Source organism: Oncorhynchus tshawytscha, linkage group LG22 (genome assembly GCF_018296145.1).
Source record: "Oncorhynchus tshawytscha isolate Ot180627B linkage group LG22, Otsh_v2.0, whole genome shotgun sequence".
Classification (NCBI taxonomy): domain Eukaryota; kingdom Metazoa; phylum Chordata; class Actinopteri; order Salmoniformes; family Salmonidae; genus Oncorhynchus; species Oncorhynchus tshawytscha.
The window spans coordinates 6,388,024-6,532,202 of NC_056450.1; the positions used below are offsets into that span (position 1 = coordinate 6,388,024).

At 42.6% G+C, this 144,179-nt stretch overlaps 2 protein-coding genes across 2 annotated transcripts in view; both read left to right on the forward strand.

Moving 5' to 3' along the window:
• Window positions 1-4,473: 4,473 nt before the first annotated feature.
• On the forward strand, window positions 4,474-116,139 carry LOC112221635 (copine-9-like). Its single transcript, XM_042303613.1, has 21 exons — window positions 4,474-4,740; window positions 13,053-13,093; window positions 38,664-38,710; window positions 42,260-42,363; window positions 58,762-58,801; window positions 59,016-59,018; window positions 59,992-60,068; window positions 75,033-75,096; window positions 90,579-90,682; window positions 90,892-90,996; window positions 91,364-91,405; window positions 91,495-91,570; window positions 92,456-92,509; window positions 92,629-92,690; window positions 92,975-93,021; window positions 93,188-93,369; window positions 104,843-104,970; window positions 108,357-108,459; window positions 108,594-108,651; window positions 109,463-109,536; window positions 109,877-116,139. The coding sequence occupies exons 1-21, from the start codon at window positions 4,661-4,663 to the stop codon at window positions 110,057-110,059; spliced, it is 1,674 nt and encodes a 557-aa protein (XP_042159547.1). The 5' UTR covers window positions 4,474-4,660; the 3' UTR covers window positions 110,060-116,139.
• A 21,321-nt stretch (window positions 116,140-137,460) lies between these two features.
• LOC112221636 (Krueppel-like factor 15) overlaps window positions 137,461-144,179 on the forward strand; it is an 11,119-nt gene continuing 4,400 nt past the window's right edge. The window contains exons 1-2 of the mRNA XM_024383821.2: window positions 137,461-137,673; window positions 139,768-141,043. Coding sequence (XP_024239589.1) covers window positions 139,854-141,043 — 1,190 coding nt within the window. The 5' untranslated portion in view covers window positions 137,461-137,673; window positions 139,768-139,853. The remainder of the gene's footprint in view (window positions 137,674-139,767; window positions 141,044-144,179) is intronic.

Genomic DNA, 144,179 nt, shown 5'->3' on the forward strand with positions numbered 1-144,179 from the left:
CCACAAAAAATTGGTTAGAGGCTCCCCCTTCTGAGACAGCACACACACGGTTTATTAAAAAACAAACAGGACACAGCCGGTTTATTACACACACACACACACACGCACACACACGCACACACACACACACACACACACACACACACACACACACACACACACACACACAAAAAACAAACAGGACACAGCCAATGGAGTTCCACTGCACCACACACACACACACACACACACACACACACACACACACACACACACAGGCTTTGCTAGCCAGTGTGAGAGAGGCCTGCAGCACAGCAGTTGATTTAAGGTCAGGACACATAGAGTGGTGGGATGCATTCATCCTTCACAGAGGTTGTTACTACTTTTGTGCATAGCATGCACTGAGAGATCCGACTGCAACACCCACTTGTGTTTCTGTGCCACTGTGCACCATGCAACATTTAACAGCATCTAATATGAGATATTGTCTGTATATATATGTTTTTTGTTTTTGGTACATTTGTGTGTGCTGTGCTCAGGTTTTTGTCTTGAGTGTCAGTGTTATTATGTATGTGTATGTTTATCCTTGAGTTATCTGTGAACTATATTTGTGTGTGTCTACGTTTGTCTGTGGCTACTCTGGGGTCTCAAAAACGTTCTCGAGCTAGCTACATTGAAACAAGTTCCCTCAGTGTGAATTCACACTAGTCTTGACATACGCTGCCATCTGCTGGATATACAACGAATTGCAAGAATATTGTGTCACAGAGATACAAAAAAGAGTTGCTTGTGTTTTATAAAACCAGGGGGCAGTATTTCATAACATCTATTTCCGTAAATGTCTTGTTTTAATCTCGACAACAAGAACCGAATCTGCAGCTTGACTTTGTTAAGGCTGTGATCAGAGTCTGCAATTTGTCTGGTATATTTCCTTTGATTGTTCATGACTGAACTGCTTGATGGAAGAAAAAGTTAGCACAACAAAAGCAAGGGCATGTTGTCTTTATGCCGATACAGGTATTGAACCGCTAGATAACGTCCAATCTCGATTTTTTTGCTGTACAAATGGATCTGTTTGATGGAGCTGTAGACTCTTTCCTCATACCGCTTCTGACCTTAAGCTCTGAAACATTATTACTTCCAAGAAACCAGACATCAGAATATTGCTTACTCTAAGGCAGCATTCAGGCAGCGTTTGTTGCCATCCTAATAATGTATTATACATTGCTCAATTTCCTCAAAATCACAGTCAAGTTTCTGTAGTTCAGACAACAGAAGGCATGGTGAGTCATTGTTATCCATGTGTTTGATTATGCCAGTCCAGATGCTGTCTGAGAGGATAGTGATGTTGGTGATGCCGAATCTGAAGTGTCAGAGGTAGGCACTCTATCAGACGTGTTGTCTTGTTGCCTTATTCCTATGCAGTCCCCTCCAACTCTTACGTGCCCTAGAACTGGTGCCTGATTTCAGAAACAACCAACATTAAGAGCTGAGATCATCTAGACACTTGTGCTATCTGAATTCCTCCCTAGAGATTGTAGATATATATATATATAAAGCACCCAAAAGAACCCAGTGAAGCCAATATAACTTTGTGTTTGTACATTACTTCATTAACTCTGATTCACAAGCTCCACTCTCCTAACTTAGTCCTGCTCATTACACTCTTCATGCCTCTGATTGCACTTTACCTTGGTGTGTGTGTCTGTGCTTCATTATCTACCCTGTGGAGATTGTAGTGGAGTGCCCTATTTTGAGCATCCAAACTGGCCTAAACGGTACTAGAAATTAGGCTGTATTAAAGCCCTAAAACATCTGTGGGTGTCACGGAAGTCTAGGAGTGGTGGGTGTAGAGTCAGGCGCAGAGAGCAATACTTCCAATGGATGCGTTTATTTCACTTGGTCTAGCCAACAATCAGGCAATGACCATAAATCAGGTATGTCTCTAAAAACCAGGAAATAAACATACAACAAATTACGCAGGAGAAAAACAACTTCACCACTGACAGTAGGAATAAGCCCGCACAAAAGCAGGCGGGCACTGGAAATTTAAATAGACCATTGATGAACTAAAATAAGCAACAGGTGAAAACAATCAAGACAAAAGCAACAGAAAAGAAAAAGGGATCGGTGGCAGCTAGTAGACCGGTGACGACGACCGCTGAGTGTCAGAACAGGGAGAGGAGCCACCTTCGGTGGAAGTCGTGACAGTGGGTTATTGTTTGGGCACAGTTTTGTGATATAATGTGATGACTAGTAACTGTAATGTGTTCCAGGCTATCCTCTGAGCTGACAACTGCCCATGTTGCCATTATGATATAATTTGACCTCAGCAAAACTTGTGTGGTTGCATTGTATGAGTGCATAGGACGAAGAGGACAAGATAAGGACCAGGGATAGTCTTTCTCCCTGCTGTCTCGATAGGGGATTAGGCTTCTTTGGAACATTGTTTACCTCCTCTATCAGGGTTAGGAACTAGCTGGTGCATTGGCATCTCAAGGGTATAAAGACACTGCACGTCCTTTGTTTGCAGGTATAATGACAGTAACTTTCAGCCATGCGTTTTCTCTTCCCTGGCTAGCCCCTGGTCTGTGACAAGAAAACTAAACAGGAATTCACCCTGAGGGCAATTAAGTATTCCAGCAGATGGATGCAGCCAGTGAGGCCAAAGAAGAGTTTATCATTCTTTCACCCAGAAGATATAGAGTCTCCCCAAAAAGAGAGGAGTGGAAAATGGGCAGATAATTATACCCTCTTCCTCTGTTACTACCTCTCTCTCTCTCAATTATTTTTTCCTGCGTGAAGAATTTCAATTTCTGCCTGATCAGCTGCCAAATTGAGTGTGCCTCCAGAACAATAGACATAGCCAGCAGGTATAAATAACATTTATCCATCATCATTTGTTCTACTCGGCGACTGGAGCAAAGATACCATCACATTCACTGTCAGTTAGAGCTGAAGTGGACTAAGGATGAGGGAGTCTATTACGCTTAATGGATCAATACAACAATTGGTCCTCTTGTATGTGTAAGTCATTAAATGGTCCGGGTGTTTCAGAGGTTTAGCTTCAGTCTTTTATCTCTGGCTGTTTCTGTTTTAGTAAGGTCTAATTGATTATTTCTGTCTGATTGTTTGTAGCAGTGAAAGGCAAGTGATTCATCTCAACAATCCTGCTCCATACATCTCTCTGTAAATGATTAAGTGAAACTAAATTGTAGTTGTGTACCTTGTTGGAACTCTTTTACCTGGAAAATAAATAACTCATAAAGGGAAACGTATTTCCTCTAATGATGGATGTGATTACTTTTCTTCCCCTCATACAGTGCTTCTGGAAACCTTAATCTTCCTCCTCAAACACTTCCCTCTGGGTTCCCTTGGAGCAAACGGTGTGATAAGAACCAAAACACACACAACTGAGCCTTCTCTCTACCAGCCATCCTCTCTCAGGTCAAGTTCCATCCCCTCCTTGCATCAGTTGATCATAATGCAAACCAAGTCACGTAGGGTGGCTTTCTTACCAGATTATATAAACAACCTACAGGGAGGTTTCTGGATTCAATGAAACCTGTCTTACAGAGCAATGTTTCTATTTGTTTATGAAAGGCTTTGGTGTGAGCAGAAAATATGTGATCCATAACTTTGATTACCTCTGAGACTAGGCTGACTGTGAGACTTTGCTCCTGAATTTAGTTTATTTGAATTTTCTTCATTAAATCTTAGCCATAAACATACCTAAGTTTCAGTATTCTTTGGATTGATCAATCACAGACAACGTTTTTTGTGACCAATCTGCCTCAACAGTACTGCATTCTGTGAAAAGTACAGGTAGGCCTACAAAATGGCTCCCGAGTCGCGCAGCGGTCTAAGGCACTGCATCTCAGCACTAGAGCTGTCACTACAGACCCTGGTTCGAGTTGTCCGGGTTTGTTCTTTTTTGTTCTTAACTGGTTTACCTAGTTAAATAAAGGTTAAATTTAAAAATATAGTTTAAAAAGAGGTGATTGGAAGAGAAACAACAATCCATTATGACAAATACAAATATTTCAACAAACAAAGCACAAGGTCTGCATTACTAGGTGGCCTGTCTTAGAGGAGGGAAATAATAAACAATTGAAGATACTCAATAATAATTCTCAAATGAACGAATGAACTCAAATGAACGAATGGGTTTCAATTATAGACTTATTTTTGTTCTGTATCCAGGACTAAAAGTAAGGTGTACATTTAAATATGCTTTGATTTGTTGCATAATGTATGTATCCTGTATATTTGTGTCAAGCAAGCCAATAATAATATAAAATAACAAATGGATTGAAGGTTGAAATAGTATCAGAGAAAGAAACAAATAGTATAATCCTTGCAACAAAAAAAAATCCTTCTGCAAAAGTGTATCCCGTGCTTCTTACACCACCTGTCGAAAGCACTGGAAAATAGAAGTTGGTGGGAATCCCTCTGTACTGAGACGCTCGCGCTTCAGTTCTCCTGTAGGCTACACTGTGAAGGATGAATTGCTTTCCTCTCCAATGCAATGTATTTAACTCTAGGACTCGCTTCTTTCCAAAACTCAATGAAGACGGATATGGCTCTACAACTAACATGTGGTTTGATTTAAGTTTTTAATGGTCGAGAATATACTTGAGATATTTCACCAAAAGAGCTTGAAACGTGCACATTTAAAGAGATGATGGCATCAATAGGGGAGTTCGATCCGCTGAACAACATCGTTCCTGCAACTAAAATTGAAGTAACCGTGTCATGCAGGTAAGGTCATGAATGTATGATACAATGTTAAATGCCGCGATTAGATCTTATATAAGTGAAACATATTGTATTGAAAGTATGCAAATGTGACCCTTATGTGTGCTAATATAATATTTCAATTATTTAAAGCACATGTTCTGTATTCATATGCAATTAGTGTGCACACCAAGTTAAATATGTATCTTAATTTAGGCAGCATTCGTATTGTTTTAGAATACCAAGCATAGAGTAGAAATATGATAAAACCATTGTTTCACCTCATGCATGGATTCTCATTCACCTCCTTCCTGATACACCTTCAAAGGTGCGCCGAGACGTGCCTGACCGCAGTGCATCAGCCGGGTGTAGTCAACAGTGCTAATGCATAATTTTCAGGCACTGAGACTGGATAGTGTTGTGGTATGGCTAGCGATTAATGACCTCTCAAGCAGGTGTAGCCTATGTAGAACCATACCTACAATAGACCTTGGCTACCTGTGAACAAACCATTACATGTGTGGAGTATACAGTATTCCCACATTGTCCACATAATTGTCTTCATGAAAACTTTTGTCACATTATATCTTTCTCGTAATATAGTACTTCATAGAAAGCAGACTCCTCTGCCTCTATGCAGAACCCCTAGTATCAAATGTGCCTGTTGTTGCCCCCTCGACATCATTTTCACGGTCAAATGTTTTATCCCGTCAGTTGCCAGTGAGCGTAAATGTGATTAAAAAACCCTGGCACTGTACATAACCTGTAAAATCGGTTGATTAATTGACACAGCAATCGATTTAGAAATATTTTCATACAATGGCAGGACCAATATGATCTACACAGTCAGGCCCTAAACCTTTTTATATTCATACAATGGCAGGCCTTAACCCCCCCCACCCCCCACCCCTATTGCTGGATTTATGGCAGAGCTGCTAATTGGTTTATTTTCCATGAAAACATGTAGAGCCTAAAAAAAGAATAGAATTTGAATTTTAACAAAGTCCAAAACAAACATTTAGCTGTTAGTTAGTTAAATTCAAATAGGCAAGTTCTTGTATTTTGAGGCTTAAAATCAAAGCCAGTACATTTTGTGGTTGGAATTGCAGTATGCATATCATTTGAGAATTTAGACGTGAGGTAGCAAATTTTGACAGATTGGTTTCATCTAGACAAACAAAATAAGGTTGCTTAGCAACCGGATACCAACGAGTTCTGTGAAGGAAAAAAAGTGAGTAATTGCTGATAACATTCATGCTGAGGGCTGGGCCTGTATACAGTACAGGACAGTATGCTAAAGCTCAGGAACAAATGGAATAACTGTTTTTGGGGGAGAAAATATTGACATTTTCTGCTGTCTGCATGACAGCCATTCCAGTGTTTTCCATGGAAGTATGTGTTTGTTTTCAGACGCATGTTATTTCCAGGAAAGGTCATCAGATAATCGCACTGAGACACTGTGAACTGTGATTCATCAACCACAGACACAATTTGTTGTAGCATAACCTATGGTATGTACCGTAACCTACAATGCTACTTGTACAAAACCAACAGCACTTATAGAGGTTTCACAAGGGATCTGCAATATGACTAAATAATGTGAGTTTATAAGGGCCTCTAATAACACTTTAACAGGTGAAATGTGTGTTCATTAACTTTCAACTAAGGCTACATACAAAAATAAAAAAAGAGGTAGCAGGTAAGTATTCTGTATTGGCGCTATAAGCTATTCAAGGGTCCCTGAGCTCCAGAGGATGTTGGTGGGAGGAGGTACAGGTAGATGGGCTCATTGTAATGGCTGGAATGGAACGGTATTGAAAAACATCAAACATATGGGAACCACGTTTGACTCCACTCCATTCCAGCCTTTACAATGAGCCTGTCCTCCCACTAGCCTCCACTGCTGAGCTCACCTGTAGCTACTCATATCCTACAAGCCAGGTTACATTCCTCACATCTGATACTGACATAGAATGTCATACTAACTGTTTCAATTTAATTTGTCAACTTATTGTGACGTGGAATCGACATGGAAAATACATTGGATTTGAAAAAAGTCATCAACATAAACTGTTGTTTTGAGGGTGAAAACCACAAGATTATGTCATTATTGTAACCAATGTTCAACATAGACAAACCTTGTATGTGACAAACTGTGCATTTGGAAAGTATTTATTATTTTTTTCCACATTTTGTTACGTTACAGCCTTATTCTAAAATGGATTAAATCAAATAAAAAGTTATCATCAATCTACACATAATATCCCATAATTACAAAGCAAAAAAATGTTTTACCTTTTTTTGCAAATGTATTACAATTAAAAACCAGAAAAACAAAAATTACATAAGTATTCAGACCCTTTGCTTATGAGACATGAAATTGAGCTCAGGTTCATCCTGTTTCCATTGATCATCTTTGAGTTGTTTCTACAACTTGATTGGAGTTAACCTGTGGTAAATTCAACTGATCGGACATGTTTTGGAAAGGTACACCTGTCTATATAAGGTCCCACAGTTGACAGAGTATGTCAAAGCAAAAACCAAGCCATGAGGTCGAAGGAATTGTCTGTAGAGCTCCGAGACAGGATTGTGTCGAGGCACAGATCTGGGGAAGGGTACCAAAAATGTTTTGCAGCATTGAAGGTCCCAAGAACATAGTGGCCTCCATCATTCTTAACTTCATATTGCTGCAGGGGCAGTATTGAGTAGCTTGGATGAAAAGGTGACCATTGTAAACGGCCAGCTCCTCAGTCTCAGTTGCTAATATATGCACATTATTATTAGTATTGGATAGGAAACACTTTAAAGTTTCCAAAACTGTCAAAATATTGTCTGTGAGTATAACAGAACTGATATTGCAAGCGAAACCCTGAGGAAAATCAAAACAGGAAGTGGCTTCTATTTTGAAAACTCCATGTTCCATAGCCTCCCTTTGCTGGATTTAAAGGGATATGAACCAGATTCCTTTCCCTATCGCTTCCACTAGGTGTCAACAGTCTTCAAACATAGTTTCAGGCTTTTATGTTGAAAAATGAGCCAGAACGATAACATCGCGTCAAGTGGTCACATGAGTTTTGCTCACACAACAGAGGATAGGTATTGCTTTTCCCTCTCCTACTGTGAAAGACATTTGCGGTTGATATATTATCGATTATATATTTTAAAAACAACCTGAGGATTGATTATAAAAAACGTTTGACATGTTTCTGTGGACATTATGGAAACTATTTGGAATATTTGTCTGCGTTGTCGTGATCGCTCTTTCCTGTGGACTTCTGAACAAACGGAGGTATTTTGGATATAAAAATAATCTTTATGGAACAAAAGGAACATTTGTTGTGTAACTGGGAGTCTCGTGAGTGAAAACATCTGAAGATCATCATAGGTAAACGATTAATTTGATTGCTATTCTGATTTTTGTGACCAAGCCTCCTGATGCTAAGTGTACTTAATGTTTTGTTGTGCGATCGATAAACTTACACAAACGCTTGGATTGCTTTCACTGTCAAGCATAATTTCAAAATCTGACACGACAGGTGGATTAACAAAAGGCTACGCTGTGTTTTCCTATATTGCACTTGTGATTTCACGAATATAAATATTTGTAGTAATATTTATTGAATGTAGCGCTGTGCTATTCAGCAGTTGTTGATGACACTTATCCCGATAGGGGGATTGCAGCCATAACATGTTAAATGGAAGAAGTTTGGAACCATCAAGACTCTTCCTAGAGCTGGCTGCCCTGCCACACTGAGCAATCGGGGGAGAGGGGCCTTGGTCTGGGAGGTGACCAAGAGCCCGATGTTCACTCTGACAGAGCTCCAGAGTTCCTCTGTGAGGATGGGAGAACCTTCCAGAAGGACAACCATCTATGCAGCACTCCATCAATCAGGCCTTTATGGTAGAGTGGCCAGACAGATGCCATTCCTCAGTAAAAGGCACATGACAGGCCACTTGGAGTTTGCCAAAAGGCCCCTAAAGGACTCTCAGACCAACAAGATTCTCTGGTCTGATGAAACCAAGATTGAACTCTTTGGCCTGAATGCCAAGTGTCATGTCTGGAGGAAACCTGGCACCATCCCTGCAGTGAAGCATGGTGCTGGCAGCATCATCCTGTGGGTATGTTTTTCAGCGGCAGTGAATGGGAGACTAGTCAGGATTGAGGGAAAGATAAATGGAGAAAAGTACAGAGAGATCCTTGATGAAAAGAGTGCTCAGGACCTCAGACTGGGGTGAATGTTCGCCTTCCAACAGGACAACGACCCTAACGCAGAAGTGGCTTCGGGACTTGAACCCGATCAAACATCTCTGGAGAGACCTGACATTGGCTGTGCAGCGACACTCTCCATCCAATCTGACAGAGCTTGAGAGGATCTGCAGAGAAAAATGTGAGAAACTCCCCAAATACAGGTGTGCCCAGCTTGTAGTGTCATACTCAAGAAGACTCGAGGCTGTAGTCACTGCCAAAGGTGCTTCAACAAAATTCTGAATAAAAGGTCTGAATACTTATGTAAATTTGATATCAGTTATTTATTTTTTATAAATCTGCTAAAATAAATAAAAACGTGTTTTTGCTTTGTCATTCTGGGATAATGTGTGTAGATTGATAAGGGAGAAAAATATTTAATCCATTTCAGAATAAGGCTGTAATGTAACAAAATGTGGAAAAGTCAAGGGGTCTGAATATTTTCCGAATGCACTGTATGTTGAATTTGTACCTTTCAAACAACATCAGATCTTTAACGTTATATCCACTATCAGAAAAAAAACAATAGGCTGGCAGGACCTCTGACTGGAGAGTTGATCTACAACTATTCATTTGTTCTCTCATCACTTAATTTAATAACCAAGCCCAGCCCTGTTTAGCTTTTATATTTGCCATTGACTATTACCAATGGGCTATCAGGAAAATGGTTATTGATAAATCTTGTATTAACTAAATACTGTATATTCACTGTTGCTATTGAAGTCATTCCAAAGGGTAGGTTTAACAGAGCGAATGAAATGTAACCATACTTTATGATTCATATATCATCAATGAGACTATTTAGGCCTGTATAGTATTTGTAACAGTTATTGTTTCAATTTAACCCAGGGTTCATCTAAAAATAGACAATACATACAGTGGGGGAAAAAAGTATTTAGTCAGCCACCAATTGTGCAAGTTCTCCCACTTAAAAATATGAGAGAGGCCTGTAATTTTCATCATAGGTACACTTCAACTATGACAGACAAAATGAGAAAAATAATCCAGAAAATCACATTGTAGGATTTTTTTATGAATTTATTTGCAAATTATGGTGGAAAATAAGTATTTGGTCACCAAAAGTGTACCTATGATGAAAATTACAGGCCTCTCTATTTTTAAGTGGGAGAACTTGCACAATTGGTGGCTAACTAAATACTTTTTTGCCCCACTGTATATGCCTAGGGTTTCAAGCTTTGGTTGATTTCAAATGTAATCTTCAAGTTAATCTTTAATATGTTGGATTCACATCTCTATTGCAAAAATCTAAGTTAAAGAATAGGACTAAATCAAATCAAATAAATCTTTAAAGGCACTTTAAAGTCTTATACTTTAACTTTGATTGTTGGTTGAGATGGCGATGTGAGTCCATCATATCATTTATACATTTCTAGACAGAGTCAGTGGCTCAAAAGTTACTTCTCCTTCAAATGTTGATATTTGTTTGTGCTAACACCCAAACACAGTTCAATTACACTTGAAATACAGTTAACAGCCTAATATTACAAATGATAGTCTCCAACTAAACCAAAAATAAAAGTTAAAGAATAAGATTAAGCCAGTGGCTCAGATGAAACTATCTAAGCATTAGATATCCTTTAAATGTTGATGTTTGGCTGTGTTGTCAGCCAAACAAAATGTAATAACACTTTTGTAATAAATAGCCTACATTTAAGGATATCTTACAAACCAATGAAACAGGATTCAACCTTAAAACGAGTAACCATGGCCACATTTTGAGGTTAGCCTACTGTAACTATAAATGTTTTCTGATGTAATCATAGAAAGCATGCATGTTCAGGATACCATGCAAAGGTCTGTGGAGATCTTCACAATTGCTTAAATCATCTGTGCAGAATCTTAAACAGCTTGGATCACTGGCCCTTTCTGCAATCCAGATCATTTGGTTGTGCTATTACATGAAGCACAGTAAGTTGTTGTACAAATACTAACATCTGACATTGTATTCACATTTTATCTTTGTTGTGCTTTAAAATGTTTGAAAGCGCAGTGATAACAAATAGGGAATTCAAAAAATGCCTTAACCAAATATTACCCACCAAAAATGACATGGTGCCCCCAGTGGGATGGGATTATACATTTTTGGCTGAGTGGCCTTCGTGTTCTGTCCAAATAAATGAGTCACTGGGATGGTCAGAATTCCATGGTCACAAACCAGCCACCACTGGCACCAAACAATAATCCTCCCTGCCTCTGAAAAGCGAATGGAACGGCTGATGGTGCCACCGTGGAGATTACAAAGCCTTAACTCTGGATTTCCTCCATGCTTAGAAACAAGTGGGTGGTTCTCTGTGAGACACATCTGCAACTTCTCCTCTTATCACAGCTAATAAAACCTTGCAAGTCTCAAGCGGACAACACAATCAGCCACAACATTCATTTCATTTGCCCGCCTCTCATCAACCCATTTCCTCGACGTGTTGTGCATCTGGCAAACTGCCAACCTAAAATGAACCTGAGGTATGAGTACAGAAAAATGGAAAAGAGTCGAGGGATTCTCAACTCACTGACCTGGTAAAGTAGTGCAGCCAAACAAAAAGGTGTAATGGGTTCGCATTCAAAAATATGTCACATGAAGCTTACTTCATTTAAAAATATATATTTTCATTGCATCAGGGATAACATACACAGACGTTTCGGCTTCACAACCTTCTTCAGACACACAGAGACAGACACCAGCAAGCACAGACAGTTCCCTTCTCTGAAAAACATGTCAGCTGGGGGGTGCAAATGTACCTCAGCTCAGTGGTCCAGAGCTCCTCAGAGAGACTCAGTGTTTGTGCCACTTCTGTCATTGGGAGTAGTTGTTTCCCCTTTGATATAATATGAACCATGAATCCAATGGCAGTGACTCAAATACTGACGATATAGAAATGATCCCATGAGACTGTGTCACAGTTGGTTACTGTGACTGATAATTTTACACTTATCGCACCATTCATTTTATCCTGTACATGGGGGATGATGTTGAACTTAGACCAACTGTTGTACTATAGTGGTGACAGCAAAATCTTATCTCCTACTCAAAGGTTATGGCCTTAATCAGGATACAGTACCTGTAAATGGACCAAACTAGTGCTATTATCTTGGGACTGTCATTAATGGAGGTATACACTTTTGTGTGCCTCTAAATTGGGTTGTTAGTCTATTTTGGCCTGTAAATACCTTATTTTACTGACATTTTCTTTAGGTGTGTAATATGAAATAAGGTCGTTATTATTCATGCACTGGGCCAAAATTGGTGTAGAAACAATTGTTCATGTTCCTTATCAGGAAGTTCGACCCACTGATTACGATGCTGTGTGATCTAATTGATTATGTGTCACTTCAGTCTTACACATATATTTAGCCAAAAATGTTCTGGTGTCACCCTATGCACTCTAGCTGATTTGTTATGTATTTTGTTTAACAATACATTTTCAGTTGTGCTGAATCTTACATTAAGTATTATTAATTTGTTGTTCTCACAGAATAAATATATTTCTACAACAGAGGAACACTAAACATAAGCAAAATGTTAAAGGGATACTGCGATTCTGGCATTTTTCTACTGATGCTGTTGGCTATCATTGAAGAACTGGAAGCAGAATTCAAGAGAGAAAACAATAGCGCTGAACTTACTTACGTAACTGTAGACTTCCAGTTATTGTGCTAATGCTAGTTAGCATTGGCTCTGGAAACTACCTCTATCCTCCTTCACACTGTATGCAGAGGAATAAAAATGGTATCCATGAGTTCATCTGACTCTGGCTAAGTAGAATCTCACATAATGACAATAAATGTTAATGATAATCAGTTCAGTCTGTTTATCGCTATTGTTTCCTCTTTTAAATCCTGCCTCCAGCTCTTCAATGATAGCCAACAGCATCTGAAATGATGTATATTTTGTTTTGAGGTGGGAAAACTACCTAGTGTTTTCCATGAGAAATGATGTACCAACAAGTGAAGAAAGACTACATTGAAATATGTTCAAGTGGGTGCTACAGTGACATTGAATACACTCTATGGAAAGAATAACAGCCTGATTAAATTATTATTATTTTATTTCCCCTGTATATTATTTCCTTAGGGATCTTCTGGACGTGGACACATTTTCCAAGTCTGATCCTGGTATGTGCCTCTCTTTTTGAGTGAATGTTTATCAGAATGTGTGAAATTCCATGCATGCATTTGTCCTATCTGTCCTGAATGTACTCATGTAAATTCTAGAGAGTTGATTCCATCATTTTTACAAAAACTTCAGGGACGTTATAAACATTCCGTTATGCAGTTAAGCTGCATTCGTTTCTTTTGTAAAGCAGTTTATTTTATACAGACATTTGTCAACATTTCTAAGGACGATTCTGAGATTTGGAATATGATGACATAGGATAAATTGTAGAGGTTCCACATCACAGGTTCATAGTTAATTTTAGCTGTTTTACTCAGCATTTCTCCTATATTTTGGTCTTCAAAGTCACATAGGTTGCCTTATCTATTCCCTACATCTCAGTTTGTCACTCTTTTCTGCTTGTCTCCAATATTTAGTCTCAGTCACACAACCGCAGCTGCAGTGTTATCTGCTTGAGTCCTTAATAAGAGTTTTTGATCAGATCTATTTCATGTGTAGACATTTATTCATGGCCTCCCATTTCACTGTGTTGTGAGTATGTCTTATTGCTCTCCAAACTGGACTTCCAAAAGGCACAGGTCACTTTGGAGCACAGGAATGAAATCACCTTCCACTTGGCCTATATTTTGTTCCGTGCTTCAGATGCTTTATACAACACATCAATTATTATTGCTATAGTGTTGTTTGGAGACCTCTACTATGTGTTTGTCAAAAGTCTGTCAGGTTGAAGTCATACCAGGGTGAAAGCTTTGAGCTGTCAGGGGGGGCTCAGGGGTCTCTGGGTTGAAGACAGGTAGAAATGGGATTCAGCTGGACAAACAGAGCCAGGCTCAGAGTGACTCGTATTAAGGCTACTATCACAACTGCAGTCCCACAGAGCCAGAGAGACCAGGGCTCTGATGAAACTTCACAATAGCAACAGCCATCTAAAGAAGGCACTGGAGAGAATGGCTGCCGTTTCATGGGCCCTTAACCAACTATGCTATTTTGTTTGTTTTTTTCGCATTTTTTAAAACTTATTTTGTACATAATGTTGCTGCTACCGTCTCTTATGACTGAAAAGAGCTTCTGGAAAACAGAACAGCGATTACTCACCTTTGAACTGGATGAAGAATTTCTCTTTAATGAGTCAGATGAGAGGGATTTACTCCAAACACCCGAACAGGAACTCATCCCCGTCATTCACAGGAGAAAGAGACGGAAAATATATTGTGGAAAGAGATCGGGGTGCCTTGTGAGGATCCGCCGATGAGTAGCTAATTTGCCCTTGTCATCCGTAAAACTAGCCAACACACAATCGCTGGAAAATAAATTGATGGGCTAAATGCACGTATATCCTACCAACGGGACATTAAAAACTGTAATAGCTAATATTTCACAGAGTCACGGCTGAACGACGACATGATTAACATACAGCTGGTGGGTTACACACTGCATCGGCAGGATAGAACAGATGCCTCTGGTAAGACAAGGGGTGGCGGTCTATGTATATTTGTAAACAACAGCTGCTGCACGATATTTAAGGAAGTCAAGGTTTTGCTCGCCTGATGTAGAGTATCTCATGATAAGCTGTAGACCACACTAACTAGAGAGTTTTCATCTGTATTTTTCGTAGCTGTCTACATACCACCACAGACCGATGCTGGCACTAAGACCGCACTCAATGAGCTGTATACCACCATAAGCAAACAGGAAAATGCTCATCCAGAGGCGGCGCTCCTAGTGGCCGGGGAAACTTGCAGGGATGCAGGGAAACTTAAATCTGTTTTAAATTATTTCTATCAGCATGTTAAATGTGCAACCAGAGTGAAAAAAACTCAAGACCACCTTTACTCCACACACAGAGATGCGTACAAAGTTCTCCCTCGCCCTCCATTTGGGAAATCTGACCATAATTCTATCCTCCAGATTCCTGCTTACAAGCACAAATTAAAGCAGGAAGCACCAGTGACTCGGTCAATGAAGAAGTGGTCAGATGAAGCAGATGCTAAGCTACAGGACTTTTTTGCTAGCACAGACTGGAATATGTTCCGGAATTCTTCCGATGGCATTGAGGAGTACACCACATCAGTCACTGGCTTCATCAATAAGTGCATTGATGACGTCGTCCCCACAGTGACTGTACGTACATACCCAAACCAGAAGCCATGGATTACAGGCAACATACGCACTGAGCTAAAGGGTAGAGCTGCCGCTTTCAACGAGTGGGACTCTAACCCAGAAGCTTATAAGAAATTCTGCTATGCCCTTCGACAAACCATCAAACAGGCAAAACATCAATATAGGACTAAGATCGGCTCATACTACACCGGCTCCGACGCTCGTCGAATGTTGCAGGGCTTGCAAACTATTATAGACTACAAAGGGAGGCAGCCCAGTGACACAAGCCTACCAGACAAGCTAAATTACTTCTATGCTCGCTTTGAGGCAAGTAACACTGAAACATCCATGAGAGCACCAGCTGTTCCGGACGACTGTTTGATCACACTCTCCACAGCCGATGTGAGTAAGACCTTTAAACAGGTCAACATTCACAAGGCCGCAGGGCCAGACGGATTACCAGGACGTATACTCTGACCAACTGGCAAGTGTCTTCACTGACATTTTCAACCTCACCCTGTCTGAGTCTGTAATGCCAACATGTTTCAAGCAGACCACCATAGTCCCTGTGTCCAAGAACACTTGGGCACCGGGACTATGGTAACCTGTTCTTGGGCACAGGGACTATGGTAACCTGCCTAAATGACTACCGACCCGTAGCACTCACGTCTGTAGCCATAAAGTGCTTTGAAAGGCTGGTCATGGCTCACATCAACACCGTTATCCCAGAAACTCACTCCAATTTGCACACCGCCCCAACAGATCCCCAGATTATGCAATCTCTATTGTACTCCACACTGCCCTTTCACACCTGTACAAAAGGAACACCTATGTGAGAATGCTATTCATTGACTACAGCTGAGCGTTCAACACCATAGTGCCCTCAAAGCCCATCACTAAACTAAGGACCCTGGGACTAAACACCTCCCTCTGCAACTGGATCCTGGACTTCCTGACAGGCCACCCCCAGGTGGTAAGTGTAGGGAGCAACACATCCGCAACGCTGATTCTTAACACGGGGGCCCCTCAGGGGTGCGTGCTCAGCCCCCTCCTGTACTCCCTTTTCACTCATGACTGTAAGGCCAGGCACGACTCCAACACCATCATTAAGTTTGCAGATGACACAACAGTATATAGGGAGGAGGGAGGAGGTCAGAGACCTGGCCGTGTGGTGCCAGGACAACAACCTCTCTCTCAATGTGATCAAGACTAAGGAGATGATTGTGGACTACAGGAAAAGGACGACCGAGCACACCCCCATTCTCATCGACGGGGCTGTAGTGGAGCAGGTTGAGAGCTTCAAGTTCCTTGGTGTCCAAATCACCAACAAACTAACATGGTCCAAGCACACCCAGACAGTCGTGGAAAGGGCACGACAAAACCTATTCCCCTTCAGGAGACTTTGATTTGATTTGAGCAACAGCCCCACAAGGTACTCATTACTCAGAGCTGGGGGTCTGGGATTCTGAGTTTAGTCCTAAATTGATTTAGGTAGTTACTTGGTTTGATTATATTCTTCTGCATGATGTGCCTAATCTCCAACAAGTTCTGTGATGAAGAAATGTGATATGGATGTTTTACCTCTTCTAGTTTGTGCTATCTACATAGCCAATCACTTAGATTAGATTCACTTTGTGTATTTGTGTGCAGGCTTTGTGGAAATGGACGAATATGTTCTGAATACATAGTAAGCTCCCTCCCCCTTATCTAATTTAAAGATGGCTCAGACATCAAAGTACTTTATCCTTGTACTTTTCTGTGAAAAGTAAACAGATTGTGGTGTGTGAGTGTCCATGATTGAATGACTTAATGACTTTATGCCTTGTCTATGCACTTGTCCAATTACCCATGTGTCTAAGAGCTTTATGTTGTGTTTGTGCCAAACATATCCCATTAACCCATTGTCACACTATATTCTGGGCATGCGTAGTGCTGGCACATTTCTACCGTATAACCATGTAACCGACTGTTATGGTTGATGACTGCCATGAAAATAATACAACTTTGTTTTGGTGGAATGAACTACACAGCGTGCCCCTCCCTGCAGCAGCAGCACACATAGAAATAGAATAAATAGAACGTGCTTGGAACCTCTAAACCTGGCAATTCAACTGATAAACTCAGGACCCTCGCAATGGCTGCCTGGGATTGTGATGTAATAATTTCCATATGTAATGTAGAATGTTCATTCAAATGATGTTTACTGATGTGGCTCATGCAATGGAATGTATTTTGTTTAATAGTTGAGTTGAATTAACAAATCACAGCACATATTGATGGGTACACGTCTTGCTTTTACTTCCTGCTTTGCTCCTATCCACCTCATTTTTAAAATGTTGCTGTGGGCACAGCCAACAACGAAAGTGATGGATTCAACTTCCATTCTGCAGTTCTCCTGTGGCAAACTTGCCAGAGTAAATTATTTGAAGGAGTCCATTTATAGAGTATTAAAGTCATGTAAACAAGTACAAGTGTAAATGTATAAGTGTAATTTGATATTTATTTCATTCAAGTTTGCTAACGTTAGCTAGGCCTACTAGTAGGCTACTTCTGCTGTCATAATAACATTATTTGTGTTGCGTCAGTTAAGTGCCATCCACCAAGCCAATAATGATAACTATACCGAACAAAAGTATGATCGCAACATGCAACAATTTTTAAGATTTTACTGAGTTTCAGTTCATATCAGTAACTCAGTAAATTGAAATAAATTGAATAGGCCCTAATCTATGGATTTCACATTGGAATACAGATATGCATCTGTTGGTCACAGATACCTTAAAAAAATGGGCCTCACATTGGGTTCGTCACGGCATCTCTATGCATTCAAATTGCCATCAATAAAATGCATTTGTGTTCGTTGTCTGTAGCTTGTGCCTGCCCGTACCATAACCCCATCGCCACCATGGGACACTCTGTTCACAATGTTGACATCAGCAAACCGCTCGCCCACACAACGCCATACACGTGGTCTGCGGTTATGAGGCTGGTTGTAAATTCTCTAAAATGACGTTGGAGGTGGCTTATGGTAGAGAAATTAACATTCAATTCTCTGGCAACAGCTATGGTGGAAGTTCCTGCAATCAGCATGCCAATTGCACGCTCCCTAAAAATTTGAGACATCTGTGGCAAAGAGTTGTGTTACAAAACTGTACATTTTAGATTGGCCTTTTATTGTCCACATCACACCTGTGTAATGAGCTTGCTGTTTAATCAGCTTCTTGATATGCCACACCTGTCAGGTGGATGGATTATCTTGGCAAAGGGATGTAAACACGTGTGCATTTGAGAGAAATAAGCTTTTTGTGCATATGGAACATTTCTGGGATCTTTTATTTCAGCTCATGAAACATTGGATCAACACTTTACATGTTGCGTTTATATTTTTATTCAGTGTATGATGATAAACTATAGGCTACATACAGTAACTGACTTAATGTTTCTGGACCCCAGGAAGAGTAGCTGCTGCACCTGCACCTAATGGGGATCCCTAATAAATACCAAACCTCTGGTATTGACTTTTTTTTGTTCACCTGAAATTACGCTTAAGTAATAATAGTCTACTTGTTATTAAGACGTCTAACCTTTACATATGAGTTAGCTTACTTGTACACTTTGAAATTATATGAAAACGAGTGTTGATTCTTTGAAGTAAAGTGTTTAAACGTTTCATTGTTTTAATTGTTAACTTAAAACTATTATTCAAGATGAACTAGTGTCAATGTTGATTAGAGGAGAAAATGTGCGTCTTTAAAAAAAACTTTATTCAAACGGTTATTATGGTTACCACGGTTATTTGGCTAACCAACAACCATCATCCAAAATTCCATGAGCGTCACAGCCCTATGCATACACTTAACCCAAGCATGGAATTTGCTCTTCCAAATTCCTCTAATTGACTTAAATCCATTCTGCGTGGTGATTGCTTCTTAGAGGAGTTGGGATCCTGAAAAGACAATTGAGTGCCAAGTATAATCTCTTTCATTGGAATGAGAAATACATAATGTGATGTTTGAGATATTTGATGTCATTGTTTGAGAGCTCTTCACTGTACTGTATATTGCTCGTATTTGTCACATTGTACTCCCTTGCATTTAAAAGGCCTCATTTATGATACCACTTTCATCCCTGTCCAAACTAGTTAATCACTATGACAGTCAAGAACGAGTCAAAGCTTTAAAGGAACAGTGTTGAGATTTTTCTCTTTACTCCACGTCAGGGACCACAAACATAGTTTCTGTCAGCTGCCTGTTGGTCCATTTTGGAATGAGTCGTTTCTATAACAATGATTTAAAGATTTCTCATTTTGCATATTGTAAATTGGCCAGAATGAGTCAATTGCTTTTAATTGCTTACAAAAGCTGATCTGTATGACTCAAGTAATTGGACTCCCACACTGATGCAGAACCGCCAGCCTCTTCAATATGAAGGGAGTAGGCAGTGTGGAAAACCCAATTGCCCCCATCGTGCATGACCACCTCAGTCCATTTAGAAGGTAAACTACCCAAGGACTGCTTCCCTGCTGAGATCCTTGCCCAAAATAAATTAAAGGTAATTTAAGGAGGTCCAATACTGTATTTGTTTCCTATCACAAACCTATAATTCCATTTATTAAGTTATACACTCTGATCGAAGCTTAGAAACGCTAGTCCCTGTAGTTTGAGTCGATTTGCGATGGCAATGATGTGCATTCATTTATTACGTCTTATTAAGTCACTCAAGGTGCTTTTCAAAAGGTAATATTTTAAATTGCACTGGATAGGACTCCCCTGCAGATTAATATAAAATCTGCAATTTCACCCACACAGACTACGTCATTCATCTCTGTTTTGCATGGCTCTTTTAAGTGGGAATAAAGCATTTATGAAACTGAAGGGTGCAGGCATGGTAATTTATATTTATAACATTTCTATTGACTCCTCCACTCTTAGAGACATCACTCAGCTATAATGTACCCTTTCTAGCCACCTACGCCACCCTTTCATTGGCAGCCTTACACTACCTTTAAAAAGTTTGGGGTCACTTAGAAATGTCTTTGTTTTTTAAAGAAAAGCACATTTTTTGTCCATTAAAATGACATCAAATTGATCAGAAATACAGTGTACATATTGTTAATATTGCAAATGACTATTGTAGCTGGAAACGGCAGATTTTTTATGGAATATCTACATAGGCGTACAGAGGCCCATTATCAGCAACCACCACTACTGTGTTCCAATGGCACGTTAGCTAATCCAAGTTTATAATTTTAAAAGGCTAAATGATCATTAGAAAACCTTTTTGCAATTATGTTAGCACAGCTGAAAACTGTTATCCTGATTATTGAAGCAATAAAATTGTCCTTCTTTAGACTAGTTGAGTATCTGGAGCATCAGCATTTGTGGGTTCGATTACAGGCTCAAAATGGCCAGAAACAAAGACCTTTCTTCTGAAACTCATCAGTCTATTCTTGTTCTGAGAAATGAAGGGTATTCCATGCGAGAAATTGCCAAGAAACGGAAGATCTTGTACAACGCTGTGCACCACTCCCTTCACATTAGCCTTTCAAACGGTCTCTAACCAGAATAGAAAGAGGTGTGGGAGGCCCCAGTGCACAACTGAGCAAGAGGACAAGTACATTAGAGTGTCTAGTTTGAGAAACAGACGCCTCACAAGTCCTCAACTGGCAGCTTCATTAAATAGTACCCGCAAAACATCAGTCTCAACGTCAAAAGTGAAGAGGCGACTCCGGGATGCTGGCCTTCTAGGCAGAGTTTCAAAGAAAAAGACAAATCTCTGACTGGCCAATAAAAGGAAAATATTAAGATGGGCAAAAGAACACAGACACTGGACAGAGGAACTCTGAGGCTGCTCGTAAACTGCTCCAGCTACATCAAGACACCCATAGAGTGGCAGACTAGGCAGTGGATTTTCACACGTTGGTGGCTGAGAATGCCTGGAACCCGGAAGCATTGTTCGACATGTACCTTCACGGATTATCAGAGGTGATCAAAGATGAGCTCGCAGCTCGGGAGTTACCAATGGACCTCGACTCCCTCATAGCCTTGACCATCCGGATCGATGGGCAGCTACGAGAACGTAGGAGTGTGAGGGAATCTGTCCCCTGTCGCCTTTGCTCGCCCTCGATTCCCAACTCGACTTAGAGGAATCACCAAAACCTCCAAAGGCATTTCCGAGAGACTCCAACGTCACCCGAGTGCTCATGGGAATCGCTGAGGGCGGTAGACTCCCCTCCTTCAGAGCCCAAGCTACTGGGAAGAGCTTGATTGTCTCCAGAGGAACATTTACGCACCATTTACGCACTGTGTTGCGGGACTACAGGACATTATATTTCCACCTGTCCATTGAAAAGACCAGGCTCATCAGTAGGCACGAGTACTCTGGTTAGCCGTACGAGGATTTTCCAATCTCCCATTACTCGCACCCATCTCCATGCCACCCTGTTATGGGGTGAGCACTTATCGATGCTACCTTGGTGTCAGAGCTTGGTATCACAACTCAGCCCCTCTCCATTCCCATGGACGTCAGAGCGCTGGATGGGCGCTCTATTGGCCGAGTCACCCGCAATACGATTGCTATCCACCTACGGGTATCAGGGAATCACAGTGAGTGTATGCAATTAATCTAATCAGTTAGACTAATCAGTCTAAGCAGTTAGACGTCTTTGTCCTCACATTGTCCCGTGTATACAGTGGGGAGAACAAGTATTTGATACACTGCCGATTCTGCAGGTTTTCCTACTTACAAAGCATGTAGAGGTCTGTAATTTTTATCATAGGTACACTTCAACTGTGAGAGACGGAATCTAAAACAAAAAACAAGAAAATCACATTGTATGATTTTTAAAACCTGCAAAATCGGCAGTGTATCAAATACTTGTTCTCCCCACTGTATATCTTTTTTCTTCGCATATCTTTTTTATATATTTTGTCCTAAACCTCAACTTCAATATACTCTCCTGCAACCCACCTCACCCAATGTGGCATGGATATGCTATTTTCTAAAGTATTTTTCTTTACTTTCAAACCAGAATCCCCCAACATAAGCTAGCCAGCTAACTAGCTACTAGCTAGTAGTCAGCTAACCACTGCTAGCGGTCATCAGCTAACCTTTAGCTAGGAAATCTCTCGCCAGTTTGCACAATGCGATTCATAGCAGAACATACCAGACTTATTTTCTCTCCATATCCCCAGATTCCTACCGCAAGCTCTGAACCTTTTCACCTGGATCATTGCAGCTAGCCATCTGCAATCCGAGTTGCTACTCCTGGCTAACGTCTCTGTCCCAAAGCAAGCACCAATTAGCCTGGAGCTAGCAGATGCTAGGCCCATCTCCCGGCTAGCTGAAGAGGTCCATCAGCCACTCCTTGGGCTACAATACCTATTATGGACCCCTTTTACCACATAAAATCCTGCTAATCCATTACGACTGGACTACTGAAATAATCTGCCCGAGGGTTCTTTTTGCAACAGGCTCCTCTGTCGCGGTGTCCCCTGAATGCCCATCTGCTAGCCGCGGCCCGCTAGCTGTCTAGAGCATATCCGGCTGTTAGCTGAATAGGTCCATCAGCCAATTTCTTGGGCCACTATACCTATTGTGCCAATTGGACTGGGCAGCTTTACTACACGAACCCTACTAAATCATCACGGCTGGTCCGACGGAACTGCACGAGGATGCTCTGCACGAGGAGGCTACAACAGACTTCTTCCTTCGCGACGTACCTCTAAGAACCTTCTGCTAGCTTGCTAGCCCCGGCTAGCTAGCTGTCTAAATCGCCGTGTCTCCAGCCAGCTTAACTACTCACTGGACCCCTATGATCACTCGGCTACGCATGTCAATATGCCTTGTCCATTGCTGTTCTGGTTAGTAATTATTATCTTATTTCACTGTAGAGCCTCTAGCCCTGCTCAATATGCCCTTTTGTTCCACCTCCCACACACAGGTGTCATCACCTGGTTTAAATGATGTTTCTAGAGACAATATCTCTCTCATCGTCACTCTATGCCTAGGTTTACCTCCACTGTATTCACATCCCACCATACCTTTGTTTATACATTATGCCTTGAATCTAATCTGTCGCGCTCATAAACCTGCTCCTTTTACTCTCTGTTCTTATAGCCTTTAGCCTTACCCTCATCCTACTCCTCTGGTGATGTAGAGGTTAATCCAGGCCCAGCAGTGCCTAGCTCCACTCCCATTCCCCAGTCGCTCTCATTTGTTGACTTCTGTAACCATAAAAGCCTTGGTTTCATACATGTTAACATTAGAAGCCTCCTCCCCAAGTTTGTTTTATTCACTGCCTTAGCACACTCTGCCAACCCAGATGTCCTAGCCGTGTCTGAATCCTATCTTAGGAAGACCACCAAAAACCCTGAAATTTCCATCCCTAACTATCACATTTTCCGACAAGATAGAACTTCCAAAGCGGACGGAGTGGCAATCTTACTGCAGAGATAGCCTGCAGAGTTCTGTCATATTATCCAGGTCTGTACCCAAACAATTCGAGCTTCTACTTCTAAAAATCCACCTTTCCAGAAACAAGTCTCTCACTGTTGCCGCTTGCTATAGACCACCCTCTGCCCCCAACTGTGCCCTGGACACCATATGTGAATTGATTGCCCCCCATCTGTCTTCAGAGCTCGTGCTGCTAGGTGACCTAAACTGGGACATGCTTAACACCCCGGCCATCCTACAATCTAAGCTTGATGCCCTCAATCTCACACAAATTATCAATGAACCTATCAGGTACAACCCCAAATAATGGATCTGCGATCAAACGACCACCCCTCATCAGCAAACGCTCATCATCAAACGCTTCAGCGAGCAGGCCTTTCTAATCGACCTGGCCCGGGTATCCTGGAAGGATATTGACCTCATCCTGTCAGTAGAGGATGCCTGGTTATTCTTTAAAAGTGCTTTCCTCACCATCTTAAATAAGCATGCCCCGTTCAAAAAAATGTAGAAGTAGGAACAGATATGGTTCACTCCAGACATGACTCCAGACATGACTGCCCTTGACCAACACAAAAACATCCTATGGCATACTGCATTAAACTTAAAATAGCCCCCGTGATATGCAACTTTTCAGGGAAGTTAGTAACCAATATACACAATCAGTTAGGAAAGCTAAGGCTAGCTTTTTCGAACTGAAATTTTCATCCTGTAGCACAAACTCAAAAAGGTTATTGGACACTGTAAAGTCCATGGAGAATAAGAGGACCTCCTCCCAGCTGCCCACTGCACTGAGGCCTCCTCCCAGCTGCCCACTGCACTGTCACCACCGATAAATCAACAATAATTGAGAATTTCAACAAGCATTTTTCTATGTCTGGCGATGCATTCCACCTGGCTACCCCTACCCCAGTCAACTGCCCTGCACGCCCCACAGCAACTCGCCCAAGCCTCCCCATTTCTCCTTCACCAAAATTCAGATAGCTGATGTTCTGAAAGAGCTGCAAAATCTGGACCCCTACAAGTCAGCTAGACAATCTGGACCCTCTATTTCTAAAATGATCTGCCGAAATTGTTGCAACCTCCCCAAAGATTGGAAAGCTGCCGCAGTCATCCCCCTCTTCAAAGGGGGAGACACTAGACCCAAACTGCTGCAGACTTATATCTATCCTACCCTGCCTTTCTAAGGTCTTCGAAAGCCAAATTAGCAAACAGATCACCGACCATTTTGAATCCCACCGTAGCGAGCAGGCCTTTCTAATCGACCTGGCCCGGGTATCCTGGCTATGCAATCTGGCTTCTGAGCTGGGTGCACCTCAGCCACGCTCAAGGTCCTAAACTATATCATAACTGCCATCGATAAGAGACAATACTGTGCAGCCGTATTCATCGACCTGGCCAAGGCTTTCGACTGTCAATCACCACTTTTTTATCGGCAGACTCAACAGCCTTGGTTTCTCAAATGACTGCCTCGCTTGGTTCACCAACTACTTCTCTGATAGAGCTCAGTGTGTCAAATTGGAGGGCCTGTTGTCCCGACCTCTGGCAGTCTCTATGGGGGTGCCACAGGGTTCAATTCTCGGGCCGACTCTCTTCTCTGTATACATCAATGATGTCGCTCTTGCTGCTGGTGATTCTCTGATCCACCTCTACGCAGACGACACCATTCTGTATACTTCTGACCCTTCTTTGGACACTGTGCTTACTAACCTCCAGACGAGCTTCAATGCCATACAACTCTCCTTCCCTGGCCTCCCTGGCCTCCAACATTTCTTCATGCTCTTCAACCAATAGCTGCCCGCACCTGCCTGCCTGTCCAGTATCACTACTGTGGACGTGTCTGACCTAGAATATGCGGACAACTACAAATAACTAGGTGTCTGGTTAGACTGTAAACTCTCCTTCCAGACCCACATTAAGCATCTCCAAATCAAAATTAAATTTAGAATCGGCTTCCTATTTCGCAACAAAAGCAACATTCACTCATGCTGCGAAATTACCCTCGTAAAACTGACTATCCTACTTATCCTATCCTACTTGACTATCCTAAAACTATCCTATCCTACTTGACTAAACTGACTATCCTACTACCGACTTCAGCAATGTCATTTTCAAAATAGCCTCCAACACTCTACTCAACAAACTGGATGCAGTCTATCACAGTGCCATCCGTTTTGTCACCAAAGCCCTATATACTTCCCACCACTGCGACCTGTACGGTCTCGTTGGCTGGCCCTCACTTCATACTCGTCCCCAAACCCACTGGCTCCAGGTCATCTACAAGTGTTTGCTAGTTAAAGCCCCGCCTTATCTCAGTTCACTGCTTACCATAGCAGCACCCACCCGTAGCACGTGCTCCAGCAGGTATATTTCACTGATCACCCCCAAAGCCAATTCCTGCCTTTGGCCGCCTTTCCTTACAGTTCTCTGCTGCCAATGACTGGAACGACCTGCAAAAATCTCTGAAGACTCATATCTCCCTCACTAACTTCAAGCACTAGCTGTCAGAGCAGCTCACAGATCATTGCACCTGTACATATCCCATCTGTAAATAGCCCATCCAACTACCTCATCCCCATACTGTATTTATTTATTTATTTTTCTCCTTTGCACCCTAGTATCTCTACTTGTACATTCATCTTCTGCACATCTATCACTCCAGTGTTTAATTGCTATATCGTAATTACCTCGCCACTATGGCCTATTTTATTGCCTTACCTCCTTTATCTTACCTCATTTGCACACACTGTATATATACTTTTCTATACTGTATTATTGACTGTATGTTTGTTTATTCTATGTGTAACTCTGTTTTTGTATGTGTCAAACTGATTTTCTTTATCTTGGCCAGGTCGCAGTTGTAAAGGAGAACTTGTTCTCAACTAGCCTACCTGGTTAAATAAAGGTTAAATAATATATATGTATATACATATATATATATACATACATTATTATTGTGTATATATATATATATTTAAAAAAAAAAATATGTTCCCATGTTTTGAGATATTCATGGCTCCAGAAGCACAATCCCCTGATCAACTGGGCTACTGGTGCTATCGTGGGTTGTTCTCAAGTCGGCCCAGCCTGCTCCGGGATGTCTCCCTGCAGGCTTGAGAGAAGCCTCAAACCTCTCCGCCATTCCCGCGGAGTATCTGAACCTCCAGGTAGTCTTCAACAAGGCCCGGGCTACTTCTCTCCGCATCAACCCTACGACTGCGTCATTGAACTTCTCCCAGCCATTTACACCCCCTCGGGGGAAATCTTTACTCCCAATCGGGGCCAGAGACCAAGGCTATGGAGGAGTACATTGAAATGTAATATAGCGCAGGGTTCTTCATTGTTGGAAGAAGGACCAAACCTGCATCCGTGTATCAACTACAGGGGCCTTAATGACATCACAGTAAAAAAACATTACCCTTTACCACTCATCTCCTTGGCTTACAAACCTCTTGAGGGAGCGACCATCTTCTCCAAGTTGGACCTTCGGAACACGTGCCATCTGGTTCGGATACGGAGAGGAGATGAGTGGAAGACTGCCTTTAACATGGCTAGTGGGCACTATGAGTACTTAGTTATGCCATTTGGGCTGACCAACTGTGTTCCAGGCCCTGGTCAACAATGTGCTCCGGGACATGCTGAACCGGTTCGTGTTTATGTACAATTGAAGTCGGAAGTTTACATACACTTAGGTTGGAGTCATTAAAACTTGTTTTTCAACCACTCCACAAATTTCTTGTTAACAAACTACGGTTTTGGCAAGTCGGTTAGGACATCTACTTTGTGCATGACAAGTAATTTTTCATACAATTGTTTACAGACAGATAATTTCACTTATAATTCACTGTATCACAATTCCAGTGGGTCAGAAGTTTACATACACTAAGTTGACTGTGCCTAAACCTGCTTGGAAAATTCCAGAAAATTATGTCATGGCTTTAGAAACTTCTGATAAGCTAATTGACGTAATTTGAGTCAATTGGAGGTGTACCTGTGGATGTATTTCAAGGCCTACCTTCAAACCCAGGCTTGACATCATGGGAAAATCAAAAGAAATCAGCCAGGACCTCAGAAAAAAATTGTAGACCTCCACAAGTCTGGTTCATCCTTGGGAGAAATTTCCAAACGCCTTAAGATACCACGTTCATCTGTACAAACAATAGTATGCAAGTATACACACCATGGGACCACGCAGCCGTCATAATGCTCAGGAAGGAGACGCGTTCTGTCTCCTAGAGATTAACTTACTTGGTGCGAAATGTGCAAATCAATCCCAGAACAACAGCAAAGGACCTTGTGAAGATGCCAGAGGAAACAGGTACAAAAGTATCTATATCCATAGTAAAAATGAGTCCTATATCGACATAACCTGAAATGCCACTCAGCAAAGATGCCACTGCTTCAAAATTGCCATAAAAAAGACTACGGTTTGCAACTGCAGACTACGGTTTGGAATTAAAGCTTGGTCGCAAATGGGTCTTCCAAATGGACAATGACCCCAAGCATACTTCCAAGGTTCTGGCAAAAACAAAAACAACAAAGTCAAGATATTGGAGTGGCCATCACAATGCCCTGACCTTAATCCTATAGAAAATGTGTGGGCAGAACTTCAAGGAGGTCCATAACCCTGACTCAGTTACACCAGCTCTGTCAGGAGGAATGGGACAAAATGCACCCAACTTATTGTGGGAAGCTTGTGGAAGGCTACCCGTAACATTTGACCCAAGTTAAACAATTTAAAGGCAATGCTACCAAATACTAATTGAGTGTATGTAAACTTTTGACCCACTGGGAATGTGATGAAAGAAATAAAAGCTGAAATTAATCACTCTCTCCTATTATTCTGACATTTCACATTCTTAAAATAGAGTGGTGATCCTAACTGACCTAAGACAGGGAATTTTTACTCAGAATTAATGTCAGGAATTGTGAAAAACTGAATTTAAATGTATTTGGCTAAGATGTATGTAAACTTCTGACTTCAACTGTATAGTATGGAAATTATAGATCATAGAATAAGAAACCAAATGACTATTTGAGATACGATATGCTGTATATTCTGAACTAAAATGTAAACGCAACATGCAACAATTTCAAAGATTTTACTGAGTTACAGTTCATATAAGGTAATAATATCATGTTTCAGGGAAGACCCAAATACCGACAATGTCGAAGTAACAAAAGTTTATTACTAGAACAGGGGGCAGGCAAAACAACAGGTCTTGACAGGCAGAGGTCAGTAATCCAGATGCAAAAGGTACAGAACGGCAGGCAGTCTTGGGGTCAGGGCAGGCAGGTATTAATAATCCAGGGTGGGGCGACAAAGTGTAGAACAGCAGGCAGGCTCAGAGTCAAGGCAGGCAGAATGGTAAAAACCGGGAAAACTAGAAAACAGGAACTAGAAAAATACAGGAGCAAGGGGAAAACCGCTGTTCAGCTTGACAAACAAAACGAGCTGGCAACAGACAAACAGAGAACACAGGTATAAATGCACTGGGGATAATGGGGAAGATGGGCGACACCTGTAGGGGGTTGGAGACAAGCACAAAGACAGGTGAAAGATTAGGGTGTGATGAATAAATCAATTGAAATAAATAAATTAGGCCCTAATCTATGGATTGCACATGACTGGGAATACAGATATGCATATCTTGGTCACTGATACCTTTAAAAAATTGTGTTCATTGTCCGTAGCTTTTGCCTGCCCATACCATAACCCCACCGCGACCATGGCGCACTCTGTTCACAATGTTGCCATCAGGAAACTGCTTGCCCACACAATGCCATACATGTGGTCTGCGGTTGTGAGTCCGGTTGGACGTACTGCCAAATTCTCTAAAATGACATTGGAGGCGGCTTATGGTAGTGAAATGAATATTACATTCTCTGGTAACAGCTCTGGTGTACATTCCTGCAGTCAGCACGCCAATTGCACGCCAACTCCATCAAACCTTGAGACATCAAGTTAGAGTGGCGTTTTATTGTGCACCTGTGTAATTATCATGCTGTTTAATCAGCTTCTTGATATGCCACACCTGTCAGGTGGATGAATTATCTCGACAAAGATAATAGGGATGTAACCAAATCTGTGCGCAACATTTTAGAGAAATAAGCTTTTATTTCAGCTCATGAAACATGGGACCAACACATTACATGTTGCGTTTATATTTTTGTTCAGTGTATATCCACATTTTGTACCGTAACAAACTACACACAATACTCCAGAATGACTAAGCAAAAACAGGTTTTATACATTTTGCAAATGTATATAAAAATCAAATAACAATACCTTATTTACCTTAAGTATTCAAACCCTTCGCTATGAGAATCGAAATTGAGCTTGTGTGTGTCATGGAAATTCTAACCAGAAAGGAAGAGAGACTAGATTCTTCAAACAACAACTTTTTATTATAAGAATTGCAATTCTGTAGTGGTTTACAATCACATGAATAACCTTTGTCTACATGGCAGTTTAGCAGGTGTGTGAGATCATGGTGGGAACATAGCGTACAAACAAGTGATAACTCCAGTTTTGTTACACTCCTTTCTGCTGATAAAATTGTCGCTGCTGCTCAAGCTAGCCTCTGTTCTCTTGATATCTCCACACAGCTGTGCCCTTGAAAGATAGGAAAAGAACAGGATGGACCAAAAACTGGTCACTCTCTTCTTCTTACATGAGAGATATAGACAGTGGAAATGTACAGGTTTAAGGCTTATACAGAGCATGTGCATAACAAAGTTTGTAATTTTCCCACCATAGGTGCATCCTGTTTCCACTAATCATCCTTGCAATGTTTCTACAACTAGATTGGAGTCCACCTGTGGTAAATTCAATTGATTGGACATGATTTGGAAAGGCACACACCTGTCTATATAAGGGCCCACAGTTGACAGTGCATGCCAGACCAAGAACCAAGCCATGAGGTTGACGGAATTATCCGTAGAGCGCCGAAACAGGAGTGTGTCGAAGCACTTACCCAAGAAGACTCACCACTGTAATGGCAGCGAATGGTGTTTCTAGCATGTTTTGACTCTGAGCTGAATACTTATGCAATGACTATATTTTGGTTATTTAATTTCGATCAATCTTTTCCAAAAAAAATACAAATTCTTCCACATTGACATTTGAGTATTTTATGTAGATTGTTGACAAAACATTACAATTAAATCAATTTTAATCCCACTTTGTAACAACAAAATGTGAATAAATCCAAGGGGTATGAATACTTTTGCAAGGCACTGTAGTTTTGAAGTAAGGAGTTTTGAAGTACTTTCTGAATTCCTGTTCAGAACAGTGCAGAGAAAGTTGACAATGATAACAATGGTTTATTCCACATAAGGAAACATGCACAGCTGAGGAACATACTTCCTGAGAGTGTACTTTTTCAAATTTCAAGAAAATACACGTAAATATACTTTCAAAACATTTATATTTAAATGTCCACAAAATATTTTTAAAGCATACTTTCAATAACGCATTTGCACAAAAATGTACATATTCAACATCATTCTTTTATGCAGATGAAATTTTGATTTATAAATGTTTACAAATGTTTTGATGTTCATTTTAAAACTGAATAAGGTTGTACTTTTAATTACACATTACATATGACTTATTTCACATTTTATTGGAACGTACATTTCTTACCGTAACGTGAACAACTAAAGTGTGAAATGCCAGTGGTGCACAGTTCTCAAAAGTGTTACTTGTATAAATTGCTGCTCCATCCACAACTGCTTTGTAAAATAGCATGTTAACATTGGCTGAGAAGATGCCTTAGTCAATCAAGGTAACCTCTACATACAATAGCTAATGTGGTTAATGAGTACAAATGTATTTGTAAAAGTATACATGAAACACATCAAAAATGCACTTTTTTTGTAAAGAAAGGAATTCTAATTCAAATACCATTTAAGTATATTTCAAATTTACGAGAAATACACATAAAATATACTTAAGGTGTATTCAAGATATATTTGTTTTGCTCTTTATCTAATATACCAGGGTTTCCTGAACTCAAATTTTTTTTTACCCAATTTAGATCATTTTAAATGCATTTAATATACTTACATGCTAATAAAATTGAAATTAAATGCATTCAATGTATTTCAAATTGTTCCGATTTAGATCCTTTTAAATATACTTAAAATATGTTAATGAAGTATGATTTAAGTAAACTCAGCAAAAAAAGAAACGTCCTCTCACTGTCAACTGCATTTATTTTCAGCAAACTTAACATGTGTAAATATTTGTATGAACATAAGATTAAACAACTGAGACATAAACTGAATAAGTTCCACAGACATGTGACTAACAGAAATGGAATAATGTGTACCTGAACAAAGGGGAGGGGGGTCAAAATCAAAAGTAACAGTCAGTATCTGGTGCAGCTGCATTAAGTACTGCAGTGCATCTCCTCCTCATGTACTGCACCAGATTTGCCAGTTCTTGCTGGAAATGTTTCCCTACTCTTCCACCAAGGCACCTGCAAGTTCCCGGACATTTCTGGGGGGAATGGCCCTAACCCTCACCCTCCGATTCAACAGGTCCCAGATGTGCTCAATGAGTTTGAGATCTGGGCTCTTCGCTGGCCATGGCAGAACACTGACATTCCTGTCTTGCAGGAAATCACTCACAGAACGAGCAGTATGGCTGGTGGCATTGTCATGCTGGAGGGTCATGTCAGGATGAGCCTGCAGGAAGGGTACCACATGAGGGAGGAAGGATGTCTTCCCTGTAACGCACAGCGTTGAGATTGCCTGAGATTGCCTGAGATTGCCTGCAATGACAACAAGCTCAGTCCTGTGACACACTGCCCCAGACCATGACGGACCCTCCACCTCCAAATCAATCCCGCTCCAGAGTACAGGCCTCGGTGTAACGCTCATTCCTTCGACGATAAACACGAATCACCCCCGGTGAGACAAAACTGCAACTCATCAGTGAAGACCACTTTTTGCCAGTCCTGTCTGGTCCAGCGACGGTGGGTTTATGCCCATAGGTGACGTTGTTGCCGGTGATGTCTGGTGAGGACCTGCCTTACTACAACAGGCCTACAAGCCCTCAGTCCAGCCTATCTCAGCCTATTGCGGACAGTCTGAGCACTGATGGAGGGATTGTGCGTTCCTGGTGTAACTCGGGCAGTTGTTGTTGCCATCCTGTACCTGTTCCGTAGGTGTGATATTCGGATGTACCGATCCTGTGCAGGTGTTGTTTACACGTGGTCTGCCAATGCGAGGACGATCAGTTGTCCATCCTGTCTCCCTGTGGCGCTGTCTTTTTCGTCTCACAGTACGGACATTTCAATATATTGCCCTGGCCACATCTGCAGTCCTCATGCCTCCTTGCAACATGCTTTTCAGAGTCAGTAGACTGGCCTCTTTAGTGTCCTACGTGTTCATAACTGTGACCTTAATTGCCTACCGTCTGTAAGCTCTTAGTGTCTTAATGGGCTCTTTGTTCCACATGTTCATTAATTGTTTATGGTTCATTGAACAAGCATGGGAAACAGTGTTTAAACCCTTTACAATGAAGATCTGTGAAGTTATTTGGATTTTTACGAATTATCGCTGAAAGACAGGGTCCTGAAAAAGGGATGTTTCTTTTTTTGCTGAGTTTATATAAAAAATCTGCTTGGGAACAAAGACACAGCATTCCCTGATGTCCCTCTGCAATTACAGCCTTGCTCTGAGTTCACAAAGTTTATTTTCCAGCGATTGGACATTAGCCATCAGGATACTAGTAAGAGGAGGAGGTGTTGCCCATCTTGTCAGCCTAGCTTTTTTCTTCCTCTGGTTTGGTCATCTCGGTCAGGAGCAACAAGTAAGACCGCTGTGCGGGAAACAAGGGACTAGATGTATTATTCCAGATCTGGGAGGCTGAGAGATAAATGTATAGCTTCCGATTCATGATCCAAAAGTGTTGGTCGGTCATAGAAAATGATTGCACAAACATTCTGAGCAAACAAGGTAATAATTAATGCAAAAAGAGCAATAAAAAAGCTAAGTCGAGCAGGAACTGGCAAGACGCGACACGCCCCCCTCAGTGCCCCTGGTTCTACTGTAGATAGCATATTTTTTTCTAAGCGTGTAAGATTGATTGAATTTTATTTCAGTTCAGCTGGTTACCTAGTCCTGAAGCCAGAGTAGAAAAGTTGGCGTGCAGCTCCTTTTGATTTGACTCTGCACTTTCCCACCAGATGGGGTATCCTCTACCAGTCACTTTCCATAAACCAGACTATCCGTCTGATGCTGGGACCCAGTCTATGGGTTTTTCTCATCTGTCCCCAAATTTAGATTAATCTGAAGGAGTATTAGTTTCTCTCTCATTCTGGAAGATTCCTATAGCACCAGGATACACTTCTCATCTTCTCAGAATGATTCGCTCCATGTTGTGGTTCAAACTTTAATGGCTGTTTTTGTAAGACACCCCGGATATCCACTGAATCTGTTTACTTTGTTGACTGGGAAATACCTGGCAGAGTTCCATTTTTTAATGGACTGCATTGCTAGGCGCTAACTAATGCTCAATCAGGCCCTGTAACATTTTGGAATTAGACTATTTTAGTAATTTATTACAGCTGTTCTTTTTTCTTAACAGACAACAGGGCACTACTGGGAACTCTCATATATCTGCCTTGTCCTGTCTGTCTCAATCTCACTTCATCTCTATGAGCCTGATGGCCGGTTGGTGAAGGCCACAAGCATTGGGGAAGAAACTGTTGAGCGTTTTTGGTTATGAATGACCTAAACCGTCTGCCAAAGTGTTGTCTTTGAAAGATGGGGTGTCCGGGGAGGGCAGGGCCGGCGATGATCTTACCTGCGTGCTTCCTTATCTTGGAGGTGTGCAGGTCCTTGATGTTGGGCAGGTACAGCCGAAGACCTTCTCCACAGACTGGACGATGCACTGAAGTTTGCCCTTACAGTGGTCAGGCGCAGACCTAAACCAGATGCTGAAAGAAGGGGTTAGGATTAATGTGTAGAACCGAACCAGAATTGTCAGAGAGTGTTTGAGTTTCCTCAACTGGGGCAGATAGTACATTCTCTGCCAAGCCTCCTTGGTCACCTCTGTGATGTAGTCCTCCCACTTGAGGTTGTGGGAAATGATAGTCCCCAGGAATTGTAATGACTTGGCCATATATTCCTTGAAGTAATTTCTTGAAGTCAACCACCATCTCCACTGTTTTGACTGTGTTGAGTTCCAGGTTGTTGTGACTGCACCAAATCAAATCAAATTTTATTTGTCACACACACATGGTTAGCAGATGTTAATGCGAGTGTAGCGAAATGCTTGTGCTTCTAGTTCCGACAATGCAGTAATAACCAACAAGTAATCTAGCTAACAATTCCAAAACTACTACCTTATAGACACAAGTGTAAGGGGATGAAGAATATGTACATAAAGATATATGAATGAGTGATGGTACAGAGCGGCATAGGCAAGATACAGTAGATGGTATTGAGTGCAGTATATACATATGAGATGAGTATGTAAACAAAGTGGCATAGTTAAAGTGGCTAGTGATACATGTACTACATAAAGATGCAGTAGATGATATAGAGTACAGTATATACATATACATATGAGATGAATAATGTAGGGTATGTAAACATTATATTAGGTAGCATTGTTTAAAGTGGCTAGTGATACATCATTTCCCATCAATTCCCATTATTAAAGTGGCTGGAGTTGAGTCAGTGTGTTGGCAGCAGCCACTCAATGTTAGTGGTGGCTGTTTAACAGTCTGATGGCCTTGAGATAGAAGCTGTTTTTCAGTCTCTCGGTCCCAGCTTTGATGTACCTGTACTGACCTTGCCTTCTGGACGATAGCGGGGTGAACAGGCAGTGGCTCGGCAAGCCACCAGGCGGTCGACCTATCCATGGTACTTGGACTTGTCGTCGTCGGAGATTGACTAGTGTGGTGTCATCAGCAAACTTCAGTAGTTTGACAGATGCGTCGCTGTAGGTGCAGTCATTGGTGTAGAACGAGTAGAGGAGGGGGGAGAGCATGCAACCCTGTGGCGCCCCCGTGCTGGTAGACAGGGAGCCTGAAAGATGTTTTCCCATCTTAACATGCTTTGTTCTCTTGGTCGGTGAGCCACCGGCAGTCCGAAATGTTCAGCTTGGTGTGTTTGTGCTGTAGCAGGTCCAAAATTATTGTGTTCAACGCTGAGTTAAAGTCCACAAACAGTATTCTCACGTATGTCCTTGGGTTGTCGAGGTGTTGAAGGATGTAGAGAAGTCTATGTTGACGGCATCATCCACAGACCTATTGGCTCTGTAGGCGAACTGCATGGGGTCAAGGAGGGCATGGGTGGTGGTTTTGAGATGGAACAGGACGAGGAGCTCAAAGGTTTTTATGAGCACTACAGGTCTGTAGTCGTTCAGGCCGGTCACCTTTTGTTTCTTCGGGAATGGGATGATGGTGGAGGATTTGAAGCGGGCAGGTACAGTGCATAGTTCTAGAGACTGATTGAATATGTGCGTGAAAATGGGAAAGCTGGTCAGCACAGTTCTTTAGTGTGGCTGAGGAAATCCGGTCTGGACTTGCAGCCTTCTGAAGAGCTTGTTCACCTCCTTTTCTGTGATGACAAGGAAGAGGGCAGTCTGGTGTAGGCTAGAATGAGGGAGGGAGGGGGACAGGGAAGAAAGTAGTCAGTGGGGGTGGGGGAGGGTGGGGAGAGTCCAGATGGCTGAGGGTGTTGTCAGCTGAGGGCCAAGATAGCTGAGGAGACTCTTGATGGCTGAGGGTGTTTTGAGCTGAGGGGCAAGATAGCTGAGGGGATGCTTGATGGCTGAGGGTGTTTTGAGCTGAGGGGCAAGATAGCTGAGGGGATGCCTGATGGCTGAGGGTGTTGTCAGTTGAGGGGCAAGATAGCTGAGGAGACTCTTGATGGCTGAGGGCTCTTTGTGATTTAAAATGACATTTAGAACTCATTAGAACCCATTCAGAGACCCTTCCAGACAGACAAGCGGTCGTTGGTGGAGAATTGTTGTTCTAGCTGCTCCTTGTAACGACTTTTGGCCACTTCAATCTCCTTGTTGAGCAGCAGTTTAACAGTTCTATAGTCCTCTTTGTTGTTGCTCCTATGTGTCACCTCTTTGGCTGAGCACAGTACTCTGAGTTCAGCAGTGAACCAGGGTTTTGTCGTTGTTGAATTTGAAAAAGTGATGGTTGGAATTCAGTTTTCCTCACAGACACTGATGTAAGATGTGACACTGTCTGTGTAATTGTGAATGTTGGTGCTTTCATCTTTAGAAATGCCCCAATCAGTGGAGGCCAGGCAGCCCTTTAACTCCTCTATGGCCTCACTAGTTTATTTCCTCACAGGCTTGGTGGGTTTCAAACTTTGAAAACGTTCAATGATATTCACTATGCCCTGGATAGGAAGTTGCATTGTTTATCTGTTTTCATAGACTTGACACTGTGGACCATAATGTCTTGGTGCAGAGATTGAAGTGCGTTGGGATTACTGGTCAAACCTGTCAAATCGAACCCAGATGGCACTGTTCTCTTATTCAACTGGCAGCAGTTTGGCTTTTGAAAAAACAAAAACATCATTCAACTTAATCTGTACGATTTGTAGCTTGTTCTGAATACCTCGAAAACAAAATGCATTGTATTTTCCAATACTAAATTCTCAGAAAACCATGTAATTACTACCTTGGAAGGACATTCTATAGAGCAAGTGTAAGTGGATGACAAGTTGAGCTCCACCACCCATATAGAGAACTTAAGCTGCGTATTGGGTTTTATTCCCGGCACAAAGTCAGTTTTTCCTTTGCTGCCAAAAAGGAGTTGATTCATTGTACTTTTCTCTCTGTATTGGACTATGGTGATACTATTCATGTTGCAAGCCTCAAGCTCTACACTGAAAGCTCTTGACCCTGTGTATCATGCAGCTCTTTTGTCACCAATCAGAGATGTCTAACTCACCATTGTGATCTCTACTGTGCTGTTCGGTGGACATCACTAGCAACATGCAGGCTCAAACACTGGTACGTTCTTAGGAAAGTTGCCATTTTGTCTATCCGCTCAGATCTCAATCTTGTTTTAGACTAAGAGTCCTGACAGTTTTAACCGAGCATAGAAAAAGGTCCTTTCATTACTCAGCCCCCTAGTCTTGAAATTGTGTCCTGGAGTTCAAAGCATAAATAGATGAACAGGTTGTTGAGACATGTACTGTAAATGTTTCTAGTTGTCACCCGATGTCACTAGTTTGCGTTGCCTTATGTAAGGAAGCATGTTGTTTAACTTCACACACACCATACACATGCCTCCACTCACACACACACACACACACACACACACACACACACACACACACACACACACACACACACACACACACACACACACACACACTGTTGGTTTCCTGTTGTATTTGTGCTATTGCCAGTGTCTTCTGTCTGTGTTGTCCGTTTGGTCTTACATATTTTATTTTATTTTTTAACCCCGTCCCTACAGGATCATTTGCCTGCTTAAATAAAGGTTAAATAAAATGTTTAAAAACTATTATCCAAGGGATTTTGCTCTCTAATGTGGCATTTCACAAGTGGTTTGTATCTGGGCAGCTCGTCGGCATAGTTATGCATAATCGTTGTCAAAGTGGTTTCTAGTTGCATTAGCTAGCAAAAATCCTCAGTGTGACAAACCTACCATGAGTGCAGTGAACAGCATTTACAAATACAGTAACGTTGCCAAGGTACTCGGACACTGGCCCCGATGCTGTTATCTCAATGTTCTTAATTGGTCATTAGAAGAGATCCTTTTTTTAATTGCCTGCACGAAGCCAGAGCGAAGTGGATTATACTGCTAATGCCCAACATTCAACCGCTGATGAGCTGTTTTAAATGAATGTGACCAACCTGAACCTATTCTACCAAATTAGTTTTCTCTTCTAATTTAATGTTTTGACATTTTGGTTTTAGTTTGTTGAAGACTTGCCCATTATTGAATACTCTACATTCAGAAGTTATCTTATGGCCTTCTTTTAACTCTGTCTCTTTCAATGCAGTGGTTGTGCTGTATGTTCAAGGTATCGGGACCAAAGAGTGGATGGAGGTGAGTGGAAAATTAAGTTCTATTTTCAGCTTTTTGCATTTTTCTCTTTAGTCACTGTTCTGCTAACTTACAGGTACTGATTTCTATGATTGGGGAAAAATGTAAGAACCCTCCGGACTGAGACTCATGTTGTTCCATCGTCTTTTTTTCCCACTGGGCAAGAACTGGTTGAATCAACATTGTATCCACATCATTTCAAACCCCCAAAATTGATGTGATGACGTTGAATCAACGTAGAAAACTCTTTGGATTTGCAATAAGTCATCAACATAAAGGCATTTTGTCTTTTTTTCACCTAACTTTGAACCTAAATGTAAATCAAAACTAGACTTTCAACTGACGCCTGTGCCCAGTAGGTAGCTAAGCCACTGAAAGGATTTCCTGATATTATTCTATTCGGATTGTTCCAAAATCACATAAGTATGCCGGTGGTTGCATTTGTAAATCAATGAGCAGTATTAATTAGAAAACATTTGAGACATTAGTGTCACTTGTCTGAATGCCACAAGTCCAAACATTCTGCACTGCCCAGCACATTCCTTAACTAACTAGTGGGTTAAGGCACCACTAGCCATGATCAGTAAATGGCATGGATTTTACCATCATCCCTATTAGTGTAGAATGGCCTGGGGTAAGAAGCAGAAAGGATAAGATAGGTTCAGGTAGTGAACAAGCCACATTTTCCCAAATGTCTAGAGCTCTAGAGGGCTCATTCTCTCTCTCTCTCTCTCTCTCTCTCTCTCTGTGCAGGGTTAATCAATGAGAGGGCATAATTATTGTAACGCAATCAGCAGAGTAAACTTTCCATAGCCAGCTGCAGACATTAAGTAAATTAAGTTAATGTATATATAATTTGATATACATAACTGTCTTATGATTTATATTATCTTGTTTGATATTGTAAATTTAATTAATTGACACCATTAATTTAGTGAAGACTCCCAAGCCAAAGCACCTTGCCTGATTCCCCTTTTCTCTATTTCTGATCACTACCACATACACTGAGTCACCAACACTAAGGGTTGAAAACGATACGCACTTAAGTGTTAGTGTAAACTAAGATTAAAATGGTGCTGAGTAAATCTATTTGTTTCCTCTGTACTGTAGCGTTGACATACTATAACTAAGACCTCTTAGTTTCAGTCACTTCACAATAATTGAAAGCGTTTCCCCTTAACAACACAATTTATATTCTGACATTCCACTACCCGTTAACCAATCGTACCTCAAAGAACGCCTCCCAAAATAGAACAGGTGGAAGTGTATCATGGGACGTTCCTTGGTCGATGGATACCAGGTAGGCTGGTAGGGTTCCAATAAACTACAGAGTTGATAGCTGGGATTATGTGCACTGGGCAGTGCAGGGATCAATAGTTTATTACTCTGCGCTATAGGAGCATACCAGCCAGGCACTCTGCCCAATGGGGATTAGTGTCTGATTGCCAGGCAGATAACATGTGCAGTATTTGCTAGTGATGTAAACGTTCATATGTTTAGATTTATAGTGACATTGTGTCATTGATTATCAAATGGCTTATACTGATATCTATCACAGAGATTGTTTTGATTGAGGTTCTGTTATTTTTTAAATAAAACAATAGGGGTTAGATCATCTTTAATATTGCAGATAGATTGTGGGTTCTATCAATGTAATTGCCTGCATAATTTCCAATCCCTGATGTGTATTATTTTCCCCTAACCCTACCACCCATCCCCTTATTTATGTAAACTAATGGACAACAATACTTCAGCTTTTACTTCTAGCTTAAACATACTATATACATTTTACGGACACAGTATAATTTACATTAGTTATCTTTTTTATTTGTTTTTAGTCCCCCAGTTCAGCTACCATCAGCCCCTCCCATCTATCTCTAAAAACCATCTAGTTTTGATTTCTAATTGCCATATATTTTATATATGCCATATGTATATTAAATTACAGGTTGTAATGAAACAAAATAGGTAAAACGCCAAGGGGGTGAATACTTTTGCACGGCACTGTACATATTAGCAGTACCAAAACAAGTGATCGAGTAATGATTCTGCAGAGCTAGGATGGTGGTATCCCACATATACATAACATTCTATTGGTTGCAAGAATTTTGAATAATCATTTAAATTGAAAAACTAGAAGTTTTGAATCCGGCGATGCTTTGTTTATCAGGTCATAAAACCTGTGCCATTGAATTGGCAAATCAAATATCTCTTCCCAACTATTTTGCAACATGTATGGCACAGCTGCACATTTTTTGGACCTTAAATGGAACAGGTAAACTTCTTTATTTATCACAATATTCTTTAACCAATTTTGGATAAAGAAAAGTTCATCACCTTCTCCCACTTCCACTTGCCTCCTACATTTTTACGGTAATGCTGCAATCTGTTGGTTGTATTTTGGATAGAGCAGACATTTCCATATATTGCTATTAGCTGCATGTGTGACATAACTCCACCAGTACTTTTTATGAGATCATTTACGAAGATTATACAGTAATATATATATATATATATACACACACTACCATTCAAAAGTTTGGGGCCACTTAGAAATGTACTTGTTTTTGAAAGAAAAGCACATTTTTTTGTCCATTAAAATAACATCAAATTGATCAGAAATAGAGTGTAGACATTGTTAATGTTGTAAATGACTACTGTAGCTGGAAACGGCACATTTTTAAGAAACTATCTACATAGGCGTACAGAGGTCCATTATCAGCAACCATCACTCCTGTGTTCCAATGGCACGTTGTGTTAGCTAATCCAAGTGTATCATTTTAAAATCATGAGAAGACTCTTTTGCAATTATGTTATCACAGCTGAAAACTGTTGTGCTCATTAAAGAAGCAACAAAACAGGCCTTCTTTAAACTAGTTGAGTATCTGGAGAATCAGCATTTGTGGGTTGGATTATAGGCTCATAATGACCAGAAACAAAGACCTTTCTTCTGAAACTCGCCAGTCTATTCTTGTTCTGAGAAAGGAAGGCTATTCCATGTGAGAAATTGCCAAGAAACTGAAGATCTCGTACAACGCTGTGTACTACTCCTTTCACAGAACAGCGCAAACTGTCTCTAACCAGAGTAGACAGAGGAGTGGGAGGCCCCGGTGCACAACTGAGCAAAAGTACAAGTACATTAGACTGTCTAGTTTGAGAAACAGACGCCTCACAAGTCCTCAACTGGCAGCTTCATTAAATAGTACCCGCAAAACACCAGTCTCAATGTCAACAGTGAAGCGGCAACTCCGGGATTCTGTTCTTTTGCCCATCTACACTGTATTTCTGATAATTTTATGTTATTTTAATGGACAAAAAATGTGCTTTTCTTTCAAAAACAAGGACATTTCTAAGTGACCCCAAACTTTTGAACGGTAGTGTCTATCCAAAAATAATTGTTTTGTATCAAGTAGTATATTTGAGTTTAACCATTAATATTTCTTGTAATATTTGTTCTGTCTTTTCTGGTGGATTAAACAGAAATTGGAGGTTCTGTTACACGTAGCATCACTTTGTCACCTCTGTATTTTCTTTCCCTGGCTTCTGTTTTAGTTTGGCAGAACAGAGGTGATTGACAACACGCTGAATCCAAACTTTGTGCGGAAGTTTTTCCTGGACTTCTTCTTTGAAGAGAAGCAGAACCTCCGCTTTGATGTGTAAGTGACCAACCTCTCGGTCTCCATGCCAACTGGGAAATACCTACTTCTAGACACTTGGAGCTGGTTTCATCAGTTGGGTGTAAACAAATCGGTCTTAAATGCTAGGTCGGGTGTAGCTACACCCGACTTTGGGATCAGAATTTACACCTGTTGCACCAAACAAAAGTAAGACTCGTAGCTAAGTTTTGTTTAAGCAATGCGGGTTCATGAGATGTGAAGCTTCATAATGATGGTTGCTTGGTAGCGCCCATTACTAGGTTGTTAGCATCCTTGTGGTAGTTCTGAACTTTACGAGGCAGGTCCCATCACTTCGCAAAGCCCACCACTACGCATGCATGTTTTCTCAACCACAACTGGATGGATCAATCAATAATTACTGTGGGAATGAATATCAAAAAATATTGGAATAAAGTAGGCTAATGCTATTGTAGGCATTTATCATTATGTTGCTTACTGAAACTACCAAAGTTATCCAACCGTTTTGTTTTAGTTTCATTGAAATGCCGTCTATATATTTGGTTCCTTGACATCTGGCTGGGCAAATAAGCTCATCTATTAATTTGCTAATATCTGATCAGACACAAGTGTATTATTTTGCGATTGACTTGAAAAGATGAGGTTCTGAAATACAGTTGAAGTTGGAAGTTTACATACACTTAGGTTGGAGCCATTTAAGAGAATAAGAGAATAAGAGAATACATTGCATTCAATGGGGGAAAGATTAGTGTCACTATTGATGCCTAGAGATACGCTTCACAGACATGATGCTTAGTTGAATACATTGCATTCAATGGGGGGAAGATTTGTGTCTCACTATTGACGCCTAAAGATAAGTATCAGAGACATGATGCCTAAGTGAATACATTGCATTCAATAAGATTGACGCATAGATATGCATCAAGTAGTTGACACATAAGCCAACTGTATTCATGTCTGTTGGTTCTCTCTCACTCTCTATTCTCTAATCGCCCTCTCCCTCTCTCTTCTCTCTCTTTTTGTCTCCCTCCCTCCTCCTCTCTACCTCCCTTTTTCTTCCTTTGTCTCTCTCGCTCTACCTCCTTTAGAGAGAAATGGAGAGGGGGGATTAGAGAATAGATAGAGAGATGGAGGGGGGAGGGAACAAAAGAAGGAGGCAAAGAGATAGAATCAATTAAATGTATTTATAAATGTATTTATACAGTATTTATACAGCCCTTCTTACATCAGCTGATGTCACAAAGTGCTATACAGAAACCCTGCCCAACACCCCAAAGAGCAAGCAATGCAGATGTAAAAGCATGGTGTCTAAGGAAAACTAACTGGAAAGGCAAGAACCTGGGAAAAAATCTAGAGAAGAACCAGGCTCTGAGAGATGGCCAGTCCTCTTCTGGCTGTGCCCGGTTAAAGGTCAGGGTTCCATAGTCGCATTTAGAAAACTGGATCAGAAGCATGACCAGGAGGACTGGGGACGGGACAGCCAGAAGTCGTCAGGCATGGTCCTAGGGCTGGCACCAAGGTCCTCCAGGAGGGGTAAGAGAGAAAGCAAAAAAGAGTTTGGAGGACTAGAGGGAGCATACTTAAGATCACACAGGACACCAGATAAGACAGACTGACCCAAGCCCGAGCACATAAGACTATTGCAGCATAGATACTGGGGACACTGTGGCCCCGTCCAACGATACCCCCGGACAGGGCCAACCAGACAGGGTATAACCCCACCCACTTTGCCAAAGCACACCACCAGAGGAATATCAAAAGACCACCAACTTACTACCCTGAGAAAAGGCGGAGTATAGCCCACAAAGATCTCCCCCACCGCAAGAGCCTGAGGGGGCACAAAACTGGAGATGGAGAGTGGGAGTTAGAGAATAGATAGATAGAGAGAGGGAGAAACAGGAGGGAGAAAGAGAGAGGGTGAAAGGGATGGAAGAAGGGGGTTGAAGAGAGAAGAGGAGGTGGGATAAAGAAGAGGTAGAGAGAGAGAGAGAGAGAGAGAGAGAGAGGCAAAGAGAGGGAGAGAAAAAGAAGTAGGGATGAGAGAGAGATTAGATGATTAGAGAATAGCGAGAGAGAGAGAAAGAACTGACAGACATGAATGCAATTGACTTATGTGTCAACTACTCTATCCATATCTATGCATCAATCTCATTGAATGCAATGTATTAACTTAAGCATCATGTCTGTGAAGCCTATCTATAGGCATCAATATTGTGACACTAATCCCCCCCCCCCCATTGAATGCAATGCATTCACATACAGTGCATCCGGAAAGTATTCAGGCCCCTTGACTTTTTCCACATTTTGTTACGTTACAGTATTATTCTATAGTTGATTGAATTGTTTTTTTCTCTCATCAACCTACACACAATACCCCATAATGACAAAGCAAAAACAGGTTTTTAGAAATGTCTGCAAATGTATTAAAAATAATAAACTGAAATATCACATTTGCATATCTATTTGAAGAAGGAGAGTGATGGAGTGCTGCATCAGATGACCTGGCCTCCAAAATCACCCGACCTCAACCCAATTGAGATGGTTTGGGATGAGTTGAACCGCAGAGTGAAGGAAAAGCAGTGAACATGTGCTCAGCATATGTGGGAACTCCTTCAAGACTGTTGGAAAAGCATTCCAGGTGAAGCTGGTTGAGAGAATGTCAAGAGTGTGCAAAGCTGTAATCAAGGCAAAGCGTGGCTACTTTGAAGAATGTCAAATATAAAATATATTTTGATTTGTTTAACAGTTTTTTGGTTATTACATGATTCCATATGTGTTATTTCATAGTTTTGATGTCCTCACTATTATTCTACAATGTAGAAAATAGTGAACATAAAGAAAAAAACTGGAATGAATAGGTGTGTCCTGTTTTTATCAAATAAATTCTCTGTAATTATTATTACATGATTAAACTAACTTAATCATGTAACTGTAATTAACTAGGAAGTCGGGGCACCAGAGATAATATTCAGATTACAAAGTTATAATTTTCCTAATATAACTTTCAGATATTTTAATATCTGATCAATTAGTCTTCTAATTAATGAATTATTCTTTACCTCACGTTAGTCTCATTCCAAACGTTGTAAATTGTTGGTTATCTGCACGAACCCAGTCTTCACTATGAATCATCCATACATCAATTGTCTTAAATAATTTATTTACTAACTAAATAATCACAGTAGAAGTAGATATGGTTACAAGGAAATGATAGGGAAATGTACCCTAGTGGGCTAAACCGGCATGGCGGCTTGTTAGACAAAAGGACTGAGGGGGGTGCGAAAGATAAGACACTACAAATATATTTACGCTCAGTGTGTCACGCTCAGTGTGTCATGGCTTGGTTTTTGCTCTGACGCAATGTCAACTGTGGGACCTTTTCTCCATTCATCTTTCCCTTGATCCTGACTAGTCTCCCAGTCCCTGCTGCTGAAAAACATCCCCACAGTATGATGCTGCCACCACCATGCTTCACCGTAGGAATGATGCCAGGTTTCCTCCAGACGTGATGTGAAAATGTGTGCTGTGCCAGAGTGAATATCGGGTTCTCCCTGACCAATTCTTCATTTAAGAAAGATGGAGGTTACTGTGTTCTTGGGGACCTTGAATGCTGCAGACATTTTTTGGTACCCTTCTCCAGATCTGTGCCTCAACACAAAGCTGTCTAAGTGCTCTACAAACAATTTCGTCAGCCTCATGGCTTGGTTTTTGCTCTGACGCACTGTCAACTGTGGGACCTTTTCTCCATTCTGTCAACTGTGGGACCTTGTATAGACAGGTGTGTGCCTTTCCAGATCATGTCCAATCAATTGAATTTACCACAGGCAGACTCATATCAAGTTGTAGAAACATCTCAAGGATGATCAATGGAAACAGGATGCACCTGAGCTCAATTTCAAGTCTCATATTAAAGGGTCGGGAATACTTATGTAAATAAGGCATTTCTGTTTCTTATTTGTAATAAATTTGCACAAATAATAAAAAACTGTTCTCGCTTTGTTATTCTGGGGGTATTGTGTGTAGATTGCTGAGGAAAAAATGATATTTCATCCATTTTAGAATAAGGCTGTAACGTAACAAAATGTGGAAAAAGTCAATGAATACTTTCCGAAGGCACTGTCGGCATCATGTGTCTAGAAGTGTATATTTTTGTAAAAACGACCAGATTGATGCTTTTCAATTATATACTGTAGTGTTGTATTCAATTCTATCTGATAAAAAATATAAAAATTCTGGCTAGGCTAAGAAGCTAAAATAAACCTTTAATTTATACATAGGACCAATTAATAATGATCTGTCTCAAGCATTTTCTTTGCTTCTTTGTTATTCTTTCAGAACACAGGGTTAGCCAAGTGCCTCAGTCCTTCTCACAGGTTGTCATTCAGGGAGCCACCATAACGGGCTTACCAATCATAGATCCAGCTCAAGCCTTTTCATTTATCACATTGATTATGTGCTGTCATTACATCCACTTGGCTTTGCTGGTAAGCCACCCCCACCTCTTATTCCAGATCTAGATAAAGATTACCTAGGTGCCATTATAGCTTTAATGTAGTCAACGATATACAGTAGGCTTTGTTTTTTTGTCTTTCTAAACTGAACATCGTCTAAACTGTGTGGCTGTGTGAGAGCTAAATCTTACATCTCGCTCATCTCAATATCTGCATTGCTGCTCGTGGCAGAAATATACAACTGCATAATTGTATGATTGAACCTCAAAATGTGGAGGCCGAAACTGGGTTAACCGTGTAAAGAAAATGCGGATGAACAAAAAGACATCATTACTGAAAGATTAAACGGGATGGAAGACTTCAGTCGCAATTCAAATCAACATTTCCCAGAAAGTGGAATAATTCCTGGAATAGATAATACCACAACTATTTTTACAGGAGAACTTCACACAGGGTCCCACAATCCAACGAGCACATTGAACGGTTGGCCCAAGAGGGGACATGAGCAGCAAACCAAGGGGCATCACCAAATAAGACAGGAGAATTACACCAGATAGGACAGACTGACCCAAGTCCCGGCACATAGACTATTGCAGCACAGATACTAGCAACTGAGATGGGGGGGGTTAGGGGACATGTGGCCTCATCTGACGATATCCCCGGACAGGGCCAAAGAGGCAGGATATAACTCCACCCACTTTGCCAAAGCACAGCCCCCACACCACTAGAGGGATATCAACAGACCACCAACTTACCACCCTGAGACAAGGCTGAGTATAGCCCACAAAGATCTCCCCCACCGCATGAGCTCCAATGCCAAATCGGTGTCTTGTTTGCAACAAAACTGTCCCTGTTTTCAAATCTGAGACGTCATTACGAATCCGAGCATGGTACTTTACTTTTCCACCCCAGACAGAATAGGCCTACTGGCACAGAAAAAAATGTAAGCTTTAACTGCTGGCTACTCTTCTTACGTGGCTTAACCCAATGTGAAAAGGTCACAAGTTTTTCCCTAAAAGCTGTCTGGGTTTAAACATCTTCTATTGTACAGAAAGTTAATAGCTTAATCAATTGATAGTGTCAAAATTAGATTACTTCTAAAGCAAAGTCAGCCTCTGAATGTCAAAGAACAAAACATTGATATCCCCATATGCATCGGAGTAACGTCTTTCCTTGTAACGGATTTCCTCCTCTTCGTCTGAGGAGGAGTAAGGATCGGACCAAAACGCAGCGTGGTATGTGTCCATATTGATTTATTCAAAAACACAACTGAACACTGGAACAAAATAATAAACGTGAAATATACAAAACCGAAACAGTACCGTGTGGCCCAAACACACGGAAACAAACACCCACAAACCAAAAGTGAAACCCAGGCTACCTAAGTATGATTCTCAATCAGAGACAACTAACGACACCTGCCTCTGATTGAGAACCATACTAGGCCGAACACAAAAACCAACATAGAACAACAAACATAGACTGCCCACACCAACGCACGTCCTGACCATACTAAAACAAAGATTAAAATAACAGAACTATGGTCAGAACCTGACATTCCTGGGTATTTTACAGCTTGTTTCTAGCATGAAGCATCCCGGACCAAAGCGCTGTTACAGGTCACTTTATATAAACAAATTAGTTTTATTTTCTTAAAATTCTTAAGCTAACAAGGGGTAGTCCTGTACTTTTCTTTTTTTTTTTACCAGTTTCTTTAATAAAAGCTAGGCCTATGGCACCCTCTCATACCCCCTCAATTTGAGTCTTGATTTTAATTTAACAGCCCTTCACTAATATGGAGGTAGGCTAATCTATGGATAGAGCAGCCATAGGCTAATTTCGTCTGTCAAACAGGTAGGCCTACATCTTATTTCTTAAATAGGAAGAAATAGACTCCAACACAAAGCCCTATTTGTCATATGTCTAGGTGATGCTGGTAAGGCGGAGTCAGTTGCAGGACACAGAGATGAGTAATAACCGTTACTTTACTCAAAAACAATATTCCATAAAGGAGACTAAATAATCCAGGTCACAAAACAAGACAACTTGACAATAACAAACACGCACAAAACCAAGGGGGAAACCAGAGGGAACAATGATTATAGAATGGAAACCAGGTGTGTATAATGAAGACAAAACAAATCGAAAATGAAACATGGGATCGGTGGTGACTAGAAAACCGGTGACGTCGACCGCCGAACGCCGCCTGAACAAGGAGAGGGACCAACTTCGGCGGAAGTCGTGACACTATTGTTGTTAGTCTAATTGTAAAGTCTAATTAAAAGGAAGACGGTTTAAATTAATTATGCTTACTTGAATTAGCCTACTTTCAGCACCATGAGCTGCCCATTTCCGATTGATTGTGCCCCGGCTGCTGCTTCAAGTTTTAGTACCACAATGTAAATTAGTCGAATCTGGCTTTATAATGAGGTCAATAACTCTGATAAATACATCATGGGCAAGAAACATATTGTGTTTAATCAAATCTATTGTAGTAGCAAGCTATCATAGTTGACCTCCAGTCCTCCATCTCAACTTTGCGCTCTCCTTTTCAAACTGAACAGAACATAAACTATAGGCTAGTCTGCGTGCAATATAGTATATTTTTGGGTCTAGGCCTAATCAAAAATAAATAATCAGAAGGAGCTTTTGACTTTTTGTAAACTTTTTGGTGTGCTGCTTAAGCAATGGCTGTGCTGTGAAGGGCTACGGTGGCAGTTCAGGAGGACATAATGAAACATGGGATCGGTGGTGACTAGAAAACCGGTGACTTAAGCAGCACACCAAAAAGTTTACAAAAAGTCAAAAGCTCCTTCTGATTATTTATTTTTGATTAGGCCTAGACCCAAAAATATATTATATTGCGCGCAGACTAGCCTATAGTTTATGTTCCTCCTGAACTGCCACCATAGCCCTTCACAGCACAGCCATTGCTTAAGCAGCACACCAAAAAGTTTTTGATCAGCAAGAGCAGGCCAGGGCTCAGGGTTGGAGTATCCATTGCAGTGTGTAATGCAGCCAAGTTTTATGTACACTAGCTAGATAGAAATATAATTCTGCTCTGTGCTTTTCCGATCATGCACTTCGTAGCCTATTGATATTGTGAAACTGTCACGTTCGGACCTTTATTTCCTTTGTTTAGTATGTATTTAGTATGGTCAGGGCGCGAGTTGGGGTGGGCAGTCTGTTTTTCTATGATTTGGGGATTTGTATGTTTCGGTCTAGTATAGTTCTCAATCAGAGGCAGGTGTCATTAGTTGTCTCTGATTGAGAATCATACTTAGGTAGCCTGGGTTGCACTGTTTGTTTGTGGGTGATTGTCTATGCTAGTTGCTTGTGTCAGCACAGGTCTCATTTATAGCTTCACGGTCGTTATTGGTTTATTGTTTTTGTATTCAGTGTTCAGTACTTTCTTTAATTAAATATTCACCATGAACACATACAACGCCGCATTTTGGTCCTCCGATCCTTCTCACCTCTCCTCTTCAGATGAAGAGGAGGAAGACCGTGAGAGAAACCAGCGGAGAATCAGACATGAGAGGCGACATCTGGGATAAATTCTAAAACACTGAGAAATATTGACATTTCATCAATTACAAATTACATGACCCTCCCCTGGTCTAGATTTAAAAAAAATAGTAAACCCTCCCCTTGACTGAAATTGAAAAAGCATGACCCTCCCCCTATTTTCCTCCTGGTAACCATACTGTACATTTCGATCTGTACCTATGTATTCAACCTATTTGTTATGGCAAGCCTAAATAAGTTCAGGAGTAGAAATGTGGTTAACAAGTCACATAATGCGTTGCATGGACACACTGTGAAAAAAATAGCGTTTAACATGATTTTGGAATAACTACCTCATCTCTGTACCCCACACATACAATTATCTGTAAGGTCCCTCAGTCGAGTAGTGATTTTCAGGCACAGATTCAACCACAAAGACCAGGGAGGTTGTCCAATGCCTCGCACAGAAGACCAACTATTTGTAGATGGGTAAAATAAAAAAAGCAGACAATGAATATCCTTTTGAGCATGGTGAAGTTATTAACTCCATTACAAAGATACAGGCATCCTTCCTAACACTGTTGGTGGAGAGGAAGGAAACCACTCAGGGATTTCACCATTAGGCCAATGGTGATTTTAAAACAATTACAGAGTTTAATGGCTGTGATAGGAGAAAACTGAGGATAGATTAACAACATTGTAGTCACTTAACAATACTAACCTAAATGACAGAGTAAAAAGAAGTCTGTACAGAATAAAAATATTCCAAAACATTCCTAATATTTTCAATACGACACAAGTAATGCTGCAAAAAATGTGGCAAAAACATGAACCTTTTGTACTTAATATAAAGCATTATTTTTGGGGCAAATCAATTAATGATTACCACTCTTAACGTTTTCAAGCATGGTGGTAGCTGCATCATGTTATGGATATGCTTGTCATCGGCAAGGACTGGGGAGTTTTCAGGATAAAAATAAACGGAATGGAGCTAAGCACAGGCAAAATCCTTGAAGAAAACCTTGTTCAGTCTGCTTTCCAATAGCCACTGGGAGACAAATGTACCTTTCAGCAGGAAAATAACCTAAAACTCTAGGTTAAATATACACTGGAGTTGCTTACCAAGACTACATTGAATGTTCCTGAGTGGCCTAGTTACAGTTTTAACTTAAATCGACCTGAAAAATCTATGGCAAAACTTGGCTGTCTAGCAAGGATCAACAACAAACTTGACAGAACTTGAAGAGTAAAAAAATTAAGTAATTGGCAAATATTTTACAATCCAGGTTTGTAAAGCTCTTAGAGAAAAAAAAGTGATTTGAACATCAGGGTGTTGAATACTCATCTAATCAGGATGTATTAGTGTTGTATTTTTCTGGTTCGATTCCAGGCTGTATCACAAGCCGCTGTGATTGGGAGTCCCATAGGGCAGCGCACAATTGGCCTAGTGTCGTTGCCTCGTTAAATAAAAGTTAAATAAATAAATGTGTAGCCAGTTGATGTGATAACTGTCTTAACCTGTCTTAACCTTGTCAATTAAATGTTAACTGCAAAGTAGGCTTACCTGGCAGAAGTACATAATTAGTTATTTGCAAACTTTGCCATGAATGAGCAGTAGCAATACAGAACCATCGCCAAAACGGCACATTCATCACTCGCTAGATGCAAAATTAAGGGGGATTACACAAAAAACAAAATAAGCCAGTTTCTTCCAGACCTATAAATTTTTTTTATTCTGATGTGATTTAAGTATTGACTTGGACTCAGAACATCCATTTTCGTTGTTTCTCGATGAACAATTGTAAGTTGGGGTGTGAAAAAAAATAACATACTAAAACCAGGAAAAATAAAACTGAGAACGTATTCTGGGAAAATATACAACATAACATGGGGGGGGAAATCACAGCATTTATAAGGTCCCACTTAGAGTTTTTAATAACCATTATTTTACTAGGTGTATTGACAGAAAACATTACTTTCTCTTTTACACTAAAGACCTGGGGAAGAGAAGAATGTGCTTATTTGAAAAGAAGAAAAAAATGAGTAGCTCTCATGCTAGAAAAGGTTGGAGACCCCTGATTTAGAATGCCTGAAGCTTTAATCTATTTATATCGTCAGTATTATCCACAACTTGATATTGGGATGGGTCTTTACTAGGACTGTCAAACGGTCCTAATTTTTTTGTTTGCTAAAATTTGGCCCTAAAGAAAGATTTTCCCATTTGAAGTTTAACACTTCTGCGCACACACACACACACACACACACACACACACACACACACATACTGTTAACATGTGTGACATAGAATGTAAATGGAATTGTGCAGCCAGCCAAAAATAATTCAGGTATTTTTCTTTTTTGAAAAAGAATAACGCCAACATCTGTTATTTACAAGAAACTCCCCTATCACTAGTGCTGTCACGATACCAGAATGTTGACTTCGATACCAGGTTTAGTATATCGAAATACTCGATACCATCATGATTCTCGATACCAAAACAATACCAAACGATAACACAGCAAAAAAACAACGTATATTAGCCAAAGCCACAGAATGGAATTTGATCCGGACAGATAAACGCAGCTACTGCTCTGTTTTACATAAACATTTTTCAGACAGCCGTGTATGTGTTCATGAATTAATTATACAATTATACACTGCTCAAAAAAACAAACGGAACACTTAAACAACACAATGTAACTCCAAGTCAATCACACTTCTGTGAAATCATACTGTCCACTTAAGGGAGCAACACTGATTGACAATAAATTTCACATGCTGTTGTGCAAATGGAATAGACAACAGGTGGAAATTATAGGCATTTAGCAAGACACCCTCCCAATAAAGGAGTGGTTCTGTAGGTGGGGACCACAGACCACTTCTCAGTTCCTATGCTTCCTGGCTGATGTTTTGGTCACCTTTGAATGTTGGCGGTGCTTTCACTCTAGTGGTAGCATGAGACGGAGTCTACAACCCACACAAGTGACTCAGGTAGTGCAGCTCATCCAGGATGGCACATCAATGTGAGATGTGGCAAGAAGGTTTGCTGTGTCTGTCAGCGTAGTGTCCAGAGCTTGGAGGCGCTACCAGGAGACAGGCAAGTACATCAGGAGATGTGGAGGAGGCCGTAGGAGGGCAACAACCCAGCAGCAGGACCGCTACCTCCGCCTTTTGCAAGGAGGAGCAGGAGGAGCACTGCCAGAGCCCTGCAAAATGACCTCCAGCAGGCCACAAATGTGCATGTGTCTGCTCAAACGGTCAGCAACAGACTCCATGAGGGAGTTATGAGGGCCCGACGTCCACAGGTGGGGTTTGTGCTTACAGCCCAACACCGTGCAGGACGTTTGGCCTTTGCCAGAGAACACCAAGATTGGCAAATTCGCCACTGGCGCCCTGTGCTCTTCACAGATGAATGCAGGTTCACACTGAGCACATGTGACAGACGTGACAGCCTGGAGACGCCGTGGAGAACGTTCTGCTGCCTGCAACATCCTCCAGAATGACCGCTTTGGCGGTGGGTCAGTCATGGTGTGGGGTGGCATTTCTTTGGGGGGCCTCACAGCCCTCCATGTGCTCACCAGAGGTAGCCTGACTGCCATTAGGTTCCGAGATGAGATCCTCAGACCCCTTGTGAGACCATATGCTGCTGTAGTTGGCCCTGGGTTCCTCCTAATGCAAGACAATGCTAGACCTCATGTGGCTGGAGTGTGTCAGCAGTTCCTGCAAGAGGAAGGCATTGATGCTATGGACTAGCCCGCCCGTTTCCCAGACCTGAATCCAATTGAGCACATCTGGGACATCATGTCTCGCTCCATCCACCAACGCCACGTTGCACCACAGACTGTCCAGAAGTTGGCGGATGCTTTAGTCCAGGTCTGGGAGGAGATCCCTCAGGAGACCATCCACCACCTCATCAGGAGCATGCCCAGGCATTGTAGGAGGTCATACAGGCACGTGGAGGCCACACACACTACTGAGCCTCATTTTGACTTGTTTTAAGGACATTACATCAAAGTTGGATCAGCCTGTAGTGTGGTTTTCCACTTTAATTTTGAGTGTGACTCCAAATCCAGACCTGTGTTATTTTAGTGTTCCCTTTATTTTTTTGAGCAGTGTACAATCAATTTGACATTGCTTCATCATAATCTGGATGAACCTAAAGCAACTAGCATTGAAACCATACTGAAAGTAGCTGCTATGCCAAAGAAGTTGATTGCCAAGTTATATCAAGGGTTATTAAATCTCTACCTGATAGCTCAGAACCTATCAGGAGATCTGAAGGAAGATATTGATGAGAATGATTGGTCACATATATAGTATGTGAGAGTGTTCATATCTGCTCCTACAACTTTAGACATAAATTATTGCAATTTAAGATAATCCATAGGATTTACTACACTCCTGCCAGAATGCAATGTAATGCACCCAGACATGTCATATACTCTGTTGGAGATGCGAAAAAACTAAAAGGAACCGTATTATATATGCTGTGGTCCTATGACAAACTGATGCCATTTTGGGATAACGTCTGTGCCATTATATCATTGTGTTGGAATTTATCCATCTCCACAATCACGTTTGTTGTAAAATGTCAATATTGTTTACCAAAATCAAAGAAAGTTTTGTATAGCTATCAATTGAAAAGCATCACACTCACCTTCAATAATGAACTCGAGAGCTATGTACACTATGTACACTCTTCACTATGTACACTGTTCACCATGTACACTGAACAAAAAAAGCAACATGACAAAATCTCAAAGATTTTACTGAGTTATAGTTCATTGGGAAACCAGTCTATTGAAATAAATAAATGAGGCTCAAATCTATGGATTTCCCATGACTGGGAATACAGATACAGTGGCAAGAACAAGTATGTGAACCCTTTGGAATTACCTGGATTTCTGCATAAACTGGTCATCAAATTTGATCTGATCTTCATCTAAGTCACAACAATAGACAAACATAGTGTGCTTAAACTAATAACACACAAAGTATTGTATTTTTCTTGTCTATATTGAATACATCATTTAAACATTCACAGTGTAGGTTGTAAAAAGTATGTGAACCTCTAGGCTAACCTTTCCAAAAGCTAATTGGAGTCAGGAGTCAGCTAACCTGGAGTCCAATCAATGACACGAGATTGGAGATGTTGGTTAGAGCTGCCTTGCCCTATAAAAAACACTCACAAAATGTGAGTTTGCTATTCATAAGAAGCCTTGCCTGATGTGAACCATGCCTCGAACAAAAGAGATCTCAGAAGACCTAAGATTAAGAAATGTTGACCTGCATGAAGCTGGAAAGGGTTACAAAAGTATCTTTAAAGTAGCCTTGATGTTCATCAGTCCTTGGTAAGACAAATTGTCTATATATGGAGAAAGTTCAGTACTGTTGCTACTCTCCCTAGGGGTGGCTATCCTGCAAAGGTGACTGCAAGAGCACAGTGCAGAATGCTCAATGAGGTTAAGAAGAATCCTAGAGTGTCAGCTAAAGACTTACAGAAATCTCTGGAACATGCTAACATCTCTGTTGACGAGTCTACGATACGTAAAACACTAAACAAGAATGGTGTTCATGGGAGGACACCACGGAAGAAGCCACTGCTGTCCAAAAAAAACCTTGCTGCACGTCTGAAGTTTGCAAAAGTGCACCTGGATGTTCCACAGCGCTACAGGCAAAATATTCTGTGGACAGATGAAACTACAGTTTTGTTAGGAAGGAACACACAACACTGTATGTGGAGAGAAAAAGGGCATAGCACACCAACATCAACCTCATCCCAACTGTAAAGCATGGTGGAGGGAGCATCATGGTTTGGGGCTGCTTTGCTGCCTCAGGGCCTAGACAGCTTGCTATCATCAATGGAAAAATGATTTCCCAAATTTATCAAGATATTTTGCAGGACAATGTTAGGCTATTTGTCCGCCAACTGAAGCGCAACAGAAGTTGGGTGATGCACCAGGACAATGACCCAAAACACAGAAGTAAATCAACAACAGAATGGCTTCAACAAAAGAAAATTCTAGAGTGGCCCAGTCAGAGTCCTCACCTTAGCCCGATTGAGATGCTGTGGCATGACCTCAAGAGAGCAGTTCACACCAGACATCCCAAGAATAATGTTGAACTGAAACATTTTTGTAAAGAGGAATGGTCCAAAATTCCTTCTGACCATTGTGCAGGTCTGCTGCCTAGAAGTCCAGCATCCCGGAGTCGCCTCTTCAAGGATAAAGTTGAGACTGGTGTTTTGCGGGTACTATTTAATGAAGCTGCCAGTTGAGGACTTGTGAGGCATCTGTTTCTCAAACTAGACACTACTGTACTTGTCCTTTAGCTCAGTTGTGCACCGGGGCCTCCCACTCCTCTTTCGATTCTGGTTCGAGACAGTTTGTAGTGTTCTGTGAAGGGAGTAGCACACAGCATTGTACGAGATCTTCAGTTTCTTGGCAATTTCTTGCATGGAATAGCCTTCATTTCTCAGAACAAGAACAGACTGACGAGTTTCATAAGAAAGTCCTTTGTTTCTGGCCATTTTGAGTCTGTATTCGAACCCGCTGATGCTCCAGATACTCAACTAGTCTAAAGAAGGCCAGTTTTATTGCTTCTTTAATCAGGACAACATTTTTCAGCTGTGCTAACATAATTGCAAAAGGGTTTTCTAATGATCAATTAGCCTTTTAAAAGGATACACTTGGATTAGCTAACACAACATGCCATTGGAATACAGGAGTGATGGTTGCTGCTCTGTACTCCTATGTAGATATTCCTGTAACGGTTTTCTTGACTTGAAGGAGAGGCGGACCAAAGCGCTGCGTTGTTATTTTGATTCATGTTTAATAAAGCACTTCACATGAACAAACTAACAAAAACAAGAAACGTGAAAACCCAAAACCGTCCTATCTGGTGCAAACACAGAGACAGGAACAATCACCCACAAACACACAGTGAAACCCAGGCTACCTAAGTATGATTCTCAATCTGAGACAACTAATGACACCTACCTCTGATTGAGAACCATACTAGGCCGAAACATAGAAATACCCAAATCATAGAAAAACAAACATAGACTGCCCACCCCAACTCACGCCCTGACCATACTAAATAATGACAAAACAAAGGAAATAAAGGTCAGAACGTGACAATTCCTTTAAAAATCTGCCGTTTCCAGCTACAATAGTCATTTCCAACATTCACAATGTATTAACTGTATTTCTGATCAATTTGATGTTATTTTAATGGACAAAAAGCGTGCTTTTCTTTAAAAAACAAGGACATTTCTAAGTGACCCCAAACTTGGTAGTGGACATGTATTGACATTGTATGAATTTGAAATGTTTGATTATATGCCATGGAAAAACAATTTGTTCTGCGCTGTGACAAAGTTCTTACAAACAATCAGTGTAACTCAGGTGTTAACAGGGTCAATATTCATTTTTAATTAACAATGGGCAAATAATGAATCAGTCTACTTGTCAATGGTGTGCGTACTGGGAGCGGAGTCAGGTGCAGGAGAGCAGAGAGTTGTGAACAGACGCACACTTTATTTAGGCAGGAGAAACCAACAGACGGACGGACGCCACTTCGTCGAAACCTCCAGCCAATTGTCAAAAGTGAAGAACGCTCACACAGTCACAATAATTATGTACAAACAAATAAACATACCTCGTGAAATAAAACACGGAATAAACGCATACCACTTAACACAAACAATCTCACACAAAGACATGAGGGGGAACAGAGGAAAAAATACATGTAGTGTGATTGGGGGAATGAAAACCAGGTGTGCAGGGAACAAGATAAAACAAATGGATAAATGAAAAATGGACAAGGAGAGGAGCCGACTTCAGCGGAAGCCGTGACACTACTCCAGCATAACAGTCATGCTACAGGCAAACAGATAACCAAATGATGGCACTCAATAATGTTCTATACTATTGAACCAATGAAAACAAGCGAGTTTGAGCTAGGGAATGGTTAAGCAAGCATCGAAGACCTGAGCCCGTGGTGGAGGATTGGCTTCATATCCACAGTGAATAGGATTCAGGAACAGTCAATGGATGTTGACTAGTCCAACATTCAATGGATGTTCTCGTGTTGGGAGACAAGGTTTGCATCCGAAATTGCATTCTATTCCAAGTATAGTGCACTACTTTTGGCCACAGTCCTATAGACTCAGGTCAAATGTAGTGCACTATAAAGGGAATAGGGTACCATTTGGGACTCAACCAAAGAGATTATCCTCAGTCCTTCTACTGTGTATCCCTCCTTCATGCAGAAACGTCCCTGTGAAATGTTAAGGTTAATATAGAGATAATTTGATTTGCTCATTTAGTTCAGGACGACACGTACAGTATCCAATGCCTAAACTGATAGGTAAGGACATACTTCCCTAGCTCACTGGTTATTCACACGGATTTTGTCATTTTAAGTGATTTATACCTAACTGTGTTTGGTTTCTTGCAGATACAATGTGGACTCCAGAAGTTCAAATATTTCAAAATTTGTAAGTGTCTCCCCCTCACAGTATGAAAAAAAACACTGTTAATGTTATGTTGTCAATTATGCCATCGTGACTCAATACTGACAATACAGAGGAAGGATAATTATCAGAAGGAAGCTTGTTGTCTTTGTATGAATACAATAGTCCACAATATTATATTCTGGATTTGACCTCTGTGTTCTATTTCCTTTCTGCTCAACAAAATACTGGAGCGCAGAAGGTTAGTATTGATGCAAATAGTAAATACATTTACAGCTGCAATGTCAGTCATTATGGCATGTTATGTATCGTCTCCTTATTTGCATTTAGAGACAGCCATTCATGATGTGAGATTGGTGTGTTTTTGTTGTACTTCTGCTGTCACTTGTCCAATATCTGTGTTTTTTTTTGTTCCAATCAACCATAGTATCAACCATAGTATCATTAAGCCATCCCATTATATCAAATGCTCAGCTAAAGCACTTTGAGAGACGACTTCAAAGCCAAAGCTACCGTAGGCTAGTTGCTTTTTGAAACAGCATAATGTAGTGTATCAGAAAGCAAACTCACACACAGAGCTCTGTTGTTGTTCTTGTGCCAGTGTTTTTATGTGCCTTGCCATGTCTGTGCTTCTCAATGTCCTCATCTGCTTCTCTGTGTTGTGTGGACAGATGGAACACCAGCTTGAAATGTTAGCTTGGTAAAAAACAACTTTGGACAATGAGATGTATCGGGTTTATAAGATACACCTGCTAGATTGGATTATTTGAACCTTTCTGATAACACACTGTATGCCCATGTTTAATTGTTGAGTTTTCAGTGTCACAATAGTTTGCAATGTCTTCAGCCACTTTGTATATGATATGTGCGCATATACTGTATTCTACTGTATTTTAGTTAATGCCACTCCGACATTGCTCGTTCTAGTATTTCTATATTTCTTAATTCCATTCTTTTACTTTTAGATTTGTGTGTATTGTTGTGAATTGTTAGTTACTTCTACACTGTTGGAGTTAGGAACACAAGTATTTCGTAAACACCCGCAATAATATCTGCTAAATATGTGTACGTGACCAATAACATTTGATTTGATTTGTATCACTTAGCTTTCAACCTGGCATGTGGGATGTATGATAAAGCATTGTATGTACTGTACTGTGAACTGCCTGGCTGTTAGACGTGTCAAATGACTAACCCCAGGCTCTCTGCACTAGGACTTCCTTGGTCAGACCTTCTGCACTCTGGGGGAGATCATTGGCTCCACGGGCGGACGGCTGGAGAAGAGTCTCTCGTAAGTCTTTTATTTGATTTATTTAACTTGGCAAGTCAGTTAAAAATAAAATGTTATTTACAATGACGCCCTACCAAAACGCAAAATGCCTTCTGTGGGGACGAGGGCGGGGATTTAATAATAATAATACAAATATAGGACAAAACACACATCACGACAAGAGAGACACCACAACACTACATAAAGAGAGACCTAGACAACAACATAGCATGGCAGCAACACATGACAACACAGAATGGTAGCAACTTAATATGACAACAACATGGTAGCAACACTATATGGCAGAAGCCCAACGTGATAGCAGCACAAAACATGGTACAAACATTATTTGGCTCAGACAACAGCACAGGGCAAGAAGGTAGAGACAACAATACATCCCGCGAAGCAGCCACAACTGTCAGAACGAGTGTCCATGACTGAGTCTAAAACTGAAAAGATAAAACTGTCCAGTTTGAATGTTTTTAGCAGCTCGTTCCAATCGCTAGCTGCATCGAACTGAAAAGAGGAGTGTGTGTGCTTAGGGTATCTTTAACAGAATGTGACTGGCAGAACGGGTGTTGTATGTGTAGGATGAGGGCTGCAGTAGGTTTCTCAGATAGGGGGGAGTGATGCCTAAGAGGATTTTATAAATAAGCATCAACCAGGGTCTTGCGACGGGTATACATAGATGGCCAGTTTACAGAGGAGTATAGAGTGCAGTGTCGTGTCCTATAAGGAACATTGGTGGCAAATCTGATGGCAGAATGGTAATGGCACCCTTACTTGCCGATCTATAAATTACGTCTCCGTAATTTAGCATGGGCAGGATGGTCATCTGAGTCAGGGTTAGTTTGGCAGCTGGGGTGAAAGAGGCGCAATTACGATAGAGGGAACCAAGTCTAGATTTAACCTTAGCCTGCAGCTTTGATAAGTGCTGAGAGAAAGACGGTGTACCATATCTCCATACTCCCAAGTACTTTTATGAGGTGACTACTTCAAGCTCTAAACCTTCAGAGGTAGTAATCACACCTTTGGGGTGAGGGGTATTCTTCTTACCAAACCACACTGCCTTTGTTTTGGAGGTGTTCAGAACAAGGTTAAGGGAAGAGAAAGCTTGTTGGACACTAAGAAAGCTTTGTTGTAGAGTGTTTAACACAAAATCCGGTTAGGGGCCAGCTGAGTATAAGACTGTATCATCTGCATATAAATGGATGAGAGAGCTTCCTACTGCCTGAGCTATGTTCTTGATGTAAATTGAGAAGAGCGTGGGACCTAGGATCGAGCCTTGGTGTACTCCCTTGGTGACAGGCAGTGGCTGAGACAGCAGATGGTCTATTGGAGACACCAATACTCATTAGCCGGCCCAAAAGAATGGAATGGTTTACTGTATCAAAAGCAGCACAACATTGCTTAAAATCAAGGGAAATGGCACTCTCTCTCCCATTATCCATGGAACCACTACAGTCCTAATGAAGTGAGAACTGGCCATACCTGTCTTTGGCTGGATGTCATGGCCCATGTGATTGGCAAATGTTGGTTCGGTCTTGAGGGAGGGACTATATGTCTGTTGATTGGAAATGGAGCACAGCACTGTAGGTGAGCTGTAAACGTTGAGAATGTATTATGGTATAATCCCGTGGCAATATTCCATATTCTATAGCCTCAGAAAGAAACTAGTGAAAAAGCATTGATTGCCAAAGCACCTCTGGTGCACGACATAGTAACATCTTGTAATCAACTTCTTGAAAGGATAATTTTGTGCAGAAATTGTATTGTGAAGCATAATTTTTTTTCCTACCGATTTCAGAAATTGACAATAAGGTGTTGTTTGTGGAGTGTGCATGTATGTTATGAGTTCGCCAGCTGGAAAAAATGGTCATTGCAGAATAGGAGATGAATGGTTGAGCTCTATTTTATCTCAGACTGAGTATACTTAGCTTTTTGTCTGTTTGTTCGTGTAGAGGTATGTATGTTCTTATTTTGGGGGCATAAGGAGCGACAACATTTATAAATACAAATCATGTTTTATTCCTCAGGAACAGACTCCTAAAACAGAGGCCAATCATTGACTTTACACATGACCATGGGAGCCAATGTTCTCGATTACCATAAATGATCCCGTTGGACATCTTCATCCATTTCTCTATTTATACGTTTTCAGGCTTATCGTCCCCATGCAGCCAGCACAGTGTATCTCCCAGTTCAAATGACATAGCCTTGGCAGAGCTGAGCTGAGCTGAGCTGAGCTGAGATGAGAGAGAGAGAGAGAGAGAGAGAGAGAGAGAGAGAGAGAGAGAGAGAGAGAGAGAGAGAGAGAGAGAGAGAGAGAGAGAGAAAGATATGTATAGCTTTTGGAGGATGCCACTGGGTTTGGGCCTGCTGCACTTTCTCTATTGGCGAGATAAAAATGTGCTCTGCCTTCTTGGCGTTACCAGAGTGAAGCCTTACCTTCCCCTGTGCCTGTGCACACACACTTACACACAAGCGCACATGCATGCACGCAGGCACACACACACTCACCAATGGTCCTGCTCACATACCGCCACATTCTGAAAAGTAAAGCATGCAAGTTGTATCCTCCATCACAAACTAAACGTCTTGTTCAAATTATTAGCATGACATATCATTTTGAGAATCCTTTAGAAAAGCCTTAAAAATGCTTCACCCTGAAGAAAAGCCTTGCGTTCAACAATAAAAACAATCGCCATTCAGCCTGTCTGGTTGGTCATTCAAAAGGCCGCTATTTAAAACCGACAATGAATGAAGCTACAAAAGATGCCGAGAGCAGTGAAGGAAAAGGATGTGGGTTTTGTTCCAAAATGTGCCATTCTCCCTCCTTGACTCTCCGGCATTTAGAAGGCCACATTCCTGGGGGACATGTAGCAAGCTGTGACAGAGAGAGAGAGGGGGACGGGTACAGAAGAACCAACAGCAGACAGAGCCTGCCATCCCAGAGGGCATCTGCAATGACAAAGCCTGGAGACAACTCCTCTACGTGTTTAGTGTGTTTCACATGGCTGTCAAAACAACCCCAAAAACACATCCTCCCTGCAACATTTACTTGGAGTTAACTCTGCAAATAGTACTGCTGGGTGGTCTGAAAAGTCATAGTCAATCAATCAATAATATAATAATACTCTTAGCAAAAAATGGTATCTTTAATTTACAGTCTGTAGAAACTATGAGAATAGAAAGGTTCAGAACTTGTGAAACATCACAGCACAGTTGAAAAATATCTGGCAAATAGAAATCAAAACTGGATGGTATTCAGTGATAGATTGGAGGGGTTGATGGGAGCTGAAGGGTGGGACTAAAAATAACAAGAAGATAACTAATGCATAATATACTGTGTCTATAAAATGTACAGTGCATTCACGGTACTCCATTCTGCTTGTTTATGTTTTATCTGTCGGCCCCGTTGCCTAGTCAACGCCATTTTACCTGCTGTTGTTGTGCTAGCTGATTAGCTGTTGTCTCACCTACTGTTTAAGCTAGCTTTCCCAATTCAACACCTGTGATTACTGTATGCCTCACTGTATGTCTCTCTCAAATGTCAATATGCCTTGTATACTGTTGCTCAGGTTAGTTATCATTGTTCTAGTTCACAATGGAGCCCCTAGTTCTACTCTTCATACCCCTGATAACTCCTTTGTCCCACCTCCCACACATGCGGTGACCTCACCCATTACAACCAGCATGTCCAGAGACACAACCTCTCTCATCATCACCCAGTGCCTGGGCTTACCCCCGCTGTACCCGCACCCCACCATACCCCTGTCTGCGCATTATGCCCTGAATATATTCTACCATGCCCAGAAACCTGCTCCTCTTATTCTCTGTCCCCAACGCTCTAGGTGACCAGTTTTGATAGCCTTTAGCCGCACCCTCATACTACTCCTTCTCTGTTCCGCGGGTGATGTGGAGGTAAACCCAGGCCCTGCATGTCCCCAGGCACCCTCATTTGTTGACTTCTGTGATCGAAAAAGCCTTGGTTTCATGCATGTCAACATCAGAAGCCTCCTCCCTAAGTTTGTTTTACTCACTGCTCTAGCACACTCTGCTAACCCTGATGTCCTTGCTGTGTCTGAATCCTGGCTCAGGAAGGCCACCAAAATTCAGAGATTTCCATACCCAACTATAACATCTTCCGTCAAGATAGAACTGCTAAAGGGGGAGGAGTTGCAGTCTACTGCAGAGATAGCCTGCAAAGTAATGTCATACTTTCCAGGTCCATACCCAAACAGTTCGAACTACTAATTTTGAAAATTACTCTCTCCAGAAATAAGTCTCTCACTGTTGCCGCCTGCTACCGACCCCCTCAGCCCCCAGCTGTGCCCTGGACACCATTTGTGAATTGATCGCCCCCATCTAGCCTCAGAGTTTGTTCTGTTAGGTGACCTAAACTGGGATATGCTTAACACCCCGCCAGTCCTACAATCTAAGCTAGATGCCCTCAATCTCACACAAATCATCAAGGAACCCACCAGGTACAACCCTAACTCTGTAAACAAGGGCACCCTCATAGACGTCATCCTGACCAACTGGCCCTCCAAATACACCTCCGCTGTCTTCAACCAGGATCTCAGCGATCACTGCCTCATTGCCTGTATCCGCTACGGAGCCGCAGTCAAACGCTCCCTAAAACACTTCTGTGAGCAGGCCTTTCTAATCGACCTGGCCCGGGTATCCTGGAAGGACATTGACCTCATCCCGTCAGTTGAGGATGCCTGGTCATTCTTTAAAAGTAACTTCCTCACCATTTTAGATAAGCATGCTCCGTTCAAAAAATGCAGAACTAAGAACAGATACAGTCCTTGGTTCACCCCAGACCTGACTGCCCTCGACCAGCACAAAAACATCCTGTGGCGGACTGCAATAGCATCGAATAGTCCCCGGGATATGCAACTGTTCAGGGAAGTCCGTAACCAATACACTCAGTCAGTCAGGAAAGCTAAGGCCAGCTTCTTCAGGCAGAAGTTTGCATCATGTAGCTCCAACTCCAAAAAGTTCTGGGACACTGTGAAGTCCATGGAGAACAAGAGCACCTCCTCCCAGCTGCCCACTGCACTGAGGCTAGGTAACACGGTCACCACCGATAAATCCATGATTATCGAAAACTTCAATAAGCATTTCTCAACGGCTGGCCATGCCTTCCGCCTGGCTACTCCAACCTCGGCCAACAGCTCTGCCCCCCGGCAGCTCCTCGCCCAAGCCTCTCCAGGTTCTCCTTTACCCAAATCCAGATAGCAGATGTTCTGAAAGAGCTGCAAAACCTGGACCCGTACAAATCAGCTGGGCTTGACAATCTGGACCCCCTATTTCTGAAACTTTCCGCCGCCATTGTCGCAACCCCTATTACCAGCCTGTTCAACCTCTCTTTCATATCGTCTGAGATCCCCAAGCTGCCGCAGTCATCCCCCTCTTCAAAGGGGGAGACACCCTGGACCCAAACTGTTACAGACCTATATCCATCCTGCCCTGCCTATCTAAGGTCTTCGAAAGCCAAGTCAACAAACATGTCACTGACCATCTCGAATCCCACCGTACCTTCTCCGCTGTGCAATCTGGTTTCCGAGCCGGTCACGGGTGCACCTCAGCAACACTCAAGGTACTAAACGATATCATAACCGCCATCGATAAAAGACAGTACTGTGCAGCCGTCTTCATTGACCTTGCCAAGGCTTTCGACTCTGTCAATCACCATATTCTTATCGGCAGACTCAGTAGCCTCGGTTTTTCGGATGACTGCCTTGCCTGGTTCACCAATTACTTTGCAGACAGAGTTCAGTGTGTCAAATCGGAGGGCTTGCTGTCCGGTCCTCTGGCAGTCTCTATGGGGGTGCCACAGGGTTCAATTCTCGGGCCGACTCTTTTCTCTGTATATATCAATGACGTTGCTCTTGCTGCGGGCGATTCCCTGATCCACCTCTACGCAGACGACACCATTCTATATACTTTCGGCCCGTCATTGGACACTGTGCTATCCAACCTCCAAACAAGCTTCAATGCCATACAACACTCCTTCCGTGGCCTCCAACTGCTCTTAAACGCTAGTAAAACCAAATGCATGCTTTTCAACCGATCGCTGCCTGCACCCGCATGCCCGACTAGCATCACCACCCTGGATGGTTCCGACCTTGAATATGTGGACATCTATAAGTACCTAGGTGTCTGGCTAGACTGCAAACTCTCCTTCCAGACTCATATCAAACATCTCCAATCGAAAATCAAATCAAGAGTCGGCTTTCTATTCCGTAACAAAGCCTCCTTCACTCACGCCGCCAAGCTTACCCTAGTAAAACTGACTATCCTTCCGATCCTCGACTTCGGCGATGTCATCTACAAAATGGCTTCCAACACTCTACTCAGCAAACTGGATGCAGTCTATCACAGTGCCATCCGTTTTGTCACTAAAGCACCTTATACCACCCACCACTGCGACCTGTATGCTCTAGTCGGCTGGCCCTCATTACATATTCGTCGCCAGACCCACTGGCTCCAGGTCATCTACAAGTCCATGCTAGGTAAAGCTCCGCCTTATCTCAGTTCACTGGTCACGATGGCAACACCCATCCGTAGCACGCGCTCCAGCAGGTGTATCTCACTGATCATCCCTAAAGCCAACACCTCATTTGGCCGCCTTTCGTTCCAGTACTCTGCTGCCTGTGACTGGAACGAATTGCAAAAATCGCTGAAGTTGGAGACTTTTATCTCCCTCACCAACTTCAAACATCAGCTATCTGAGCAGCTAACCGATCGCTGCTGCTGTACATAGTCTATTGGTAAATAGCCCACCCATTTTCACCTACCTCATCCCCATACTGTTTTTATTTATTTACTTGCTCTTTTGCACACCAATATCTCTACCTGTACATGACCATCTGATCATTTATCACTCCAGTGTTAATCTGCAAAATTGTAATTATTCGCCTACCTCCTCATGCCTTTTGCACACATTGTATATAGACTCCCCCCTTTGTTTTCTACTGTGTTATTGACTTGTTAATTGTTTATTCCATGTGTAACTCTGTGTTGTCTGCTCACACTGCTATGCTTTATCTTGGCCAGGTCGCAGTTGCAAATGAGAACTTGTTCTCAACTGGCCTACCTGGTTAAATAAAGGTGAAATAAAATAAAATAAAAATTCGAAAAGTATTCAGACCCCTTGACTTTTTCCCCATTTTGTTACATTACAGCCTTATTCTGAAATGGATTAAATAAAAACATATATCAATCTACACACGTTATTGTAATGATAAAGTGAAAACAGGTTTTTAGAAATGTTTGCAAACGTATTAAAAAAAAACCAGATACCTCATTTACGTAAGTATTCAGACCCTTTTCTATGAGACTCAAAATTAAGCTCAGGTGCATCCTGTTTCCATTGATCATCCTTGAGATGTTTCTACAACTTGATTGGAGTCCACCTGTGGTAAATTCAATTGATTTGACATGATGTGGAAAGGCACACACCTGCCTATATAAGTTCCCACAGTTGATATCAGAGCAAAAAACCAAGCCAAACCAAGGTTAAAGGAATTGTCTATAGAGCTCCGAGACAGGGTTGTGTCGAAGCACAGATCTGGAGAAGGGTACCAAAATGTTTCTGCAGCATTGAAGGGACCCGAGAACACAGTGGCCTCCATCATTCTTAAATGGAAGAAGTTTGGAACCACCAAGACTCTTCCTAGAGCTGGCCGTCAGGCCAAACTGAGCAATCGGGGGAGAAGGGCCTTGGTCTGGGAGGTGACCAAGAACCCGATGGTCACTCTGACAGAGCTCCAGAGTTCCTCTGTGGAGATGGGAGAACCATCAAGAAGGACAACTATCTCTGCAGCACTCCACCAATCAGGCCTTTATGGTAGAGTGACTAGACGGAAGCCACTCCTCAGTAAAAGGTACATGACAGTCCGCTGAAGGAGTCTCACACCATGAGAAACAAAATTCTCTGCTCTGATCATATCAAGATTGAACACTTTGGCCTGAATGCCAAGCGTCATGTCTGGAGGAAATCAGGCACTGCCCATCACCTGGTCAATACCATCCCTACGATGAAGCATGGTGCTGGCAGCTTCATACTGTGGGGATGTTTTCAGTGGCAGGGACTGAGAGACTAGTCAGGATCAAAGGAAAAATGAACAGAGCAAAGTACAGAGAGATCCTTGACAAAAACCTGCTCCAGAGTGCTCAGGACCTCAGACTAAGGCAAAGGTTCACCTTCCAATAGGACAACAACCCTAAGCACACAGCCAAGATAATGTGGGTGTGGCTTCGGGACAAGTCTCTGAATGTCATTGAGTGGCCCAGCCAGAGTCTGGACTTGAACCCAAACGAAAACCTCTGGAGATACCTGAAAATAGCTGTGCAGCAATGCACCCCATCAAATCTGACAGAGTTTGAGAGGATCTGCAGAGAAGAATGTGAGAAATTTCCAAATACAGGTGTGCCAAGCTTGTAGCGTCATACCCAAGAAGACTCTAGGCTGTAATCGCTGCAAAGGTGCTTCAACAAATTACTGAGTAAAGTGTCTGAATACTTATGCAAATGTCATATTTCCGTTGGTTTATTTTAATACATTTGCAAAAATTTCTGAAAAAGTAATTCTCTTTGTCATTATGGGGTATTGTGTGTAGATTGATTAAGAAAAAAAAAACAATTTAATACATTTTAGAATAAGGCTGAAAAGTAACAAAATGTGGAAAAGTCAAGAAGTCTGAATACTTTCAGAATGCACTATATAGCATGTATAAGCTGGAAGTAGAAGCCTAAGTGTTGTTGTCTGTTAGTTTACTCCAATAAGGGGAGGGGTGGTAGGGTTAGGGGAAAATAATAAAGGAAAATATATTTTAAAAATATATATATGTATGGCTGGATTGGAAATGATGCAGAATATTAGATTGATAGAAGCCAAAATCTACTTGCAATATTAAAGCTGATCCACCTACTGTTTAAAAATAAATAAAAAACACATCCCCCCAGCATTGCCTTTATTCCACACACACACCCTAGAGTGAGAGGCGGAGGAGAGCCAATCCGAAATGCCTGGCGATGGCCTCTGCGCGGCGGTGGGCGTCTTTTTGTAGGTCACTGTTTTGAGAATGGGGTATCATGCTGTGGAGGAAGAAGCACTTCTCTACCACTTACCTGTTGGTTTCTATGGTAACTGAGAAGGACTGTAAGCTCTCCCATAGTGTAAAAGCAGGATTGGGCGAATACACTTCATTTTCCCCTTTTAGAAGATCAGATATGTGCTCTACGTGACATTGCATGCTGGTCGTATTTTTATCTGTAAGATTTGGTGTAGAGAGCATACCCCATGCTTCCACAATTTCACTCCTGCTGCGAGTTTGCATCCACACACACACTCACACACACTCACAATCATGGAGGTGCAATCCTGGCAACTGTAATTAAGGTTTTTCTGTGTATTATTAGTTACACACTTTACACTGCCCTATACACCAAGTTGGGAAACAACTATTTGCGTACATGATATAGATGTACATACAGTGTAATTGCATATCTATGTAGATTAGCCTTGTGATGTTACGACTGTTACATTTTCATAATGAGGTTGCGATATGGAGATCAACCACAGTGACTTGTATCTACTATATATAGGATAGTAATTGTACACAAAATTAATGTGGATATACTGTGAGTTAGCAGTGTGTTATGAACAAATAATAGGGTTACTATAATGCAATTAATAGATAGTGATGCATAATAGCTCATGGTGAGCTATTTTCTCTCTGCTATAAGGTTAAGTTTAGCATCTACTTTAATATAGTGTTACTTCAACATAGTGTTACTATATTGAACATCCCATGCAATTCACTTGTGATAAACTAAATGGGAGAGACTCCAGCTTCATTTAGTTTCTACAAACCGGAGCAAAAGTCCTTTCCAATGTGCTGCCGGAGAGACAAATTAAAAAGTCAAACCTCATAGAAGATTCAGTGTTTATAGATAGAGGACATAGAAAATACACCCCCAGTCCATTATCAAAGCAACAATCTACTGCCACAAGAGTAGATGGAGATATATGAGGTGGAATCATAGCTAAATAAGCTGTCACATGTGATGTATTGTTCATTTTAGAAATGTATAGGGCACATATTGTGAAATTACACTTTGGGATTTCTCTTGCAGACATCAGTCAATCAAATCACACGTAATGTGACAGGTTGTGTATAGATGCACATTTCGGTAAATGCTCTGCTGTCCTTTCAGCTCAATGTCAAATCTCCCACATGGTCAGACCTCTTGAGGATCCCATTTCGATGCTGTCAAAAGTGTGAGACGATACACGATCAAGGTTCACATGATAAATGTTTTGGGATCCCTGGCAGGCAGGCAGTGTGCAACTGAACAACCTGCCATATGTTCCCTCTAGCTACCTCTGCTGTGACATTACCAATTTCTGCCTAAGCTACTTTTCCTCAAGTCTTCTTGTGTTTCTTAAGCAGTCATGAGCCGTTGGCAAGACTTGGGTGTCTTCCTGCTCTTGTGCTCTTGTTAAATCTATTTTAGTTCATCGGCTTTACATGTATTCATGAAACAACAATGCATTATTTTGGATCCATAGCTACAGGGAGTGGAGTTCATGGGTGACTGTAGTTTGTGTGTGCCTCTCGGAGGCAGCTCAGAGGCTCCCTAGGAGAGCAGTGGGTCTCCAGATGTGAGGGGATGGGGGGTAGGAAGTGTGGAGGGAATGGGGGATATTGAATGTGTGGGGGGTGTTGGATGTGTGGAGGGGATGGGATGGGAGGTATCGGATGATAAGGGAAGTGTAATTCTCTAGCAGATTACTGGGAGGACACCACCTGTCTGTCTCACACACAAATGTGCAGACAGTTTATGATGTCTACAGCACAACTTTGAGTGGCTTCTTTGGCTACAGCTCATCATTGGTTAATTTCTTTGGTCATTTTGGGGGATTTTATTTTCAACATTTATGTGGCAGACTTTTCAGGACACTAAGTCTGAATTTAAATGTCTAAATCCAGACAGTACAATAGCACTAGGTAAAGATGGTTTTGACTTTTGTCATAAATAATTCCCCAGCTGTCAATGTATCACGTACATGGAAGGTAAGGAACTATGTTCTCCCAAAGTGCATCACAGACGGCCCACTGTCTCCATGTCAGACACAGAGTGTAGGAACCATCCTTTTTCTTTTCTCTGCCTGGCCAACTGAATCTTTGTCTCATGAAGTTGTTCCAGGATTCTGGTTTATCCCACCTCTGGCTCAACCCATCTGAATCTGGGCCATGGTCCTGAAACATTGAGGACTGTTGGCGCTAGCCGAGCTGACACATCCTGAATGTTGTATTCGACCCCTTTGGGTAAGGCCAGCTGCAAAGATGGAACAAGGCAGCCAAATACATGCATAATGAACTCGGTTTTCTTTCTTCTTTTAATGGCTACATTCTCATGTGTTCACATCTGTTTGTCATTCTCTAGTTCTTGTGGACTGCAATTCAAAATACATAGGGCTTTGTTTCGCCATAATGCCCTTACTATACTATACTATACTACACTATACTATACTATACTATACTATACTATACTATACTATACTATACTATACTATACTATACTATAAGTGCATTACAAATACATGTTTTTGACTTTGATCTGCACGGTATACACAATACGTTTTAATAGAAATGCAGCTCTGAAGTACACTACATGACCAAAAGTATGTAGACACCTGCTTGTCAAACATCTCATTCCAAAATCATGGGCATTAATATGGAGTTGGTCCCCCTATGCTGCTATAACAGCCTCCACTCTTTTGGGATGGCAATGTTGGAACATTGCTGTGGGGATTTGCTTCCATTCAGCCACCAGAGCATTGGTGAGGAAGGGCAGTTGCAGTCAGCATTCCAATTCATCCCAAAAGTGGTCAAAGGGGTTGAGTTCAGGGCTCTGTGCAGGCCAGTCAAGTTCTTCCAAACCGATCTTGACAAACCATTTCTGTATGGACCTCGCTTTGTGCAAAAGGGACATTGTCATGCTGAAACAGGAAAGGGCCTTCCCCAAACTGTTGCCACAAAATTGGAAGCACAGAATTGTCTAGAATGTCATTGTATGCAGTAGCGTTAAGATTTCCCTTCACTGGAACAGTTTGGGCAGGTAGCATGGATTCGGGCATGTAGCGTTCCATTCTCCTGCCGACCGCCAAAGCCAGATTTGTCCGTCGGATTGCCAGATGATGAAGTGTGATTAATCACTCAAGAGAATGCATTTCCACTGCTCCAGAGTCCAATGACGGCGAGCTTTACACCACTCCAGCCGATACTTGGCATAGCGCATGGTGAGCTTAGGCTGCTCAGCCATGGAAAGCCATTTTATGAAGCTCCCGACAAATATTTATTGTGCTGATGTTGCTTCCAGAGACAATTTGGAACACGGTAGTGAGTGTTGCAACCGAGAACAGACCATTTTTACGCGCTACGCGCTTCAGCACTCGGCTGTCCAGTTCTGTGAGCTTGTGTGGCCTACCACTTCATGGCTGAGCCATTGTTTCTCCTAGACATTTCCACTTCACAATAACAGCACTTACAGTTGACTGGGGCAGCTGACTTGTTGGAAAATCACTGAGCTCTTCAGTAAGGCCATTCTACTGCCGATGTTTGTCTATGGAGTTTGCATAGCTGTGTGCTTGATTTTATACACCTGTCAGCAGCGAATGTGGCTGAAATAGCCAAATCCACTAATTTGAAAGGGGTGTCCACATACTTTTCTATATATAGTGTAGAAATCTCTGGACTCTTCAGCTCACCTGTCGCTACTCTTGCGATCCCATTTGCTGCAGACATGGGATGGGAGTGACGGGGAGGAGATAGGTTTCTGAAGGGCATCCTTCTCTCCAAGGTCTAATCACATTGAGACATGGTGGGCCTCTAGCTAACAGGATTTCTGCCCTAGTGCTCAAGTTGTCTGCTAAAGGGCCTCGAAGGATGTTTCTATGACATAATTAGACGACGTGTCCTGATTGCTGCTGATACTGTGACTTCAGTTACCAAGGAAACATACAGTAATTTGTTATTTTCTCTCCGTGTCCAGAACATCATCGTATATTATCTCAGGATGATGAAGACGGAAACTCTGTTTTCCACTTCATTTTCCATTTCCTCCCCAATTTACTGTGATTTCTCACAATGTGTGCTATAACTAGGGTTACAAAAGGGAGGGTATATTACTGGAAACTTTCAAAGTTTGCCAGTAAACTACCAGAATTTTGGTAACTTTCAAGGTTTATATGGAAATGTATAAGATGACATTAGTGACCTTTTGGGGTACTTCAGATTACCACAGGTCTCTAATTAACTCTGGCCCTCTGTGTGGCCTTATCACATGTACAAATATGAAATAATTAAATAACATGATTTTTAAATAAAACATTGAATATCAAAGCCATAAAACATCCTAAATATTAACCATCAACTTAGTGAATACAATTGGTGTTTAATATGAAGATTTCAACATGAAATATCTTGTATACTTTTTTTTGTTTTTACACACTTTTATTTACTTAACTATGTCAATATATATTTGTTGTCAATGTTTTGGTATCAAACTGGTAGCAGTTGTTAAAAAAAAGTCAATAGTTGCAGAGTTAAAACAAATAATGTCATTGTTCATTAGATGTTGTTTTTGTATTAATTACACTATTTTTTACACTAACCTCATAGACAATATGGATACGGATATAAAAATGTATACTATATATGAATACATTTTGTAAAGGTTATTCATGTATAAATGACCAAAGTTATCATAGATTGCCATAGATTGTCTATTAATTACCAAAATTACAAAAGATTACGTTAATTTTGGTAAATTACAGATAGCTTTGCAACCCTAGATACCTTACAGTAGAAACAGAAGGTTGTATAATGAGGGATGCCCAATCGCAGTCAGACTTGCACAATGTGGTACATTGCAAGACTATTACCTCTGTAACTCAGTGAGCACGCTATGAGATTGAACATGATTTGATTGGACAGCTCTGTTATGCAGGAAATACCAATTGGAAAATGTGTGTCAAGGTGGAAGATTGAGACATAGTGGATACCTGGATAGGTGACCCATCAGCACCCTGTACCACTGTGAGACAAGGCCACTGCTCAGTGTAGGTGATAAGGTGATGTGCTAGGAGGTCGCCCCTGTCAGAGAGAGTGACGTGCTGGATGTGGTGAGAGGATGAGCTGCACCACTGGAGAATCTCAATTGCATTTCCTTGATTCCTCACATCCTTCTCAAACCTCATGAGATGAGAAGCTCAGAGGTCCCTCCCCTCTGACCTTCTCATCGAATGGGTTTTGATAAAGAGGCAAGGAGAGAGGACGCGAGGAATCAGAGTAATGCAATTGAGATTCTCCCCAGGAGTTCACTCTACTAATGACTGGAGGAGGGGAGTGGAGCGAGCTATAGCTGGCCCAGAGTTACCCAGATTTACCCACTGCACAGTAATTGACCAGATTGCAGGTTTGACCTTGCAAGCCCCTTACTGTCACACAGCCTCTTGCTCACCCTCTCTCGCACTTATCCGGCTTGTCTGCTCTGGCTTTCTCTACCCTCGCTCTCGCTCGCTATCCTTTCAGTTCTTTGAATCGTGCCTTAATTGGAATAAATTGAATCGACAAAGTGAAAGTAAGTTTAAATGAAGTAAAAACAAAAGCTTTAACCTTGATGTGATGGCAACTGCATTAAAGCATAACAAGAAAGGAAAGATGGCTGTGTGAACGTGCTATGCAGTATGTGTTGCATGGTTAATGAATTCTGACTCATAATTCCGAGGAAGAGCGGGACTGTGACTATATGACTATGTATCATTTTGTCATGAGTATTAAAAGATATCTCACTCTCTCTCTCTCTCTCTCTCTCTCTCTCTCTCTCTCTCTCTCTCTCGCTCTCTGTCACTCTCCCTCTCCCCCTCTCTCTTCCATCATTTTCTATTTTTCTCTTTCACAGTGGGATTCCTGGGAAGAAGTTGGGGGCCATTATCTTTGCTGCGGAGGAGCTCAGTAACTGTAGGGTCAGTACCTGACAAGTCACCTTTTCCCCTCTGAGGCCATGAAAGTCAGCTTTTGTTTCAGCCATTGTTGTGCCAAGGCAGCAGCTACTCTTCCTGTGGTCCAGCAACATTAAGGCAGTTCTAGTATATACAATTTAAAATATTACATGACACTGCATTTCATAACACTTTTCACAACACATAAAGTATGTGCCCTCAGACCACTACTCTAGTATCACATATCTACAATACAAAATCCCTGTGTACCTGTGTGTAGAGTGCGTGTCTTATCATGTGCATGTGTGTCTGTGTCTGTGTCTCTTCACAGTCCACGCTGTTCCATAAGTTATATTTTTATCCGTTTTTTTTAATCTGATTCTACTGCTTGCATCAGTTACCTGATGTGGAATAGAGTACCATGTCGCCATGGCTCTATGTAGTACTGTGCATCTCCCATAGTCTGTTCTTGACTTGGGGATTGTGAAGAGACCTTTGGTGGTATGTCTTGTGGGGTATGCATGGGTGTCCGAGCTGTGTGCTAGTAGTTTAAACAGACACCTCAGTGCATTCAGCATGTCAACACTTCTTACAAAAACAAGACTGGGAGAGAAAGGAGAGGGAGAGTTAATCTCCATGTTTGTTTACCCCAGAAATAACTGAGGGTTTTTCTCAGAGAGCGAGCGGGAGAGAGAGACACTGCTTAGAGATTCAGATGAGCGTGGGCGGAGCTCGCCACTCTGTCACTGAGGAACTGGCTGCTAAGAGATTTCCCATGATGCCCCTCTCCTGCTATCAGCCACCTCTGAGTCTGCCCCTGCGTTGCACTGCGCTGGAGAAGACGAGCTCATTACAGCGGCTCCATGCGTGATGCTTCGGTCCCGGGGCGGCTCCACAAGGAACTGTCCTACTAGTACTTCTACCCAAAACAGAGCAGCGGACCAACCAACAGATGCACAACCACTGACAGACCATAAACAGCCATGCATATTGTTAAACCATGAAGAATAGCTTCCATGTGATGAATTCTGTACGGTGTTGTTTTTTAATTTCCTCTCGAGGTAAAAGGGGTTGGCTAGAAGTCACTATTAAAGCTAAACATGTTTTCTGTGGTTATTATGCTGTACGGCTATCTTCACATGTTGGAGCGCCTGTTAATTAGTTGGTCTGTAGAGCTTCTGTCCAGAAGCATATTCCTTATTTTATGAATATCAATTCAATTCAATTCAAGGGCTTTATTGGCATGGGAAACATGTGTTAACATTGCCAATATCTGCAACAGAATATCATTGTGGATAACATTTTTATGTCTCTGCGTCGAGTATGAAGGAAGTTAGAGGTAGTTTCACAAGCCAATGCTAACTAGCGTTAGCACAATGACTGGGAGGCTACAGGAACATCCAACTCTGGGAAAGTAGATAAAGGGCTTCATTTCCAAAAACTATTAAACCGGTTGGATTGGGTCTCTTTTAGCAAAATTTGAAGAAAAAAAAAGTATGAAAGTAAAAGTATGTTTTTTACATTGGATAAAAGTAAAGACTGGTAAAATGTAATATCATACACAACAGTTGAGGAACAATGGGAAAGTCATTCTACTTTGAATGTTGATAAACTTGTAACCCCACTTTTGAGAAAATGGACCTTGAATGTTTTGGTACACCTACTGGAGAGCTCTTCTTTGTATACACTCATTTAGGATCATTCACACCCTCTTACGCCTTAGCCCCACCCATCTCTTTAAGGATTCAACTGTGAGGCCACGTCTATCGACATGTCTGTAGACAGTTCTGGTAGTGACATCATGTACATTCTAGTGTTGTCTGACATCAAACTTGTCGTTGTCATTATGAAAAAGTATAAACACAAAAATGACAGGCTGCATGACATCAGCAGTTTGTGGTCCAAAATAGCATAACTGGTGTTTTTCAAAACCAATAAACCCATCCGTTTAAAAATGTATTTAGTATATGTCAATCTAGCAAACCAGGCAACTAAAAGCAACTTTCTAAACAATGTGTTGGTTAGTTAGCTGGCTAGCCAGTTCAAATAATGATCATATCATATACCTGACAACATCTTAAATGTAGCTCATTTGTATTCATTATTACAGAAAAACAATATTCACAACAAGATCATTATTTACAAGATAATGGCAAGCTAATTACAGAAAAAAGCTTACAGTTGTGAGTGTGACAAAATAAAGGCAGGTCATTCTACCAGTGAATTTAGGAACTTGGACACTGTCTCATTGGCCTAACGTTATATCCTAATTTGACTTTGGTGCAGGTCATGTTGTTCACATTGCTGTCTCTGGTAAATGCACACTATATCAAATAAAATCTATATCAAATAAAAGTGTATTGGTCACATGCACAGGATATAGAAGGTGTAAACGGTTCACTGAAATGGTTACTTGCATAATGGTGTCTTTTGTTTTGAAATGTAGCTAGCTAGCTAAACAATGAACCATAAACCCAACTCATAACATTACTACCCTGCATGAATATGCTGGTAGCTAAAGCTAACAAACTAGCTAGGTTCAATTTTAGCTACCTCGCTAACATTAGGCTATAACTAGCAATGCAAATGGCTCTGAGATATGAATAATATTACTACACAGATCATTCACGTAACGTTAGCTAGCGAGCCAGCCAGCTAATGTTAGCTAGCTAGCTAACAGTATTGGGTTTATAAGCGCAAATATCGACTCTGCCACTTGAGCATGCTTTTGCGGCACAGTCGATAGCGCGCTGGACTTCGGGCTAGAAGGTTGAGGGTTCAGGACCTGCTCCCTGCCTGTTTCATTACATTGGTGTCAAAAGTGATCAGACCTTGCATCCACGACAGTGCGTGTGCTTGGCTGGTGAGCGTGATCCTGTAAGACGTAGAGTCGCAAGCTAGCATGTATAAATGTATAACATCTGAAAATGTAGCTTGTTAGACTCTCTTACCCGTACGTATACATGAATGAACACTTCTCCCTCTCTGTCATGGATGCCATGGTTGCCCTTAGTTTAGATATAATCTCGGAGACTGGTGTTTTATACAACATGTTCTCTTTTCAACTCCCTCCAAATTATTTTCAAACAAACGACTGAATTTTCTCCATCTCCTTAGATATCATACTCTGTTTCCACCGAGCATTACAATGATTTCAAAACTCGGTCCTCCAGAAAGTGGAGAGCATTAGCAACACTTATGCAGTTCTTCATGATATCTTTCAATATAGCCGCGTTGGAGTCAGGTGTGATTACCAAAAAAGATGGCAGCATTTTAGCGAGCTCCAAATGCCCACATGTAAATATTGAAACTCAACGATATACACTTCATATACTGACTTGAAGTACAGTATAATATAAAGATCATTTACATTTTGAAACATCTTGCTAAAGTTTCAATACACGCTAAAAACTTATTTGGGCCTAACACGCAGTATTCAAGGCCACATTGACTAGCAAATAAACAGGAAGTCCTCCCGAAACCCCCACCAAGACATGGATAAACACATAACCCCAGAGAAATTGGTAAATCAGTAGGATCTATTTGAGCAAATGGGAAAGATGAATACGACTTTGTTGGGTGTTGCATCCAATGTCGCCATGATGAAAACAAATACCGAGCTAAAGGAAAAAGTTGATGCGATACAAGAGAGGATGGATGAGGCAGAGTGGCAGTGTGTGCCTGATGTTCTTCTCGTGTAGTTGTTTCCTCGCCGTTGCAAACTTCTTCCTCTTCATTGCCAGTTCCTGGAAAGGGCCGGGAAAAAAGACAGCCGGCGGCCTTCCCACGGAAAGCCACCCTTTTCTTTCGCCGCTTTAAGTACCTTGTCGTGGGCTGTAGATTGTAGGAATCGGATGAGAACCGTTATCGGGGGCCCATTCCCGCCAGGCATGGTTAAACTGCGATGGGTTTGTTAAATTTCAAATTCATGCCTGCGATGATTTTCTGCACACACACAAGATTAGTCCACAGTTTCACTCCCCTCTTTCTGATGAACTAATTTCCCCGTATTTCTCCTACTTCTGCTCTCAAGTTCTTTGACACGATTCCACAACATATCCAGCTTTTTCTCGGCGACCCTGCTCTATACTTGGAAGGGAAAGAAAATTATTTTCAAGGACAACATGGAGGCAGAAAGTTTATTGCGAGAGCAAGGTGTTTAGCCTAGATACAGAAAACGAGACAAGGTAAAGTATAAATTAAATTGTAGGCTGTTTACAATACAAATGAAGGTAACCTATTTGTTTGAGGGACTCTGTGGAGTGTTGCTAATTTAGCCTTTCATGCACCTCACGGACCACCTCACTGACCAAAAGGGCTCCCGAGTAGCGCAGCAGTCTAAGGCACTGCATCTCAGTGCTAGAGGCATCACAACAGACCCTGGTTTGATCCCGGGGTATATCACAACCGGCTGTGATCTGGAGTCCCATATGACGGCGCACAATTGGTCCAGCGTTGTCTGGGTTTGGCTGGGGTAGGCCATTCATTGTAAAATAGGAATTTGTTCTTAACTGACTTGCCTAGTTAAATAAAAAAACATGTTTAGTTGAGACTGCAGGTTATCTTCTGCAGCATCAAAGACAGTTCTGTGATGATTGATTCATCGAGAAGCGACGTTATGTTGCTTTGTTTTATTTGGGGATTTGGTTTTCCATTTTTATTTAAAGTGTTTTTTTTCTACAGCAGGAGCATATATTATGCAATTTTATATAATGATGTTCATTAGAGTTGTAACGTGTTAAAAGGGGCACTTCATGCTCACAGGCTATAACTTCTCAGAGCAAATATGGATACTTGGAAAATACTGTAAATGGTTGTGGTAACCAAGTGAAGAGAAAAAATATTATATATATGATATTATGATATTATGTTCATACAGGAATCACATTTAACAGATAGAGGCTAGGTTGCAGAAGTTTATCATAGCTCATTTAATTCCAAACATAAATTGGGTGATTATTCTGATAAGGAAAATACTTCATTTTGTAATTTTGAAGCAACACTCTGATGAGTCTGACAGGTTTATCTGCATTGAGGCTCTTATAAATGGGATTAAGGTAGTGTTATGCAATATATATGCTCCCAACAAGGAGGAACCACATTTTTTTCATGAGGTCAATGTTATACTGGGAAATATGGAGGGGCAAATCATCCTTCCTGGAGACATCAACCAAGTGATGGACAATGTAATTGATAGAAGTAAATGTACAGGTAACTCCATGCCAAAAGATAGACTTGCAATACATATGCTAGCAGAAGATATGGGCCTTACAGACATATGGAGATTAGTCCATCCTAATGATAGAGAATATATGTCACACCCTGACCATAGTTTACTTTGTTTATTTCTATGTTTTGGTTGGTCAGGGTGTGAGTTGAGTGGGCATTCTATGTTACATGTCTAGTTTGTCTATTTCTATGTCTGGCCTGATATGGTTCTCAATCAGAGGCAGGTGTTAGTCATTGTCTCTGATTGGGAACCATATTTAGGTAGCCTGGTAGCCTGTGTCACTGTGTGTTTGTGGGTGATTGTTCCTGTCTCTGTGTTTGCACCAGATAGGGCTGTTTCGGTTTTCACATTTCATTATTTTGTAGTTTCTTCAAGTGTAGCTTTTTCCTTCATTAAAATATCATGAATCATCATCACACTGCATTTTGGTCCGACTGTCCTTCACCTCAAGAGAATCGTTACAGAAGTATGGCTATGCCAGGTAAGAGACCTGCGCAAACTCCCTGTGCTTACCGGGGGGCTAGAGAGACCGTGCAGGCACCGTGTTATGCAGTGGTGCGCACGGTGTTCCCAGTGCGGGTGCATAGCCCGGTGCGGTATATTCCAGCTCCGCGTAACGGCTGGGCTAGATTGAGCGTCGAGCCAAATGCCATGAAGCCGGTTCTACGCAGCTGGTCTCCAGTGCGTCTCCTTGGGCCGGCTTACATGGCACCAGCCTTGCGCACGGTGTCCCCGGTTCGCCTGCATAGCCCAGTGCGGGCTATTCCACCTCGCCGTACTGGCAGGGCGACCGGGACCATTCACCTGGGTAAGGTTGGGCAGGCTCGGTGCTCAAGAGCTCCAGTGCGCCTGCACGGTCTGGTATATCTAGTACCACCTCCACACCCCAGCCCTCCGGTAGCAGTTCCCCGCACCAGGCTTACTGTGCGTGTTCTCGGCTTAGTACCACCAGTGCCAGCACCACGCATCAGGCCTACAGTGCGCCTCGCCTCTCCAGCGCTGCCAGAGCCTTCCTCCTCTCCTGCGCTGCCGGAGTCTCCCGCCTGTTTAGCGCTGCCAGAGCCTTCCGCCTCTACAGCGTTGCTGGAGTCTCCTGCCTGTTTAGCGCAGACTGAGCTGCCAGTCTGCATGAAGCTGCCAGTCTGCATGAAGCAGCCAGAGCTGCCAGTCTGCATGGAGCAGCCAGAGCTGCCAGTCTGCATGGAGCTGCCAGTCTGCATGGAACAGCCAGAGCTGCCAGTCTGCATGGAGCAGCCGGAGCTGCCAGTCTGCAAGGAGCTGCCAGTCTGCAAGGAGCTGCCAGTCTGCAAGGAGCTGCCAGTCTGCATGGAGCAGCCAGAGCTGCCAGTCTGCAAGGAGCCGCCAGTCTGCATGGAGCAGCCAGAGCCGCCAGTCTGCATGGATCCGCCAGTCAGCCAGACTCTTCCAGATCCGCCAGTCAGCCAGACTCTTCCAGATCCGCCAGTCAGCCAGACTCTTCCAGGTCAGCCAGACTCTTCCAGATCCGCCAGTCAGCCAGTCTCTTCCAGATCCGCCAGTCAGCCAGTCTCTTCCAGATCCGCCAGTCAGCCAGTCTCTTCCAGATCCGCCAGTCAGCCAGTCTCTTCCAGATCCGCCAGACTCTTCCAGATCCGCCAGTCAGCCAGTCTCTTCCAGATCCGCCAGTCTCTTCCAGATCCGCCAGTCAGCCAGTCTCTTCCAGATCCGCCAGTCTCTTCCAGATCCGCCAGTCAGCCAGTCTCTTCCAGATCCGCCAGTCTCTTCCAGATCCGCCAGTCAGCCAGACTCTTCCAGATCCGCCAGTCAGCCAGACTCTTCCAGATCCGCCAGTCTGCCAGACTCTTCCAGATCCGCCAGTCTGCCAGACTCTTCCAGATCCGCCAGTCAGCCAGGATCTGCCACAGCCTTCCTCCTCTCCTGTGCTGCCGGAGTCTGAAGAGCCCCTCTGTCCCGAGCTGCCCCTCTGTCCCGAGCTGCCCCTCTGTCCCGTGTTATTAAGTAGGGTTGCCGTGGCTAGGCGGTCACGGAAGTGGACAAGGTGGGGGACTAAGACTACGGTGAAGTGGGGGCCACGTCCAGCACCAGAGCCGCCACCGCAGACAGATGCCCACCCAGACCCTCCCCTATAGGTTCAGGTTTTGCGGCCGGAGTCCGCACCTTGGGGGGGGGGTTAATTTCTATGTTTTGGTTGGTCAGGGTGTGAGTTGAGTGGGCATTCTATGTTTACATGTCTAGTTTGTCTATTTCTATGTCTGGCCTGATATGGTTCTCAATCAGAGGCAGGTGTTAGTCATTGTCTCTGATTAGGAACCATATTTAGGTAGCCTGGGTTTCACTGTGTGTTTGTGGGTGATTGTTCCTGTCTCTGTGTTTGCACCAGATAGGGCTGTTTCGGTTTTCACATTTCATTATTTTGTAGTTTCTTCATGTATAGCTTTTTCCTTCATTAAAATATCATGAATCCTCATCACGCTGCATTTTGGTCCGACTGTCCTCCACCTCAAGAGAATCGTTACGATATACTTTTTTTTTCTCCCACTGTCATGACACACTCCAGAATAGATGTATTCTTGGTATCTAATTTCATGTTTAATAATGTTATTGATTGCAAGATTGGGCCCATCTCCCTCACAGATCATGCTATAGTGGAGTTAAATGTTGCTATAAACTCTGAAAATGTAAGGAAGGGTAGATTTAGACTCCACACCATTGCAAGATTAGATATTTAGCCAATCACTAGCACATGCTCTTAGATCCTTTTTTGAGATCAACGTAGGCTCACCTGAAAGGGTTTCCACAGTATGGGAAACCTCTAAATCATATTAGAGGGAAATTAATAGCATATGCGTCCAAAAAGATGAGGTAAGGGGCTGAAGCAGTAAAAAGATTAGAAACAGAAATGTGTATTGGAAAGGGATTTGGCAATACATTGCACAGATAGCACGTTTCAAACTGCCTGCAAACTGAAATGTCAGTTGCACAAAATGTATAACAAAAAGAGAGAATATGCACTGTTTAGGCTTTAGAACCAGTTTTTATGAGGAAGGTGAGAAGACAGGCCGGCTACTAGCAAGACAACTAAAAATGCAGAACACTTCTAACGTAATCCCAGTATTTAAGAAGGGCAATAAGATGGTGACCTCATCCAAAAAGAGAAACAATGTTTCAATGTTTTCTGAATATTTATATACAGTACAGTCCTGTTCAGCGAGCCCCATAGATATGGATATTTTTCTATCTGGTATAGAATTACCTAGATTATCAGATAGCAAAGTAGAGGACCTAGACTGTACTATAAAAGAACAGGAAGTTAGAGCCACCATTTTATTTTTGAAAGCAGGGAAGTCACCTGGTCTGGATGGCATTCTTAATGTGGATTGTAAAGATTCTTACTAAGACCCTTGCAATACGCTTAGAGAAGGCACTACCTAAAATCATACATAGTGACCAAGTAGGATTTATTATGAACAGGTAGGCTCTTACACCTCATGTGGTTAAACCACTCAAATATAGTTCCTACCGTTGCTGTCTCGTTAGCTGCTGAGAAGGCATTTGATAGGGTAGAGTGGGCTTTTCTCCTAAGAACCCTAGGAAAATGTGTTTTTGGTCCTGACTTTTGTAAAGGGATAAGGGTCCTTTATTTCAATCCTAAAGCAACAGTTCTTACAAATGAAATGATGTGTCCTTTTTTAAAAGTCTTTCTAGAGGCACAAGGTTGGGTTGCTTCGTTCCCCTCTCCTGTTTACCATAGTTATAGAGCCTCTTGCGACAATGATAAGTACAGATACAGAAATTGGGGGTGTCCATGGAGGAGGAAAAAAACACAAGCTGCTTATGTATGCAGACGATATTCTACTGCTGGTCTCTGATCCTCTTCAGTCTGTTCCACAGTTACTTACTTGTATTGAATCATATTCTAGTTTGTCAAGCTACAAAATTAATTGGGATAAGTCGAAAGCAATGTCAATTAATGCCATATGTTACTCTGGAAATGTTACCCCATTTAGCGTCAAATGGGTTCCTACTGGGATGAAGGATTTGGGTTCTAAATTCAAATTTGGAGGAAGTGATGGGACTAAATTTTGAGCCACTGCTAGTCAAGATTAAGATCAATATAGAAAAATGGGAAGAGAGAACTTTCTTTATGGGGAAAGATCAACGTGATTAAAATGGTTGTGGTCCCAGAATTTAATTATATCTCTGCAATGTTACCTATGAATATTCCAGACAGTTTTTTTTAACTATATGACATAATAACTAAACAAATACTTTTTTTGTGGGACATAGTGTGCTTCTCCATTTTGTGCCCAATTGTACCTTTAATACAACTACAGTAGTAGGTGTATGTGTGTTAGTATCTTTAGGTGTGAATATGTGGGCTAATCTGTGTTTCATGTGGGGGAAAGGCAGAGAAGGGAGGCAAAAAAAAGGAATGTGGGAGCAAATGCGGTTAGAGACCACTGTCCCAGGGCCCTATTAACTCAAAATCAGCTCCTGCGTTTCAAGGAGAAGAGCAGCATTTCAAAGGGTTGGGGCTGATTGTGCAGCCAATCATGCCCTTGATTGGCCTAAGAGCCAAAGCAGGACTCAATCACGGGCTAGGAATGTGCTGGAAGGAGTCTGGCACTGCAGCAGAAAAGGTTTTTAGCCATAGCAGCACCACAGTGATGTCTATGAATTCAATTATACAATGGCTGGGTCTAATCCTGGATGCTGATTGGTTAGAACCGTGTTCCAGCCAGTGTCTATTCCACATCTTACCATCGGCTAAGACTATGACGGCGAAATACCTATTTACTCTTCCATCTCCCTGCGCAATCCACTGTCTCATCAGACCAGCCAGGCAATCATTACTGTAAACTGTAAAAACGCATCTAGACATGATATCCTCATTCTTTAAGACTAGCATTTGTTTGTCACTAGCATTTGGTTTTCAACAGCAGATATTTGTGTCAACTTTGCTGTCTGTACTGTATCTCCGATATTTGCAACATTGTTTCAATATTGAAATTCGAACTCCAGTGTCCTATAGTAACAGTGGTGAACGATGGCTATTGGACCTAGTGGGAGAAACAAAATCTTCCAACACGTTGTACCAACAACAACAAATATTACAGAAACATTGCATCACTTAATGCGTCCAACTGAATCTAACAGGCCTGAGGTTGAGCCACGCTTTGGTCTGCCACTAACAAATAAAATAAAATCAAACTTTATTTGTCACATGCGCCAAATTCAACAAGTGTAGATCTTACCGTGAAATGCTTACTTACAAGCCCTTAACCAACAGTGCAGTTCAAGAAGAGTTAAACAAATATTTAACAAATAAACTAAAGTAAAAAATAATAAAAAGTAACACAATAAAATAACAATAACGAGGCTATAATAATTTTTGTGGGACAGGAAAAAACCCAGGATTAATATGAAGAAGGTGTGCTCACTTGTGATGTAGGAGGATTGGCTTTACCAGATGTTAAATTGAACAATTTACCATTTGAAATGGCTAAATTGGCAAAGCATTGGGGTAAAGGGCATGCTGGCTTGTATTTGATAATAATAGAATGGGAACTAAGTTATCCTTTCACCCCTGTTGATATTCAGTCACATAGTCTTACAGTGGAGAGGTCAGTTGAAACTACCAAACCCAATTGTCTTACACTTGTATTGAGGTGTGGAGAACAGTACACAACATGTACACAACATTTGGGGCGGCAGGGTAGCGTAGTGGTTAGAGCGTTGGGCTAGTTCAAACCCCCATTTGAAGGTACAAATCTGAAGGTACAAATCTGTCGTTCTGCCCCTGAACTGGCAGTTAACCCACTGTTCCTAGGCTGTCATTGAAAATAAGAATTTGTTCTTAACTGACTTGCCTAGTTAAATAAAGGTCAAATAAAATATGTGGAATTTCACATCTGAACAACGATGTAGCACAATCGTAGGCTACGGATAGGAAAGATGTCTGTGTGCTGCTCAATATGCCTCAGCTAGCCCTTTTGTTCCACCTCCCGCACATGGGGTGACCTCACCTGGTTTAAATGGTGTCTCTAGAGATTAAACCTCTCTCATCGTCACTCAATGCCTAAGTTTACCTCCACTGTACTCACATCCTACCATACCCTTGTTTGTACATTATGCCATGAATATATTCTTCCGCACCCAGAAACCTGCTCCTTTTACTCTCTTTTCCGAATGCACTAGACGACCAGTTCTTATAGCCTTTAGCCGTACCCTTATCCTACTCCTCCTCTGTTCCTCTGGCGATGTAGATGTTAATCCAGGCCCTGCAGAGCCTAGCTCTACTCCCATTCCCCAGGCGCTCTCATTTGTTGACTTCTGTAACCGTAAAAGCCTTGGTTTCATGCATGTTAACATTAAAAAGCATCCTCCCTAAGTTCTTTTTTTTTTACTGCTTTAGCACACTCTGCCAACCCAGATGTCCTAGCCGTGTCTGAATCCTGGTTTAGGAAGGCCACCAAAAATCCCGAAATTTCCATCCCTAACTATAAAATTTTCCGCCAAGATAGATGTCAATGGCGTGCGTACTGGGAGCGGAGTCAGGAGAGCAGAGAGTTGTGAACAGGCGCACACTTTATTTAGACAGGAGAAACCAACAGATGGACACCACTGCGTCGAAACCTCCAGCCAATGCAAAATTGCAAACGCGCAAACAGTCACAACAATATTGTATAAACACAATAACATACCTCGTGAATTAAAACACGGAATAAACACATACCAGTAAAGCGCATCAACATAGACACGTAAACACAAAACAATCTCACACAAAGACATGAGGGGGAACGGTGGATTAAAGACAAGAAACAGGGAACAAGACAACAAATGGATAAATGAAAAATGGAGTGGCGATTTCTAGAAAGCCGGTGACGTCGACCACCGAACGCCGCCCGAACAAGGAGAGGGGCCGACTTCGGCGGAAGTCGTGACAATAGATTTGCCAAAGGGGGCAGAGTTGAAATCTACTGCAGAGATAGCCTGCAGAGTTCTGTCATACTATCCAGGTCTGTGCCCAAACAATTCGAGCTTCTACTTTGAAAAATCCCCCTCAGCCCCCAGCTGTGCCCTGGACACCATATGTGAATTGATTGCCCACCATCTATCTTCAGAATTCGTAATGTTAGGTGACTTAAACTGGGACATGCTTAACACCCCGGCCGTCCTACAATCTAAGCCCTCAATCTCACACAAATGATCAATGAACCTACCAGGTACAACCCCAAATCCGTAAACACGGGCACCCTCATAGATATCATCCTGACCAACCTGCACTCTAAATACACCTCTGCTGTCTTCAACCAAGATCTCAGTGATCACTGCCTCATTGCCTGCATCAGTAATGGGTCTGCGGTCAAACGACCAACCCTCAACACTGTCAAATGCTCCCTAAAACACTTCAGCGAGCAGGCCTTTCTAATTGACCTGGCCCGGGTATCCTGGAAGGATATTGACCTCATTCCGTCAGTAGAGGATGCCTGGTTATTCTTTAAAAGTGCTTTCCTCACCATCTTAAATAAGCATGCCCCATTCAAAAAAATGTAGAACCAGGAAGAGATATAGCCCTTGGTTCACTCCAGACCTGACAGCCCTTGACTAGCACAAAAACATCCTGTGGCGTACTGCATTAGCATCGAATAGCCCCCGCAATATGCAACTTTTCAGGGAAGTTGGGACAGTAAAAGCTAGCTTTTTCAAACAGAAATGTGCATCCTGTAGCACAGACTCCAAAAAGTTCTGGAACACTGTTAAGTCCATGAAGAATAAGAGCACCTTCTCCCAGCTGCCCACTGCAATAAGGCTAGGAAACACTGTCACCACCGATAAATCCACTATAATTGAGAATTTCAATAAGCATTTTTCTAGGGCTGGCCATGCTTTCCAGCTGGCTACCCCTACCCCGGTCAACAGCTCTGCTCGCCTCACAGCAACTTGCCCAAGCCTCCCCCATTTCTCCTTCATGCAAATCCAGATAGCTGATGTTCTGAAAGAGCTACAAAATCTGGACCCCTACAAATCAGCTGGGCTAGATAATCTGGACCCTCTCTTTCTAAAATTACCTGCCGCAATTGTTGCAACCCCTATTATAACCTGTTCAACCTCTCTTTTGTATCGTCTGAGATCCCCAAAGATTGGAAAGCTGCCACGGTCATCCCCCTTTTCATAGGGGGAGACACTATAGACCCAAACTGTTACAGACCTATATCTATCCTACCCTGCCTTTCTAAGGTCTTTGAAAGCCAAGTTAACAAACAGATCACCGACCATTTTGAATCCCACTGTACCTTCTCCGCTATGCAATCTGGTCATGGGTGCACCTCAGCCATGCTCAAGGTCCTAAACCATATTATAACCGCCATCGATAAAAGACAATACTGTGCAGCTGTATTCATCGACCTGGCCAAGGCTTTCGACTCTGTCAATCACCACATTCTTATCAGCAGACTCAACAGCCTTGGTTTCTCACATGCCTGGTTCACCAAATACTTCTCAGACAGAGTTCAGTGTGTTAAATCGGAGGGGCCTGTTGTTCGGACCTCTGGCAGACTCTATGAGGGTGCCACAGGGTTCAATTCTCAGGTAGACTCTTTTATTTGTATACATCAATGATGTCACTCTTGCTGCTGGTGATTTTCTGATCCACCTCTACGCAGACGACACCATTTTGTATACTTCTGGCTCTTCTTTGGACACCGTGTTAACTAACCTCCAGACGAGCTTCAATGTCTACAACTCTACTTCCGTGGCCTCCAACTGCTCTTAAATGCAAGTAAAACTAAATGCATGCTCTTCAACCGATCGCTGCCCGCACCTGCCCGCCCATCTAGCATCACTACTCTGGACGGTTCTGACTTAGAATACGTGGACAACTACAAATACCTAGGTGTCTGGTTAGACTGTAAACTCTCCTTCCAGACTCACATTAAGCATCTCCAATCCAAAATTAAATTAAGAATCGGCTTCCTATTTCGCAACAAAGCATCCTTCACTCATGCTGCCAAACATACCCTCGTAAAACTGACTATTCTACCGATTCTCAACTTCAGCAATGTCATTTAAAAAATTGCCTCCAACACTCTACTCAGCAAATTGGATGCAGTCTATCACAGTGCCATCCGTTTTGTCACCAAAGCCCCATATACTTCCCACCACTGCGACCTGTATGCTCTCGTTGGCTGGCCCTCGCTTCATATTCGTCGCCAAACCCACTGGCTCCAGGTCATCTATAAGTCTTTGCTAGGTAAATTCCCACCTTATCTCAGCTCACTGGTCACCATAGCAGCACCCACCCATAGCACGTGCTCCAGCAGGCATAGTTCACTGGTCACCCCCAAAGCCAATTCCTCCTTTCTCCACTGAAGCTGGAGACTCATATCTCCCTCACTAACTTTAAGCATCAGCTGTCAGAGCAGCTTACAGATAATTGCATCTGTACATAACCCACCTGTAAATATCCCATCCAACTACCTCAACCCCATATTGTTTTGTTTTTTTCTCCTTTGCACCCCAGTATCTCTACTTGCACATTCATCTTCTGCACATCTATCACTCCAGTGTTTAATTGCTAAATTGTAATTACTTACCCACTACGGCCTATTTATTGCCTTACCTCCCTAATCTTACCTCATTTGCACACACTGTATATAGACATTTATATCGTGTTATTGACTGTACATTTGTTTATTCCATATGTAACTCTGTGATGTTGTTTGTGTTTCACTTCTTTGCTTTATCTTGGCCAGGTCGCAGTTGTAAATGAGAACTTGTTCTCATCTGGCCTACCTGGTTAAATAAAGATTAAATAAAATAAAATAAAAAAACTAGAAACTATGGCTAATGAAGGGAATTCATACAATAGGCAGTGGTGGAAAAAGTTCTCAAATATCATACTTGAGTAAAAGTAAAGATACCTTAAATAGAAAATGTTCTATACACTGCCAAGATACCTTTCTAGCTAATAGACTATGTTAAAGTTTACACTTCCTCTTCCAATGAACTTTGGGAAGGTCAAAATGGGAAGGTCAAAATAATGAAACTGTCTACCAAATTTCCATTATCATTCACCTGATGGTAAGACGAGATGTCAAATGTTTTGGCGCGAACATATGTTGGAGCTCCCTGGGTCACAATTTTGCCTGGGTGGGGGACCCCGGGCAAGAAAAGTTTTAAAAAAACCTGCCTTAGGGTTAGACTACAGTAATATGTTGATTATGTGCTACAGTGAGAAGCTATCCAAAAGTTATCTGTTGATGTTCCTCTCTAGGACATTGCTACCATGCAGCTGTGTGCCAACAAGCTGGACAAGAAGGACTTTTTTGGGAAGTCTGACCCCTTCCTGGTCTTCTACCGAAGTAACGAAGATGGAACGTGAGTGTACCTGCCGAGGGAACATCCAATGTCTAGTTCCATCTGTGTTTTCGATGTTCTACCACAGTTTGTCATGTACTTGGACTGACTATCTAGCTCTCAGTATCCCATGTTCTTGGGATTCTCTCAATGCTTGTGATATTTCCTAGTTTCACATGTACGTACGTTGTGAGTTCCTCTCTGTAACTTTCTCTACTACTCTGTTCCAGGTTCACTATCTGTCATAAGACGGAGGTGGTTAAGAACACCCTGAACCCTGTTTGGCAGCCCTTCACCATTGCAGTGAGGGCCCTGTGTAACGGGGACTATGACAGGTTAGAGAAAGACACTGTCTGGGGGGAGCCAATGGGGAACCTCTACAGCAGGGTTTCCCAAACTCTGTCCTGGGGCATTCAGAATAATGCCAGCAGTCGGCCGTGGTGTCCCAGGGGCCAGCACTGGTGTTATTGGAATTGACTCAGAGGATTTTACACTATATCTCACATCGATCAATGTCAATGATGCTGACAGAGTCTCTGTGAGTCAGTGTGTACTGTTGACAGGATATTAGCCTACGTCTCTTGGACATGTATCAGCATGACACTTTTTCCTTAGAGTAAGTAGGTCTGTGGTGGTTGTGTCTAAGGTCATGTTGAACAAATTAAATACATTTCTTGAATTGTTTTTTCGCTTCCCTACTAGAACGGTTAAAGTGGATGTCTATGACTGGGACAGAGATGGAAGGTACTTTTTTGTGCTCTTTTTGATGAACACATGAATGTGTGTAAGGCTTTGTGAATATGTGTCAGACCTTCAGCTATTCTTCCCTTCAGCCATGATTTCATCGGTGAGTTCACCACAAGTTACAGAGATTTCTCGCGTGGACAAAACCAGTTTAATGTCTATGAGGTGAGCCACAAATGTTTGTGTATTTTCAGAAGCATATACACTGAGTATACCAAACATTAGGAACACCTTCCCAATATTGAGTTGCACCCCCCTTTTACCCTTAAAACAGCCTCAATTCGTCGGGGCATGGACTCTCGAAGGTGTCGAAAGCGTTCCACAGGGATGCTGGCTGATGTTGATTCCAATGCTTCCCAAAGTTGTGTCAAGTTGGATGGATGTCCTTTGGTTGGTAGACCATTCTTGATACACACAGGAAACTGTTGAGAGTACCCCGTTCAAGGCACTTAATTACAGTATTTTGTCACGCTCTGAATGGCACACATGCACAATTGTCTCAAAGATTAAAATCCTTCTTTAACCTCTCCTCAACTTTATCTATACCGATTGAAGTGGATTTAACAAGTGACATCAATAAGGGATCATAGTTTCACCTGGATTCACCTAGTCAGTCTATCTCATGTTTTGTATACTCAGTGTACATACACTACCTTTCAAAAGTTTGAGGTCACTTAGAAATGTCCTTGTTTTTGAAGGAAAATTACTTTTTTGTCCATTAAAATAACATAAAATTTAGCAGAAATACAGTGTAGGCATTGTTAATGTTGTAAATGACTATTGTAGCTGGAAACAGCAGATTTTTTATGGAATATCTACATAGGCGTACTGAGGCCCATTATCAGCAACCACCACCGTTCCAATTTCATGTTTTCAATTTTCATTACTATTACCAGGCATATCCTTTCAGTTGTCAAGTTTGTTTTACCTTGAATAGATATGCACATCCACATTATGCACAATATTTAGCACAAGCATCTTCAGTTCATATTGCTTTAATAATTTGCTGTAATCGTTTTCTTATCCATTCATTTATTTTCCACAAACCAGGTTTTAAATGCAAAAAAGAAGGGCAAGAAAAAGAAATACATCAACTCTGGCACGGTAAGTACCTTCCTCATATCTGCCTGTCAGCTTCACCATTGTATTGATTTATAGGGGTAATTATTGTTATCATACTATCCTCCTTCTCCCCATCCCCCCACCCTCACTACGATCATCAGGTAACACTGCTGTCCTTCAAAGTGGAGTCAGAGTATACGTTTGTGGATTTCATCCGAGGCGGGTGAGTTGAATGTTAATTAGCCCAGTGTTAATTCGGCCCATCGTTATGTGGATAAACAGCTTGAGAACCCCCCAGATTAAAGGTCTTGGACATGGAGCAGTGTGAATGTGATGCAAATAACTCCATCTAACCAGTTAGTCAATTTGGCCCATAGGACCAGGGTCAGAGTAATAGAACTACTCAATAAACTATTGATCAAAGTCCTGGTTGAAGAGGTTTGGTCCTCTCAGACGCCAGTATTCTAATTTGGATCAAGTTGATCTATTTTATGTCCTTCCCACCAGGACACAACTCAACTTCACAGTAGCCATCGACTTCACTGCTTCTAATGGTAAGTCTGGAGCTTAGGGCTGTCATAGGCCATATCAAAAATACATTTATGCACATATTATATAACACAGTGGAATAGGTCACGACAGGAATCAGCAGTGAGTGGACATTCATTTATATTCATTTCAGTTGTGTCTCTATGTGTGTTTGTCTGTGCTCTCTGACAGGTAATCCGTCTCAGCCCACTTCTCTCCACTACATGAACCCGTACCAGATGAATGCCTACGCCATGGCACTCAAAGCTGTGGGGGAGATCATCCAGGACTACGACAGTGACAAGCTTTTCCCAGCCTATGGATTCGGAGCCAAGCTGCCCCCCGACGGAAAGATCTCCCACGCCTTCCCTCTGGTAAGACACACACACACACAAACACTGCTACTAGACACACTCTGATAGATCCAAATCCAGAAGTGCATACACATATTTTGTATCAGATTGGAGTAAGAAACCTCCAGCTATATTTCAGATTCTTTCTCATGGTGTGCTTCTCTATTTTGTGCCCATTTGTACCTTTAATACAACTAAAGTTGTAGGTGTATGTGTGTTAGTATCTTTAGGTGTGAATATGTGGGTTAATCTGTGTTTCATATGGGGGAAAGGCAGAGAAGGGAGGCAAAAAAAAGGGGGAGTGGGAGCAAATGCGGTTAGAGACCACTGTCCCAGGGCCCTATTAACTCAAAATCAGCTCCTGCGTTTCAAGGAGAAGAGCAGCATTTTAAAGGGTTGGGGCTGATTGTGCAGCCAATCATGCCCTTGATTGGCCTAAGAGCCAAAGCAGGACTCAATCACAGGATAGGAATGTGCTGAAAGGAGTCTGGCATTGTGGCAGAAGAGGCCTTTAGCCATAGCAGAACCACAGTGAAGTCTATGAATTCAATTATACAATGGCTGGGTCTAATCCTGGATGCTGATTGGTTAAAACCATGTTCCAGCCAGTGTCTATTCTACCTCTTACCATCGGCTAAGGCTATGATGGTGAAATACCTATTTACTCTTCCATCTCACTGCGCAATCCACTGTCTCATCAGACCAGCAGTGGTGAACGATGGCTATTGGACCTAGTGGGAGAAACAAAATCTTCCAACACGTTGTAAATCAAATCAAATCAAATCAAATTTTATTTGTCACATACACATGGTTAGCAGATGTTAATGCGAGTGTAGCAAAATGCTTGTGCTTCTAGTTCCGATAATGCAGTAATAACGAACAAGTAATCTAACTAACAATTCCAAAAAACTACTGTCTTATACACAGTGTAAGGGGATAAAGAATATGTACATAAGGATATATGAATGAGTGATGGTACAGAGCAGCATAGGCAAGATGCAGTAGATGGTATCGAGTACAGTATATACATATGAGATGAGTATGTAAACAAAGTGGCATAGTTAAAGTGGCTAGTGATAGATGTATTACATAAGGATGCAGTCGATGATATAGAGTACAGTATATACGTATGCATATGAGATGAATAATGTAGGGTAAGTAACATTATATAAGGTAGCATTGTTTAAAGTGGCTAGTGATATATTTCCATCATTTCCCATCAATTCCCATTATTAAAGTGGCTGGAGTTGAGTCAGTGTCATTGACAGTGTGTTGGCAGCAGCCACTCAATGTTAGTGGTGGCTGTTTAACAGTCTGATGGCCTTGAGATAGAAGCTGTTTTTCAGCCTCTCGGTCCCAGCTTTGATGCACCTGTACTGACCTCGCCTTCTGGATGACAGCGGGGTGAACAGGCAGTGGCTCGGGTGGTTGATGTCCTTGATGATCTTTATGGCCTTCCTGTAGCATCGGGTGGTGTAGGTGTCCTGGAGGGCAGGTAGTTTGCCCCCGGTGATGCGTTGTGCAGACCTCACTACCCTCTGGAGAGCCTTACGGTTGAGGGCGGTGCAGTTGCCATACCAGGCGGTGATACAGCCCGCCAGGATGCTCTCGATTGTGCATCTGTAGAAGTTTGTGAGTGCTTTTGGTGACAAGCCGAATTTCTTCAGCCTCCTGAGGTTGAAGAGGCGCTGCTGCGCCTTCTTCACGATGCTGTCTGTGTGAGTGGACCAATTCAGTTTGTCTGTGATGTGTATGCTGAGGAACTTAAAACTTGCTACCCTCTCCACTACTGTTCCATCGATGTGGATAGGGGGGTGTTCCCTCTGCTGTTTCCTGAAGTCCACAATCATCTCCTTAGTTTTGTTGACGTTGAGTGTGAGGTTATGTTCCTGACACCACACTCCGAGGGCCCTCACCTCCTCCCTGTAGGCCGTCTCGTCGTTGTTGGTAATCAAGCCTACCACTGTTGTGTCGTCCGCAAACTTGATGATTGAGTTGGAGGCGTGCGTGGCCACGCAGTCGTGGGTGAACAGGGAGTACAGGAGAGGGCTCAGAACGCACCCTTGTGGGGCCCCAGTGTTGAGGATCAGCGGGGAAGAGATGTTGTTGCCTACCCTCACCACCTGGGGGCGGCCCGTCAGGAAGTCCAGTACCCAGTTGCACAGGGCGGGGTCGAGACCCAGGGTCTCGAGCTTGATGACGAGCTTGGAGGGTACTATGGTGTTGAATGCTGAGCTGTAGTCGATGAACAGCATTCTCACATAGGTATTCCTCTTGTCCAGATGGGTTAGGGCAGTGTGCAGTGTGGTTGAGATTGCATCGTCTGTGGACCTATTTGGGCGGTAAGCGAATTGGAGTGGGTCTAGGGTGTCAGGTAGGGTGGAGGTGATATGGTCCTTGACTAGTCTCTCAAAGCACTTCATGATGACGGATGCCGTCTGGGCCTGCAGCCTTGCGAGGGTTAACACGTTTAAATGTCTTACTCACCTCGGCTGCAGTGAAGGAGAGACCGCATGTTTTCGTTGCAGGCCATGTCAGTGGCACTGTATTGTCCTCAAAGCGGGCAAAAAACTTATTTAGTCTGCCTGGGAGCAAGACATCCTGGTCCGTGACTGGGCTGGATTTCTTCCTGTAGTCCGTGATTGACTGTAGACCCTGCCACATGCCTCTTGTGTCTGAGCCGTTGAATTGAGATTCTACTTTGTCTCTTTACTGGCGCTTAGCTTGTTTGATAGCCTTGCGGAGGGAATAGCTGCACTGTTTGTATTCGGTCATGTTACCAGACACCTTGCCCTGATTAAAAGCAGTGGTTTCAGTTTTCAGTTTCACACGAATGCTGCCATCAATCCACGGTTTCTGGTTAGGGAATGTTTTAATCGTTGCTATGGGAACGACATCTTCAACGCGCGTTCTAATGAACTCGCACACCGAATCAGCGTATTCGTCAATATTGTTATCTGACGCAATACGAAACATCTCCCAGTCCACGTGATGGAAGCAGTCTTGGAGTGTGGAGTCAGCTTGGTCGGACCAGCGTTGGACAGACCTCAGCGTGGGAGCCTCTTGTTTTAGTTTCTGTCTGTAGGCGGGGATCAACAAAATGGAGTCGTGGTCAGCTTTTCCGAAAGGGGGGTGGGGCAGGGCCTTATATGCGTCGCAGAAGTTAGAGTAACAATGATCCAAGGTCTTTCCACCCCTGGTTGCGCAATCGATATGCTGATAAAATTTAGGGAGTCTTGTTTTCAGATTAGCCTTGTTAAAATCCCCAGCTACAATGAATGCAGCCTCCGGATAAATCGTTTCCAGTTTGCAGAGAGTTAAATAAAGTTCGTTCAGAGCCATCGATGTGTCTGCTTGGGGGGGGGATATATACGGCTGTGATTATAATCGAAGAGAATTCTCTTGGTAGATAATGCGGTCTACATTTGATTGTGAGGAATTCTAAATCAGGTGAACAGAAGGATTTGAGTTCCTGTATGTTTCTTTCATCACACCATGTCACATAGGCCATATGGCATACGCCCCCGCCCCTCTTCTTACCAGAAAGATGTTTGTATCTGTCGGCGCGATGCGTGGAGAAACCCGTTGGCTGCACCGCTTCGGATAGCGTCTCTCCAGTGAGCCATGTTTCCGTGAAACTAAGAACGTTACAGTCTCTGATGTCCCTCTGGAATGCTACCCTTGCTCGGATTTCATCAACCTTGTTGTCAAGAGACTGGACATTGGCAAGAAGAATGCTAGGGAGTGGTGCACGGTGTGCCCGTCTCCGGAGTCTGACCAGAAGACCACCTCGTTTCCCTCTCTTTCGGAGTCGTTTTTTGGGTCGCTGCATAGGATCCACTCCGTTGTCCTGTTTGTAAGGCAGAACACAGGATCCGCGTCGCGAAAAACATATTCTTGGTCGTACTGATGGTGAGTTGACGCTGATCTTATATTCAGTAGTTCTTCTCGACTGTATGTAATGAAACCTAAGATGACTTGGGGTACTAATGTAAGAAATAACACGTAAAAAAACAAAAAACTGCATAGTTTCCTAGGAACGCAAAGCGAGGCGGCCATCTCTGTCGGCGCCGGAACAACAACAAAAATTACAGAAACATTGCATCACTTAATGCGTCCAACTGAATCTAACAGGCCTGAGGTTGAGCCACTCTTTGGTCTGCCACAAACTTTATTTGCCACATGCGCCAAGTTCAACAAGTATAGACCTTACCGTGAAATGCTTACTTACTTACTTACCTTAATCAACAGTGCAGATCAAGAAATGTTAAAAGAAATGTTAAAAACAAAATTTAACAAATAAACTAAAGTAAAAAATAAGAAAAAGTAACACAATAAAATAACAATAACGAGGCTATATACAGGGGGTACCGGTCGATGTGCGGGGGTACATGTTAGTCAAAGTAACTTGAACATGTAGGTAGGGGTGAAGTGACTATGCATAGATAATAAACAGCGAGTAGCAGCAGTGTACAAAAAATGGTCCTAGACTTGGCGCTCCGGTACCACTTTCCGTGCGGTATCAGAGAAAACAGTCTATGACTTGGGTGACTGGAGTCTCTGACAATTTTTTGGTCTTTCCCCTGACACCGCCAATTATATAGGTCCTGGGTGGCAGGAAGCTTGACCCCAGTGATGTGCTGGGCAGCATGCACTACCCTCTGTAGCGCCTTACGGTCAGATGCCGAGCAGTTGCCATACCAGGCAGTGATGCAACCAGTCAGGATGCTCTTGATTGGGCAGCTGTAAAGGTTTTTGAGGATCTGGGGATCCATGCCAAATCTTTTCAGTCTCCTGAAGGGGAAAAGGTGTTGTCGTGCCCTTTTCACAACTTTCTTGGTGTGTTTGGACCATGATAGTTCGTTGGTGATGTGGATCTGTTGGGGCGGTATGCGAATTGGAGTGGGTCTAGGGTATCCGGGAGGATGCTGTTGATGTGAGCCATGATCAGCCATGAGTGCTACGGGGCGGGAATCATTTAGGCAGGTTACCTTCACTGCCTTGGGCACAGGGACTATGGTGTCTGCTTGAAACATGTAGGTATTACAGACTTGGTCAGGGAGAGGTTGAACATGTCATTGAAGACACTTGCCAGTTAGTTCGCACATACTTTGAGTACACATCCTGGTAATCCGTCTGGCCCTGCAGCTTTGTGAATGTAACCTGTTTAAAGGTCTTACTCACATCGGCTACCGAGAGTGTTATCAGACAGTCGTCCAGAACAGCTCGTCCTCTCGTGTATGCTTCAGTGTTGCTTGCCTTGAAGCGAGCATAAAGGGCATTTAGCTCATCTGGTAGGCTCACATCTGGGTTTCCCTTTGTAGTTCGTAATAGTTTTCAAGCCCTGCCACTTCCAACGAGCTTCAGAGCCAGTGTATTAGGATTCAATCTTAATCCTGTATTGACGCTTTGCTTGTTTGATGGTTCATCTGAGGGCATAGCGGGATTTCTAGCTCTAGCCTTTAGCTCGATGCGGATGTTGCCTGTAATCCATGGCTTCTGGTTGGGATATGTATGTACGGTCACTGTGGGGACGACGTCGTCGATGCACTTATTGATTAAGCCGATGACTGAGGTAGTATACTCCTCAATGTCATTGGATGAATCCCGGGAACATATGATACACATTAGTTGTGGAGTAGTACTTAGTCCAGGCTACAAAGAGGTTGAGCTGAAGACGACTGAGGACGACATCAGGGCCTTCAAGCCAACTCCATTTCCATCGGCTGGAATCATAGGAAGGCTACAGGAAGGCTACAGAGAAGCTGAGGACAATATCAGGGCCAGCCACCCAATTTCATCATCTGGCATCGATAATCAGGCATCACCATCATCAAATAATTTAGCCTAACTCCAGTGGGTTGCCACTTTCCAGAAGCTCCAGTCTCCGCCATAAGCGGGCACACTGTTGTGAAAGAACTCTCCGATGCTGGCTCCATTACCATTAAAAGCAAATTCGTTGTTTTGTTAATCTATTCAATTGTTTTGTCTACCTTATTTATTTCTCTTTATCTGTAGGCCTGTACTGCAATTCAGATTTTAGCTGCGTAATAATACAATAAACCTTTCATTTAAAAAATCACACTATCAGGGACAACAGTGTCAGATCAAAGGATGTGATTGTGACAGTCTCGTGATGCTGAAAGGACGCTGACTGTAATACGCAGCGCATTCCACTCAGACATAATAAGCCAGTAGGTCCCAATCATAAGAACACAAAAACACAACCATTAGGCTAAGCAATTCCCAATAGAAATGTACAACTGTTACTTCCCATTAACATATTTTTCACATTCCGCACACAAAGTAACTGGTGATCTAAAGTTTGAATGCAACGGTGTTTCACACAGATAAGTTATTTTCAAAGACATAGCTCCGACCGCAAGCGAGCTTCAATAAAAACACAGTCCCACCCACTAGATGATGATCATTTTAAACTGACACTACATGACCAAAATTATGTGGACACATACTGATCGGACATCTCATTCCAAAATTGTGGGCGTTAATATGCAACACCTACCTCAACAAACCATTTCTGTATGGACCTCACATTCTGCAAGATGGCATTGTCACGCTGAAACAGGAAAGGCCTTCTCCAAACTGTTGCCACAAATTTGGAAGGACAGAATTGTCTAGAATGTCATTGTATGCTGTAGTGTAATGATTTCCCTTCTCTGGAATTAAGGGGCCTGAACCATTAAAAACATCCCTATTGGCACTATACATGCTTGCAGGTAGCGTTCTCCTGGCATTTGCCAAACCCAGATTCTTCTGTCGGACTGCCAGATGGTGAAGCGTGATTCATCACTCCTCAGAACGTGTTTCCACTGCTCCTGAGTCAAATAGCGGCAAGCTTTACACCACTCCAGCTGACGCTTGGAGGCTTGTGTGCGGCTGATCGGCCATGGAAACCCATTTCGTGAAGCTCCCTATGAACAGTTCTTGTGCTGATGTTGCTTCCAGAGGCAGTTTGGAACTCGGTAGTGAGTGTTGCAACCAAGAACAGACGATTTTTACGTGATACGCATTTCAGCACTCAGCAGTCACATTCTGTGAGCTTGTGTGGCCTACCACTTCGCAGCTGAGCCGTTGTTGCTCCTAGACATTTCCAATTCACAATAACAGCACTTACAGTTGGCCGGTGCAGCTCTAGCAGGGCAGAAATTTGATGAACTGACTTGTTGGGAAGGCGGCATCCTATAACGATGCCATGTTGAAAGTCACTGAGCTCTTCAGTAAGGCCATTCCACTGACAATGTTTGTCTATGGAGATTGCATGGTGGTGTGCTCAATTTTGTTCTTCCAATTTCTGATTGGATGTTTTTTTGTCTTCAGTGTTAACCCTTTCCTTTCCAACACAAACTCTGCTATTTTTAAACGGTTGCGCGAGGATGGTAATTTACCTGTCTTTTGTCAGCTCGCTTGCGCTCAGATGAGAGGGATAGAATATTATTATTTGAGGTGTATTTGAGGTGTGTCCTTAAAAACATGATCCAAAGTGCTAATTTCAGGCAATTGCTGGTAGGGATATTTAAAGCTTCGATATGTAACTTTTTGGGCGACCCAACCAAATTCACATATAAAGTAAATTATAGATCTGTCATTCTCATTGTAAGCAAGTCTAAGAAGCAGTACTGTAGGTCTGTTCTATGCGCTATTTCTATGCTTTCTGTTTTCAAGTTTCGTTTTTGCATCTTTTACTTTCGGTTTTGTACACCAGTTTCAAACAGCTGAAAATACAATACTTTTGGTTATTGAAAATATATTTCACAGGACTTTAGATGATTATTGAAAATATATTTCTCTCAGGGGTGCAACTTTGGTTTTAGAAGTGGGGGGACATGATTATGTCAGATAAACACTCCAAACAGCCTACCTGACCGCTAGGAGTCGTCCGCATGGTCCTAAACTCCAAGCGGGCTGTCATTGTGCCTTTTTCTGAGGAGTGGCTTCTGTCTGGACACTCTACAATAAAGGCCAGATTGGTGGAGTGCTGCAGGGATGGTTGTCCAACTGGAAGGTTCTTCCATTTCCACAGAGGAACTCTGGAGCTCTGTCAGAGTGACCATCAGGTTCTTGTTCCCCTCCCTGGCCAAGGCCCTTCTCCCCCGATTGCTCAGTTTGGCCAGGCAGCCAGCTCTGGGAAGAGTCTTGGTGGTTCCAAACTTCTTCCATTTAAGAATGATACCCTTCCCCAGATCTGTGCCTCGACACAATCCTGCCTCGGAGCTCTACAGACAATTCCTTCCACCTCAGGGCTTTGTTTTGCTCTGTCGACTGTGGGACCTTATATAGACAGGTCTGCGTCTTTCCAAATCATGTCCAATCAATTTAATTTACTTCAAGTTGTAGAAACATCTCAAGGATGATCAATGGGAACAGGATGCACCTGAGCTCAATTTCGAGTCTCATAGAGAAGGATCTGACTACTTTTTTTAAATAAATAGCTAAATATTCTTAACCTGGTTTTCGCTTTGTCATCATGAGGTATTGTGTGTAGATTGATGAGGAAAAAATATATACTACCATTCAAAAGTTTTGGGTTACTTAGAAATGTCCTTGTTTTCTATGAAAAAATAAGTGAAATTAGTTGCAAAATTAATAGGAAATATAGTCAAGACATTGACAAGGTTATAAATAATGATTTTTATTGAAATAACAATTATGTCCTTCAAGCTTTGCTTTCGTCAAAGAATCCTCAATTTGCAGCAATTACAGCCGTGCAGACCGTTGGCATTCTAGTTGTCAATTTGTTGAGCTAATCTGAAGAGATTTCATCCCATGCTTCCTGAAGCACCAATCCAACAGGTTGGATTGGCTTGATGTGCACTTCTTATGTATCATACGGTCAAGCTGCTCCCACAACAGCTCAATAGGGTTGAGATCCAGTGACTGTGCTGGCCACTCCATTATAGACAGAATACCAGCTGACTGCTTCTTCCTTAAATAGTTATTGCATAGTTTGGAGCTGTGCTTTGGGTCATTGTCCTGTTGTAGAAGGAAATTGGCTCCAATTAAGCGCCGTCCACAGTGTATGGCATGGTGTTACAAAATGGAGTGATAGCCTTCCTTCTTCAAGATCCCTTTTACCCTGTACAAATCTCCCACTTTACCACCACCAAAGCACCCCCAGACCATCACATTGCCTCCACCATGCCTGACAAGCACTCCTCCAGCATATTTTAATTTTTTCTGTATCTCACAAATATTCTTCTTTGTGATCCGAACACCTCAAACTTAGATTTGTCTGTCCATAAAAAAAAATTCCCGATCTTCCTCTGTCCAGTATCTGTGTTCCTTTTCCCATCTTAATATTTTCTTTATATTGGCCAGTCTGAGGTATGGCTTTTTCTTTGCAACTCTGTCTAGAAGGCCAGCATCCTGGAGTCGCCTTTTCACTGTTGACGTTGAGACTGGTGTTTTGCAGGTACTATTTAATGAAGCTGCCTGTTGAGGGCATCTGTTTCTCAAACTAATGTACTTGTCCTTTAGCTCAGTTGTGCACTGGGGCCTCCCACTCCTCTTTGTATTCTGGTTAGAGCCAGTTTGCGCTGTTCTGTGAAGGGAGAAGTACATAGCGTTGTACCAGATCTTCAGTTTCTTGGCAATTTCTCGTATGAAATAGCCTTAATTTCTCAGAACAAGAATAGACTTATGAGTTTCAGAAGAAATGTCTTTGTTTCTGGACATTTTGAGTCTGTAATCGAACCCACAAATGCTGATGCTCCAGATACTCAGCTAGTCTAAAGAAGGCCAGTTGTATTGCGTCTTTAATCAGAACAGCAGTTTTCAACTGTGCTAAAATAATTGAAAAAGTGTTTTCTAATGATCCATTATAATTAATTATTAAAATTATAAACTTGGATTAGCTAACACAGTGTGGCATTGGGACACAGGAGTGATGGTTGCTGATAATGGGCCTCTGTACACCTATGTAGATATTCCATTAAAATATCGTCAATTTCCAGCTACAATAGTAATTTACAACATGACTACATTGTATTTCTGATCAATTTGATGTTATTTCAATGGCCAAAAAAACAGCTTTTCTTTCAATAACAAGGAATATTTCTAATTGGCCCCAAACATTTGAACAGTAGTGTATATTTAACACATTTTAGAATAAGGCTGTAACTTAACAAAATGGGTAAAAAGTCAAGTGGTCTGAATACTTTCCCGAATGCATTGTATTAGAGCAGGATTTTGTGTAATGCTGCACATTACGGGTTGGTGTGGACAAGGCCAGTCGGCAGGGAGGCTTGTTATCGGTTATTCATGGTTAACCTTGCTTCGGTGAACCTTCTGAGAGCTAGAGAAGCCTGTGACTCACCCAGTACTTGAATATCAAACACACAGCTGTCCAAGAAAAAGCAAGTGTGTACCTTCAATAACCAAGCTATGACGATGCAGCCTGTTTGATTTGAGACTTTGAATCCAACCCTCAATCAGGAAGGGAGGGGGAGAGTGAAGGGGATCATCTGCTTGAGGATGTGGAGCGCTGCTTCTGGGAATCTCTCCCCCATGAGGAGGAGATGTGCTGATGATGAGAAAAGTAAACAAGCACGCAAACACATACAAGTAATTTTCCGTTGTTTGGCTTCATATACTTTCCCTCCACTTAAACATTTGCCTAAAATAAATGATTTATCTCAGATCATTCAGATTCAGAAGAAAAGGACATTGTGACAATAGATAATCAATCAGAGAAAGTATGCCTTGCTTTAAAGTTGCTGTTCATCCAACCAAAAAGCTGATTTCCTTTCTGACACATTTTCCAAAAGTAAACATCTCAAGGGCAACCCTGAGGGTGTCTGCTGTCTGTCTGTCCGTATGATGGCAGAGTGTTCTCTCATCACTCCATCACATCTCAAACACCAGCAGTAGACGTGCTCACTCATTGTCTCAGTGCAGCTGTGACAGCGTTCTGTCTGCTGAGTGAGGACCAGGGTGTGGTGCAGGGGCCGAGTCTCATCACCATGGTCACAGCTGGCCACACGCACTCAGAAGCCGGCTTATATCCCAGGCATGCGGGGGCCTCCCAGCGTCCTCACTTCCTTCTGAGGAGCCTCCCCCAATCACAGGTTCCGCTCTACTGGTAGCTGTTGTCAAGCCAACAGAGCTCTCTGACCTGCAGCATTACTTCCCAAACAACTACAACAACAACAAAACAAGGCATGAGCACTGTGAACACTGGGCTGGTTGGTTCTCCAGTGGCTGTTTAATATTGAAGTCCCATATTTATTATAAAAAGATTGTTATTTATTATTTTCAATTTTTTTTTATTTTATTGTTATTACGCTGCACATTTAGCTCTTACTTTTCCTGGGCCTTGTTGTAGAAAGGAGTGGATGTGTAAAGTTAGTTTGATTGTTGAGGTTTTGATCACCAGTGAAACAATTTACCATAAAGTTATTGATAACTGAATGTCTTTAAGTACATTAAGGCTGACAACTGTTTCATGGTGACATGCATCTCCTCCTGTCCCATGCAGAGTGGTGACAATGAAAACCCAAACTGTGTGGGGATAGAGGGAGTGCTGGAGGCGTACTTCCAGGGCCTCAGAACGGTCCAACTCTACGGACCCACCAACTTCTCTCCAGTCATCAACCAGGTGGCACGGTAAGGAGACCACAATGGACTAGACCTCTGGAAACCTCTGACACACTACATACTCATAATATGATCTCAGTAGACAATAGAGGAATTAACTTGATTTGAATGCAAGGTGCAACACTACTATCTAGTGGGCGGCAGGTAGCCAAGCCGGCTTTAAACTTTCTCTTGAAAGTTGTAATAGTAGAATGCACAAGGTGAAATTTAGAAACTGGGTAGTGCATCATCAATTCCTTTTGCCATGTTGGTCATTGCATACCTTAGAGAGCTATTTATAACTTGTTAGAAATGTCCAGATTAACTAGCCCATTTTTTTAGCCCTTAGATATTGTTGTATTTTTTTTGTCACTCGAATATCACATGAATACACATTAGACATGGCTAAATGTTATTTGCAACCCATGACAAAATATGTAGAATTGCAGGCAATAAGCTTTAAACATGCAAAATTCTCTCCACCAACAAGAGGCGTGTGAACAGTTTGTGTCAGGAACATTGCTTGTGCCCATAGAAATAGGCGTGGTGCGTGCACAGGGGAGGAGCACGGGATTTTCCTCAATGCTGGAAGAGGGGCCTCAAGTGAAAACATTTGGGAACCCCTGTACTAGATTAGAACGCACACATACACACAGCCCCTTGACATGCAAGGCTATACTATGTACTTGAAGCTGTTATCTCTGCCAGGCTCTTTCTCCCCAAGCCAGCGATCCTCTCCCTCTTACGAGCAGATGGCTGGCGCACGTATTATTCATTCTTAATATTCCCTGTACAGGCAGGCTTCATACCTTACATAGAGCACACGCTCCTGTTGCATAGATAATGTGCTACATTGTCTTGGACCAGAGTGTCTGGAGGAGGGTTTATACAGTATGAATCTATTGGGGCTCATTGTAGGAGCGCCAACAGCACCATGTGGAGAATGTGCGTGGAGAATGTGTCTTTCGGACAACTGATGTTCTTCTGTAGCTTCTGCTCTGAGTAGTATGCATGTTTCTGTGTGCTGAGAGCATTTGTCTTCTCCAGAGTGTTATTTAGAAGTTTTTGGTGCTACTCAAATCATGGAGGCTGTAATTTCAGGAGAGCACTGGCTAAGAATAAAATTTGAAATACGGTTTTAGCATTCAGTCTACTGACCATGTGATTGCAAAGGGAAGAGGACAGTGCAACAGGGCATTGCCAGGCCATTCTAGCAACTGTGTAAAGTGACCTGAATAATAACCAGTCATCCCTATGAGCACAAGAAGTTGACAATACAGTACCAGTCAAAAGTTTGGAGACACCTACAGTACTGATTCAAGGGTTTTTCTACATTGTAGAATAATAGTGAATATATCAAAACTATGAAATAACACAATTGGAATCATATAGTAACCAAAAAAGTGTTAAACAAATCAAAATATATTTTATATTTCAGATTCTTCAAAGCAGCCACCCTTTGCCTTGATCACAGCATTGCACAATCTTGGCATTCTCTGAACCAGCTTCATGAGGTAGTCACCTGGAATGCATTTCAATTAACTGGTGTGCCTTGTTCATTTGTGAAATTTCTTTCATTCTTAATGCGTTTGAACCAATCAGTTGTGTTGTGACAAGGTAGGGGGGTATACAGAAGATAGCCCTATTTGGTAAAAGACCAGGTCCATATTATGGCAAGAACAGCTCAAATAAGCAAAGAGAAATGACAGTCCATCATTACTTTAAGACATGAAGGTCAGTCAATCTGGAACATTTCAAGAACTTTGAAAGTTTCTTCAAGTGCAGTCGCAAAAACCATCAAGCGCTATGATGAAACTGCCTCTCATGAGGACCGTCACAGGAAAGGAAGACCCAGAGTTACCTCTGCTGCAGAGTTCATTAGAGTTACCAGTCTCAGAAATTGCAGGCCAAATAAATGCTTCACAGAGTTCAAGTAACAGACACATCTCAACATCAACTGTTCAGAGGAGACTGCGTGAATCAGGCCTTTGTGGTCGAATTGCTGCAAAGAAACCACTACTAAAGGACACCAATAAGAAGAAGAGACTTGCTTGGGCCAAGAAACACAAGCAATGGACTCATCAGACCAGTGGATATCTGTCCTTTGGTCTGATGAGTCCAAATTTGAGATTTAACCAGTCAGTGATTTAACCAGCATGGCTACCACAGCATTCTGCAGCGATACGCCATCCCATCAGGTTTGCGCTTAATGGGGACAATCATTTGTTTTTCAACAGGACAATGAACCAACACACCTCCAGGCTGTGTAAGGGCTATTTGACCAAGAAGGGGAGTGATGGAGTGCTGCATCAGATGACCTGGCCTCCACAATCACCCGACCTCAACCCAATTGAGAGGGTTAAGGATGTGTTGGACCGCAGAGTGAAGGAAAAGCAGCCAACAAGCGCTCAGCATATGTGGGAACTCCTTCAAGACCATTGGACAAGCATTCCAGGTGAAGCTGGTTGAGAGAATGCCAAGAGTGTGCAAAACTGTGGCTACTTTGAAGAATCTCCGATATAAAATATATTATGATTTGTTTAACACTTTTTTGGTTACTACATCATTCCATATATGTTATTTCATAGTGTTGATGTCTTCACTATTGTTCTACAATGTAGAAAATAGTTTTAAAAAATAAAGGAAAACCCTTGAATGAGTAGGTGTGTCCAAACTTTTGACTGCTACTGTATGGATTTTGGGTTGAAAAGATGTTGAAAAGACATCTTTCAACCAATTTTGATCTTTGAGAAGTGTACTAGCCCCTGTGTCATCCCGCTACCCTTACAGCTCACTGTTACCTGTCTAACATCCCGTAGGTCTTTATATGTCTCTGACACCCCTGGATTTTAGATATATCAGAGCGCAGTAAATCCCTCGGGCAGGGGGGGATAGTGGAACATCTTATTTACCTTTATTAGGAATGTAATCTCGGAGCCTAAACCAGGTGAAGGACACTCCAGGGAGAACATTGCCGACTCAGACAAACAACTGTGAGACGCGTCTTGGAGCTTGTCTAACATAATAACACATTGGGCCTGGAATGTATTGACTGTCTCTGTTGTTCATTTTATTCCTCACAGTGCCTGTGGCTCAGTTGGTGAAATTGGAATGAAGGGGATTTGGAAAAAATGTAATTTTTCTCTTTTGTTTTTGTTCGCTCCTCTCGTTCTGAGATGAGAGGTGCCAACTGGGTAATGCCAGAGGTCAAAGTGTCTTGGCTCACTGGATAACGGTCCTTAATTACAGTATCTCTCTAGTGAGAGGCTGTAAAACATTTGCCATCACATATAAACTCACTCACTCTCAATCTCACTCCGGCACACACTCCTAACACTGCTTGTTTATGCTCTTGTGTGTGTGTGTGTGTGTGTATGTGTGCGTGTGCGTGTGCGTGCGTGCATGTGCTCCCTCAGGTCTGCACAGGATGTGACAGATGGCTCTCAGTACTTTGTGTTGTTGATGATCACAGACGGAGTTATCTCTGACATGGTGCAGACCAAGGAGGCTGTGGTCAACGTGAGTGGAGTACACAGTACAGTTCCTCCTTCAGCAGGGCCATCTTATCTGCAGACAGTGCACTATCGAGGCTGTCTGAAAACCAAGCATAGCCTACTACTGTTTGTCTGTAATTCCTCTTTCTTTCCCTACAGGCAGCTGCTCTCCCCATGTCCATCATCATCGTAGGGGTTGGACCTGCAAAGTTTGACGGTGAGTGTGGCGCCCCTGAAGGTAGAATAGAGAAGCACAGTGGCTCCTGCACAGCTGTTATTATATTTTTAAGGTGCATTTCTCCTTTGAGTGTTCCTTTAGAAAGTCAGTGTTGCAGTGTCAAGTATCCAGGCCCTCTTCAGATCAATGACTCCTTAAGGGGAGAGAGGGAGGGATCGAGGCTAGTCTCTGTTTCAGCCCAGTGAGGTGTAACTCTGGGCATCATCTGCGCTCGATTCTGCTGAATTTTCCCCTTGGTTAGGCAATCGAACGCTGTGAAGTCAGTCAGGCATTGCAGAGGTCATGAGTTCAGACCGCTTGATGGCACTTCAGGAGAGAAACTCTTCAGAAGTAGCTATGTCTGAAAATGTGTGTTGATATGTGTGCTTCAAGGCTTGTTGTCTGGTTTATTTTCCTTTTGCTGCACTCCTGTGTGTGTGTGTGTCTGTGCATTCGTGTGGATGTGTCTATCTATGAGTTTGTGTACTGTAGTGTGGCAGGATTGTGTGCAGTTATGAATACTTGTTGATGTCTGGGTTGAGTTGTCCGAGTATCAGACTCAATGAGAAGAGTCCTCAATGAGGTTTTCTATAAGCCAGCTGAATTATGTAAGCCTTTTAGAATTACCTTTCTTTTCAAAAGCACTTACAGCATAAATGGGTCCACAGTGCTTAGCAGTGATTAGTCCGATTTTAAATAACTGCTAGGAGCACATAACATTTTCCTTCTAGTATCTGTAGATGTTTTGACTTCAACTGTTGCCCAGAGTGCTAGTTCTGAAAAGCTTATCATATGTTGTGTTTCTGTCTAGCCATGGAGGAGCTGGATGGAGATGAGGTCAGAGTGTCCTCCAGAGGGCGCTTTGCTGAAAGAGACATTGTGCAGGTAGGCTGTGGCCAGACAACAAGTGAGTATCTCAATATCATTGATTCCTCGCATCCTCTCTCCTCGCCTCCTTCTCAAAAGCCATTGGATGGATGAAAAGGTCAGCAGTCTGACCTTCTCATCCAAGGGGGTTTGAGAAGCAGCAGAGGAATCAAGGAAATGCAACTGAGATTCTCCAAATTAAATTTTAATTTGTTGCTTTAGTCTTTGTTCAGTTTATTTGATGTTCATAATCAGTAGGACCAAGAAGTTTATTCTCCCAGACATTCAATACTTTCAGAACCCTACTACAGTAGTGTGTCCTGTCCGTGTTGTAATTCATCCCCCAACTCCCATACAGTTTGTTCCTTTCCGGGACTACATGGACCAATCAGGGAACCAGGTCCTGAGCATGGCCCGGCTGGCCAAAGACGTGCTGGCTGAGATCCCCGAGCAGCTTCTGGGCTTCATGAAGACCAGAGGCATCGAGCCCCGGCCTGCTCTCTCCTCATCAGAGCTGCCCAAGCTCCACAGGCATATCTGACACCTATCACTGTAGTGGGACAGCACCTCTCAACACCCTAACTGGGTCTACACACATTTGTTGTGCACATACACACACACTTGACATCTCTCTCATCTCTTCAAACCCTATGCCATCTCATTGCAAGTCGATGGCCCCTCTCCCTAACTCTACAGCGCACATACTGTAGCTAAACACAGTACAGTACATACACACATAGAATGAGTCTATGTATACATTGTGTATTTGAACACATAGGGGTGAGTAGATATAGCACCCAATGCAATACCCACATGCACAGTGATTTCTGAAGAGAAGGAATACATATAACTTACTATGCCATGATGTGACACAATACAAAGTTCACATGCATATGCAGAAGGGGGAGTTACAGACTGTGAAAGTTACTGATGTAGAATATACATATTTAAGAAACTGAGAAACAAAAATACTATTAGATTGTTCCTTTCAGCTCTGGAGTGTGTATATATATATATATGCAGTGTATGCAAAGCAGCTTAGACATCAACTGAATATAAAATACATAAACAACTGGACATATTGCTTTCAGCCCATACCTCCAAACCCACACCCTCTTTACATGAGGTTACTCTTTTTATACACATAAATCTGCTTGAATTACTGTATCCTATCCACTGGAATGACAGGAATACATGCTCTCATGTAACAAACAACATGTTTTATTTATGTTGACTTTCTACTTCATACAGATGTTGGATCTTAATTTGATCACTCTTTGGTCGCAGAAAATGTTCCTGCATATCAAGACATTCAAATGAGCCTTGTGATTTAGATATGTTCACTGAAAACCCGCAGTTGTCTTTTTCGCCATGTGGGGGTAGTCAAATCATTCTGATAATAGACAGCTATCAAAATCATCATCCCTCACTCACTCAAAAGCTAAAAGCACCAGACAGAATATGAATAAATGTCCTACTGCTACTGTAGGCCTATAGGTCCTATTACCACAAAATTAAAATGTATCCATACACATCAACAACCATCATCTTATATAGCTTAATAACACAACATAGATATTGGTCTCCACTATGACACAAGTGTATCCGAAATGTGGCCGTATGTTAGGCTACACCGAAACTATAGCTTAAGTAATTGCACACACAGGCCTATAATATCAGATGTAAAGACAAGATGAAATTGAGAATAGTGAGGTAGCCTACATTGGAGGGCAATGGTGCTTGAAAGAGACCGACTGATTTTAAAACCAAAAAGACACACAAAAAACACAACCCATGATTTTTCTTTATCTATAGTATATATATGACTCACCACCTAGATTTGGCTCCTATGTAGCAGAAGTTGAATTTATGTTTTTTACGTTGGATAAAAATAGAGACTCAGAGCTACAAAATGGAATATCATACACTGCATTTGAGTAACAATGGGAAAGTGATTCTGCTTTGAAAGTTGATAAACTTGTAAACTCACTATTGAGAAAATTGTATTTTAGTGTTTTGTGAGAGCTCTTCTTTGTCTACACCCATTCAGCATCATTCACACCCTCTTAAGCTTTAGCTCCACCCATCTCCTTGAGTTCAGAGCGCACAATTGATGCTCTGGCCAATGATTTGTTTACCTCTGGATAACATGAAAACAGCCAAACCAGCTCTGATGGCAACAATTTTGTTATGCCTTTTTGCAGATGTTTACTGACACCGGCCATATTCAACGGGTGTTGTACACTTTAGCTTAAGACATATAGCTAGCTACCTAGGTAAACAATTAACCTAGCTAGGTAAATAACATGTAAGATCACACACGTCACGTCACCTAACCTCAGCTAGGGAGCCAGCCGGCTAACGCTAGCTAACAGTACACTAGCTTGAAATGAAACCACTTTCTGTCAGAATTAGAAACGTGTAATGTCTGAAAATGTAGCTAGCTGGACTATCTTACCCGTATACATCATGATGCATGATGGACGCGTCTCCCTGTCACGGATCCACGCCACAAATGCCATTAGTTTGAAGATGTAATCCGGAAACAGGTGTTTTCTCATCTCTTTAGCTATCATACTCTAATTCCACTGATTTCAAAACTCGATCCACCAGAAAGTGGAGAGCAAAAAAGCCACGTTCGACAGGATTACCAACACAGACTGACCAGCTCAAATAGACAAGGCCTTCTACATGGCAGACCAATCCAAATTAATCTCTCGGCATGTCAAGCCCACTCATTATCTCAGCCAATCATGGTCAGTGGGTAGGTTGCTGACTTTTTATGTAGCTTAACCAACAAGGCTCGTAATTTAACAATTGTATTTGTATTTACAGGTGACATACAAGTTTGTTATTAAGGCACATGAAAGTTCACATGTTCCAGAAGGCATTTCTGCCAAAAACGCATTTGGATTTTTTTTTAAATGCTTTACGTTCAAACAGCTCTCCTGTGAAGTCGTGACTTGCGACATACGCCTAGCTTCCTGAATCAGGTCAAATATTATCGAAAAGAGGGCTACGAATCAACTGCCAAAATTATGTTCAATTGTATCCTGGGGTGGTCTAGCGGTCACGGCTGTGCAAATATAGACCAAATATGTTGCTGTGGGTTCGATTTTGTCCCACTCCCTTCTGGCAAATAACAAACGTTAAAACAGGTTAATATGCCCCACCAACATTAAACAACTATACAGAGTGCCCTTAAAGTGTTGAAATAAGTAAATAAAATCAATGATGAGAGAATAGTCAAATTAACTGATAACTGACATGGTGGTGTAGAAGGAAGACTTGAATGCCATGAACCAAGAGGTTGTGAGTTCAAATCCCAGGTGTGTACATATTTGATAATAATTACTGTATAAATGCACAATATGCACAATATAATCAGGTATGTCCAATACAGTGCCTTCAGAAAGTATTCACACCCCTTAGCTTTTTCCACATTTGTTGTGTTACAAAGTGGGATTTAATTGTCATTTTCTGTCAATGAACTACATAAAATACTATGATGTCAAAGTGGAAAACAATATAACACTATATCTTGATTTAATGCATCTTGGAATCACCTTTGGCAGTGATTACAGTCTTTTGGGGGTAAATCTCTAAGAGCTTTGCCACACCTGGATTGTGCAACATTTGCCCATTATTCTTTTCAAAATTCTTCAGCTCTGTCAAGTTGGTTGTTGATCATTGCTAGACAACCATTTTCAATTCTTGCCATAGATTTTCAGGCAAGTAAAAACTCTAACTGTGTGGATTTGGCCTTTGGTTATTGTCTTGCTGAAAGGTAAATTCATCTCCCAGTGTCTGGTGGAAAACAGACTGAACCAGTTTTTCCTGTAGGATTTAGCCTGTGCTTAGCTCCATTATGTTTAAAAAAGAATGTATCCTGAAAAACTCCTTAATAATTCAAATCATACCCATAACACAGCCACCAGTATGCTTGAAAGTATAGAGAGTGGTACTCAGTAATGTGTTGTATTGGATTTGCCCCAAATTGCTTTGCCACACTTTTTGCAGTATTACTTTAGTGCCTTGTTGCAAATAGAATGCATGTTTTGTAATATTTGTATTCTGTACAGACTTCCTTCTTTTCAATTAGGTTAGTATTGTGGAGTAACTACAATGTTGTTGACCCATCCTCAGTTTTTTCCTATCACAGTCATTAAACTCTGTGACTGTTTTAAAGTCACCATTGGCCTCATGGTGAAATCCCTGAGTGATTTCTTTCCTCTCTGGCAACTGTGTTAGGAAGGACACCTGTATCTTTGCAGTGACTGGGTGTATTGATACACCATCCAACGTTTAATTAATAACTTCCCCGTGATCAAAGGGATATTCAATATCTGCTTTTTACTTTTATTCATCTAGCAATAAGTGCCCTTTGCGAGGCTTTAGAAAACCTCCCTGGTCTTTGTGTTTGAAATTCACTGCTCGACCGAGAGACCTTACAATAATCTGTATATGTGGGGTACAGAAATAAGGTAGCCATTAAAAAATCCTGTTAAACACATAGAGAGTCCATGCAACGTATTATATTTTTACTCCTGAACTGATTTAGGCTTCCCATAACAAAGGGGTTGAATACTTATTGATTCAAAGCATTTCAGCTTTCCATTTTTTTATTAATTTGTAAACATTTCGAAAAACATAATTCCACTTTAGCATTATGGGGTATTGTGTGTAGGCCAGTGACAAACATCTCAATATAATACATTTTAAATTCAGGCTGTAACACAACAAGATGTGGAAAATTCAAGGTGTGTGAATACTTTCTGAAGGCACTGTATGCAAGCCAACCTTGCCAACAAACAAAAAGAGCTGTGGATCAGTGGTTCACCAATCAGGGCCTTTGATGGGCTTGGGACCATCAGGCGACATGCTGACAACAGATACACAGAAATGTTCTTGCAACGTTCCCATGAACTGTGTCTTGAACATTAATACCTTATATTCTGAGAACATGGCAACCATGTTCTGTGTATGTTTGGTGGGACGTTGATAGAATATTCTCCTACCCCACAGAAAACTGGACACATGAATGTTCTTGCAACGTTCCCGTGAAACACGTCTAGAACATTCCTATCCTTTGTTCTGAGAACATGTTAATCACGTTCCAAGTTCTATTTGACATTAAGGGAATGGTCTCTTGGAAACACTCCTTGCACATCACAGGAACATTCCTATGAACTTTAGTTAATGACCTTATGACCTTAACTTTAATGACCTTAACTTTAGTTAATGACCTTATGAGACACTAAAGGGAACATTCTCTAAAGTTGTGGGAGCATTTGTTGTTAGCTGGGTCAATCCCCTGAATGACTGGACAGTCCAGGGATATTTTATCCCGATCTTGATAAGAAATGACCATAGCAGGCGCTTTTATTTTAAAGACAATTGTATTTAATGGATAACATAAATAGAAAACAACTAAAATAATAATTGGCTAAACCAACATTAGTTTTTATTCAAACAAAGTGTCTGGTAAATTGCCACAGTAAATTTGCTATGGTAAACGAGGAAATATGTTATTTATATTGTACTGAATTCTTGTCAAATAGATAAATCGCCCTTAGTCTTCAAAAAGGACTACATTGTTCCAATGATAATACCAACCAGAGGGGAACATATCTTGAAAGACTTTGGTTTCGTTGAGCTGACACTTTTCTTTGATGTGTAAATTATCAGACTATTCGTTTTACTCCTTGAAAACATTGAAATAAATGCAATAAACTTGTGGGCCTAATGTAGGCTATAGACTATCTAAATTAATAGACACATTTACAATCCGATGGTGGAACTCCAAGGACAAACTTACAAGTCCTCTGAAGTTTTTAATTTCCACCTCAAAATCTCTGACCTGAATCTCAGCACATAGAGTTTATTTTAAATTTCTTTGTTTGTTTTCTCTTTCAATGGTGGAATCAGTCAACATAGCATTAATTGTTGCTTGCTAGGTCTGCATGTTCGATTAATTCATTTAGCCAACTGTACCTTGTACTATTTATAATCCCGTTTTATTTTGGACGTGCGCTCACAATCTAATTGTTATTTTCCAATTATTTATTCTTTCTTAAAGGAATTTTTCCAGGAGTGTGGCAGTCCCACTCCATTTGTAATTTTGTAGCTTTTATTGAAGAGATGAGCAGGGTCTGAAAAGAGGAAGATATTAGAAGGCATATCCATGGAAAGTAGGGGTGAGGACGGTGCTGCAGATTAAATAAATAAATCAATATAAAAAAAAAATGTTACAAATAAAATAGCAAAATCACCAAATTAGTGAACTAGGCCTTTATTATTACTCCTGTATGAGTTGAGAGAAATAATCACCAGCAGAGAGGAGAAAAAAATCTCCCTAATGGAAAAAAAATATACCCTCTACAAAGATGTACATTTATTATGATTCACATAAGAATTCACACCAGATGCACGGTTACTTGCACATAGTCTACATGGGCTGCTTGAACCAGAGCCCAGTGGAACTACAGTCTAAGTTACACTGCATGACCAAAAGTATGTGGACACCTGCTCGTCGAACATCTCATTCCAAAATCATGGCCATTAATATGGAGTTGGTCCCCCTTTGCTGCTATAACAGCCTCCACTCTTCCGGAAATGCATTCCACTAGATGTTTGAGCATTGCTGCGGGGACTTGCTTCCATTCAGCCCCAAGAGCATTAGTGAGGTTGGGCACTGATGTTGGGCGATTAGGCCTGGTTTACAGTCGACGTTCCAATTCATCCCAAAAGTGTTCGATGGGGTTGAGGTCAGGTCTCTGTGCAGGCCAGTCAAGTTTTTACACACCGATCTCGACAAATCAAATCATCATTGTCATGCTGAAACAGGAAAGGGCCTTCCCCAAACTGTTGCCACAAAGTTGGAAGCACGGAATCATCTAGAATATCATTGTATGCTATAGCTTTAAGATTTCCATTCACTGGAACTAAGGGGCCTAGCCCGAACCATGACAAACAGCCCCAGACCATTATTCCTCCTCCACCAATCTTTACAGTTGGCACTATACATTCCGTCAGGTAGCGTTCTCCTGACATCTGCCAAACCCAGATTCATCCGTCAGACTGCCAGATGGTGAAGCGTGACTCATCACTCCAGAGAATGCGTTTCCACTGCTCCTGAGCCAAATATCGACGAGCTTTACACCGCTCCAGCCGATGGTTGGCATTGCGTATGGTGATCTTAGGCTTGTATGCGACTGCTCGGCCATGGAAACACATTTCATGACGCTCTACAAACAGTTATTGCGCTGACGTTGCTTCCTGAGGCAGTTCGGGAACTCGGTAGTGAGTGTTGCAACCAAGGACAGAAGCGCTATTTTTTACACGCTATGTGCTTCAGCACTCAGCGGTCCCATTCTATGAGCTTGTGTGGCCTACCACTTTGTGGCTGAGCCGTTGTTGCTCCTTAACATTTCCACTTCACAATAACAGTTGACCGGGGCAGCTCTAACAGGAGGCCATTCTACTGACAGTGTTTGTATATGGAGATTGCATGGTTGTGTGCTCGATTTCATACACCTGTCATCAACGGGTGTGGCTAAAATAACCAAATCCACTAAGTCCACATACTTTTTTATTTATATTGTACAGTGTAGGTACGGTACTACATTGTATGCAAACACAGCTTCCAGCTGCCCCCTGGTGGCAATTCTAAATATTTGTTCAACTATTCAAATCATCCTGTTTAAGGATTATTTTCCTCCTAGGATGAAATGGGTCAAATTAAGATCAGACATCTGTATGCTTTGACTTTTATTTGCTTTGCTGAAACTAAATGACAAAAAAAATGAGTCATATTATACAAACCACGTTCTAAAACACGAGCTCAGACAGTTGACTGTCAGTGGGGAGGTGAACGAAGAGGTTATCCTTGACAAACTTGACATTCAGTGTTTTGTTGTTTGTTTTATTGTTGATTGATCTGATGCAGGAAGCAGGTCCTGTGTTGTGAACCAGGAGAGTGTCGACAGGGCAGGTATGGGGCCCAGGTCACATGTTCATTAGTGCCAGTCGCTCTCACCTCGTCCTCTATCCTACCCATCCTGCCCAGCATGGGCTGAGGCTGGGCGCACATTACTCCCTGCTGGAACACAAATGCCAGTCTGTGCCCCCCTGCAGAGATAGAGGGAGACTATAGGGTGGAGGGGAGGGAGGTTGAGGAGTGGGACAGTAGAGGTCCTGTGTTTTTTTGTGTGTGTGGTTGTCCTGTAAAGAATGGAGAAAGCGAGAGGGAGATGATATTTATTGAATTTGTTGCTAATTGTGTTATTATAATTCAGTGGAGAACTCAGGCTCAGAACTAGGAATTAGAATCCTGTTGCTACCTGAAGCTCCATGCTTAGTTCTGATCATAGAAATAGAATCCTATTCTATTTATTCTATAGAATCCTATTCTATTTCTATGGTTCTGATTCGATTTCTATGGTTTTGATTCTGACTCACGTTCTATCAGAGCTGACATCACAGCATTCATTACAATGTTAATAATCCTCTGGTTGTGAGTGACATCATTAAAAAGTGGTTTGAAAAAAAACACAGGATACTGGAATGTCCATATGCCAAATGACAGCTCTCAAAATGTTCATCAAAATGAATACAGGAAAGCACTTTTTACACCAGTATGTGTTGACCACAGCATTTGACATTGCCAATTTTGAGTTAACACTCTAGATCCTACTATTAATTGTATTTGCACAGTATCAGATGAAATGGAAACGGAATGAATCACTAAGATGCAGCAATAATTCAATAATTAATTCAACTGACTCCTTTGTAGAGTGGCTCAGAGCTACCACCTAGTGGTCACTGATAGTTTAAGGCACTTCTGAGAGAGTCTAATCATATTCATTTGTTAGGTGCTTATACTTGTCCTATTGTGTACTTGTGAATAGGACAGGTATCTTTTTGCATATTCCAACTCCCCCTGAAACACCCGCAGAGAGTGCAGTCACAGTATAAGGATATTACAGATCAACATGATTCCCTGGTAGATATGTGTTCAGTTGATAATGCCTGCTGTACTGTGAGGTGAGGTTGACTCTGGCCCAAACTATACTGGTTAAGATGGGGACTGGTGTCTCCATTCCTTACAATCCTTCACTTTGCAAAGCCATGTCTGTCAGTCTGGTGAGGGATGTATTTGTGTGCCACAGTTAGTTGTGCGTCTCTGTAGGCCCCATTGGTTAGACCTTATCTTGTACAGTGACAAGAGTTAGCATGCTGGGACTTATATTATACAATTCTTGTTTTTTGGTGTTTGAGCATAATATTTAGTTGATTATGAATCGTCGCTGTCCATTAAAGCTATGTCAAAAACTATATATCTCCAATAGCATAATATGCATTTAACTTGTGTTACTTAACATTTTCCTTTTGAGCAACATATTTCCCCTCAAACCGAGAATGCTAAATGTTTTGTACCATGGGATTTAGTTAGTGTTTAGAACAACATATGTGAATAGATAAATTCGTGTAAATGTTATCTCAATGAAGACGTATAATGCAACTGATATGAACATCAACTGAAGAGCTTGTTACAGTAATATGCTAGAATTTGCAGGTTTACTTTTTCTATGAGGTTGTCCTCTTATTTGTATGTGTCATGATTGCAAAATGATACATATAGTAATCAGTTATTGTTCCTGTTAAATAGGTTATGCATTTGTCAATGCCCTGTTTGTTATTTGTTATTATCAAATGTACAGTATTTCAACCAAGGACAGCCAACTAATTTGAATAACTTTAGTTTGCCATATTGGATATTCATAAAGGTGGGAGAAAACTCCAAACGTATTTGTATAGATTGTGCAGTGAGTGTTAACTATCGGGTGATTTTAAATGAGGAGAGAGCCCTTAGTAATGCAAAATGAAAAATGAATGCTTATAAAAGGAATATTTTTTTTCACATATTATGTCTATGAATTGACGGTTTGGTTCTTGTGTTGAGATTCACACTGTCAGCCAATGTCTTTGAAACCCATACCAGTGGTTTTTGGCTTCACATACCATAAAGCTGTGGCTGTGATTCAATCCGATCACGGGTTATAGGCATTGCGGTTTTAAAAGGCAATGTTCCTGCGTTCACAAAGATCCCATTCACAGTAAACGCTGCATACGTCGGCTCAATGGAGAATTGCCTTTAAAATCTGTGATGCCTATCACCCTCGATTGACTTGAATCCCAGCCTAACTCAGCTTTATGTGAACACATCAGGTTACATTAAAGCACTTCAAACAAAGTCCCAGAGTGTGTGGGTTTATTTGTGTTCATTATTTCTGAAGACCTGTACTTTCAGATTACAGGACCGTTCATGGTGTCTTCCTTAGTGTCTACATACTCTTGATCTAGGGATCTTGGTGCCATCTTGTGGTAGTGAAAATGCACTGGCAAAGTATCAACTCCACAATAAAGTAAAATATGCACATGCACATTTGTTTAAACATACAGAACACATTTTGAAAATGTCTGAACATCAGGTCCTGAAGATCCATTAAGGTCCATGATGTAGAAGGAGGGGATAGTGGGTCTACATGAAGAAGTAGAGCTTGTTAATAGATCCATAGATAATAGATAGTGTGCAAAGCTGTCATCAAGGCAAAGGGTGGCTACTTTGAAGAATCTAAAATATAATTTGATTTGTTTAACTCTTTTTTGGTTACTACATGATTCCATGTGTTATTTCATAGTTTGATGTCTTCACTGTTATTCTACAATGTAGAAAATAGTAAAAAATAAAGATAAACCCTGGAATGAGGTGTGTCCAAACTTTTGCAGTAGAGGTAGGGTAGGCTGTTTGGAGTGTTCAGCCAGCTGGATTTAGAACCGCAGTCGCCACAGAGCAAGCTGACAGGCTGTGTCAAGCCAAAGCTTCTGGAAGGCTGGCTGGACAAGCATGGGAGAGTTGAGCATAGTTAAGTTTGTATGTGTTGCGCTCTTTCAGTTGTAAAAGCAAGCAGAGCAGAAACTGACTACTCTTTAGTTGACTGATGTAGCTGGTATGGTAACTTCTGTTTAACTTAACATTAAAAAACTAAACTAGTCTTTATTCGCAGTAAAGTTAGCTAATGTTTCATCCCCTCTCGACTGTGGTGAATGAATAAACTATGCTAGCGAGTAGCTACCATAGCCAGGTCAGTTCCAGCCTCTAGTTATCTGTCAGATAACAGCCCATGCTTCTCCGCCCATGCATAGACTATAATCTACTCTATTTAATAGACACCACATGCACACCTGATCTCGCAGGTATGGATAGTGAACTGGAAACATGATGGGAATGATGACAGCGACAATTGCTACATTTTGCAATCTCGTTAATCACTTAAACATATTTATAATAATGATCTCTTACCTAGCTTGATGACTGTCTGCATTTTTTTCTTACTTTTTGTTCTAAATGGAGAGGTCATATTGTGTAAAAATGCAGGAAATGAGCTTTAAATGTCCAAAAACACTTCCCCCAGAGCTAAACAATAATTTATGCCATTTAGCAGACGCTTTCATCCAAAGTGAGTTAGTCATGCGTGCATACATTTTACGTATGGGTGGTCCTGTGAATCTAAACTACTGTTTTGGCATTGCAAACACCATGCTTTATCATCTAAGCTACAGAGGACCACTGACTGAATTTTCTGTTGACCCACCTGAGTTTCTTCTCCTTCTTCTTGACCCTCTTGGCCATGGGCTAGCGGCCCCTGGGAACCAGCTCCACGTTCTCCAGCGGGCCTCATCTGCAGCGTGTTCAGGCTGGCCTCACTCTTCCCATTACAGCTCCTGTATCCCTCCACCACCTTCCTGCCCAGGGCCTCCAATATCCCATCCTGCACATAGGCCTGCACATAGGGTTAATGGGCGTCCGTCAGTACAAGAGCCATGTGAGGCTGAGTGAGTTCAATTTTCACTGCCTTACACTCATTGTACCTCATTGTCCTAGATTAGGACTCTATGATGACTTTGTCCCTGTAGTGTTCACTTTGTGTATGCGTGTGTACATACTGTATGAATGCAAGCAGTTGTGTGTGCTGTCTGTCTGTGAACAGTTCACGTTTCCCATCCCTGTCCTTCTCTCTCTGGATGGCATGGGTAATGATGTCAATCTGTTGGGTCAGCTGCTCGGTCTCCTGCTCCCTGGATACAAACAAAGTAAGTTTCAAATTTGACAGATTTTAAGTGCTTTGCATTCATGCATTCTTCACAGTATGCTCTCTCAGTGGTTCTTGGAAGATTAAGAATGGGAAAATGCAGAACTCAACAACATATTTTTCTACACAGGTCATTTGAATACAGGTAGTTCAATCATTATTGGCACTATGTCTCCGTCTGCTGCAGCCTCTTCTCCTCCTTGGTGGCCATCTTGAACAGCTTCTGAATCACCTCCCTCTTCACGGCCAGGGATTACTGGGGAATACACCATGAGTAGAGGTCAGTGACCACAGGAAGGAAAGAGAGGAGAGACTTGGCGTTTAAAACAGAAACCGACAACAGGTCAAAATAAGAATGGAGACCGAGAGTGTTAATTGTTGTGTTGTATAGCAATGGGAAGATACAATGAGGAAAGGTAACATTAAAGAGATAGCTGCAGTTGCACTGAGGAACTAGAAGTGTTCTTCTTGCTGTGTTATTCTAATAAATGTAATCAGTTAAAGAGCTCTGTCTCTCCCTTGAGGCAAACAGACTCCTTAGCAAAGGAAGTATTTATAGGTTTGTAGGGTCTGGAGAATGAGTAATCTCAGGAAATGGAAGTGTATGCGGCTCTGGGACTTTCGAGGGTGAAATGTGACGCCAGGGGACCTATTAGACACGCAGCTCGTGACCTGGGGATTGATGTCTTTTAAATAAGCTACTGCCTCAAGGTGTTTTCATATTCATTTACCTATTTACTTTCTTTGAAACGGTTAGGACTGGACAACAACAAGCATATCCTGATGTAATTATGCCCTTTTTAAAAAAGATTTTTATGAGGCTGTGGAAAGAAATAAGGGGAACATCTGGCGAAAATGTGCGTTTTTACAGAGACTCAAACAAACCGGGTTTTGTCCGATCTTGGGTAATAGTTCAGACAAGCTTAGCTCAGAGAAACTTTGGGCAAATATAAATGGAGCCTTCAAGCAAAAAGGAGACGCACACGAAGCTGAACCAAGCCATGTGCTGTGTTACCAATAACAACAATCGCACCTTTCTGTTTTTCCACTTACCTCATCCCCAAACTGCTTTGCGTATAAAACAGCTTTTGTTGTTTTTATTAACTCTAAAGCTAAGAAGCCTTGTGGTTTGAAGGGTTAGAAAATATATATTCCGGGGCCTCCCGAGTGGCGCAGCGGTCTAAGGCACTACAGACCCGGTGTCACTACAGACCCGGGTTTGATCCCAGGCTGTGTTTGAGCCGGCCGCGACCGGGAGACCCATGAGACGGCGCACAATTGACCCAGGGTTGTCCGGGTTAGGGGAAGGTTTGGCTGGCCGGGATGTCCTTGTCCCATCGTGCTCTAGCAACTCCTTGTGGTGGGCTGGGCGCATGCACACTGATCTCAACACATTGGTGCGGCTGGCTTCCGGGTTAAGAGAGCAGTGTGTCAAGAAGCAGTGCGGCTTGGCAGGGTTGTGTTTCGGAGGACGCATGGCTTTTGACCTTCCCCTCTCCCGAGTCAGTATGGGAGTTGCAGCGATGGGACAAGTCTGTAACTACCAATTGGATATCATGAAAAAGGGGTTAATAAAATATAAATTCCAGTGGTGAAAACAATAATGCTGTGTTAACGTCTGTTAGTGCAACGCAAATAGTCTGGGTAGCCATTTCATTTGCTGTTCAGGAGTCTTATGGCTTGGGGGTAGAAGCTATTAAGGAGCCTCTTGGACCTAGACTTGGCAGTCTGGCACCGCTTGCCGTGCGGTAGCAGAGAGAACAGTCTATGACTAGGGTGGCTGGAGTCTTTGACCATTTTTAGGGCCTTCCTCTGACACCACCTGGTATAGAGGTCCTGGATGGCAGGAAGCTTGGCCCCGGTGATGTACTGGGCACTACCCTCTGTACTGCCTTGCTGTCAGAGTCCGAGCAGTTGACATAGCAGGCAGTGATGCAACCCATCAGGATGCTTTCGATGATGCAGCTGTAAAACCTTTTGAGGATCTGAGGACCCATGCCAAATCTTTTCAGTCTCCTGAGGGGGAATAGGTTTTTGTCATGCCCTCTTCACAATTGTCTTGGTGTGTTTGGTTCATGTTAGTTTGTTGGTGATGTGGACGCCAAGGAACTTGACGCTCTCAACCTGCTCCACTACAACCCGTTGATGAGAATGGGGGCGTGCTCGGTCCTCCTTTTCCTGTAGTCCACAATCATCTCCTTTGACTTGATCACATTGATGGAGAGGTTGTTGTCCTTGCACCACATGGTCAGGTCTCTGACCTCCTCCCTACAGGGTGCCTCATTGTTGTTGGCCTACCACTGTTGTGGCCTACCACTGTTGTGTCATCTGGCAGTGCAGTTATGAGTGAACAGGGAGTACAGGAGGGGACTGAGCACGCACCCCTGAGGGGCCCACGTGTTGAGGATCAGCGTGGCGGATGTGTTGTTACCTACTCTTTTCACCTGGGTGCAGCCGTCAGGAAGTCCAGGATCCAGTTGCAGAGGGAGGTGTTTAGTCCCAGGGTCCTTAGCTTGGTGATGAGCTTTGAGGGCACTATGGTGTTGAACGCTGAGCTGTGGTCAATGAATAGCATTCTCACATAGGTGTTCCTTTTGTCCAGGTGTGAAAGGGCAGTGTGGAGTGCAATAGAGATTGCATCATCTGTGGATCTGTTGGTGCGGTATGCAAATTGGAGTTGGTTTAGGGTTTCTGGGATAATGGTGTTGATGTGAGCCATGCCATGACCTGCCTTTCAAAGCATTTCATGGCTACAGACGTGAGTGCTACTGCTCGGTAGTCATTTAGGCAGGTTACCTTAGTGTTCTTGGGCACAGGGACTATGGTGGTCTGTTTGAAACATGTTGGTATTACAGACTCAGGTAGGGAGAGTTTGAAAATGTCAGTGAAGACACTTCCCAGTTGGTCAGCGCATGCTCGGAGTACACGTCCTGGTAATCCATCTGTCCCTGCGGTCTTGTGAATGTTAACGGCTGCGGAGAGCGTGATCACACAGTCGTCCGGAACAGCTGATGCTGTCATGCATGTTTCAGTGTAACTTGCCTCGAAGCGAGCATAGAAGTTATTTAGCTCATCTGGTAGGCTCAGGTCACTGGGCAGCTCTTGGCTGTGCTTCCCTTTGTAGTCTGTAATAGCTTGCAGGCCCTGCCACATCTGACGAGCATTGGAGCCGGTGTAGTACGATTCGATCTTAGTCCTGTATTGACGCTTTGCCTGTTTGATAGTTTGTCGGAGGGCGTAGGGGATTTCTTAAAAGCTTTCAAGGAGCGGGTTAGTGTCCCGCTCCTTGAAAGCGGCAGCTCTACCCTTTAGCTCAGTGCGAATGTTGCCTGTAATCCATGGCTTCTGGTTGGGCTATGTACGTACAGTCACTGTGGGGACGATGTCCATGATGCACTTATTGATAAAGCCAGTGACTGATGTGGTCCCGGAACACATTCCAGTCTGTGCTAGCAAAACAGTCCTGTAGTTTAGCATCTGCTTCATCTAATCACTTTTTTATAGACCGAGTCACTGGTGCTTCCTGCTTTAATTTTTGCTTATAAGCAGGAATCAGGAGGATATAATTATGGTAAGATTTGCCAAATGGAGGATGAGGGTGAGCTTTAAACGGTGTCACTGTGTGTGGAGTAAAGGTGGTCTAGAATTTGTTTTCCCTCTGGTTGCACATTTAACATGCTGATAGAAATTAGGTCAAACTTTTCCCTGCATTAAAGTCCCCAGACACTAGGAGCGCTGCTATGGATGAGCGTTTTCCTGTTTGCTTTTGGCAGTCGTGGCCAAAAGTTTTGAGAATGACACAAATATACATTTTTACAAAGTCTGCTGCCTCAGTTTGTGTGGTGGCAATTTGCATATTCCTCCAGAATGTTATGAAGAGTGATCAGATGAATTGCAATTAATTGCAAAGTCCCTCTTTGCCATGCAAATAAACTGAATCCCCAAAAACATTTCCACTGCATTTCAGCCCTGCCACAAAAGGACCAGCTGACATCATGTCAGTGATTCTCTCGTTAACAAAGGTGTGAGTGTTGACGAGGACAAGGCTGGAGATCACTCTGTCATGCTGATTGAGTTCAAATAACAGACTGGAAGCTTCAAAAGGAGGGTGGTGCTTCATTGCTGAATCATTGTTCTTCCTCTGTCAATCATGGTTACATGCAAGGAAACATGTGCCGTCATCATTGCTTTGCACAAAAAGGGCTTCACGGGCAAGGATATTGCTGCCAATAAGATTGCACCTAAATCAACCATTTATCGGATCATCAAGAACTTCAAGGAGAGTGGTGAAGGAGGCTTCAGGGTTGCCCAAGAAAGTCCAGCAAGTGCCAGAACCTTCTCCTAAAGTTGATTCAGCTGCAGGATCGGGGCACCACCAGTACAGAGCTTGCTCAGGAATGGCAGCAGGCAGGTGTGAGTGCATCTGCACGCACAGTGAGGCAAAGACTTTTGGAGGATGGCCTGGTGTCAAGAAGGGAAGCAAAGAAGCCACTTCTCTCCAGGAAAAACATCAGGGACAGACTGATATTCTGCAAAAGGTACAGGGATTGGACCGCTGAGGACTGGGGTAAAGTCAATCCCCTTTCCGATTGTTTGAGGCATCCGGAAAAAGCTTGTCCGGAGAAGACAAGGTGAGCGCTACCATCAGTCCTGTGTCATGCCAACAGTATAGCATCCTGAGACCATTCATGTGTGGGGTTGCTTCTCAGCCAAGGGAGTGGGCTCACTCACAATTTTGCCTAAAAACACAGCCATGAATAAAGAATGGTACCAACACATCCTCCGAGAGCAACTTCTCCCAACCATCCAGGAACAGTTTGGTGACGAACAATGCATTTTCCAGCATGATGGAGCCCCTTGCCATAAGGCAAAAGTGATAACTAAGTGGCTCAGGGAACAAAACATCAATATTTTGGGTCCATGGCCAGGAAACTCCCCAGACCTTAATCCCATTGAGAACTTGTGGTCAATCCTCAAGAGGCGGGTGGACAAACAAAAACCCACAAATTCTGACAAACTTCAAGCATTGATAATGCAAGAATGGGCTGCCATCAGTCAGGATGTGGCCCAGAAGTTAATTGACAGCATGCCAGGGTGGATTGCAGAGGTCTTGAAAAAGAATGAACATTTCACTATTCCATAGTAACATCTGACAAAAATATCTAAAGACACTGAAGCAGCAAACTTTGTGAAAATTAATATTGTGTCATTCTCAAAACTTTTGGCCACGACTGTACAGCTCATTGAGTGTGGTTTTATTGCCAGCATCAGTCTTTGGTGGTATGTAGACAGCTATGAAAAATACAGATGAAAACTCTCTAGGTAGATAGTGTGGTCTACAGCTTATCATGAGATACTTAGGCGAGCAAAACCTTGAGACTTCCTTAGATATCGTGCACCAGCTGTTGTTTACATAAACAATCACTGATTTTACTCAATCCCAAAGCATAACAAAATCCCGTTCCAAACAAGGACAAAACAGGACTCAAAATACAACACACCGGAATACACGAAAGACAATCACACACAAAACAGAAAGGGAAACCAGAGGGTTAAATAAGGAACAGAATTATGAGATGGGAACCAGGTGTGTAAACAGACAAACCAAAAGGAAAAATGAAACATGGATCGGTGGCGGCTAGAAAGCCGGTGACATCGACCGCCGAACGCCGCCTGAACAAGGAGAGGGAACAACTTCGGTGGAAGTCGTGACAGTACCCCCACCTTGACGCGCGGCTCCAGCAGCGCGCCGACACCGGCCTCGGAGACGACCCGGGCGACGAGACGCACGGCGATCCGGATGGCGTCGGTGAATTTCCTGGAGTAACGATGGGACCAGGATGTCCCCCACTGGTACCCAGCATCTCTCCTCCGGGCCGTACCTCTCCCACTCCATGACGTACTAAAGGCCTCTCGCCCAACACCTTCAGTCCATGATGGCTCGCACTGTATAGGCCTGGACCTCCTTGATGTCCAGAGGGGGCGGAGGAACCTCCCGCACCTCAGACTGCTGGAGCGGACCAGCCACCACCGGCCTGAGGAGAGACACATGGAACGAGGGGTTAATACGGTAATCAGGGGGGAGCTGTAACCTATAGCAAACCTCGTTCAGTCTCCTCAGGACTTTGAATGGCCCCACAAACCGCGGACCCAGCTTCCGGCAGGGCAGGTGAAGGGGCAGGTTTCGGGTCGAGAGCCAGACCCGACCGGGGCCTCACTGCGGTGGCGGTCAGCACTCATCTTCTGCCACCTGATGGCCCTTTGCAGACACACATGGGCAGCGTCCCATGTCTCCTCCGAGTGCCGAAACCATTCATCCACCACAGGATCCTCGATCTGGCTCTGATGCCATGGTGCCAGGACCGGCTGGTAACCTAGCACACACTGAAAAGGTGACAGGTTAGTGGAGTAGTGGCAGAGGGAGTTTGGAGCCATCTCTGCCCAGGGGAGAAACACTGCCCACTCCCCCGGGCCAGTCCTGGCAATAGGACCGCAGAAACCTACCCACCTCCTGGTTGACTCTTTCCACCTGCCCGTTGCTCTCGAGGTGGAAACCTGTGATAAGGCTGACCGAGACCCCCAGGCGCTCCATAAACGCCCTCCAGACTTTAGACGTAAATTGGGGACCACGATCAGAAACTATATCCTCAGGCACCCCGTAGTTCCGGAATATGTGGGTGAACAGGGCTTCCACAGTCTGTAGGGCCGTAGGGAGACCGGGCAAAGGAAGGACACGGCAGGATTTAGAAACCCGATCCACAACGACTAGGATCGTGGAGTTACCCAGGGAGGGTGGAAGATCCATCAGGAAATCCACCGAGAGGTGTGACCATGGTTGTTGTGGAACGGGAAGGGGTTGTAATTTCCCTCTGGGCAGGTGTCTAGGTGCCTTGCACTGAGCGCACACCGAACAGGAGGACACATAAACCCTCACGTCCTTGGCTATGGTGGGCCACCAGTACTTCCCAGCAAGACAGCGCACTGTCCGACCGATGCCAGGATGACCAGAGGAGGGTGAAGTGTGGGCCCAACAGATCAAACGATCGTGGACATTGAACGAAACATACTTACGCCCAACCGGACACTGGGTAGGAGTGGTCTCTGAACATGAAGCCCGTTCGATGTCCACCTCGTCCACCTCCCACACCACTGGTGCCACCAGGCAAGAAGCTGGAAAAATGGGAGCGGGATCTGCGGACCACTCCTCTGTGTCATACATCCGGGACAGTGCGTCTGCCTTAACATTCTGGGAACCTGGTCTGTAGAAGAGGGTGAAAGAAAAGCGGGTGAAAAACATGGCCCACCTTGCCTGGTGAGGGGTCAGTCTCCTCGCTGCTCGAATGTACTCCAGATTGCGGTGGTCAGTCCAAATGAGAAAAGGGTGTCTGGCCCCCTCAAGCCAATGTCTCCACGCTTTCAGTGCCTTGACAACAGCCAACAACTCCCAGTCCCCCACATCATAGTTTCGCTCCGCCGGGCTGAGCTTCTTCGAAAAGAATGCACAGGGGCGGAGCTTTAGTGGCGTACCCGAGTGCTGAGACAGCACAGCCCCTATCCCTGCCTCGGACGCGTCCACCTCAACTATGTACGCTAAGGAGGGATCAGGATGAGCCAGCACGGGAGCCGAGGTAAACAGAGCCTTCAGGTGACCTAAAGCCCTGTCCGCCCCAGCTGACCACTGCAGTCGCACCGGTCCCCCCTTCAGCAGTGAAGTAATGGGAGCCGCTACCTGACCAAAACCCCGGATAAACCTCCGGTAGTAGTTGGCAAACCCTAAAAACCGCTGCACCTCCTTTACCGTGGTTGGAGTCGGCCAATTACGCACGGCTGAAATGTGGTCATTCTCCATCTCTACCCCTGATGCGGAAAAGCGGTACCCTAGGAAGGAGATGGACTGTTGAACAGACATTTCTCAGCCTTGATGTACAGGTCATGTTCTAACAGTCGACCAAGCACCCTGCGTACCAGGGACACATGCTCGGCGCGTGTAGCGGAGTATATTAGAATGTCATCTATATACACCACTACACCCTGCCCGTGCAGGTCCCTGAAAATCTCATCTACAAAGGATTTGAAGACTGATGGAGCATTCATTAACCGGTACGGCATGACGAGGTACTCATAATGCCCAGAAGTGGTGCTAAATGCTGTCTTCCACTCATCTTCCGCCCGGATACGCACCAGGTTGTAAGCGCTCCTGAGGTCCAATTTTGTGAAGAAGCACGCCACGAGTAATGACTTGGCTATGAGCGGTAGCGGGTAACTGTATTTTACCGTGATCTTATTTAAACTTCGATAATCAATACACGGGCGCAAACTTCCATCCTTCTTCTTCACAAAAAAGAAACTCGAGGAGACAGGTGAGATGGAAGGCCGAATGTATCCCTGTCCCAGAGATTCGGTGACATATGTCTCCATAGCCGCCGTCTCCTCCTGTGACAGAGGATACACATGACTCCTGGGAAGTGCAGCTTCTACCAAGAGATCTATCGCACAATCCCCCTGTCGATGGGGTGGTAATTGAGTCGCCTTCTTTTTATAGAAGGCGAGTGCTAAATCGGCATATTCGGGGGGAATGTGCATGGTGGAGACCTGGTTTGGACTTTCCACCGTAGTGGCACCTAAGGAAATACCTACATACGTCCCTGAGCACTGATGGGACCATCCCTTGAGAGAAGCCAACCAGGGAATCCCCAACACAACAGGGAACGCAGGAGAGTCAATTAGGAAGAGACAAATTCGCTCCCTATGACTCTCCTGCGTTATCATAGTGAGCGGAGATGTGACCTCCCTAATTAGCCCCGACCCCAAAGGACGGCTGTCTTAAGGCATGTATAGGGAAGGGAACATCAACAGACACAATAGGGATCCCTAATCTCATAGCAAAGGAACGGTCGATAAAGTTCCCAGCTGCGCATGAATCTACTAGCGCCTTATGCTGGGAACGCGGGGAAAACTCTGGAAATTCTATCGACAACCACATGTGTGCAACAGGGAGCTCTGGGATGACCCACGAGCACTCCGCCTGCTACCTCTACCTCCTGGGGAACCCCCCCAGCACCGACCAGCAGTGTGCCCTCTGAGGCCACAGTTGGTGCAGGGAATGGTCCCCCCTCCGGTCCCCCTCGTTGCAGCGCCTCCCAACTCCATAGGCGTTGGATCAGGAGCGCTTGGGGATGGAACTGACGGACCCCAATCAGGACGTCTGCAGGAGGCCAACAGGTTATCCAACCGGATCGATAGGTCCACCAGCTGGTCCAGTGTAAGGGTGATGTCCCTGCAGGCTATCTCCCGACGAACGTCCTCTCGTAAGCTACACCTGTAGTGATCGATCATTCCATCCCGCGCTGGCCGCCAGAGTTCTAAAGTCTAAAGCAAAATCGTGAGCGGTCCTCATCACCTGACGTAGATGAAAAAGGTGTTCCCCCGCCGCTCTCCCCTCCGGGGGATGATCGAATACCACCCGGAAACGGCGCATGAACTACTCATAATCATCCAACGTCTGACCTTCCCTGCCCCAGATGGCGTTGGCCCATTCCAGGGCTTTACCGGTCAGACAGGAGATAAGAGCGCTCACTCTCTCGCGTCCTGAAGGAGCTGGCTGGACAGATGCCAGGTAGAGCTCCAGCTGGAGTAGGAACCACTGACACCCGGCAGCTGTCCCATCATACGCCCTCGGGAGCGAGAGCTGAATCCCACCGGATCCTAATGACAGAGAGGCGGACATCACGGTAGGTAGTGGTGGAACCTGAGGAGACGACTCAGGGTTCAAGGGAAAACCCCCTCTCTCCAATCGGTCCATGGTTTGCAGCACGTGATCCATGGCTGTACCCAGACTCTGCAGCATGGTCGGGTGCTGCTGAACGCGCTCCTCCATTTGAAGCGGAGGGCTGGCTGCACCTGCTGACTCCATGTAAAAGGTGCGTGATTCTGTCAGAGTCTATCTAAAAGATACCAAAGGAGTCAGGCGCAGGACACAGATAAGAGTAACAATCACTGATTTACTCAATCCAAAACGTAACAAAATCCCGTTCCAAACAAGGACAAATCAGGACTCAAAATACACGCACAAAACAGAAAGGGAAACCAGAGGGTTAAATAAGGAACAGAATTATGAGATGGGAACCAGGTGTGTAAACAGACAAACCAAAAGGAAATATGAAACATGGATCGGTGGCGGCTAGAAAGCCGGTGACGTCGACCGCCGAACGGCACCCAAACAAGGAGAGGGAACAACTTCGGTGGAAGTCGTGACAGTAATCCTGGTCTTGGAAAACAGCAGTGGCTAAGTATTGTAATCCTGGTCTTGGAAAACAACAGAGCAAACATAATTTCATTATTCGTCAATTGTCATATTCAATAACTTGTAAAGTTATTAACTTATCCTCAATGTCTCTGGGGCGAATCCTAGCTTCCACTTCCAAGGGGAATTTTCACTTAGTCAAGCATTAATGTCAATGGGACAATCAGTGAAAATGTGAAATTAGGATTCACCTCTCTGAGGCTACAGTAAAAAAGCCCCAGAGAAGCATCATTTGCATCATTTAGCAGGCACTCTTATCCAGAGTGACTTAAAAGAGCAATTAGGGTTAAGTGCCTTTCTCAAGGGCACATCAGCAGAATTTGTACCTAGTTGGCTCAAGGATTTGATCCAGCGACCATTCAGTTACTGCCCTAACACTCTTAACCGCTAGGCTACCTGCTGCTCATAGTGGAAGGCCTGATTACCAATCACCCTGGATGGAATCTTTCCTCCAGAAAACAAGATGCTATGCAGAAGATGATACGTTAGTATTCATTCCCACTATTCCCGTAGAATAGGAAATTATATTGAATTATATTATGCTTACTGGATTAAGTTAAACGAGCATTCAAACCGGCCTTCCTGATTTAACTTTCGTAAACTACATAATGTGTTTTGTGAATGAATTCAGTTTGCCCAAGAAAGGTCACTGCTAGTCCCAACTGTTGATTTTCTCTAGCAGTCCAACATGGCAATTAGCTTGTTTACCCATGGTTCTGTTCTCTCCTGTTTCTGGAGCTGTGTTTTGGACCTTCATCCTTGAAATCAAAATCACAAACATTGCCCCCAATCATGTTATTTTCCTGAATTAGGAACTGAGGGGAAACAACTGTTTTTATTTGTTAAGATTTGTTGACCACAACATTGGGCTCATGCCCTTGAGAAGGTGATGACATTTTCCTATTTTTATTGGTTAAACCAATGAAAGGAGAGAAAGAGCAAACAATCCTCCAAAGTGGGGGGCTTTGGGGTTGGAGCCACAGTTCAGTCATGACCTCCAGAGGATATAGGTCAGGTCTCTCTCTCTCTCACACACTCTCTGTCTCCCTTTCTCTGTCTCTCTCTCTCTCTCTCTCTCTTTCTCTATCTCTCTCTCTTTCTTGCTCTCTCTCTCTTTCGTGTGTGTGTGTGTGTGTGTGTGTGTGTGTGTGTGTGTGTGTGTGTGTGTGTGTGTGTGTGTGTGTGTGTCTAAGTATACAACTCTGATATCATACACAATTGTCCTCTAAGTGCTCTAAAATAATCACCTAGTATTGGTAATAATCAAATGCCTTTTAGACTGTACAAACAACATTTACATTTCTATTCATGAAGTAAATGCATTCATCCATTAAATTACAGTAACACAAATGCAATGGTGCAAAAGTGAACACAGGTTTGTGTTTTTATATACACACTATATATCCCTGCCAACATGTGTGGAAGTAGGCAAAAGGCGAGGGCCTAATCCATTAAAGAGGATGAGACTGCCCAATGCAACAAAAGCCCTCTAAGCTGTCTAATAAGTGCATTATGGCTGAATGCTGAATGATATAGGGGGCAGAGGGGAGAGCCAGGAGGGGCTGTGTTGTGTTTTTTTTTTATTCTCAGGGGCTCTCAACTAGAGGTTTTAGTACTGTATTTGACACTATTCGTTGGGAGTGAGACCTCTTGACAGCAATCCAGCAAAGATCCTTTTCTGTGTAGGCGGAAGTATCTGTCTGCCGGTGAAGTCAAGTGTCCCGCTTCCCCTAATTGCCCCCTAGTTCCCAGAATAATTCCTCCTGTCGTAACCTCTTTGGGATCGTTAGGGACGCTAGCGTCCCACCTCGCCAATAACCAGTAAAATTGCAGAGCGCCCAATTCAAAACAACAGAAATCTCAGAATTAAAATTCCTCAACCATACAAGTATTTTACACCATTTTAAAGATACACTTCTCGTTAATCCAACCACAGTATCCAATTTCAAAAAGGCTTTTCGGGGAAAGCAGAACATATCATTATATTAGGTCAATAACTAGTCACAGAAAGCATTCAGCCATTTTCCAACCAAAGAGAGGTGTCACAAAAAGCAGAAATATAGATCAAATTAATCACTAACCTTTGACGATCTTATCAGATGACACTCCCAGGACTCAATGTTACACAATACATGTATGTTTTGTTCGATCAAGTTCATATTTATATCCAAAAACCTCAGTTTACATAGAACAGCGTTCAGCCACAAAAGCAAGCCATACAGTTACCCGCCAAATTGTGGAGTCAACAAAAGTCATAAATAGCATTATAAATCTTCACTTATCTTTGCTGATCTTCGTCGGAATCCACTCCCAGTACTCCCACTTCCACAATAAATGTTTGTTTTGTTCGATTATGTCCATATTTATGTCTAAATACCTCTGTTTTGTTTGTGCGTTTAGTTCACTATTCTAAAAGCACAATGCGCGAGCACAAAATCCAGATGAAAAGTCAACAGACTTTCATTAGTTTGTAGAAACATGTCAAACGATGTTTACAATCAATCAATAGGGTCTTTTTATAATAAATCTTCAATAATATTCCAACCGGACAATAGCGTATTCATTACAGAGGAAAAAGAAGGAACGGCGCGCCCGCGTGACCACGAAGTAAACAACTGATTGGCCTCAGCCTAGTCCACTTGTTGAAACCGCTCTTGTTCGACACCCTTCCACAATAGAACTCTCAAACAACTTTCTACAGACTGTTGACATCTGCTGGAAGCCTTGGGAAGTGCAATCTGGCCCAATAGACATTGTATCCAATGTAATCACTTAAATGGCAATCACTTAAATGAAACGACAAACCTCAGATTTCCCACTTCCTGGTTGGATTTGTCTCAGGTTTTTGCCTGTCATATGAGTTCTATTATACTCACAGACATCATTCAAACAGTTTTAGAAGCTTCAGAGTGTTTTCTATCCAACACTACTAATAATATGCATATATTAGCATCTGGGATAGAGTAGCAGGCAGTTTACTCTGGACACCTTATTCATCCAAGCTACTCAATACTGCCCCCCTGTCACCAAGAAGTTAACTCAGAAACTTGGAGAAAAACCTAAACACCCCAGCCTGGCTTGGCCACTACAGGTTTAAGTTCCTGTTGGGACTGGAGTGATGGGGGACCAGGCTTGTCTATTACCACACCAACCCCCTTTAAGGGCTGGCGTTGCGCTGGACAATGCATTTATGGACAGTAAACATGTCCCCAGTATCCAGCACTAAGCTTTATTGTCCTGTCTGCCTTTATTCTATACACAATATGCCATTATTCTATTTACATCCAACCAAAATGGTAGATCTTTCTTTACATGTAGGGTGTTCATATAGAATAGATTAGAGTAATACTGTCTAGAGAGAAGATTACCATTTCAAATGTACTAAGTCCATCATGCAATTGTTATGTTATCACATGTTATTATTTCTTATGTAATCAATAAGCTAATGTGCAGGGATCTGTGAGTAGGCTATTGAAACAACAATGTCCCTTAACCAGTCCAAAACAATTTATTTAGTGGGAGAAAGAACGACCAGTGTGAGACTTTTACTCCCATGTTATTCGGTAATCACCCATGTGTAATCTGGTGCTCCCTGAAGATACCATTAGCTGGTTAACTAATCAGGAGAGATCTAATCTGTATGGGAAATATAGACCGGCCACTGTGGAGTATAGCCTGCCTTATACTCTTTCATTACACTTTTGTACTGTGCCATAGATGTGGCACTGACCTCAAGGAGCAGTCAGGAGGCACTTTAAATCTAGTTGTTTCAACTGAATATGAATTTACTCAACTTAGTTTATGCAACTTTTCACCCAAATTTAGCTCCACCATGAGAAAATGTATGCAAAAATTATATTTGGGCATCTTACCAAAAAACAAAGGCTGAGGAACTGGTTACCTAATAATAATAATTTGAAACAGCTACATTTGTGGTTGTATTTTTATTTTATTTATTGCAGTGTACAAATTGCCCATGACCAAATCTGCTAGATTACATTTATTTTATGGAGCACAATCAATTTTAGATACAAACACATATGTTCTTATAATTAAATCGATTTCTATGTGTTATTCCCTATGATTGCATAAATGTTTCCAACAGTCTCTATTGCGTTTTAGCTGCAGGATGATAAGAGGGCATTCATTTAATTGCAGTAGCTACGTTTCCATCCAATTGGCAACAGATTCTAGAATCCGCATAAAGAAAATGAGCATTTTCCCACCAGTGGTGTGTTTCAGGCAAATTTACTTGTTGCAGATAAATAACCAGTTGCACCCTCTACAACCACTGTGATTATTATTTGACCCGGCTTGTCATCAATGAACGTTTGAACATCTTGAAGAACAATCTGGCTTAATGGCCATGTACTCATATATATATAATATGATATATAATAAAATCTCCACCCAGCACAGCCAGAAGAGGACTGGCCACCCCTCAGAGCCTGGTTCCTATCTAGGTTTCTACCTAGGTTCCCGCCATTCTAGGGAGTTTTTCCTCGCCACCATGCTTCTACATCTGCACTACTTGCTGTTTGGTGTTTTAAACTGGGTTTCTGTATAAGCACTTTGTGACTTCTGCTGATGTAAAAAGGGCTTTATACATAAATGTGATTGATTCATAGAGTACGTGATGACCTAGTGCACACAACATTTACTACATTGAAGTGTTTATGTACCTAATAAAAATCTAAAGTTCAATATATTTCCATGCATTTTCAACTCAACCAATAGTTTTGTCACAAAAACTGTTGCATTAAATAGCAAATGTTCCTACTCTGGTCTTGGCACGTGCGCTATAGACAACGGCTAGCAGATACAGTACCCGTAGGCTGTGCAGGTAGGCTAGTCTACGTGATGAAATTATTATGGATAAGAGCGAGAATATTTTTATTTGTCAAACAGCAGTCAACCATCGATCATCATGTCATCAGAATAATGTATTGGAAAGGAGCATCAAGAACACCGAGCATCAAGATCACCGTGCACTTCATCATTATTGATTTAATATGTAGCCTAATAAACTGCAGTTTCACGAGTCGTAGTGGGAGGAACACACACCATATCATCGCGTGATTCCAAGTTTACTTTGATACAATGGTTATTAAATCAATATTTGCGAGTAAATGGCGGTGGAAACGCCTTTATGCGCAAATATGTATTTAAAAACATTGTATCGAAGTTAACTTCAACTTGAATTCATTTTACCCACACAAAAAGGTCCCACCTGTCGAACAAACGAATTATCTGTCAGCATTTATATTATTGTACCGACACTTCCTCTTTCCATCATAGCTGTTGTGTTTATATATATATACTGTATGACTGTACTAGTATAAAAACTGTTGATGTGAACGTGGTTAGAGTCTGTCTGTAGGGAGTTTATTGACGACAAATTTGGAGCCCAGCCTCCAAGCGTTGTCAACCAATACTAAGAGCAGAGCAGACGAGCCTTCATAAACCAACTGCCAACCCCTTATTTTATTTATAAACTACACAGCACCAATCATGTAACGGTGTACTACTACTCCACAGTAGATCGTAGCTCCAGCTCTACCGCTCGGCATTGCGATGAGAGGCTCCTCTCAAGGGGTTATCCACAACCCTATTGACTATTGACGTCATCTCGCCACCGGAGAAGTGATCTCTTACTAAGACTTGGTGAAAGGACAACATTTCTCTCGATACATAAAGGTAAGTGTATAATCGATGCCGTAAATAGTGTTTAACATGGGAAGTGATGGTCGAAAACGCATTGGTACGTGAGTCTTCCGGTGCGCTCCCTCGGCCATCGCTGCACTGGACATTACAACATGTTTACGTCGAGAGGACGCATGGTGCTCCATGCTTTCTGCCTATGGGGCGCACACAGTAGGGGAAAACTGCTACGTCGAATGAACAGGCTTATGCTGAGTATGTGGACATAAGGTGCACTATATAGTGTAAGGACATATTTTTCACCGTAGATATGCGCATCAAAATGGCACTACTTTGGATAGGCTATATTTTAGATGCATAGGTTATTGAATTCAACTAGAAAAATGTTTCTCACAGAAAGGGAATGAGGGAGACTGTCACATGGTATCAATCTTTAACATTGCCTACACCATAGTTGTCTAGTTGTTACCATTTTATCTGCTACGTATTTTTAAATAATGTTTTGGTTTATTCAAATAGGCTACTAGTATGACAGAAGTGAATTGCACCCAGCCCGATCCATTCAAAGTATTGGTTGTAGCCAAGTCAACGCTGTCAACGCTTTTATGATGTGCAGGTTATTATCGGTCAAATCACTGAAGGCTCTAGGTCTACGGAAGGGGGCGCTCAACTAGTTTCAAGCACCCACATTTAGTACAGTGTAATACAGTTAAGTTTTAATAATGATTAAAGCCAATGGCAGATAATCATTGCCAACAAAATCTCTTCGATTTTACAGACAAGTTTTTCTTACGTTTGCCCAAGGAAAATACCAAGCGGATATTACTTGGAAGACAAAATACACCATGTAAATCCTCACTTATCACATATAAAAATATATTTGAAATGAATAGTGGAAAAATAAGTTGCCCAATACTTGATGATAAAATGCACTGAAATGTGTGGTTAAGCAAGCCTATTATTTGAAGCTGACAAGTTAAGTTGACAGCAGCTGTTGCCTGCCCTGTAGTAACCTACAGGAATTAGACTAGGCCTACTATTACACTAGGCTAGTATTGCAATGTAACTGCCAAAAATAATGGAAACACTTGAGTAAATGAGGGATACAAATTATATTGAAAGCAGGTGCTTCCACACAAGTGTGGTTCCTGACTTAATTATGCAATTAACATCCCATCATGCTTGGTTCATCTATGAAAATGCTGGGAAGGCTATTATTTGGGCCGTTATATTGGCTACCATGGCTATTCCCCCATCCACAGAGCACGAGTGGTCACTGAATGGTTTGTTGAGCATTGAAACTATGTAAACCATATGCCATGGCTGTCTCAGTCACAAGATCTCAACCCAATTAAACACTTATTGGAGATTCTGGAGCGGCACCAAGACAGAGTTTTCCACCGCCATGCCAAGGTGCATTGAAGCTGTTCTGGCTCATGGTGGCCCAATGCTAAGACACTTTATGTTGGTGTTTCCTTTATTTTGTCAGTTACCTGTATATCTAGAAGAAAGCTTTGTCAATTGTTGTGGTCATCTTTGTTCGACCTTGGTTTTTACGACCACGTGAAAATGAAGTGGAAACATACTCTTTAAATGGGAACGTGTATAAGGACACTCCTGACGTGCAAAACAACTCATTTTTAAAAAATCAACAACAACAACAAAAAGTTCAGTGGCATTGCTCCATGCCCAAGCTGAGGTTTAATAAGAACTCATCAACCCCCGGCAGGCCAGCTAATATTTACTGTCTAAACCAGTTGCTCACAGCTCCTCAAGTACTCCCATCAACACACATGCTTGTTTTAGCCCTGGACAAACTCACCAGATTCAGATCATTGAGGGCTTGATGATTAGCTGACAAGTTGAATCAGGTGTGCTTGTCTGGGGTTACAACAAAAATGTGTGCTGTTAGGGGTACTGGAGGACTGGAGTTGGGAAACGCTGTTCTAAACCCCCAGGCAGGCTCATGCTCTGGTGCAAGAGGGAATGTTATAGAAGTGCTATATACCTATCCTTATGACTCTTGAGTTATTGTTGTTAGCGGAGGATAAAATTATCTCTCTTTCTTGTAATTTTCTCCATTGCCATGCCATTTTTCACACATGATGGACATCTATTCCTCTTTTCTAGGGAGAAGAGGAGAAACTGAATAATACACTTATAACTAGTATAAACCAGAGGGGAGCTAGCAGAGCTGTGACTGGCACAGGACAGGAATGGTGGATCACTTGCCGATAGGTGAGGAGACCTTCATGTATTACGCCAACTCTCCGGCAGACCATCACGCATCGGAAATGGTGACAGACACGGGTGTCTACCAGGCGCTGTCCTCCCCGTTCTCAGAGGACGACCTGAGTGACTCGTCCAGCGCTCGCTCCTGCTCCAGCCCTGAGTCCCAGGTGCTGGGTTCCAGCTATGGCAGCGGCAGCAGCAGTGGAGAGAGCCAGGACGGTCTCCTGGACTTCCTGCTCTCCCAGGCCACACTGAGACGTGGAGTTACTCCCTCTCTATCCCCCTCAGTACCACCCATCCTCCCCATGGGTCTAGCATGGGAGTCAAAGAGGGACCGCCTGTCTCCGACAACCAAAGAGGAGTGCTTTGAGTTTCCTGAGTTCCCAGCGGACCTGGATGATCACATAGGGCTGCTGTTTCAGCCCACCCTGGAGGAGATAGAGGAGTTCCTGGAGGAGAATATGGAGGTGGTGGCGTTGAAGAATGAGGCTTGCGAGGGTGGGATGTTGGATGGTAACAGTCAGGTGACAGGGTCAGTGCCTGGGCTAGCGCACTCAGACCAAACAGTACCTGTTGCCGGTGCTACTGACCTCACCACAGAGACCAAACACACACCAACATCCCCGATAACAGACTCCAACGTTTGTAGTGGGATTAAACAGGAAGACAGTGCTGGGACACCAGCATCAGTAGAGGGGTCCGGTGTGTCGCCTGTCATCCTGCAGATTCAACCAATCCAGATTAAGCAAGAGCCAATCCCAGGTGCGATACCAACACCAGTATCACAGCAGACCACCCAGCCCTCCTCAGACATCAAAATTGCCCAGCTCCTGGTCAACATCCAGGGCCAGACTTTTGCCCTGGTGCCCCAGCTGATGTCCCCAGCTAATCTCAATGGCACATCTTCCAAATTTGTGCGCATCGCACCCGTACCCATAGCCGCCAAGCCCCTGGGTCCCGGGGAGGGTGGGCTTGCAGGTGGCCAGGCTGCAGGGATCCTGGTGGGAGGACAGAAGTTCCAGAAGAGCTCGGTAGCGGACCTTATAAAAATGCATAAGTGTACTTTCCCTGGATGTGCCAAGATGTACACTAAGAGCAGCCACCTGAAGGCCCACCTGAGGAGGCACACGGGGGAGAAGCCCTTTGCCTGCACCTGGCCTGGCTGTGGATGGAGGTGAGTGGGTTCAAGCACGTTATAGGTTGGGTTAGAGTCAGACTTCACAGGTGGAGCTCATAGGTATACTCAGTGTGGGGTTATTCATGTGACTATATGCACTGTGTGTTCAAAGTGAAGTCCAGGAGTGACAGGGTTGCTGTTCAGCTGTCAATGGGATGGTCCATCCAGGTATGACAGTTTAGGGACACCAGTCATTGTTTTAGTTGCAGAAGCAACAGAGTATGCAACCATCTCTGTTGACTGTGGTTGTATTATCTGAGATGAGTCAATTCTTCACAGAAGTTAACATGGTTATCAACTTCCTTTGCTGGCTGATTACCAGGGAGTGATATGATTCCATTCAAAGTCCATCCCTGCAGCTGTTTTGCAAAACACAGAGCTGAATTTTCCGAGAAAATATCATTAAGATTTACATAATTTTGATTGGATATGATGAAGAACTAAAATTATTAGTTTCCCTCATATAAAATCCATATATAATTTGTTCTCTTCTCATGCTCTCTCGTTGTCTCCATATCGGTGTGTTTTCTTCTATTGCAGAGTTTGAGATTAGATTAAGGCCTTTGAAGTGCGGGCAGACTTTGCTCCCTCTACAGTAGCTGTCTCTCTGTTTGCTCTCTATCTGCACTCTGTTGCACACTTGCAAAATCAAGATATAAAAGTTTTGGTAGCAAGCCGCACTTTGACTGACTTTCTGGCGTACTTAGATTATAATCCATGACCAAATAGTGGCCAAAGGAGTTTTAAGCACGTTTCTTGGTTTCTACTCACTCAGCAAGCATAAAGAATGCATTAGTCCCGTATTATTCGCAGTTTAGTGTTTTTCGTCATGAATCTTGTTCTGGAGGCAGTTCTGCAGAGTGGTCACTAGCTGGCATAGCCACAAAGTTATCAAATCTGATTTTAAACCAAACCCTAACCATAACCACCCTGCTAACCCTGATGCCTAACCTTAAATTAAGACCAAAACACACATTTTTGTTTTCATGAATTTTTACAATACAGCCAATTTTGACTTTGCAGCTGGCCTATCTAAGAGGAAATCACTCAGGACCACCAGGACAAGACTCATGACAATAAACGTCAACCTGTATATCATTCATTCACCAGCCAGATATGTAATCCCACAAATAGGAAATCCAACATCCAGTTAATTCTTCATCAACCAAAGTCCAACCTATTGTATGGACCATGAACTTGCTGCCCTTTGGTCTTCAATCCATCTCCCTAACCTCTTCACCCGACACAGTTGCACAACTAAATACTAAACATAGAATAGCTGGTTCTCCAGTCTGATAAGATTGGCAGTGCTCAGCAGTCTGCCCTGGGACAGGACTGCCCTGGGCCTGTTGTATCCACCCACCTCCCCCAGGGCACAGTGTGGCCTTCAGAGGCTGCTCTCTGTCTGAGGGAACCCTCCTCCTTATGTCGTCCTGGTCAGGAAATGGAAGTGAGCTTGGGAAATTTGCACCTCCAGCCATCTGCAATTTGAGTGACTTATGTTGTAATGAAAGAAAGTGTTTTTGACATTCCTCTGATTCTCTTCATGTCCATAAAACCAAATGACACATGTACTATAAAACTGTGGATCCTTTTGCGTTTTATCACACACACAATATATACGGTACATGCATGCAGGCAAGCATAGATAGGCACAAACACATTTAAACTTTTGTACTCACACTTTCACGTCAGTACAGAGTTGCAGGGGAACATTGGTATGGGATTACTAGTGGACAGTATGTTTGAACCCAAACTGTTTATTGTGAAAACACCATGGCGCTCTGAAAAAAGGGTTTGTCTTGTTTTTGTACCCGATTCAACTTACAGTAAAAAGTTTTAAAAAAATAAGATATGATTATATTGTTCCTTATAGTGTCCATTCTTCAAATGTTGAACTAAAGTGCTTTGGGGTTGCTGATTCTGTAATTGTAGCTTAATGAAGGTCCCAAGAGATGGATAGTTGTGTGCAATTGGAACTTCTTATGTAGTTGGCTGAAGTTGTTATCTTTTAGCAAAATTGAGGAGCCTTCATACTCATGCACTGAGTTACAGTAACACTGCCCCTCCCTGTGGACTTACATGAGTTACAGTAACCCTGTCCCTCCCTGTGGACTTACATGAGTTACAGTAACCCTGTCCCTCCCTGTGGACTTACATGAGTTACAGTAACATTGTCCCTCCCTGTGGACTTACCTGAGTTACAGTAACACTGCCCCTCCCTGTGGACTTACATGAGTTACAGTAACACTGCCCCTCCCTGTGGACTTACATGAGTTACAGTAACCCTGTCCCTCCCTGTGGACTTACATGAGTACAGTAACCAGTAACAGTAACCCTGTCCCTCCCTGTGGACTTACATGAGTTACAGTAACCCTGCCCCTCCCTGTGGACTTACATGAGTTACAGTAACCCTGTCCCTCCCTGTGGACTTACATGAGTTACAGTAACACTGTCCCTCCCTGTGGACTTACATGAGTTACAGTAACCCTGTCCCTCCCTGTGGACTTACATGAGTTACAGTAACCCTGTCCCTCCCTGTGGACTTACATGAGTTACAGTAACCCTGTCCCTCCCTGTGGACTTACATGAGTTACAGTAACACTGTCCCTCCCTGTGGACTTACATGAGTTACAGTAACCCTGTCCCTCCCTGTGGACTTACATGAGTTACAGTAACACTGTCCCTCCCTGTGGACTTACATGAGTTACAGTAACACTGCCCCTCCCTGTGGACTTACATGAGTTACAGTAACCCTGTCCCTCCCTGTGGACTTACATGAGTTACAGTAACCCTGTCCCTCCCTGTGGACTTACATGAGTTACAGTAGCCCTGTCCCTCCCCGTGGACTTACATGAGTCACTGTAACAAATCAAATCAAAACATTTTGTCACTTGCTACGAATACAACAAGTGAATATTACAGTGAATTGCTTACTTACAAGCCCTTAACCATCAATGCAGTTTTAAGAAAATATCTAAAAAAGTAAGAGATAAGAATAACAAATGATTAAAGAGCAGAAGTAAATAACAATAGCGGGGCTATATACAGGGGGTACCGGTACGGAGTCAATGTGTGGGGGCACTGGTGTCGAGGTAATTGAGGTAATATGTACATGTAGTTATTAAAGTGA

Bases quoted from the DNA above. Each gene is read 5' to 3' on its own strand.
- LOC112221635 (XM_042303613.1), top strand. From the start codon at position 4,661: ATGATGGCATCAATAGGGGAGTTCGATCCGCTGAACAACATCGTTCCT. The intron at 91,571-92,455 runs GTGAGCCACAAA...TCCACAAACCAG, and splicing joins ACCAGTTTAATGTCTATGAG to GTTTTAAATGCAAAAAAGAA. The intron at 92,691-92,974 runs GTGAGTTGAATG...CCTTCCCACCAG, and splicing joins GTGGATTTCATCCGAGGCGG to GACACAACTCAACTTCACAG.